Raw genomic sequence first — 142,750 nt, forward strand, 5'->3', positions numbered from 1 at the left:
ATGGGACTGACAATGGGAGGAGGGGCTTGGGATCGGTCAATTACCTCTCCACTCCCCTATTCCCCTGTCTGTTTATTAGTGTCTTCTGTTTGTGCCATACTATTGGGTATGGGGGAGGGCATAGTCATTGGGGGCGGAGTATGCAGTGGGGATCCATGCTGTGTTGCTGTGGGTTGCTCACCATTTATACTGCAGTTGTGGGTGTTGTGATGTGCTGTGCTTGCATTTTGTGTGCTCTGATGTGCATTGCCCTTTGGGAAGGGGTGGATTATTTTCACTGAATTCTACGAGTGGGCCCCACTGTATTTTGCGTACGTAATATTGTGCCTCCCTATCCGGTAGTTGGTGTTACTACAGTTTTATTAACTTTATTGTAATAATAAACTATTTGTATTGTGACTTTATATTGACTCTGTGTTTTCGTGTGTGCAACTGGGATTGGCTGCATTGTCCCAGCTTTGTCTGGTGACACTAACAGTACCAAACCAGCCGCCACAAGTCTCCATACTCATACAGCCCTGAAACATCTCATGCATACGGGTGAAGTACCCACTCGCATGTAACACTGCACACACCACATTATCTCCCTGGTCTATTCATTAAACAAAACGCCATACTTACCTCTTGTGTTCCTCCACCTTCAGTCATCACTGCCAAACGGAAGCATGCGCCATTTGTGTAGTATTTGTAATGCCATCTTGACTTTGGGTATGGGGAATGATGTCGCGAAGGGGGTTTGGAAGTGTGCTTTGTGTTGCTATGCATCTGTTGAATGTTATATGTTTATGGGCTTTACGTGTAGCATAGAAAAGATGTGTGGGATGGGTTTGAGGTACATGTTATTGTTTGGTTTGTGTTTGATGACTTAAACACTGGTTGTGTACAAATATGATGGTGATTAATGGTACAGTCCAATGATGTGTTTAGTCAATTATCTGGTTAGCCAATCATGGTGCATCTGAGCATAGGTGGACTGGGTATAAAAAACAGGCTCAGTTTGTGTTGTGGGGGAGGGTGTAAAGAGCTGACAACCGGATAGAGCTCTGCTGAAAGTAAGTGGCCATTTTAACTTAGTCTGAAACTATAGTATTTTGATTTGGTGCCTTCTCTTTTTGTATTTTGCCATTTTTGAATACCTTTGGACTTTTGATATATTTTTGGCCATTTTGGATTATTTTTGCTTTTTGCTATTTTTGAACTCTTTTTCTCTCTTTTTTGTCTGTTTTGATGGTGGAGGACTAACTGGCACTGTACAAATAAATACACTGGCAATTTTGAAATACAATTTTTCCTGCATTCCTGACATTTTTTACCCCTTCTCTCTGATTTCCAAACCGCAACGCTATCTTGGCAAGTGAGGTGGCCACCCGGTCACTCACATGCACACACACACCCTCGTGAAGTTGTCAACTGCAAATAGTAAGACTTGCATAAATTAGTACCAAATATATATTTTTTAGGCAAAGAATTTGCATTTTGAAAACAATGAGCTTTTTGAGGGTGGTATTAAAGGACAAATGTCCAACAGCACAAAGTACAAGGAGGTCCGACAGTACAAGTCGGACCAGCACCAAGTTCCCTTCCATTTTTGGCTTCCATCAAGAATACAAGACTTACAACAGTATATTCTGAGCATGTGCAGAGATGCACTGACTTACGTAGTTTGTTGTTCACTCTCAGATATGGATAAAATCTAACAAATGGATGCATGGGAAATCTATCCACATCCATTCTAGAAGTTGGGATGTGCACACGCCAAGATCATAAACATAACAAGAAAACAAGAAGTCATACTTGGAAAGTGTTGCTAACACCACTGGACGGACAGAAGCAGACATTAAAAGCCAGATAAGCAAGGCAAGGGTGCTGTTCAATACTCTCTGGATTGATCTTAATCAACACAAAAAAACTATGGCATTTACAATTACTATTAGAAACATGGCTGCAAACATCCATAAAGCAACGCCTGTTTAGTGGAATGCCCACTCACCACGTCAAGGTTGAGGCCATGAGTGGGATGTTAGTAAGACGAGACAAGACGGAAGACCGTGTTAATGGGAAAATGAACATTCCCTTGTTTGTTAAGACAATTACTGACAATAACAAACACATTTTCAAGGACAAGATGGAAGACTGTGTTAATGGGAATATTAACATTCCCTTGTTTGTTAAGACAATTACTGACAACAAACACATTTTCAAGGACAAACTGGACATTCTCAGTAAATGGTGCCATTTGAGGGTGGTAAACTCACCAAAAACAATTATCGCTCAGACCCAGTGTTTGGGGTGACGCGTTAGAAAGTAACGCATTACTGTCATTTCGTTACTTTATTGGGTAGCCATTACTTTGAGAGAGAGAGAAATACGGCAAGCCAGCGATTCTGGAGTGTGACAGCAGTGTAACCAGTGGCCATCAACCTGCCAAGCCGGTGGATTGCATGCTTTTGGATACATCATACAGATAAGATTTATGAGATCTCCAATGTTCTTACACACTGCCTGGGTAGTGATTTAAACAAGGCCTTTTATTCAACAATTTAATTTTTGAGTTCAACAACCCCACAGGAACTGAACTGAAACTCAATTGAGCTGAACACTGAACTAATTGACTGGACTAATTTTTCTTCTTTTTACTGACTGAATGCTTTGGGGGAAATTCTAATTATGACCGCCGCTAGCGAAGCGGTCATATAGGGATTGTCAAAGTTTTTTTTTTTCGTCATCTACTTCCTGAATTTTTGGTCAACGATACCCGGGACACCGAACCACCGGGGCACATGAAATTTGGTGGGTATGTAGCCCCACTAGACTTTTACGGAAACATTTCGTTTCGTCCCCGGGGGCCACTCCCCCCCGTGCTGGGCCCCCCGAACCGCAAAAAAAGCAGTTTTTTCCTAAATAACTACCTGAACCGTGGCACTGAGGATGAAGAATCTTTTATGGTATGTTGGTCTCAAGGGCCCACATCAACCTGGCCCATAATCACTCATTTGTGATTTGCACCCCCCCAGTAAAAAATGAAAATGCAATATTATTCTGCTTTAATCGCCCCTATCTTCAGTTAAGATGTTCAGAACTGCACCAAATTTTATGTGTATGATTGACCTGGCATTCTCTGGGGGTATGCCACGTTTCGTAGAATTTCATCTATGGGGGGGGTCCAAAAAAAAATTAGGTTATGTGTACATTTAGTGACTGTACACTCATTGGCCTGTAGATGGCGGTGCACAAATATACACATGCACACACACACAGGCACCCACATACTATTGGTATTAGAACGGGCGATACATAATTACAAATTCAGTAGGATTAAAAGAAAGCCAAAATAAATATTCATCATCATCATCATGGCTGCATTTCCAGTATTGGCGATAAGTAGTCGTTTGTCCACTAGATGGCGCATCGTTGCAGTGAGACGTAATTTTGTTGAAAGTTAAAAGTAGGTTGGAAAAACAATGGACGCTTCCTAAGGACTAGTTTACAGCAGAGAACGTCTAATAAGGATAGGACGATGTTCACATGAAATGTAATTCCCATTTCTTCTTGAAGCCGAAATAAATCTGAGGATGTTTATCGGACATGCTTGGTTTTTACTGCAGGTACGTTAATCTTATAATATCAATAAGGACCTAGGTAATGTTACCGTTAGCGTTGGTTGAGTGATGGAGGCCAATTTGATTGATTGCATTTGTAGAAAACTATAAATGCGGTTATACCAAGCAAATTGATAGCAGCACTGTAATAGTATCTTTCGAATGTCATTTGTTGCACGTGCTACAAAAATCATTCTGTGCAATGGAAGATTTACCAACGTTACACCGGTCTGATACAGTTTTGCCTATACATGCGTGAGACTGAGACGCCTGTTTATTTTGTTTTAAGTGCGTGCAGGGTGTGAGAGGGGAATCGATGTGCTTTGATTCCAGCTTGGTAGTTGTAGTCTGTGAAATTAAAAAGCACGTGTGTGTGAAGTATCCAAACAATGACACCTTCATTTCATTATGGCTGCTTTAGCAACACACCTTAAGCTACTGTGTAGTGGGTCCCATTTAGAAGTGGCTACTTCATTCGCGCTTTCCTTGACTCATGGAGCTGCGTGAATTTTATTACAACTTTTCGCCACGATATGGCAGTTTAAGTCCGTTTGATACTGTAAGGCGTGAGCCATTGGTTTCCAAAGGAGATTTTATTTGTGTCGCCAGCATAGCCTATTGACAATTTATGTTGTAAATAGGCCTACCTTATAAACCTACCTGTAGCTTAGGGAAGCTAACAGCTTTCTATTAGGATCTAGTTTGTTAGTTACAGTTTTGTCATAACTCCCTGATGCATTTAGAATAGCCAGAGCGTGGATATCTCAATCGGAAAATTAAACAATATCGGGTGCCTATGGACTAGGCTGGGTGAACCCAGCCTGATCTGCCCGCTATTTATTTTTTGATTTCTTAAAAGATTGAGCTTGGTCTGGTGAAAGCCAGACTAGCCATGGACCTCAGTTGCACAATGCAAGGGAACATGAATCAGCCTATATTTGCACGAACAATAACGGACAACAGCTCTTCAACTTTGGCCCGTTAAAATGTGTATGAACAGTCTAGCGACGCATTTCATCAAGGCCCATTTGGACATGTCAGTTATTTGCACCACTGGTTAGATGTAAAACAGCATTTCGTTTCAGACTACTGTTACTTAATTTGTGCATTGACAATAAAGTATCACATGAACTAAAGATGACTAAAATCTTATGTAAAAGGAGAAACATTCACAAAAAATCCATCCATCCAAAAATGACCTTTGTTTTTGATAGCTGTTGAAAACGGCATGGAACTGACCAGGCTTAAAGGAACACGCCACCCAATGTCAGTAGTAATATATGTTCTTACCTTAACTTTCACGAGTTGAGTCATACCTCTCCCGTGTCCGTACGTGCACTCAAACGCTCTGGTGCGCGGCTGGACTGTGTTAGCATGTTGCTATGCTAGTGGGCTTTGACGGCAACTAAGCGTAGAAGTAATCAAAAACATCCACGTTTTACCGACTTAAATACCGTTGCACGAGTAGTTGATAGAAATGCTACGGCCACGCAACGTGAAACGTGGCGATTTTCCAAGCGAATAAACCGGAGAACTACAATGTGTGGCGCAATAGCACTTGGGAGTACTTCGACCTAGCGTAGTAGTATTGTTAACACCTAATTGTAGATCCTATCCACCACAGAGTTTAGAATCCATGCTGGATCGACCCTCAGCCTCTCCCTCCCCTCTGAGCGAGAGAGAGGCACACACACTAGAGATGCGCTGATGGGCTATTATTTCAACCATAACTGCATAGCAAAACTTATCATCCATCAGCCATCCATCAACACCAAAGTTTTTTGACCAATTTTCGAAACGGCACCCGCCCACCATCCGCTGGTTGTTTTAATGTAGGCTATATGGGTGATGCAGCGCTGCTGACGTGAGGCTAGAAAGCCCTTGCCTGTTCTAGGAAGACTGATCCAATGCAGCAAATATATTAAAAGGCTAAAGTCGTACATTGGCTATGTTGTAGCCTATCCCCAGAATATCAGCAGCAAACTCAGTCTCTGTCTCGCAAAACAGTCTCCAAATAAAACGCACATCAGCCTGTTTCCTTTTCTGCCAGCTTGTGAAAATATATCGTCCAAAATGCTTGATTGCATTGCATTCTCCACATTTTTAGCTACATTTTCATGTACCACATCAGCATTTTTGTTCAGTGAATCTTTTGTAAATTGCTTTACAATTACCGTCGGGCCTATAGGCCTATTGCCTGGCTTGCCTCAGCTTCAGTCACGTCCTTTTACAATTTTATCATTGTAATAAAAAACGCAATTTGCCACATAATTTCAACATGCTCCTGGCCTACTAATTAATGCCTATTGTACTTAATTTTTTGCAAAAAGAAAGAAATCCTTGATAAAATAACAAGTCATTCACATTATAGGCTACTTTACACACTGTTATGTCAGGGTGACTGAAAGCCTGTTCTGAAGACTCCCATTCATTTTGACTGCACGAGCGCGTCTTTTTCAGACAGACAGCGCAATTCATTTTAAAGCAATTTACAAAAGATTCACTGAACAAAAATGCTGATGTGGTACATGAAAATGTAGCTAAAAATGTGGAGAATGCAATGCAATCAAGCATTTTGGACGATATATTTTCACAAGCTGGCAGAAAAGGCAACAGGCCGATGTGCGTTTTATTTGGAGACTGTTTTGCGAGACAGAGACTGAGTTTGCTGCTGATATTCTGGGGATAGGCTACAACATAGCCAATGTACGACTTTAGCCTTTTAATATATTTGCTGCATTGGATCAGTCTTCCTAGAACAGGCAAGGGCTTTCTAGCCTCACGTCAGCAGCGCTGCATCACCCATATAGCCTACATTAAAACAACCAGCGGATGGTGGGCGGGTGCCGTTTCGAAAATTGGTCAAAAAACTTTGGTGTTGATGGATGGCTGATGGATGATAAGTTTTGCTATGCAGTTATGGTTGAAATAATAGCCCATCAGCGCATCTCTAGTGTGTGTGCCTCTCTCTCGCTCAGAGGGGAGGGAGAGGCTGAGGGTCGATCCAGCATGGATTCTAAACTCTGTGGTGGATAGGATCTACAATTAGGTGTTAACAATACTACTACGCTAGGTCGAAGTACTCCCAAGTGCTATTGCGCCACACATTGTAGTTCTCCGGTTTATTCGCTTGGAAAATCGCCACGTTTCACGTTGCGTGGCCGTAGCATTTCTATCAACTACTCGTGCAACGGTATTTAAGTCGGTAAAGCGTGGATGTTTTTGATTACTTCTACGCTTAGTTGCCGTCAAAGCCCGCTAGCATAGCAACATGCTAACACAGTCCAGCCGCGCACCAGAGCGTTTGAGTGCACGTACGGACACGGGAGAGGTATGACTCAACTTGTGAAAGTTAAGGTAAGAACATATATTACTACTGACATTGGGTGGCGTGTTCCTTTAAGCTTAAACTGAGCTAGGCTTAAGGCTAACAACAGTAGAATGCAATAGGTGCTGTGATGGCTCATGATGCAATACAAGGAACAATCATAGCCAGAATTTTGTTAAAAGAAGACAAAAGGTCAAAGTCTGGTCAATTGTGATAGAAATGCTGTAACTTTAGGCTTAGGCCTACTCATTAAAATCAACAGAGAGCATGCACTACCTGTATGTCAATTACCATCTATTGATGTCATTGTGGTTGAGATATCTGACATTTTTCTGTTAAAGATTGGCATGGAGACAATGGGACATGGTTGCCTTTGTCAGTGTCCTTATGTGAACTTGCACAGGTCAACTTGCTCATCTTTACTTGCGTACCACTTCACACCAGTGCTTCAGACCAGGGCTGATGCTTCAGCAATAGCCGTCACTGAAAAGCTGTAAGTGTTGTTGAACACAGCTGTTCTCACATTAGCTGATTGCGATAAACAAAAACCATTGTTGCCTAATTACCAATTATTCATTACACCTGTGTGTAGTATCTACTTTTTTGGGGTTTTTTCACATTTAGTATTTTGCAGTATTTTTAAAATACAAAAATACACACCAAAGTATTTTGATACAAAATACAGAGCCATTTCCTTCAACCCAATAAAATACAAATGACAAAATACTATTTTGCATTTGAAACACATATTACATGTTTCAGAAATACTACCCATCCCTGGGAACAGGCAGATTACATCTTTATAGTTGGCCATATGATGACATACTTAGGTTAATACTGTATTTCACCAGTTAGGGCACCAACATGGCCAGTAGCTGCACTGTGTAGCCTATCTTGACATGTCTTTAAGTTTTGGGTTACAATATACAGGTAGTGGGCTCTCTGTTGATTGTAATGAGTAGGCCTAAGCCTAAAGTTACAGCATTTCTATCACAATTGACCAGACTTTGACCTTTTGTCTTCTTTTAACAAAATTCTGGCTATGATTGTTCCTTGTATTGCATCATGAGCCATCACTGCACCTATTGCATTCTACTGTAGCCTTAAGCCTAGCTCAGTCATTATGTTGTACCACATCACCCTCCATTAGAAGTACAATGAGCTGCATTGAGCATAATAAACTGCATTTAGAATTCCAAATCCATATTTCCAGATATTTTGGTAAAAGTAACTTAACAGTAATACAATAGTAGTGTAATGCCTTACAATTCAGAGACAGTAATATTATAATGTAATGAATTACTTTGAAATGACAGTAATAAGTAATACATAATATATTACGATTTTGAAGTAACTTGCCCAACACTGATTAAACCACATGTCACTGCTTGACTAAATGAAAAATATAGGCTACTGAACATGCATGGAGATCGTCACAGAAATTACGATTTGTGGCAACATGTTGTAGAAACACAACCACATCCTTTAGGCCTATTTGGTGCAAATCTTCTACATTGGTTATAGTCAGCGATTCACATTAACTGTAGGCTATCACCACAAGCGTATACTAAACGTTTTTGCCCAAGTTTGTGTGCCGTCATCACATTTTGCAAAATTAGGCTACCTTCGTTACTAACCTACCAGTTGATACTTTTTACATGCATCGACTCGCGATTGATTGTGCATCTAATGTAGGCCTAACACTCGGTGGAGAGACTTCCACTTTCCAAGTTCCACTTTCACTGTCGTTGTGAGCTAAAAGGCTACTATATGGGAAATACTTTGAAGTTCCTTTTAAGTCCAAACATGAATAGGTTTTCTTTAACCTGTGCTACACTTTTCCACCAAGTTGTGCGAAAAGTGTAAGTACCCGGAGTTTTTTTTTTTTATGTTGACAGACAAACCGCATTACAGTAGTCTACATGGTGCAGTAAATGGAAGCTCTTCGTAGCGCGTGCAACTTACGTCTATAAAAACAATATATTTATGGAATAAAATTAGACACCTCTGATTGCTGTTTGCTGTTAAACTGCGATGATGTGAACACCAGCCAGCGGAGGGCACTTATTTAGCCTAGGCTACCATGCATGGACTCGTAGGCTATATTTCCCCACAAACCAAGCGGCTGCTTGGACAAATCCACTTGAGGGGTGGGGCAGGGGGGCGCGATTGTAACACACACTTGAACCTGTCATAAAGAGGCCAAAATGATTGACCTGTCACCCCCCAATCCAAATGGATGCAACTGCATATATAGGCTAAGCCTAGGTCTACATGACGGGCCGCAAATAGGCTAAATAACTTTAAAAAAAAAAAAAAATCCCGGAGGTCACCGGCCCACATGTGGACCGGCCCACCGGGCATTTGCCCGGTTGTACAGATTGCCAGTCCGAGCCTGGAACTGACAGAGATGTTTTTGTTTATAAATAAATAAATAAATAAATAAATAACATTATGCTGATACCTTCTGCTTTTCCCAAATACAATGTAGCCTACAGGTGTAAGTGACCTTTCATCAATCCAGTTGCAATGGATGAACTGTGATGAACTGCCCAACTTGTGATTTTTTAGAGATTTTAAAGGTTTTATAACAATGCTACATCTTCTTTGGCTATTCTACAATCTATTCGCCACACACTCAGGAATGCCAAACAAGCATACACAAAAGTTTCAAGAGTGGGGGATGGAGTAAAATATGGAGACAAATTGAAGTGATTTCTTTTTGCGGAACGGATGTACAGGACTGGGCGGCGGTTATATTTTGTACCGCTATGCGGTACATCTAGTTTCTAATTTTGTTTTCTATGTGCGATTCACCTTGTGGAATGTAAATAAATGTTTTGATAAGGTTTTCTATTCAAACAGTGGTCGTAGCCCATTCACTCTAAGAGCCGAACCTTAACCGATTTCTGTTGTTTAAATATAATCAATATAGGTAGGTTATTGCTATATCTTAATTGATGCTTTAAGTTACGTTAGTTACATCTAGTGGTGCAATTGCAGCAGTAGATTAGAAAACGGTAATCGGTAGATAAGCAAACAAAATATATCAAATATCTCCGACTGGTTTTTTAAATTGTCAAGGACATAACAGAAATAGCAAAGTAACATAAAATGCACATAGTATTGAATCATTAGGATAGCTTATCTTTTTGTTTTGAATCAACTAACATGGCAGGCTAGCAAGCAATTTCCCTCCTGTTGTACTCACAGGAGATTCTTAAACTTATCCAAAAGAAAACAAAAGTGGGAATATAGGGGAATGGAGAATTGCAGCAATTACAATACTTTGGCCCTGTGCATTTTAGGTGGGCTACATCCTCCCCCCCTAAATGTGCATGCGTCCTGCATGTACCTATACATACTTAAATAGTAGTCATTTGATCTGTTCCTAAAGGTGTAAACTTCAGTGTGGGATGTAAGTCCAAAGCTTTTGTAAAAGCCCTATGTCTTTTCTAGTTCAGCGTGGGATATACAAGGATCTTATTCTGCTGTTACATCGCAACTAAAGACTAAGGCTGCGGAGACATGGCTGAGCAGGAAGCCAGGGGGAGAGAGGGAGCGAGGGCTGCCCGAGGGCTGATCAAGACCCTTCAACAAGGAGTGCATAACTAAAGTCAAGGGGTTTCCTAACGTCTGGTAAGTCAGCCGGTCATGCTCTACCCTATGTCTAACTGATCTTCGCATTTCTGCATCTTCCTGTTGTTGGACATCATTCACACTTAAATCCTCAGGTTCATGTCGCTCTGATTGTACATCATGGTTTTCTCTCCCTACAGGTTCCTCTTGGTCTCCATTTTCTTTTTCAGGTCATTAGGCAAGTCATCACCCTCATCCACTTCCTGAAGCTCTTCTTGCCAGTTCGACTTCCTCCTCACTCTCGTATGATTCCAGCTGTGGAATATACAAAGACTTAGTAATGCTTTTGCAAAGGGACAACTACTTGACTCAGTCTCAGACAATTTTGTGATACGGAACTGTCTAGTGATGGGATGAGGATGCTCAGAGTGCAGCGTAGTGGGTGAAACATTGTCAGGAGCAGCACCATCAGAAACATGCACACCCGTACTAAGATGGCTATGGCGGTAAGGTCATAGGTCACACTGAAATTCATCCATACCAACAGTAAGGCAGCCATCATCACAGAGACCAGAAGGCAGAGGAGGATGAGGAGCTCAAAAGCATTTATAGGCTTAGAGTAGACATCGACATCGACACTCGAATTTATTCTGAATATGTACAGAGAATTTTGGAGGACTTTGAAAAAGTACAAAATAACAATGTTGTAACACAGCAAGTCTGTGGAAGGATGTGCTAAAGCTGCAAAGGCTGCAGCAGAATACATCACACAAGCTGATAGGGAGGAATAGCTCTGTAGTGTAATGAATACCATTTTACACTCCGCACTAGAAAAACAACAGCCTGGCACTTTCCCATAAACCTCAGCAACCTGGAAACTTGCGACTGAGACAAAGTCCTTTTAAGCAAGTCCCTCCACTGGGCGGCCATATACCAACGTTTTTTGGGCACTCATCGGGCACAGTCTTTGGGTCGAACTGCGCGTGCGCAAGGCTTCACGACACCAATCTTGCTCCAGCGGCGAGATCACAACACATGATTGGCACGATGTCTTCACAACAAACCATATGATTGGCTCAATGTATTCACATGTCAACGTTTTGCCAAGGAAGGGGTGGGATATGTGTAGACAACGGCCATATTGGCGTGACAAACTAGCCCCATGCATTTCTATGGAGTATTTTTTGAGTGCTGTGTCTCCTCATTAGAAAGTCTCTGACTGAGATGATCTGAGAGAGAAATTTATCAGGGAGATTGTGGTCAAGAAGGTACAGTATGTAGTCATGTGATCACATGAGCATTGCAACTTCATGTGATATATTGATAGAATTGTTAGTATTGAGACATATGCTGACCAGGAAGCCAGGGGGAGAGGGAGCGAGGGCTGCCCGACAATAAAGTTCAGACCACCACCGCATTTATTTTATCACTCGAATTTATTCTGAATATGTACAGAGAATTTTGGAGGACTTTGAAAAAGTACAAAATAACAATGTTGTAACACAGCAAGTCTGTGGAAGGATGTGCTAAAGCTGCAAAGGCTGCAGCAGAATACATCACACAAGCTGATAGGGAGGAATAGCTCTGTAGTGTAATGAATACCATTTTACACTCCGCACTAGAAAAACAACAGCCTGGCACTTGACACTTCAGCAGTGAGTGCAATGTGTACAAAGTCTGGTGAAGAAGGACAGAGCCCACTTTACTGAACGAGTACTGTGCAGCTTATTAAATGGCTATTTGCTGTGCAGCTGCAGTCTATCTGCTGTAGAAGATTGAGTCATTGGAGGTGCAATCAAAGACTAGTGGGTGGCCATTCAGTTGAACAGTGGACGATTGTACCTTTTGTCCAGCTACAACAACGCGGTCCGTTAGTGACCCATTTGAAAAAGGTCCCAAACCGGATTTATTTTTAAGAGGATATCTGCTGTAGAAGATCGAGTCACTGGAGGTGCAATCAAACATGCCGTACTGAGACCCTTCTGCCTTCCCTCCAATTACATTTTAAGAGTTTTACGCACCAACAAGCCAGCCAGCTTCTTAAAACTGAAAGAAATACCGATACCAGTATATCAGTAAATACTGATACCAAAACTGAAAGACATACTGATACCATAGTGGTATTTTAACGTAGGGACATGACGGGTCGTCTAAGCGTTTTTCTTCGACATAAATTGTGTATATTGTATATATCCATTTTTGTAAATATTGTTTTAAAGTCTAGACTAAAACCAGAGTAGTTACTTTACATGATGAGCAGCAAAGGCGATGCACCTGATCCTGTCACAGGATGAGGCTATAAATCCTTCATACAGGATTTCCCCCACATACAAATCTTTTTGCACCTATTATATCACCTAGCTAGGAGCAAAAGTCACTCGTCACTCGTAGAAGCAGATTCGAGCACTTGTATCAATTGACTTGTAGTCGTGCAAGAAAATCAAAGCGATCTGTAGAATTTTATTAATGAGAAATTATTTCACAGATGCACAACTTCGGATGCATTAGTTCACATTTGGGTTTACAAATGCACGAATGTTGTGCATGTTCTCAGATTATGAAACACGGATGTGCAAATGTGTTTCGCACCTACTGCGCTGCAACGATTGGAGCAAAAGTGTCGAGTGCGTGACTTGAAAGTTGTGACTCACAGGATAGGATTTGTGTACCTGTAAAAAGGATTTGTGTACCTGTAAAAAGGATTTGTGAACCCGTAGCCCCTATTTTGTGTTAACAAGATATAAAAAAATATGTACAACTTCAACTTTACTGTTACACATTTACGACTTTAGTGTGCACATGCAAAATCTGCAGTTAAATGTGCTCGCCACTTTTGCACCCAATATACCTTCATAGACAATCCCCCCAATTTTTTTTCAGAATGCGGTTCACCTACCTCTGATGAATAGATGACACCGATATGGGAGATAGACATTTTTTAGTTTTTAGTTTTATCAGCCTAACAACTTTTGCATTGACAGTGTAATCGCATTGTACCAATACAGGTCAATAGGTCATTCGGTTTGAGGCCTGCTGGTGCCACGCGGACGACAATCCCCCCAATTTTTTTTCAGAATGCGGTTCACCTACCTCTGATGAATAGATGACACCGATATGGGAGATAGACATTTTTTAGTTTTTAGTTTTCTCAGCCTAACAACTTTTGCATTGACAGTGTAATCGCATTGTACCAATACAGGTCAATAGGTCATTCGGTTTGAGGCCTGCTGGTGCCACGCGGACGACAATCCCCCCAATTTTTTTTCAGAATGCGGTTCACCTCCTTCTGATGAACAGATGACACCGATATGGGAGATAGACATTGTTTAGTTTTCTTAGCCTAACAACTTTTGCGTTGACAGTGTAATTGCATTGTGCCAATACAGTTCAATAGGTCATTCGGTTTGAGGCCTGCTGGTGCCACGCGGACGACAATCCCCCCAATTTTTCATGGAACAATTTATATCCCCGATCCAGTTTGGATCGCTTAGTTTTCGTGTGATGTTCCACAATATCTGCCACCTGTGATAGATTAATATTTGGCAGATGCCGCAAATTCCTTGTAAACTTGTAGATAGCTCTGATGTTAGTTTCTCCATAAGACATCGTTAACCGGAAGTGAGTATACGGCTTATCGATATTCAAAATGGCGGCGTGAAATAGGCTTATCCTCCCCATTACACGTTTTTTTTTTTTTTTTTTTTTTTTTTTTAGACCAGCAACGCTTCCTCAATTTAGGCTACAGATACTAGGTGGCCACAGAGAGCCTGACCAGTCAGTGAAAACTTAACCATGACAACTTTGAAGACCTATTGGGCAACTGCTGTAGCAAGACAACATGTAGGCCTACCATCAGCCGTGTTAACTTGCTACAATCGCCAGCTGACTTCTTCAAATTGTATAGACTAACTCAATTAAATTTCACAACAACTTATCAGCTGGTTCGTGGCGCAAGTACATAGATGAATGGTTGTCATGTAAGTGGTTTCATTTAGGAAGCAGGTTCGATACCCACGAGTTGTTATTACCGTTCGTTATTTATAAACGGGGTCACCGGAGGAAAATAGGGGAGGGTCATGTCTTTTTATTCTTTGTTGAGGGAAGGGTCACCTAACTTTTTTTTGTCTACAAGGGTTACCCATCTTTAATGAAAACAGCAAAAAATCAAAGTGGCTTGTTTGATTGTTGATTTCTGTCGCCATATAACGTTCTCTTTCGTTTCATAGCTCTGTCAACATTGAACAATGAAAATAAGGGAGATTTCCCGGGTTTCTCACGCAAAATACGAACATTCGTCCCCATTAACGTTGGAAGGGTTGGAGCAACAAAGTAGCCTACTTTATTCACGCCTAACAGCCTATATCCATTTGGTCAACTTTATCCAGCCCTAAAAAAGCTAAATTTAACTTTGGTTTATAGTATATAATATATATATATAGTAGGCTATTTTATAGTATATAATATATATATATAGTAGGCTATTTATTGGTAACCAGCAACAAGTGCAATTTGTTATTCGCTGTCATTCTCTCTACTGCCAACAAAAATGTGTTACGTTCCAAGTAGCAGTGCGTAACTCTGCTTCATAAAGTTGAACAAATACATTTGGTCATATAAATAGCCAGTTTATGGTCTACAGCAGGGGTGTCAAACATACGGCCCGCGGGCCGGATGCGGCCCGCTAGATGGTTTAATCCGGCCCAGACTTGTAGAGAATAAATTTCTGACGATGTCAACAACAAAAAAATCTCTAGCCCATTCCTGTGAGGAGTTATGAATTTTCAAAGAAATAACCGAAATGCTCAATTCAGCCGCTAGGCGCAGCCAAAAAACAAAAAAAAAGTTCGGAGTTGACTGGTCCTGTGCTGTCAGTTTGGCTACATTGTCGGGAGAAAAGCAGGCGTTGCGACAAAATGTAGAGACAAAGTGCAGCCTGCAAACAGAGGACAAGATGTTTGGGCATTTTATTGTATTTTGCAACACAGGAAGTGTTGTGTTGTAAAACACTAAACTTGGATCATGTTAAAGTGTGGTTGTGCAAACTGTAAATTTAATCAGGTCGCGAGGTCTGACTCACCGTCAGTTTGACTGTTTTCTTAGTGATAATGGCATTCTGTCTGGCTTACCATACCACGCTGTAGTACGGTGGTTAAGCCGAGGTGCCGTACTCAAGCGTTTCTTTGAACTACGAGAGGAAATTGGACAGTTCTTGGGAGAAAAAAGGCAGACCAGTAGCAATTTAAATGCCCGGAATGGGTGCAGGATCTGGCCTTTATGGTGGATAGCCTATTACACAGCACCGCCACCTAGCCTACAAAATTATTTGATCTGATGTAACCTAATCGTATCAGTTGATCGTATTGCTCATGCACTGCTAACTTATGTTTGTTAAATTCATTTTATTTTTCATACATTTGCACATTTACATTTTTAAGGCAGGATGTTAACTTTCTTCATAGCTCCCACTTGAGTTTAGTGTGGTGAGTTGGTTCAGGTGGTCAGATGTAAAAATGTCGGCCTATCCACTCAACTATAAAAATAAACCAGTTGTTTATGAGAGTGAAATGCATTGTATTTCAATTTCATTGGCCTCTTTGAATAAATGTGTAATAATCTAATATATCCCTTGTGATTATGTAGGCTACAAATGTAGGCTGAAGGGTAAAGCATAGCCTACTGAAAAAAACTAAGCTGGAGATTTGGATGTTTTGCAATTATTTCACTGGTCCGGCCCACTTGAGATCAGATGGGCTGTATGTGGCCCCTGAACCAAAATGAGTTTGACACCCCTGGTCTACAGTGTAGTTGGTAAGTTATGGTAGGCCAACTTGGAGTGAATATACAGGGGGAATTCTTTGTCTAGCTGAGTAGCCTGGCAGGTGCGCACGTAGGCATAATTCGTGCTCTCACGACAACCACGTCGTTAACTTAAAGGGACACCAGGCAAGCCTGATGCTTTTTCTCTACGAAACTCCCCCTCGCTCGGTCTGAAGCTCTTTTCCTTTTCTTTGCGTCTTCCGTCAAGGGTTTTCGCTGCTTCTTCGCCGGCTCTGCCATTATACACATGTTTGCAACAATCTCTAGCGTTTCGTTAGCCTGCCTCTGTGCTGTAAACTGATCATGCTTCGGTCGGCGGGTAGGATACACCAAACTTGCAAGTGGGATATTCTTTCTACAGGCAGTAGGGGCGGGTGAGTGAGCCTTCATTCGCCCCGTAATGAGTCATTTAACCATATACCGGCTTACGAAGATGATTAATTAACACGAAAACGTTGCCTGGTGTCCCTTTAAATAGGCCTATCACTCTGAGTTCGCATTCAAGCAAGCAAAACGATGATTTGAATACATCTGTTTCTCTGGAAGGGCAAGGGGTAACAACAGGACAACACAGAGACAGGCCAGAATGCAGGACTAATGTTATGAGAGTATTACACTAATATGGGATATTCTACGAAAAATACATTAAACGGCAAGACAGCGGGGAAACGTTAAAATGATAAACCCGGAAAAAGTTGGCATGTTAGGTGTTTTTCGGTCCCTGTGATTATTTGTGAAATTGTGCAAACGGCCTTTTCAAGTCATTTGAGAAGGAAGGTGTAGCAAGCTCCCAAATTGACGCTCGTCTGAGAAATTGAGTTTTGGATAATGTTCAGCTTCGGCAGCTTTACAATGACTGAGGAAGCCTAGAGACGAGTCCATAGCAAGTTCATGTGTTGAATGTGTTATTACCCAGTGTGCTTTGTTGAATGGTCTCAATGCTTTATTGTTTTATTTCATGTGAATAATTACTAGAGGAGTAACTTTTCAAGTAGGCTAATGCAGTTGCAGGAAGTGTGCATTTAGTTTCCATTGTGTTTCCACAACAATGTTAGTGAGTAAATCTACTGAAATGGCCACCATCTTGGTGAAGTGTGATGTGTAAGATCAGAAAGCAGAGGTTGATTTAGGGCGGTAGCATATGTTGATGTGTTTTCATAGCGCGTAAGAGCGTCGGCGGAAGACATCGACAATTGGTTGGGGAGGGTCATGTAATTTTTGAAAATGCTGCTGGAGGGTCGTTGTAAATTATATAGCAGGCAGGGGAGGTCATGCAACTTTTGATCGAAGCACTTAAAATCCCAACGGTGATCCTGTTTATAAATAACGAACGGTCCCTTAGGCTATTTGTATTTATTTTTTTGGTGGCATATTCATGGTCCAGTGCATGTAGCGTACTACAGACAATTTTGACATTTAAATATGTCATGCATATTTGTATTTGTTCGTCTCCAGTTTCCATCAGAAAGTGACAAATCTGCAAGCGGCCACATCTGTCAAAAAAAAAAAACGTCATCACTCGTTAAACGCAGAGCCGGACAGTAACGGAGTAGATTTACTTGAGTACAATTTTGAGGGATCTGTACTTTACTCCAGTATCATTTTTGGGGAGTACTCATGACTTTACTCAAGTACATTTGAGAGGCAAATATTGTACTCTTTACTCCACTACATTTCTATCCATAACCGTGAGTAGCCTACCCATTACAAAAAAAAAGGAAAAAAGAAAGATTTTGGAAACCCTCAATTTGTTGTTTCCCTCTCAAACGTGATTGGATTGTGCAGGCACCACTGATTGGGACAGCCTATCAGCAATCACCTTCAGCTTTCCGCCAAAGTCAACTCCATGGTCAGATTTAGATAAGAGACAAAACCATGGACGAAACAATGGATGAAAACGCAGCAGGTCCATCCCGGGAATGTGCCAACCTGTGACTTTCAATTTTCTGAACAAGTTAATGATAGTTTTCGCTTCAAGTGTTTCAATTACAAAATAGTATTTTATATTTGAAATACGTAGCCTATTTGAAATACATGTATTAGAAATACTGCCCATCCCTGGCAACATGGTAAAAAGATGAAAATGTCTTGATTTTACTTTCAATTCCTTTTACATTCTCCAAGGTATTAACATTAAAATTTTTCATAACTCCATGTAGGACGTTTCTGTACATAAATGTAAGCACTGTGGCAGTAGTAATGCAATATTTAGAAAATGTAGGCTACTCTTGTACTCTTTATACTCAAGTACTTTTAAAAACAAGTACTTCAGTACTTTTACTTAAGTAGACATCTGACTGTTGTACTTTTACTTGTACTTGAGTAAAATTTAGCAAAGGGTATCTGTACTTTTACTCAAGTAATGAAGCTGTGTACTCTGTCCGCCTCTGGTTAAACGTCACCAACGCAGCCAGTTAACATGGGTGCCAGTTGCCATGTAACACCGGTGTCCAGGATAAGCGCAGGTCCGCTTCTAACTTTGCGCAAATTGCCTATGAAGTGTGTGACAATCATAGTTACCGCTACCGACAGATTTTCATTCACTGGCCATTTGTCTGCTGCCATCCTATTTGATAGTTCAAGCTTCCTCAAATTTTCCAAATCATTCCCCAAGGAGTTCGTAAAAAAAATGCCCTTTTACGTGTATGTGTCACTTAATATTAATTTCTATACAAACCACGGTGGACACGCAAGCACTCATTCCATGGTATAGGCCTACCCCCCCAATTAACACAGAATATTTACCTTTTTAATAAATAGCCTACTTTTAATTTACTCTTTAAAGTTGAGCTGGCTATTGAACACAATAATTTCGTTACTTATCATTTCTTTAACTTGAACTTGACTATGAGAGCTGAGTGTAATGCGGCGTGAAGCCTATAGGCCTACGCTTGGAGCTCCAGTGGAATTTTGATTTCAATTTGTTATTTTCGGTTAATTTGTTTCCCTCTTGAGTTTTTCCCCCAAAGTAGTTCTCCACTGATCTGAGCTAATAAGCTGATTACCGGTACCTACCTTGTAGCTTTTATTTGTCTGGAATCTCAAAATTTTAAACTTCACTTCTTATGAATAAAATAATTATTAAGTAGGTTAACCATAGGTTAATAATGCATGAAAAAAATGGTGTTTTGACCGCAAGTGCTAACATTATGGGATTCCATTCCCCAAATTTCGCTCATAGCCATAGAAAGAAAGAAAGAAAGCCGTAAAAATTAACAAAATCTCCGTGGACCGACCTTAGTGTGCTTTTTTTCCCTAAACTTGATCATCACACTCTGCCCCGCCTATTTGTCAACCCAGGAGCCGCTACTGGTTACCATAGCTGTCTTTTCTCTAGGCCTGGGCCTATCGGAAATCGCGACATAAGCTCATTGGTTTCTTTTTTTTTTGCTTTCTTGTTCGCGTGTTAAAGCGATAATGCATTTAAAGCAATGTAGGCCTACATCATGTGAGCCAGAGCCGATATGGCCAGAGCTGCTGCTCTGTAAAGGTTATTTTCTGCTCTCTACCCATTCATCTTGGTGGAATACTTCGCGAACATTCCCTCAACACATGACAAACCATATATCAGAATAAACAGCAGACCTTACTGAACACAAAGGTGTAAAGCATCCCCCTGTACAGTTAGCCATTCCAGAGTAATCAGGTTTTAAATTTGCAGCAATGTCTATATGCATGTCTCCAACTTTGGGGTTCACAATGTGTTTAAATTGTTCAATAGGCCTACATGATTTTATAACAGGCCAAATATAAAATAAATGTTACAAATATCGCCTAGATATCTGTAAGCATTACAATCAGAGGAGGATATACATATAGGGCAGACAGACGCTCATGAGTTCATGCTTTGTTTTATCGCTGGATTTTAGGATAGCCTATTATGGCAACCGATTGCATTCCGAGCTACAGTCAACTCTAGCAGGCATTAAATGACTGGAGACTTTGGGAATTTAAAGATTGACATAATTGCTGTCTCTGCTATTGCTTTTGATATATTTGCAATAAAAGTGGGCTGGACATAGCATCGAAATGGTCGCCTAGAATCCCCTTTCCGCCTTGACCCATTCACACTGGTGCCGGAACGAAAAAACTTGCAAAATGTCTAGGGGGCTTGGTAGTAAATTTGACGAGACACTTTGTCCCACCATTCCGCCTCGGTCTATGTGAAAGGGACAGTCGTTCCGCAGTTGCTGCTACTGGAAGAAACTGGAATCCATGCATTTCCACTGAATTATTTTTGGAATCTGATCCCTTATCATACCTGTTCATTCTTACTCATCGCTCGACTTATCGTGACTAAATTCAAGATGGTTGCAAACGCTAAACTTCGTGAAGATACTGTCTGTATAAATCGTCTTGTATGTAAACTACCAGTGCTTTTTCAAAGTTCTCAATGTCTCGTTTTAAATGTCAGGGCCCTCGGAAGTCTACCAATGAAGTGTGGAGATACATTCAGCCTTAAATGGTGTAAAACAGTGATTTATTTGCATGGCTAGCCCGATGCCGAAGCACCACCATTGAAAAAGCTGTTGGTAGCATCGGCTAACTAGCGCCAGATTTTGGAGTGCAGGGGACAAGCCGAGATGGGCTATGAGACATACGTTCACACTCGGTATGTTTCAACTCACTTTAGGTCAATATCACACCGGAATTCTCCTTTAACTTCATTCAACTGCGCTTGTAGCGCTGCCATTCAGTTGTGGACTTTCGTAAATTGCGTTTATGGGCGGAGAAAGGCAGAGAAAGGCGCAGTTTACACTAAGGATTAAACGATTGATGAATACGACGCAAACTTGGGTCTGACAGCGTTCGCAATCTGCGGTGTGTCCATGGCGCTGATAACGCTACGTTCACAAATACATCTGGCCCTGAGTACCTCAAGCTTCTGAGAAAACGTGTGAGTTTTCTGGGACAAGAACCAGACAAAGTAAGCTATGACCTATGGGGGACACACAGCTGCAACTGCCACATGAGTGCATATGGTATACCAAATGGTATTCAAATCTAATTGTGTTTCTGCCACCATGTGCATCTGTACAGAAATACCGCATTCTGCTGTAAAATGGTGATGTCGACATGGTCTGCAGCTTCCTTGGTGCTGAGTGGTTTGTCGATTCCCTCCAACAGGCAAGCTTATCTCCCCTTAAGCAGTTTATGTCCTGGCCACCATGACTATGGTAACGTGTTTATTGTTGAAATATTATATAACCTAGGTGCAGGTGCAGCGACAGACCTGGAGCTACTTCAGTGGTGGCGGCCAACAGATTGTGGCTTCATCAAGGAGTTCTTCAACCTGGCCTTCCTCACAGTCAAGGTAGGACAAAGATAGAAGCCTCACAATGGCATGACATGTTGATAGCTTTTGTTTTAGTTAACTGTCAGTGTTCAAAGTTGGCACCACACACAGATTCCCCTTTTGTGTAACCTACCCATTTTCAACTACTATTGTGTAGGTATCTTACCACCATTTTCCCTTCTTATGTTCCCAGGGAGCGGGGTCACAGTGTTCCTGCTAACAAACCCATTGCCGCTTACACAATGTTCTACCGGTTCATAACCAAACAGCCTTACTGAGAGGGGTCCTGCTCACTCGTCACCACTCCCAGACTTGCATTACTTGCACAGCCTTTCTTTGCATATGCTATGATTCTGAAATACAATCAGCACTTGACCTACTGTATATGAATGTTTTAAGGAAAGATCTAATGATGAGGCTGATGACTGCCTGTACATTCCCTACCCAGGCTGTGCATCAGCTCTAGTATGTTCAGCATTAAACGGTACCCTTTTATCAGCAGTTTAACTGTGGGAATTTGTCTTTTATACACACCTCGAAGGGATTTCTTTCTCATTGTCTGTGAAATGTTTACATGTTTTATGGTGTTCTGGGGAAAAAGGGGGGCTACATCGGGTGTGTAACTGAAGCGTTCAGTTCGCATTTGGTCTGCTGCAACAATTAGCTTCCACTATGATCAATGGAACTAGCTACACCAGACGTGATAGCGGTGCGTACGTTAAAAAATACACGTCTTGTTTTTATGCGCCGCGAATGGAACACTTCAGTTGCGTGCCTGGTGTAGCATCCCCCCTGTCCCCCCAGCTAAATGCACAACTAAATACACAACTAAATACACAGCTAAATTTGGAAATCTTGCATTAGACCAGCGTTTCTCAAACTGTTTTTTTTATTTTTTTTATTTTTTTTATTTATTTTTTTTATCTGTAGCCTAGGCCCAGGTAGCACCCGATGCGCAATGGACGCACTGTGTTATTCATAGAAGCGCTCATGTCAAGGCAGCTTAGTCCCGACCTACATGAGATTTTGAACGTTCAAACATCAAAACCCGGCCCTTGAAAGCGCGTCTATTCTCCGCACTTTGGGAAGAGATGGTAGCAGACCAAAAGGCTGTACTGTTTCACAGCGAGGCAAGGTGGCTTTCCCGAGGTAAAGTGCTGTCGCGCGTGTTTGAGCTCCGAGTTGTCTCTTCTTGGAGGAAGAGCGCATGTTTGAATCTGCAAGCACGTTCACTAATGAACATTTCTTGACGAAGCTGGCCTATCTTAGCGATATATTTGATATCTTAGCGATACATTTGAGTTAAATGTCCAGTTACAAGGCAAAGACAAGCACCTACCTCACCTAGCAAATAAGATTACTGCATTCACCAAAAAAACTTGAGGTATGGGACAGGCGCCTCGATCGCGACAGTATTATGCCTTTGAGATTTCTGAGCGAAATCGCTGAAACGTCTGATTCGGGAGCCACTCTTGTGATCCCATGTGTTAAACAGTAGGCCTACATCACATCTCTGCAAAGTTTATTTCAAAAATATTTCCCAACCAGCATGCTCAGTATATGACAGGATTATGGATCCATTTAATGCAGCATGTTGGTATTCCATTGATTATATTGTACAGTGCTGTAAAATGGCCTATGCTTCCTAATATGTTGCTGGAAAACAGAAATATGCATATATTATGTATTTATTTATTTATTTATTATTATATCTGCAGCACCAGCTGATTTTAACTCTGTTGAAGAGGATATATTTAGAACTTGTCATTATTTCAATAAATGTAAAACATTTTAGCATAGTGACAATTTGTTGTGTAATACCCATAGCTTATACCTTAGCTTAGGAAAGCTAACAGCTTTCTATTAGGATCTTTGTTAACTACCACAGTCATGAGTTGGGTCGCGATAGTCTGTCATTTTTAAAAAGTGGGTCCCCAGAAAAAAAGTTTGAGAAACACTGCATTAGACAGTGTGTGAGTGTGTTCATTAGCCTTTTAATCATAACAGAAGACATCAATACATGACTTGCAATATCAAACACCCACAAGAAAAATGCTGTCTAATACAACTGTAATAATACTCACTCAGTAGCACATAACTCAATTGATTTATAACTGAATAATCATCTAAACATTTACTTCATTGTCTACATAAGGAATTGTACAAATGTACTGCATACAATTAAGCCTACCAAATTTTTGACAGGTTCTAAATACTGGTTCAGCTTACAATGTAATGTGAAGGGGTTTTTTCCCCACTCAGTCTCTATTACTGTAGTGTGTTTGGTGTACAAAGTGAGGTATCCCATTTTAGGGTGAGCCATTATTTTTTTCTAGAACAACCCGGAAACCTTTTACCACTGGAACATATATTGCATCCTTAAATGTTTTACTTGGTGCAGTTATCTTATATAACTCCATTTAATTGTACTTAGAATACTTGCCAATGCAAACCAGCATCCTGGCGTCAGATGCTGGTGAATGGTTTACTTATACCCTAACATGCAGGGGATCTGAGGAGGATCCACACAGTGCTCTATGCTTTTAACTTAAATAGCATAAGTTTCTAATATTGTACACATGAACACAACAGTAAACATTAGAGGGCTGAGAAAGCTGGAGTGAGATGGATCTCCACAGATCTACCCACTAGCTGGGTACTGTTCCCTTTACCTTGTCCAACCCCTTCAGGAGAATGTGTGTAACACTAAGGTTGCAAGTCTACACAAATTGGACGGTTGAACTCTAGGAAGAGAGCATATGTCTCTTTAGGGTTTAGCACCTACTCCACAGTCACCAGGAATGGACATCTAGACTGAGTTGTCGCGCTCTGCCACATTGCTCTCAATGATTTCTCGTAGACCCTTGGTAAAGTGCAGGTTCGCTCCTATTACAATGTAACCCTGAAAGGTGAAAGGTGACAGATAAGAAAATAAATATTTAACAAAATGTGTGAGAACAAACTGGAGCATATGTGACAATTTATCTGTAGTAGGCCTATTTTCCGAACTGAAGGGAGAGTTATTACTCTTTTGGACGGATATCAGAAAAGATTATATAAAGCTTACATTGTAATAGTTCACCACTTCTTCAATGAAGTCCATTCCATCTGCCAATGGGATCTGCACACCTCTCTTGGTATAATCTATAGGATAAGTGGAAAAAAAAATAATACATAATAAAACACACAACTAAATAATGCCAAATCATCTCACTAATAACTGTTACACTGAAACCAACACAGTAAACATGGCAAGACCCCTGAGCCAGGCTTGTGCAAAATTCCAGAATTGAATTGAAACTGGCTCTTAAATTCCAATTAAATTCTTGAATTTTACTTGCATTTCAATTGAGGTAGCAAACAGGAAGCAGAATTGCAATTCAAATTGTGCACAACCCTGCCCTGAGCTTAAAGTATGAGTAAAGCAAGGTCACTTACTGTTAATAAGAGGCACCACAGAGATCTGAAGCATGGTTTTCAGTGGCCCTTGCAGGGGGATCAGCTGTACAGAAAGAGTGTGAATATACTTGTCAAATGTTTATCTTATCTGCCTGGGACACTGTACTTGTACAGCAGAACAAACATCTCAAAAACAATACGTCAGTAGCTCACCGCCAGTGATTCCAGAGCAGATTTGTTTGAGAAGATTTTAAACCTGGAAGAAAAAAAAAAGTTTGAGGTTTGAGTACATGAGGTAAATGGAACAGGTGGCATAGTCCCGAGAGGACTGATTTAGGTGCTATTACCTTCTCAAGTCCATATTTACGGTGAGTCTCTTCCCTTTCATCGACACCTTGGCATTAAATTTGTTCTCCTGCAATTACAACCAAGAAACCGACATGAAAGCTGACACGTATAAAAAGGGTTTGTGTAGAACAGTCGATTAACAAGCCCTTCCATGGTATGAACATGCTGGTCCAACTGTGGGGCCCTAACCATGGTCATGCTGCTTAGCTGGACGGGAGGCTGGCCCGGGGGCAGCACCAGGACGTTGACGATGGCATTGACCACCACGCTGGCTCCAGTGGATTTGATGGTACAACGGGGGGAAGCAGTGACCTCCAGCTCCAGAGCCAGCGGGGCCTCCATTAGGGCAGGGTTCTGATGGGACAGAGTGAGGAGGTCCTCAGTGGAAACTCCATAATAGCCATTTCAAGAACGGAGAAAAAAAACAGTTCATGCTTATAAAAAACGGGGCATGTTTATGGGAAAACACTCACAAGCATCATGAGGGTCCCAAAGTAGGTTGTTCTCAGAAGCATCTCCAAATCCTTTGACATCTGGAGATGCACAGGTTATCAGTTGTCAGTCAAGTTATCAGTTATCTGTGTTGGTTGAAGGTTATTTGAAACAACTGTTGTTACATGCAGAAGTTTAGATATGTTTATTACATTCAACATTGGCTATACTTACCCGCCCATTTGAAATCTCTGTTTTAAACATTCCGGCTTTAAAGTAAGCATCCAAACCGCTGTCAAAGAAGTATTCTGACAACGCCAGGTAAACCATCTTATCATACTCTGACATAATTGGAGTTGCGCCATTGTTCGGCAGGGTGTCATTCTCGTTCTGAAGTTCATAGAACATACCCTGCAGAGATAGAAGACAACAAGGATAAGAACATAAGATAGCTCTACCTTGGTGAACTATTGTTTGATGTTAGTGACAAAAGTATGCTGGTCACCCTAAAATCCATGTCTAGACTGCTGTCTGTCACCACCGGATCCTTCAGCAGGGAATAATCAATACCAATGTAACTGTCCACCTCTGAGCGCACTGAGAGCAAGAGTAACATCAAAACAAACATTTAAAAAACAAATAGGGCCTATATTGTAATCACTCTACACTGACTGGTGTATTTGGAAAAATCAGTAACCTACCTGGAATAGTCTCCAGTAAAGCATTAATCGAAACCAGACCTGCATGATCCAGGGAAGGACATATCTAAAAAGTATGATTCAACATATTTTTTATTCAGTCATCATAGGTCTACATAGGGTGGATTGCCCTAATGAGGGACATTTTTGCTTTTCGGACTTCAGTAGTAGGTTTTACTGCTATAATGTGAGGGCAACACATTAAATCCACATCCAGTTTTGATCACAGGACCCTGCAGCTTTGGCTTTAGTCTGGAGAAGAGCTTAGGTGTCCCACATTAGGCAGTGTCCCACATTAGGACAATTTAGTGTACTGTACATGTTACTGACATGAAAAGACAGCAATAGCTGTCTTTAATCCTAAAATTATCAAATTGGCATAGCATTTCCCTCTTCCATGATACAGAGTTTATATTTACAGAAAAAATAATGTTATCTTCAAATGTTCCCTCTGGACTCCTAGAAAAGTACCAACATTACCTGTTGATTTAGGAGGAAGCGCATTCCAGTGGTCAAGAATGTCGCAACAAAGTCATATACTCTCCTGTGAGGAAAGAACGTTTTAGGTTTACTTACAACCAGCATACAGAAGAGATGCAAAAATATGTCCTTTGTAATTCGCTCATTAATTTGTTTGTTTATTCATTCATTCATTCATTCACACATACAGTCACAGTTTGAATCACATGTTCATACATCATCCATTCACTGACTCAGCCAGGTACTTACCCAAGAGTGCCACTGAATTTGGCCTTCATCTTGGTAATGTAGGCATCACAGGTTATATTTGAGATCTTGAGGCGTCCCACTTCATCTCTGATCAGGTTCAGAGCTGTGTGGATATTAACACCCTCTGCAGAGGCGTTAATAGTGCCCACATCATAACTGGGAAACAAAACCTTAACGTCACATAATGGATGTGTAATAAAATACTGCAGATATTATAATGGAATTAATAATAGCCGTTTTCAAATAAACCTTTACTCATTCTTATGAGAATGATAGTAAGGTTTGTAATTAATTGAAGGAATATGTTCATAATTTGTGTGCAGGGCATTTCAAAATGGATTATCCACATGTTCATAGGGAATGGACACTTGTATGATTGAACCATGCAACACAGGTCAATAAAGGAATGCTATTTGGTGGATGTAAACGTTTAAAATCTCTGTTAGGCCATACCAACCTGACAAGAGACCATTAAAACTTACAAGAACCAGTAGAGAATCCGTCTATGAAAGTTTAGGGTGATGGAGGAGTTCTCCACTTCAAAGAAAAGGCCCAGGCCTGGCTGGAAGCGCAGGTCAACATGCGTCAGATTCATTTGGGTGATCTTCACACTGAGAGAGGCGCAGAGTCAAGAGCTCAAAACTGAGTGAAGTGGGAATAGAATATACAGACTGCAGGTATATTTTTACAGTGGAGACCTACAGGCTCTGACTAGTGACTCGAAAGGGCGATCATTATTGAGTTTCATCAACAGATCTGCCTTGAAGTCATACATCAAGCAAAGTATGCATACCAGTTGGTACAGTATTCTGATAAACATATAGATAGTGCATTAACAACAGGATAAATAGACAGTTTGGATTGTCTTACTTGTTAATAGTGTACTGAAATCGCCCATCTTTTCCTTTCATCTCTGGCATGGTGATGTTGCTGAGTTCTTCCTCCACAAACCTCTGAGTTTCATATTTCACTAAAAAGTAATGCTTCAAGTTACAAACTGTACTGTATTCTCAATAAAGCATTATGACAAATCAATTAACAAATAGGTAAGAAAAAGTGTGTTGCCAATATGATGCTACCTACTACCTAGTTGACAAGTTTTAATGGGTTATGCTTAATTTAATGGGGCAGTACATTTCATAGTAAGACAACTGCAGCGTTTCAGTACATTTTGCTATTTCTTAAATAATCATAAGCAACTGTTGCCTTCAAAAAAGTGACCCCTGAGCTGCAGGCCCACTTAGTGGCTGCATCAAAAGCATGCCAGGAAATATTCTGTTATGCTACAGTACAGTAGGCCTACTTAAAGTACAGTATAAGTTCTGACCAGTACCTGTGCAGTACCACTGTACCATGATAAAGAGAACAGCCTCTGACAAAACAGATCTTGCTGGACTAAGATCTACAGGAAATTATATACACACTTACACATCTCAAGACCCCTGGATGTGAAACGGATCTTGCAGCCAGGAGTTATGTCCGCCATGGCGAGGGGTAACAGGAAGAGGACAGACAGGACGAAGGCTGTCATGGTGCCTGAGGGAGCTGGATTTAACAGATACAGCAGCATTCAAGTGTACAGTCAGTATGACATAATCCGATAGATATGACTGAATATAAAAATATGGACCCTTATTGAATATTTATCTAATGGATGACAAATGGTAAATCTACAAATTTCATTTGTTTAAAGCATAGGGATGCTGCCACTGTACACTTTGAAGTTGTCAATGAAAGACATTGTCAGTATGACTGAGTATATGACATTTTCTTTTTTATTTCTCTATTATGAGTATAAATATAATTACAGACCTTTCTCTGCTGAAGGGTTTTAGCTATTACACTATCCTAATCTAGCTTGAATTTCCCCTTGGGGATCAATAAAGTATCTATCTATCTATCTATCTATCTATCTATCTATCTATCTATCTCTCTCTAACCTTTGCACCTTTTGAGTGACTGACCCACAACAATCCTCCACAAGTATGATGTAATTTTTGCCAAATATGAATCATTCAGAAAAAAACAGTTTATTCCAACTTCCCTCAGGGGTTCCAAATAAAACGTCCAAACAAAGTGCACTCCCAGACGGAGCATTAAAACTCCAGCCCAAACATCATAAATAAACCAAGCTCATATGATGCTTTTTAGCAGAGGAAATATTCATGGTCAAGCATTTTACTTAGAGCATAAAATAAAACAGTACAGCCTCCCATCATATCATTCTGGCCTGTGTATCGCTCATCACAGCATGTTTGATGTGAAACGCACTTCCAAATCCTGCACCAAAATCCCCATCAGCCTAAAAGCAATAACATCTGTGCTAAAGCAGAGCATGAAGCTTAAAAAACACGACACAATGAGAATACCTTGCCTTTTGCCTGGGTATCTGAAGTAGTCTATCCAGTGCGAAGGTTGTAGTCCGAGTTTTTCTCTCACCGCTTGTGTTTGCCTGCTGTGTGAGTGGTTGAGTGTGCAAGTGAATGTGAATATGAGCGCGAGTGTGTGCGTTTGATAGGCGCGACATGCAATGTTCAGCTTTTTGTCTGCACGAACATTGGGGGGCAGCACTGATCACTATAGAAACCATTTAGACTGAGCTGTCCGAAAGGAGAGGGAGAGATTTATGTGCTGGCTTGTCGTCCTAACTGTCCTGCCCAAAATGAAACAATATTTACTACTAGGCCTATTGAACGTTTTGTGGATGATCTTGCACAACATACGACTAAAATTAATTGACAGAAGTCAAATTTTACCTCATCTTTCATGCTTATACAAAACAATAAACATTTTGCATGACGCAGGTCTTTGCCTGGGGCAAAGCAGAGGAAGATTGTCAGAGGGAGGGCACAGGGCCAGCGCGACTGAGAACGAGGGCTGAGGCGGGGACAGCTGTCTCCAGTCAGCCAGACACAACTTTAAGGACCATACAATCAAAACAACGTGGGCTACGAATAGGGTTACTGCTGGTCAGTGACCCACACCAGGCTAACTGTTCCACCTTTGTCCATGGGGAGACTCGTTCAGAAGAAAAGAGGAAATGGACAAGATGTCCCACTCTTTTCTGGGAAGTAACTGCAGAGGTCAAAACCTTTCAGTTCTGATAAATATTCTTTACCAGAAACTGGTGATAAACAATCACAGTGACCATCTCCTGACCATCTGCTCTTCTTCATTAAATGGAAGCATATTGACAATTTTCTGAATTTCGAATACATTTCACCTATACTGTTGGCTAATCTTCATAATGGATTTTAACCAGTGGATTATAACATTCACCATGCAATAATAGGTCTCCCTGGATGGTATTGCCTAAAATATGGCAAATTTCACTGGAAAGCCTGAACAATTCAGTGATATTATAGTAGGGGAGGGAGTAATGCACATTCATTAGTTATACAGGCCTACACATGTGTTTTGGCTAAAAGTTTATTATTATTCTGCAAATATTGTTAATGTTTAATCTTTTGAATGTGATGAAATAACATACTCGTATAGTTGTATAGCATCCACACTGTGTTCATATCTGGAGCCATTCCAGACCTCCTTAAGCGCTGTTTTGCAATGAGGAGTGGGTGGTCATTGCTGTTCAAAGCACACAAGTTTTCTACTTTCCAGGTCAATGCCCTGTGAAAACCTTCTGGCCAGTTTGCACTTAATGGGGGGAGGGCTCAAGCTTGAGTGAGTGTTTTGCTGGAGAGGACCATCTCCTTTGTGATGTCAAAAGGACAGGCAGCACAACATGCTTTCTGCCGACATGTGACACCAACTCTTAATTTTATAATCTTTTGGAAGAACCCTTCAAAACTTGATCCCACTAGTATGCAAAATATGTATATAATTGCAGAGATATGCAGTGTATTCTTCACATTATGAGCAGAGTTCTGTTGACAAGCCAGAAAATGTACTAAATCTGTTAGAAAGATAACATGTGGAGAATTGTCTTTTTTAAACCTAAAAATGTAGACTTTTCCCAACAAGTCAAACAGTGTCAAATCAAACCCAATATATTGGCTATAGAACATGGGAATAATAAGACAAATGACGCTTGAAAATGAATAAGTGTATACCTACATTGAATGTCTGTAAAATAAATAACACTAAAGCACTGACTCACTGGGATAATTGTAGGCTCTTCTTCACTTTGTCATATAGTTCAACTTGTTTGCTATTATAAAAACCCAACCCAAGTTATCATAATATTATATGAACTTACCTCTTCTTGTACCATTTTTCAGGCAGTTTTCGACCTTCCTCTTAGTACCAGAATTAAACCAAACTCTTAAACTTTGCACAGCATCATAGCATTTATGTCTTAACATCACTCCCCCAGGGATTGCACAATAAAAGTGGAATACTTACAACAGCGCCTTGGGTCCATGAATGACTGAGAGCTTGCCACTTCAGCTATGTCCCAGTGCTATTTTTTTGTCAGAAAAAATAAACAGGCAAAGTGTTCTGCTGTGCATAAGCCCCTTCTCAGTCTGATTCTCTGTGCATCTGTTCTCCCAGCATGCCTTCCCGTATTTATGCAGGCAGGTTGAGGGGAAAGGGGAGTGAACCAGCTCACCCCAGTCGCATGACTTTGTGGTTGATTTAATGACGGTTTTATTTCATAAACATATGCTTAACAGCACTGTCAGCCGTGCCCACAGATGAATGCTTACCATCTTAAAGGAGAGTTGATCCAGATAATAGCAAAGACATGCTATTTGAAGGTGCTGCAGTTTTTGAGCATCCTCAACACCCCCAATGTGCTCAGCTTAGTTTATGTGAGGAAATATTTGAATTGCTATTTTAAAAACCGAATGTATCTGGGTGTAAGGGCAACAAATACTGTATTTCCCTTTATGAACAGCTTATCAAGAACTTGTTGATGTGCCCCAACATCTTGTAAGTTAAGAAAACAGAATTAACACAGCACTTTAAAGTAGCTTATGAGACAGATAAACAGAAAAGGTGCCTTGTGTTAATGGGATGTATTAAAGGCCATGCTAGAAATATAAATTGTGATGGGCTAAAGCTGACAACCCATGAAAAAAGTCAACTGGCTACCAACTTTGGCCACCCAGAAAAAATGTCTCTCTGGAACTGGATAAAGGTCACACACACAAACTGCTATACTTGGCTGCTAAAAAGCTATGTTTCGGGCAAGCACTAAAAAAAAAAAACATGTGGCACTGTCTCCTGGAAAAAAAGTGATCCAATAAGCAGAAAATTGCATGCTAGCAGTGAGCTAAGCTTTCCAATAAGGCAACCACTAATTATGACGTGTATGTTCTTTTTCTGGATTCAGAGACCTGGGGCCATCTAAGGCAGGGTCTTTTATTCATCACGGCCTGCCCTGCACTTTTCTGCTGCATCACATGTTCTGAGGGGTTAGGCCAGTGAAGAACACTAGAATGTAGATCCCAGCAGACGGCTAGCCACAGGGCGGGTCTTGGTGCTAAGCTGGCGCTGACACTGTTTAGGGCAGTTCCAAGACCGCAAAGCACCAGGGTGATGTCTCAGACCACCATCTCTGATCAGTGTTGCTTTGATGTGCAGTGCATGTCAGAGTGAGAAGACTGACCAAAAAAAAAAAGAACTTGTAAATTGAAAGGAGGGGAAACACTGCACAAATGCAGAAATTGAGTTGATTTCAACAGTCATACTCTCTATTTAAGCTTATTGTAAGGGTGGAGTCATAAGAAACTCTTTTTCAAAATCGGACTTAGATGTGACCACTGGAAAGAAAATATCAAAGGAAAACATGAACCGAATTGTAGTTTAATTATTTATTCATTTTCTTTTACATTGAAAATCTCTGACAGCAAAAGGACCAATCACATATGCAAATAAAGATGAAAGATATATAATACATAAAAGTGTAAAGTGTAGTAAAGTTTTTTTTTTTTTTGCATGAATTGTTGTTGCCCCCTTCTGACCACAGCACCCAGTCCTTTGGGCCATAAACCTTTTTAAAGTGAAAATTCTAAACCTTGTATTTCTAAATGACAAAATGACAAATGTATCCCACTCCCATCAAGTTACTTGATAAGTGAGCACAATTTCAGTCCATCACCAGACAAGAATCTGAGAGAAATGTGAGAAACGCTTCTGAACTGCATGTCATTCACATCCTCATTACTAGCAAGGCCAAATTATTTCTTCCAGTATTCATCCCATCATGATCAATATGTGCACTATCGAGGAGCCTGCATCTTTTGACATAACATCAGATGACAAAACAATAGAGAACATTTTGATTGCAATGCTGGAATTAAATGAGTATAGGCTAATCAACAGTTAGTTAAATAAATATTTAAGCAACATTTTAAAAAACGGAATCAGAAGGGTCATACATGGAAATAGCTGTAAAGGGAAAACTGATGTTAAAATTAGGACACCATATGCCTTATTAATTTACCAAATCCATTTCCAACAATCCAACCTCTCTAACTTGGTCTGGATTCCTTCCAAAACATTAAACCTACAGACAGACATAACCATACATACAGTAGCTTGCTTAGGCTATTACAGCTATGTACTGAAACTACTCGGCTACAAATCAAACTCTTGCAAAAATGAATGGGTAGGAATTATTTTGCTACTTTTACGGAAATTCCATCATAACATGTGTACCTTAGGGCACGCTAAAAAAATAAGTACATGAATACGGTAGCTACAGCATGAAAACAAGACTGCTCGGCTACTGCCTCTCTACATATGGCTACCGCTCATTGACAAATACTGTACTAAACAGCGCTAAAATTAGCGCCTGCGCATTACCCAGGCCCGAGTCCCCGATACAAGATGGCGGAGACGGTGGGGAGGGAGAGGCGGAGGCGGGTCCGGATTGAATAGAGCAAAGCCTATACAGGATTCCCGACGAACCTCAATAAGGTAAGGGAATTAACTATGTGATTGGTCAAATAAGGGTATGTACATATGGCGGAATATACAGGGCATCATAATAATCTGTCAAACGTTGCACTTCGGTCCAATGCATAACAAAAATAAACAATATTCTGTGCAGGAGGCGCAGCAGCTTTCACTGGAGAGCGTGCGCCATCTTGTCTAGTGTTTCCAAACCAAAGTGCGCGCCTAAAATTGTGTATGCGTTAGCTCGGAAAGAGGGCTCCAATTGTACTTCCTGAAATACGATTTCAAAATTTGACCGGACATTAATGTTCTCCTTTTGTTTTCGATCATTTCTATGTAAAATTATCCAAGACTTAACCAGTAACTTTTCGTATTTTACCTGATATTCTGCATATCCCCTGCCCGGGTTCGACGTTGCTGCTGGTTGCTTTGTTGTGTAGCGCAGCTACCCGACGTTTTCCCCTCCTCCTTCGTGTTTGTTTTCGGGCGGCTCGATCTGGGGTGGGCGGTATAGCAGGCGCATGCGTGTCCTGCGCTCATTTGAGATGTTAACGACGACAAAGATAGAAAACATTCACAGCAGATGTCGATTTCGATCATCATGCTCTTCGTGTATCCAGAAATAGCAATATAATTTCCCACATCTTACTGTTCATATTACATGATATGACGGAGCAGTTTAAATCGCCCACAATAATTTTATGTTGCCTGCTTGTTAGCAAGCTAACTAGCGAGCTACATTAACGTTTGTTTTGCTAGCTTGCTGTGTAATCCCCTGTCTGATGTTAAACATTAGCTAGCCAACCGTTTTGAAGGACAGCTGCTTCATTCAAACAGCAACGTTAGGTTCCACTGTCATTTTAGTGTTGGTTTTCCTGGTATAAATCACGTTATTATGAGCGTGTTATTAACACGTTCAGCTGATAGATGGAACTCTGATGATATCGCACCTTGCACTTTTTGACTTATTCCACATACGAGCACATGACGCCATAAGGAATTAAGTTAGTTTCCTGAATGAAGCAACACTACCTGCCTGGCGTTAAAGAAGGCGAAGGCTATCGGCAATGGGCCTCTAGATTTCCACTTTGTGTGAATACATAATGCAGCAAACATGTGCGCAATACATTTTATGTTGTTTACCCCCTATAATGTTGGAACATACACTTTTCTAATATTGCCCATGTCAAAGCGCGTCTTTAAGATAAGGTATGTAATTTCAGGGCAGGACAGATGAGGAGAAATGACAAGTGAAAATCACGGCACAGTGAAGGGGGAGTCAGCAGTGGTGATGTCTCCTACCGGGTCCTCATCCCAGGGGCCACCACTTCTGCCCTCAACCAGCAAACCAACCCAAGAGCTACCTGGTATGTTGGTGCAGAATCACGATGAAGCACAAGTTTTTAAAGAAAACTCCATGTCTGATTTGAGATGCTATGGTTGTTGTTGGTTATTGTCTGTTAAATCTCTAGTGTAGTTTCAATAAAATAAAATAAACTTTACTGTGGTTGTAGCTCTCCTCACCTACTTGTTCAGACAATAATTGTGTGTGTTCTGCGAATCAGAAGTCATTACTTAACAATGTCTAATGTGATTTTTGTAGTGAAGAAAGCATAGGAATAGTATTACTGTTTAGTATTAGTGTTTACTTTTCTAAAGTTAGTGTAAATGACATTAAAACATGATTATCTTCTTAGATGAACTGATTCAGGCTGGCTGGACAAAATGTTGGAGCAAGAGAGAAAACCGGCCATATTACTTCAATCGCTTCACCAACCAGTCATTGTGGGAGGTGCCTGTTCTTGGGCAGCATGATGTTATTGTGAGTGAAGGCGCTTTTTGACCATCTCCCCCAACATGTTGTTTTCTCTAGTGAATCCTCTTGAGCTAATTTTCTAGCCTGACCTATTTTTTCTGATTTATATTAATTAGAACAGACAAAATAATTTAATTGTTTAATGTATGTCTATGTAGTCTGACCCTCTGGGTTTGAATGCGGCCCCGGTCGGTGGGGAGGCTCCGGGTGCTGCCGGAGGGGCTGGCGATGCAAACATGGGTAATGGCCAGCGCAAGAGACGCCCTTCAGAGGAGGCTGCTTTTGGGGGTCCCAACAGCTTTAAGAGGCCCAAGGTGAGGCTCAGTATTATGGTTGTTTTTGTTGTTGTTGTTGGTGGTGGTGCTGTTTTATTTCCATTCATTGATTCACCCAACTCTCTTAAAGGCCAATAGTGTGAATGGAACTTGCTTTTTTTACAATTTTCAGGTGGATATACCTGTAACTCCCACCACGCCTACAATTCCCATATCACCCAGCACCCCAGGTGCCAAACCATGGAATTCCTCTTCAGAGGACAAGCAGGCACAGCCTACTACACCTACTCCCACCCCGGCGTCTGCATCTGCGCCTGCCCCCACACCTGTTCCCGCTCCTGCTCCATACCGTCCTTCCGTGTAAGTACCTCCACCACCTCAGCCACACCCACTTTGCAGAAACGCCACTCCTAATACATTGGAATGCCACACCTGTTCATCAAAACCTACCTTACTCATTTTCATCTATGAAACAACTTTCAAGGTCCTCCTTTGTTAGATGTGTTGAGCTGCTGCTCAGTAGGTTTGTCTAATTACTGTCAGGAGTACAAACATTGCTCTTCAGCAAGCAATTTAATCGGTATGATACCTATGTGCAGAGTGTATTGGGACCTGGACATCCAGACCAACGCAGTAATCCGAGAACGGCAACCGGCTGACCACCTGCCACCCCATCCGGAGATTGAGATGCAGCGTGCCCAGCTCACTACAAAGCTCCGGCAGCACTATCATGAGCTCTGCTCTCAGCGGGAAGGTATTGTCACAGTTCTCCTTCTGTAAAGTCAACAAGCTTGTGCAAAGATTACTGTGTTATCTGATCACTTATTTTGCATAACATTTTTCCAAAGATACAAGTTGTCACTGTAATGGAATACCTCTGTCAGACAAGTTTATGTAATGCTGAAACCTACAATGATTAATTTAAACAGGCAATGGCATTTAGATTCAAGGTTGTCATATGCTCCGTTTCTCAGTTGTTACTGCCGTTTAACCCTTGTAAGATGTAACATATTTTTGTTACTTGACTAATGTTCCCGGGTCTGGTGGATCCACCACATTATTAGGCTTTTAAATCAATACAGCCATAACCATTTATGTAAAAATACTTATCAGATGTTTACTTTAGCTCAATTACCAATGATATAGACATCATATATGGTTAATATGTTCACATTTATGATCATATGATATGAATGGTTTTGGTTTTGTGAGAAAATGAGGAAATTCAATTACAAACAAGGTATGGGTGGAAAAAACTAATAGAATCATCATTATTGATGCCTATTTCTTAGAACTTCATCAGAACAGGTGCAAGTGCTTGAAATATGACAAACTTTGTGTGGGAATAGCAGGTGCAGAAACACACACACACACACACACACACACACACACACAGCAGGCCCAGTGTGTGGACAGAAGACACAGTTACATTATTACACCCGATCACCACTTATGTAATATGTACGTGTGCATAATTGAACGTAAGTTATTTTCACAGAAAATGAGCCAAGGCCAGTGAGTTTGAGTTTGAAGAAATGATAAATAGCATAATTCTTCTTTTAGCAAACATTGAAAATGGGTCCCACAGACCTGAACACCTCACAAGGGTTAAATGGTGCTGATTTATCATTAGTGCACAAATTGCCATGATGATCCAAAGTTCTGTAGAAAAAAAGATCCAAACGTCCCAGAACAACAGCACTCAGGAAAAATGCCCCGCAACATTGCTGAAATAGTTGCCTCGTATATCGTTAGCCGCTCAGGGGATGGCCGCTCAACTGCATATTCCCAGCTTCTATCCATAGAGTAATAAAGTAATAAAACAAAACAAACTCCAGAGTTCTGATGAGGTCTTGTGTTTGGCACAGGTATTGAGCCTCCCCGTGAGTCTTTCAACCGGTGGCTTTTAGAACGGAAGGTGGGGGACAAAGGTGTCGATCCCCTGCTGCCCAGTGAGTGTGATCCTGTCATCTCGCCGTCCATGTTCCGGGAAATCATGAATGACATCCCCATTAGGTGAGAGCTTGCCATCTCTACACAGGGCAGATTAATCTGTCTGAACAAACTTCTGGAATGATAAGGCCAACAATCCTGCTGAATTCCTCAGTCACCAGTGAATGCTCTTCACAGTAGTCTACAGACAAATCGGTGTGTTGGATTGTTAATGCGCTGAGAATTACTAGATGATATTTTGTCCAATGGTTATCAAGAACAAATTTGTTAATTTCAAAATTAACAATATGCTTCATCGCTCAAGGTACAAATTTAGCAGATGTTAGGCCCTTGGAGATCATTATTGGTGTTTTTCATCCATGTTTTGTGTGCTTCATGCAATGTTTTTGCTGTATTTGCAGTATAATATGACAGAAACGCGTTGAGGTGGATCTGTGTGTTGTAGCAACAGTAATCAAATACAACTCTCTGAACTATCTGTCTCACTGTGTGGTCAACAGGCTATCGCGCATCAAATACAAAGAAGAGGCACGGAAGCTCTTGTTCAAGTATGCAGAAGCTGCGAAGAAAATGATAGACTCAAGGTATGTTAACAGTGCCCCCGCACCTTTAAATTACTAAGTCTGTAGAAATGAATGGGAAGATGTTATCGTTTTTGACAAAATAATAAAAAAAGAAATTTAAATACATTCTGGAAAGTCAGTTAAACCCCACAGCTTAGTTAATTTTCAGCACAGCAGCACAGCTCTGATTTTCACTTGATGCTTAAATGCTTGTAGATGCAGTAGACGCTGTCTGATCAGTCTTTTAGTCTGAAGTATACTCTCGGGCTGTGTCCTGTGTACACACCCAGGGTATGCCCTGAAGCCCTATGTAAAGCCCTCTGTAAAGAACCTGGGTGTGATCATGGACAGAGAACTTACCTTTGACAAACAGATTAAGTCCGTAGTCAAAGCTAGTTTCTTTCAGGTAAAGCGTAACTTTTGGCAAAATGCATCCTAGGGTGTTTTTGTGAATGTACCCGAGTCAAACTTTAATTTAAAAGCATAATTACGTCCGAAGCGCCACTTTTAAGCTTGTCCTTGTTGTCGTTTTCGGGTCAAATGGCCTTTTGAATGGGAATCGTAAGGGCACTACTATTTTGATACATGATCACTATTTTTAAAACACTAAGAAGGCTCGACATAACATGAAACTTTGATCGAAGAGTCATCAGTTTCTACACATGACCTTGAACATTGAGAACATTGTTTGTGTACACAGAGTTTACTAAAAGAAAGGTTTTGAACTACTCACTTTTTCTGCTTGCCGCCATCTTGCCAGTCAAGAAGTGAGTTGTCCAAAACCTTTCTTTTTAGTAAACTATGTGTACACGGACAATGTTCTCAATGCTCAAGTTTTTTCTTAAGTCATTTTGTGTGAACGATTCCCGGGACACTGAAAGACCAGGCTGCACAAAACTTGTTGGGCATGTAGCCCCACAAGGATGACACGGAGCCATTGTTTTTCATTTTAATCTTTCGTTTTAACACACACACACATGCACAAGCACGCACACCCCATTACCCCCACACACACTCTCACAAGTGAACACACTCAGAAGCACACATATACACAAAAACAAACACACTCATAAATACACAAAAGTTGCGCAAGTACGGGCTGGAGTAAGAGATGGAGACAAATTTGCGTAGAGAATGTGCAGGACTGAGCACCGGTCATATTTTGTACAGCTTTGCGGTACATCTAGTTTTAATTTAGGATCTACTTTGTTTTGCTATTACCCTTATTATTATTATTATTATTATTATTATTATTATTATTTTACAGCACTTTGGTAAATTGTTGTTTTTTAAATGTGCTATATAAAGGAAGACATTGACTTAAAGGTGTCACTTTGCTAAATTAATTAATTTAAAAATGCACTGTACTGCTGTACAAATTTGTATTGTCACTTTCTTTTTTCATACACACTCCATACATGTTTGACTTCTGTTCCTCTTACCTTATTGTTCCTTCAGGAATGCCACACCAGACAGCAGGAAAGTGGTGAAATGGAATGTGGAGGACACCATGAACTGGCTGAGGAAAGACATGTCAGCAAGCAAAGAAGACTACATGGTACCTCAAGCATGGCCTTTTTACGCTACAGTAGTTATTACATACTAGTCCGTATGTGTGAACCATACTGCAGAAGTTTATTTATTTCCTCCGCAATTAAAAATTAATTTTTAAAACATTTCAGGACCGCCTCGAGCACTTAAGGAAACAGTGTGGGCCCCATGTGACGGCAGTTGCCAAGGACTCGGTGGAGGGGATCTGCACCAAGATCTACCACATCTCAGCCGAGTATGTGCGCCGCATCCGCCAGATTCACCTCAACCTCCTCAAAGACTGCAACATCACAGGTTGGTAGAAACCATTTGGTGAATTTTCTACATCATTTATTTCTGTAGCCTCAAAGATTAAAAGTTGTTGTTACCTGAAGCAGAGACTTTCTAATGAGGAGACACAGCACTCAAAAAATCCTCCATAGAAATGCATGGGGCTAGTTTGTAACGCCAATATGGCCTTTGTCTACACATATCACACCCCTTCCTCGACAAAACGTCGACATGTGAATACATTGAGCCAACCATGTGGTGTGATGTGAATACATTGAGCCAATCATATGGTGTGTTGTGAAGACATCGTGCCAATCATGTGTTGTGAACTCGCCGCTGGAGCAAGATTGGTGTCGTGAAACCTTCCGCACGCGCATTTCTGCCGAAGAGGGTGCCCAATGAGTATCCAAAAAGCGTTGCTATATGGCCGCCGAGTGGAGGGACTTGCCTAAAAGGACTTTTCCTGAAGTACAACAGCATATCAGTGTGACAATTGTTGTGAGTCTGACTGACTGTGATCAAATGTTGTCATAAAACACAGTTGGTTTTCTACAGATCATAAAGACATGGTGGAGTAGGCAACAGAATATACAGAAACACAACATGCATTTGTATTTTCTTGTCAGCATCACATTTATGTATGCTTTATGTAACCTAATACATTTACAACTTCAGCTGGTGATGCTGCTGCCTAGGAAATACAACCATGAATTTGGTGCCTGAGACCAGTTGATTTTTGGGACTTGTCTCAGTTGGACCACTGCAGCCACTATTGCTTCTGTCATACTGTGATTCAACTACAACAACAACAACTTGAATTTATATAGCACTTTATTGAGGCACCCAAAGTGCTTTACAGTGAAGGGGAACCCCAATAACTACCACCAATGTGTAGCACCCATTGAGTGAGAGAGTTAATGAGCCAATTACACTGTGGGATGATTAGGGAGCCAGATGGAATAAGCCAGGTTTGGGACTCACCCACTGCTTTGCTTTCCCTCCAGTGGACAGTGCAGAGACTCCAGACGTGCAGGACAGGCTGGTCTACTGCTACCCCATCAGATTGAACATTGCCTCGCCTCCCCAGCCCCGTGTAGAGCTGCACTTTGAGAATGATGTCGCCTGCCTTCGCTTCAAGGGTGAAATGGTGAAAGTCAGCCGCAGCTACTTCAGCAAACTGGTGAGGATGTCATCTGAAATGGGCATAGAAAGATGTAGACATGTTTGGCTTGGCTCCATGTCATAAAATGATCTACCTAGTGCTTGTATTCGTAATTAGTTGTAAATTTGACATTGTTTTGTGGTAATTTTGTGGTTCTGCTTTTAGGAGCTTCTTTACCGGTATAGCTGCATCGACGACCCGAGGTTTGAGAAGTTCCTTTCGCGTGTGTGGTGCCTTATAAAGAGATACCAGGTAAGCAGCACCCACTCCACGTCCTTTATAATAATGTGGAGTGTGACTAGTTGCAAAAGTTTACACTGTTTTAGCTCCATTGTCAATTTTTAACCTGATAATTGCAATTAAAAAAAAAACATGACCTGAATGGATCTCCCTTACACATGAACCTCCCTGTTGCAGGTGATGTTTGGCTCTGGTGTGAATGAGGGCACTGGTCTACAGGGGGCTCTCCCCGTTCCTGTGTTTGAGGCTCTCCACAAGCAGTTTGGAGTCACTTTCGAGTGTTTTGCATCGCCGCTCAACTGTTACTTCAAACAGTTCTGCTCTGCTTTCCCTGACACCGATGGTTTCTTTGGATCCAGGGGGTAGGTGTATAAGCTACATTTGTTTGCAGACTAAAGCTATAACTGGCAGATGATGTAACTAAAGCTGTATATGCCTTTCAGACCTTTCCTAAGCTTCTCTCCAGCCAGTGGATCATTTGAGGCAAACCCCCCTTTCTGTGAGGAGTTGATGGACGCAATGGTTACTCACTTTGAGGCAAGATGGACCATCTTTTCTTGCACTTCTTTTTAGCTTGTTGATGGAAAATCTATCCAACACTTGCTTTGTTCAAAAAGTTTATCATTCTCTGGCTCACTTCTGCTGTCTAAAGGATCTGCTGGAGCGCTCCAGTGAGCCTTTGTCTTTCATCATCTTTGTGCCGGAGTGGCGAGACCCGCCGACCCCTGCTCTAACACGCATGGAAGCCAGCCGGTTTCGCCGGCACCAGCTGATTGTTTCTGCCTTCGAGCACGAGTACCGGAGTGGCTCCCAACACATCTGCAAGAAGTAAGTGTACTCATTGTTGAAAGTGATTAATCCTGACAACATACAAACAAAACCAGCTTTGGGACACCAAGGTGTGATGGGGCAAGGTCTTCAACTATTGGGTGTTTTTCAACCAACAGAGGAAGCTCAAATTTGTTGAACCTTGGTGCTATCTAGTGAACCAGCCTGCATTTCCACCAGTTTCAACGGTTGATGCGTCATCAACAGAGGGTGTTGCATTCATAAACAAGAGATAATGATATGCATAAACAGGATAATCTTGGGTTGTCCCATTGTACTGAGTGGTTTCAGTTATTGACATCAGTGTTTTCATATTGGGGTATACATAGTAAAATCTGTTGTTTTATGATTCGATGACATTTTTAGATTTGCATACATCTGTTCTTTTCACTGTTTTGGTTCAATGTTATTAATGTGTTTGTGCATCTAATTGTATTGCAGGGAAGAGATGTACTACAAGGCCATCCATGGAACAGCGGTGCTCTTTCTCCAGAATGCCGCCGGCTTTGCCAAGTGGGAGCCCAACGCAGAGCGCATTCAGGAACTCCTGACGGCCTACAAAGTCTTCGGCCGCTCCCTGGCCTCCCCAGGAACCTCGTCGTCCTCCTCTTCTTCCTCCTCAACCGGAGGTGGCGCTGGAGACAAAGACTCCAAGGCAGGCCCTGAGCGTTCTGCAAGCCTAGACACGGCAGGCAGCCAAGACTTAAATAGTCCAGGAGAGAAGACCACACCAGATGCAGCAAGTGTTTAAACAGAGGAGGTAGTGAGGAAATGTGTGTTGGGATGTGTGTGTGCGTGTATGTATGTCTGTATGCATGCAAGACGCAACTCTGAAGTGCTGCTGAAGGAGTTCGTTATTGGGATAGAGTCTCAGTTAATTAGCACTATGGGGGAGGTCTATGATACATGTTTACTTTCTCGCCTCTACTATTTAATATTAGTTGGTTTGAGTTGTCATTACAATTTTTTTTTATCATTGTTGTCTTTTTTTAATTACATAGTTGTCAAGGGTGTCGATTGGCATTGCAGTTGTTCTAGACTTTGATCTGTCATTCAAGTCATTGTTCTTGCTTGCTGACAATGCAAGTTTCACTGTCTAAAATTAGGTGAAGAAAATCCTTCTGTAGAAGGAAGTTTTTTTGTTTCCCTTTTTTTTTCTGTGAGTGTGCAACAGAAGGGAGACGTACAATCCCTCGATTTTTGGCAGCTATGTTTTTGTAACCCCCCCCCCCTCTCCAAAGTGTGGAGGAGAAACATCATCAGTAAAGCCTTGTACATACCACATCCCCATAGTATAATAGATTCTTACATTGTGCATTACTTGGCCTGTCTACGTGCAACAGACATTATACGTCACTTAGCCTGTCTACATGCAAGGTCGTCCTCTCTGTCCCTGTCTTCAATGAAGAACTGGACTTGATCTTGTTTGAAGAGTTTATTTTCTTTTTGTGGACAAGCCGCTTGAGACAAGAAGTCCTTTTCAGTGCATCTCTTGGTGGTTTCAGGAGGGCCGCCACCGTTGCATGAGGTCCAGATTCACAGAGCTCAGTGGCATACATTGTGTTGTGTTTTTTCCCCCCTGCCCACCTCCACCCCTACCTGCCTTGTCGTATCAGCTTCCTGTTTTTCTTATGTTCCCCTGGTGGAGAAGGAGCTTTCTCAGACAGAGATGATCTGTCGACGGAATGCTTGTGTTTCTTTCTGATGCAGACTCTCTTGTTCCCTTTGCCAGTATGTCCACCATGCCCCCTTCCCCCCAAGCTCCTTTTGGGACATTGTAAGCCCCGTTGAAATATATCAAATGCCTGGATCCATGTGGGAGAACAATCATACTGTCTATAAAGACAGGATACACAGACAAACTAAAGAGTCAGTTTGTTTTGGTTTGAATAACCAAATCTATCGTCTATCGTCTCTGCTCATAACCTTTTGTCTGATTTAGCAGTCACTGGCTAAAGCAAGGTGCAGATATTAATTGTCATTCATATAGCCTTCTTGTCTATATCAGACTATGATAAAGATGTGCCTGTAAACATATTGGAATGAAGATCAAACCACCAAATCAGGTTTATTTGATCATTTCTAAATTATCCCTACTGCAATTTCAGAGAAGTAAATATCGCCACCTTATGGACAAGAAAGTGATAAGAAAACGTTACTGTTCAATATAGTATGTAATGGTAACTGAGAGGCATGTACCCCTGCCACCCCCCAGCCCTTTCCCATTTGGTATGGGAATACAGTTTTCCTTATTACCGTGCCCTTTACCAAAACCCTCCTTTTTTTTTAAAGTCATAATATGTACATTTGTCTGTAATATTGAATATAGATGAGTACATACAGACAAAAGTCCTATAGGATGGTGTTGAAGGTGTTTTTTGTTTTTTTATTATTTTAAACTTAAATAACTAGTGGCATAACTAGTGAAAACCCTATAAAAATACATGCTTAAAAACCCTATAAAAATACAAATTTGCCTGTTACCGCGAACCACTTGCTGAATGGACTTGCTCTCAAGTGTAATTCTTGCCTGCTGTTGCATTACAAAGTTGTTTATAAAACATTTGCAGATTCATCCCTAAAAATAGGCTGCAGTTGGCAAACTAATATGTTTGTGTGATCCATTGAGTCTACCTCTTGGTGAATCTTAGTGGTCGAAACGGGACAGGATATCCTGTTAGACGTTGTTTAAAAATATATTGCATATTAGAGTTACACATTAATGGCTGTCTGATAATTAGGCCTATAGTTTTGTCCTATTTTGAAGATGATTTATCTTCATTTTTTCACAGTGGCGTACATTTATGCTTAAAATTATTTATAACCTGATAATTTTGTCTTTTTTTTTAATTTTTTATTTGAAATGTTTACACCTGTTTGAGATTAGATTGCATCACTAGGCAGCGTAATGAATGTAAAATTTAAAAAAGAAAAAAGAAAAGCAGAAGTCGTACTGTATAAAGGATTTGAAAAAATATACAGTATATAAAAATATACACAGACACACTTATTCTGTTAGGCGCAATATAAAGTGTTCTTGTAGATTTTCTTCTTGATGTTCAGTTTGGCTTTGTTATTGTAATTAGTGTTGACACTACAATAACTGTCTCATGGTTGCCGAAACACCCATAGAATGAGCTTAGATCTGTAGCCTCACAATGTCCCATCCACACCCTTTGTATATAATCACAGTAAAGGTCTCCTTCTCTTAGTTTTCCTCCACAGATAAATGTCATGGTCTCAATAAGCCAAAGGCTTTGGCATAGGCCAACTTGTCCATGCAGTTGACATTGTGCTATTCTTGTTTGACTTTTGAACAGAAATTGTAATTGTAACCTCTGACTCTTGAGGACAGAAACTTCAGTCATCAAGATTCTTTGTTTGAGCGTTAAGCACCTGTTGGATGAAGGTCCCTGCGTGCTTCTGTCACCAGCAAAAAGAGACTGTAGATATTGTACAGGAAATTGGTATGAAGTATGTGTTATATTTCTCTATGCCACACAGTTGTATTGAGCTCTTTTGAAAATTTAAATGTATTTTTGTCTCGTCTCCATGCTTTTTTATTTGCTTTAATTTTTTCATTTGTTTCTTTTTTTAAAACAAAAATCTGTTTGTAAATTATACAGTTTATGAAACAGAGGACATTTTAATCTAAACCAAAGTGTTATTAAGAAGAATTTATCTTGTAAGTACACGTAGAATTATGTATGATTTGCATCAGTAATGCACAAGGTGTAACCAGCAAAAATACCCCTTGAGTTTATTTTTGTATTTCTTTTGTGTTCTATCAAAATTTATGTTCGGAATTTATTGTGCATGAACTGATATTTTCACAATCTAAAAATATTAAATGTATGTATTAAATTAGCTCATTGACTTTGTTCTACTTAGTCATTTTTATTAAGAATTTTATTTTCATACATTTCCCGATGTTCAATCTTTGAATTTACCTGATTTGTTTACCCTTAAGTTCGTTCAGTGTGTAGATCTGTATACTAAGAATGTTTTTATTAATGTACTTCCTATGGGCGAATATAAGGTGAATGTAGATTATGCATATTGGTGTTCCAATTGTTCTTAAAAAAAAACAAAGTTTCATTTTATTGCATTTGTTTCGTAGACGAACAATGTTTCAATGATTCTTCTGATCTGAAATCAAGACACATACCTCCACATTCACACCTAGTTAAATGTGCGTACCATGTAGGCTTACCTTCTGCTTAAATAAACTCATCTGCAATAATTGAGTTCTCAAGCCTGTCATGCAAAGCTATGCGAAACATTTTCTGTGTATATTTAAAAATCATATTATTATGGTGAAAAATTACCAAATTTAATAAGTACAACAATAAAAACCCCACAAATAAAATTCCTTCCAAATTTTGAATTGATGAGCAAGACACTACAAAGATGGCCGCTTGGCCTGTCTGCATACACACGTCATCTCGACACGCCCAACTTCTACGATTTCGATGTGGTAACCCATGTTCATACTCCGTAACACAAGGTGGCGTTGTAAATATTATTGAATAATGTTAACAATCTGCAAAATGTGAAATTCTCCACCCCCAACAAGTTGACAGTGTGATGCGGAGGTGGATTACTTTTTGTGTTGCATTTTTGGGTCGGGAAAGAAGTAGCATCGTTTGTACGACATAGAGGAAGTTGATATTTTACAGAAAACGTGCTGAAATTGTGAAATCATTTGGTTTCAACGACTGCATAAGTTCAAGCAAGAATCTTACCTGTTTAGCTGTAGGCTAGAAAACGTCACATACGTCAACGTTAGCCAACCTCGGGTAGCTAACGTGAGGCGTCAAATCAATCGAGTTTTTAGACCTAAACCAACGATAACGTTAGTCCTGTGAATACAGAAAAAAGGTATCTGTAACGTTGTCCATTTGTGTGGTTATCAAGTAAATTTCGATTTTGAGATGGGTGCTCATCGAAGTGAAGGTCGCAGCAGAGACTGGCTTCAACAAGATGCCACGGAGCACCAGGTACAATCAATGGTATGTGTCCATTGTCAAAAAGCTTTTGCTCGATGACAACTGCTTGCTATCAAAGAAAGCTGAAACCTACAGAAAAAGGTTGTAGATAGGCTTTGGGCAATGGCAGTTCACTCTTAGCTTGCAACCCAGTTAAAGTCCTGAGGTGGTCTTCCTATCAATTGTATCGCCTGGGAGGTAACGTTAACGTTAGCGCTTTCTTATCCGATAACTTGTGCTAGGTTTTTGTTGTTGCCTTGGAAAATGGCGTTTTCCTACTTCCTAACACTATATGGTATATATATATATAAAACTATAAAGCATAATCTCTACCTGTAATGTTTTCTGAATAAGATGGTACCCGTGGGTAACGTTAGGCTACAGATGATGTAATGCCACTGACTGGAAATGGATAGCCTGTGTAGCAGGTAGTTCTACCCGTTTGTGTGTGCCGTAGGAACTAGTGAAGTCAACTGACAAATGCGTGTCAACAGATACATGTAGCTTATGATTGATTTGTCTGTCTTTGTGACTTTTTTGTGTGTTGTAGAATCCATGGAACATAATGATAAAACACAGACAGGTTCACCGCAGAGGTCGACGGTCACAGATGACTGTAAGGTAAGTTTACAAAAGTTTATATTTGTGCATCTGCAGCATTTACCATTACTACAAAATAACCTCGCTTACAAAAAAAACTGCAGTTTTTCGAAGTGCAGTGCCGTTATACTACAGTACAGTGCAGTACAGTAGTATTTTCATGACCAAAATACTGCATTCCTCAGTACAGTAGGCAATCACCCAGATAGCAAAATCAGATTGGCAGATAGTGGACCGCTGGTGGTATGCTGCCAGTGGCATGCCACTTGTGGTTTGCCGTTGGACCACCATCTCTTTAAATTTAACTTGTCATGAATATTAAGAAAAGTTAATAAAATGGTATATGGAGTATAACTGAACAAATGAAAAGGTTTTTAGACCAACAGTGGCAAAATATTGGGCAATTTGTCTGCAACCCACCAGCGGACCGCCAGAGAACCGATGACCAAAATGTCAGCGGACTGCCAGATCTGCCCCCAGTGGGCAGACAGGTGGTCCGCCAGCTCTTGGCTGTCTGGGAATGTCCAAAATACTGCGAATATATCCTCCAAAACGGCAGTATTGACACTAAAGTACTGCAGTTATTTTATTTGAGAGAGAGACTGGATGAGTGTGTGTGTGTTTTTTGGTCTATTGCTCACTTGCAATTTTACATGAGTTAGTTTACTACTTAAAGATTCCACAACTTAACATCATATCTACTATTAGGCTACAGCCGCTACAAATACTGTACGTTCTAACTAGCTAAAACATTAAATAAACTAACATCAATGTTTACGTTGCCTTGTGTCGGCTACACTTGCTGGGCTGGTGAACTGGCTCAGATGTTGAATCATCGTTGACGTGCTGTTGTTGTACACCAGTTCTGCTTTGCAGTGGACACATTGCACCTTGTCTTCTTTTCTAAGTTTGGAATGATCCCAAAATCATTCCCTGCCTTTTACGGACGATTTCTTGGCTCTCCATCATCGCGCCAACTTAGTAATAACACTCTGTGTGAAACAATAATTCCTGAGCTAATAGCTAATAGGAATTAAACAAAGCTTCGAGGCAGAGAGTTTTCCTCAATCGCTTTTTGTAATTGAATTGTTCAAGTTACTGAAACGGTTACTCGAGTAATCATTTCTGCCCTAGAACATTAGTAGAACAATGGTAGGGTGGCTGTGCACCATTGAAGGATAAAGGAACCTTTCCTAGCATTTGGCCCTATGGTTTAAGGGTTGATTCCTGAATAGGGTTTCAAACTTTGCACATTAAATAAAAAAACAAGCCAACCCATTGTAGCAATAAAGGCCTTATAAGCCCAGCCCAGTGAATCTTCGAAGATGTCATACATGGTGTATCACATCCCACTATTCACATGCTTTGTATGTCCTCGCTTCGGTTCACCACCTTGTGAACATTCATCTTAATTATTTCATTAGTTGACCCTTCTGTCCATTGTACATCCTAGTCTCTCTCGCTAAATAAAATGTGAAGGAGAATAAGAAGGAATACAACAACAATGGAGGAATCAAGGAACATATCACATCAACTTTGAAAGTTACAGTCAGACGCGTAGTGTTTGATTTTTCAAACATATGAAGATCTTTTCCTGGTCTGATTAAGCTGGCTGTTGACAGATGTGAAGTAAGGAGAGGGGGATTTTCACCTTGGACCACTACGTAGTGCATTACAGAAAACACTTTTGTGCAGGATCCTTCTCTGCTTTCTCACCGATCAGTCCTCTCTCTTCACTCCTAGTTCCTTATCTCCTTTGGCAGCAATTAGACAAACGAGACATCCTCCTTGAACGATTTCCAGGCCACAAACTGGAGAGAGGACCCTTGCAAGAGGATGCACCTCTCGTGTTCAGAAATTGTAAGAGATCGATGTGACGTCATCATGTCCCAGCATGTCCCATTTTTCGAATTGACCCTTCGCTAAGTCCCGCCCCCCCTTAGTTACTGTTGCTAGTTCGACAACCGGATCAGAGTTAGGTAGATTCTAGCTGTAGTGTGTCTGTAAAAATTACATCCCAAGAGGCTCTTTAGGAGAGCCACAAACATGCATAAAAAATCATATCTGGCTTTGTTGGGTGACAGATTTTGACAGGAAGCGAGTGTGATTCACTGATATTAATATTAGCTGTGCTAGATGTCGTGTAAGGAACATGGTACTGCAAATAAACGGAAACAGCCTACATTGCAGAGCTACTTCCACTTTATTAATTCATGGTGAATAAATGTTACACTACCGTGAACAGCCCTATGCTTTTCTGACGTGATGATGCTAGCACATTAGCAGTGATTAGCTAAGTATGCTAACGTTACTTATCTACAAGTCTCCTCAAAGTGACAACCATATTATACATAATGCTGGCAATGCTGAGAACAATAAACATCCTTGTTTATCTGTGTAGCCTAATCTACAGTTTGCTAAGGAGTAAGTTAACCCTTTGCTTAAAATGGGGAGAGCTGGGAGGATGGAGTTTAATTCTAATTTAATATAATTACAGAAAGCATAATCAAGATTGAAAGCCATTATTCTGTGTATTGGTGTTGCCTTAATCCCATACACGTCATTTAGCCGTCCTTTTCAACTCGCATCAATAAATATGAATATAAAATCCCATAAAACCTAAAAAAAAATCAGCTGCTCCCAATGCATTTCTATGGAGCCGTAAGTTGAAGCTGTCGGAGTGTGTCTGCCTGCACGGAGCTACTGAACCGCCATTGGCTCATCTGTGTTCGATGGGCGGGGCTTGTGACCGTCAATTGCTGGCATAAGAGACTAGAAACGAGGAGGCAGGACCAATGAACCAATGAAGCACAGGAGTGTCCTATGTGAACATGTGAGCATCTTTTGAGAGATGGGTCGGGTATCTGTGCATGTTTGTTTGGAGCCTGTGGGCAAAGGTAGCAGAATGCGTGAGGTTTTGTATATCCCAAGATGAACAGTTCCCTCCCCTTTCTTCCTGTTCATTTAAAATAAGATATAGTGGCAGAGGCTTTCTAATGAGGAGACACAACACTCAAAGAATCTCCTATAGATAGAAATAGAATAGAAATGTATGGGGTTAGCGTGTAATGCAAACATGGCAGTCATCTACACATTTTCCTCCCCTTCTGCCGCCAAAAGTTGACGTGAATACATTGTGCCAATCATGTGGTATGTTGTGAATACATCGTGCCAATCATGTGTTTTGATCTCGCAGCTGGAGCGAGGTTGGTGTGTCGTGATTTGTGGAGCATTGCACACGCACAGTTGTACCCAAAATAGATGCCCGATAAGTGCCCAAAAAGCGTTGCAATATGGCCGCCGAGTGGAGGGACTTACCTAAAAGGACTTTGATAGCGGTTTATAAATCAAAATAAATTATCAGGCAAAAAATTACTTAATGTAATGCTACAGCTGCAAGGTACGCTACTTGTGGCTATTGTTGTCCTCATGGGCCCAGACTTGACATAACTGCAAATCTCAGGGCACCTTGTGTAAATGTCAGTAGCAGAATGGTTACTGTGTGCCTACAGCCAGGGATAGAATTTAGACTTTTCAAATAGCATTTATACACAGTTAAGCTAAAGGTTCCTTTGGTTGTCCATCGTTGAAATATCGGTTTACAGTAGAGGACGGCGCCTTTAACCAGTTAGAACCTCTGTTCTATGCTGTAGGAAAACAATGCACTTATAATACAATGAAAATAATTGTTGTGCTGTTCCACTCCTGTAGTTACACTGATCCAGTTATATCCATGGATCTCCTGAGAACTGTTCTGCAGCCCAGCTTCAATGAGGACATTTTGGCGGTCTTCAGGAAATATATGAAGGTCAGTGGATGTTTAAGTAACCTGAATTTCAGACAGGTATGGTGTTTAATTTATTGTGCTGTAAGAAGGGGATTTCCCACAGTGGCCAATCAAGCCTATTTCACATTACACAGCATGACACGAAATTCAAGATCAATGCACAAATGGCAAAAGCACCACATGTTGTATTCATAGCTGTAAAGGCACTACTTCATGGTACAACTTCCTTTCATCAGTGTTTAATTGAAAAAGGCCTTTGACGCCTCGAAAAATGTTTAACGGTGGTGTATGTTACATGGCCCAACCCATCATGAGTTTGGAGGGGTCTAGGATGCCAAACAGAGACATCAACCAGAACCACCTTAGAAACACAGATGATTTCACATATATCTGAGTCAAAATGGGTCATAACAATGACCTCAAGTACTCTGTGCTCCTCAGCTATAACCACTGGCTTGCATTTTCAACAGTCTCAGACAAGTCCTTTACAGCTCTTTTTAGTAATTTAGTAATCGTCCTCAGAAACTAACACCTGACACCTATCTCCACTGGTAGTGTGTGTGCTTGCCTGCCTTCTTTCTATGGTTCTGCTACCAGTTCTGCATACTACTGCAAACTTATTAACCATCTCCCTAGTTACAGCAATTAACTGTGGAACTTAGAATTGACCCTTCCAAAGCCACGCCCCAAAACCGCCACAGGCCAATCGGGGCTTAGCAATCTGTAACTAGGCATGAGAGGCCTGGCAAGCTCTCAGAGTTTTGACATGTTAACCTATCGAGACTCACTGCCTGTGGGTCATTAAGGGCACTTATTTGGATGTGTGGTGCCCTAAACCATGTAAAAACACAGTGAAATAGCATGTTGCACTATAGAAACATGATATAATTTGGAACCGGTATTGTTCTATCTATTAAAAATGGCATATTGTATGATATTTCCATAACCGCGAGATACACGCTTCACGATGACGGCAAAAAGTTGTTAACAGACATTCACCAAGACGTATAGCCAGTAATCTATCTAATATAACACCTATTTCAAGTACCAATCATGATATGTTGTCAAATATTGAAGTTGTGGGAAGTACATAGCTTAAACCAGTGGTCCCCAAACTTTTTCTTCCGAGGGCCAGCTCACTATGCCTGGCTCTAGGAGAGGGCCAGAGACTCGGAGTATATTACAGTGGGCAGTGCTTCGACTTGGCCAGCTTCCCTCGTGGTCCGCGCGCGGGATCACGTGGTATCACGCGACTTTAATTTGTATTTTTCCAGTGACGCTGCAACGACGCTGCAACAACGCTGCAACAACCCAAACAACCGGCAGATGTCTCAAGTGAGCAGGGTGTCTTCATAACCATAAATAACCATAAGTAACCATAAATAGCTTAGTTCTCAAACTATGAGAGTTTTATGAAGTGCTGACTAAAACATCTGAAAAGACCACTTTCACTCACCTGATGAGAACTTTGTGAATTTGTATGAACATTTGAACAAGTGAATAAAAAATAGAAATCATTATCCCAGAAAGTCCCAGAAATATGACTTGAATAGAAGTTAGTTAGTTATTAACAATTAATTGATAAACTTTTAGAATACTTTGAGCACTGATGCAGTCAGCATAGGCCTCTTAAATTGTTTGCAGGTAGGCCTACATTTCATTCCGTTTTCGATGGCAAACGCAAAACAGCGCCAAAACAACCACCAGTGGACAAAAAGAGAATTACATGTGTACTGTTAAGACTCGCCATAGAGAATGAATGGGGGAAATTACGGCGGTTATAGTTTCACGATGTCGTACTCCCATGCGGGCGAGATGCTATATACCACGGTTGTTTTGAGGCCCACCCAAAATGAGTTGGCGGGCCGTATCCGGCCCGCGGGCCGTAGTTTGGGGACCACTGACTTAAACTGTATGTTCCTTTCGTCCCCCATTACGTTTCATTCGTACTGGTCAGGAGAGACGAAAACAACATGCACATTCATCTTCTGTTTAAATAACGGTTTTGTTCAGAGCTGAAAATGCAACTGTATTTGACAGATGTAGGTTGCTAGTAGTGTTGCACGGTGTATCGATACTAAAAAGGTATCACGATGCCTTCACGCAAAAAACGATACGATTTCCGACGTCTTTAGATACTTTGTTAAAATAATAACGTTCTGTGTCTGTGAACTGCTGCTCTCACTGCTCCTTGCACGCATCTAGGCAAGTGGGCGTGTCAAGCAGGCAGCTCTGAGTGAGTGAGTGCGCAGGCAACGTCAACATAGTCTTTCCCGACAGTCCTCGGCCTTGTGGATAGAACAAAAGGTGAAATCTGGAACTATGTCGGATACATCGCGAATAGTGAATTCAAGCCATCAGGTACACAGAGGACGGTTTGTAAAATATGTTTCAAAGTCATTTAAAAGCAGTAGGCTACGCATGGAACTTGGCTAAACACCTCGCAGACATATCCCAAAAATTTTAAAGAGTTCAAAAAACGACAGGTTAACGAATATAGAAAACACATCTATATGGTTAGTGCCAAGTTCTTCTCTTCTGTTTTAGTCTAGCCTAAGTGAAACGGTGGTTCTCTGGGATAAATTGAACCATCCTTCATCAATGAATTTTGACGTGACATAACGAGCTGTAATCATTTTGACGAGACATAACGAGCTGTAATTATGCTAACGTGATGAAAGCGCAATGTTCACGCCAGAATAACATTACCATAACTTGTAAACAATCTATTTCATGTTCGGTCAGTACTATTAGTAATATTTGTCATGGCATGTAGACTGCAATTTTTTCAATAATTATTGCCCAGATTAGGGATGCACGATATATCGGCGGCCGATATATTATTAGCCGATAGGGGTGTCACGATTCTCCAAATCCTCGATTCGATGTAATTTTCGATTTTAAAGTCACGATTCGATTCGATTTTCGATCTTTTTTAAATATTACTATTAATGCATTCCTTATATGTTATTTACTCTTTTTGGCCTTTTCTTTTTCGGGGGGCTTTTATTTTGAAACCGCTTTGAAACCGTTCCAACCGCGAGGTTGTAATGTAAACAGAACTTTAGGCTAAAACAGAGAAGTGAACATAGTAAAATGAAACAACACAGAATGTTAATTTGATTGTTTCAGCACACTCCGAAGGGACCCAAGGTTAGTGTTCATGGAATATGTACTTATAAATTTGCATTTTAAGCCTTAAAGTAACTTTGGACTGTAATTAGACCATCTTTTCACTTGCTAAGTTGAGTAGGCTAAGTTAGTTTTAATTGACGTGAATGAACGAATACTTCCACACCGGTGATTTCAAAGTAGCAAGAGGGGCTTTGATTTCGGTAGGTTGATGTGTAGGCCTATATTTTAACTGGCTGCAGCCTAAAATTAGAGGAGTGTTGACGCTGCAGTTCAGCACGTGCATGTGTGTTTGTGCTCTTGGCATACATGCTGGACGTGACATTGGGGGTGTGGCGTCGATTCTACTTTTAAGTTCAAAGTTCGAGATTGAGATGTAATTTCGATCGATTTCGAAATAAAATCGAAATCGTGAAACCCTTATTAGCCGATAAGTGAAAAAATGAAAATATTATTATCGGTCCGATAACAGAATTCTGGCCGATAATTTGCGCCAATATTTTTTAAAGTCCTAATTTAGGCCTACGTAAGGTCCGTCTGGCTACACTTAGCTACTTGAGCTTGGTTGGCTATACTTTTTCCTCAATATAATGTCAGCGGTGTGAATGTATTTCACCACTCTAACAAAATCTGTGGATATGCGTTCATTTGGGAATCTGTGCACCTCAAAATCCTCTCGTGAATGATCCGCCATTTAACCTTACCAGAGCGGAGCTCAGCCCTATCTAGAGTCGTCTTGTGCTGATGTGTTTGCACTTTACCGCGCTGGTCGGGGAAACAAATAAACAAACTTGTTAGTGGGACGAGTACATAAGTAGGCCTAGTTCTAAGTTGTGTTTTAGTATTATATTTGCATTACTTTAGCTTGGGTTTTGTATTATTACCTAGAAATATGCTAACCATTCGTGCTTCAGTTCCAGACAGGTCATCATAATAAGTTAAACCTTCGGGGCTAACTCCTTTCATTTCTGCTGCAGCAGGTTGTGCGCAACAGAGTAGACGGACATAAGATACAGTCTGAGGAGTTGCAGCTTTATTCAGTTACCCGCAGTTGAAACTAAACCTAAGTTTCCCTCACAAACTCTGATTTGGTCGCTATACTGTAGCTTATTCCAAGCTGAGCCGTTTATGAGTGTTTAGTCCTAAATGAAAACGATTCAAACTCTCTAGCCCCTCACTCGCAATTCACTGACGTCAGGTTCACTTAAAGGAGCCACACATACTGTAGGGCTCGGCTACTGTTATGTTGTTGACTGCCGTACTATTGAGGACTATTATGAGTTCTGTTCATCATTTGGTGGTAGGTAAAATTACTGCCATAAAATTATGCTTATTAAATGCTTTCCCCAAATCACTTTTCACTATTTTTTTTCAAGAGTAATATTATCGGGTATCGTTTCGGTATCGGCCACAACAAACCAATAAATATCGGTTATCGTTATCGGCCCTAAAATTCCATATCGGTGCATCTCTAGCCCAGATGTAGGATAGGCTACCGGAAATGAGCTAATTAAAGCCCACAGCATATAATACCACCAAAGCGTGTTGAGTCCTAATAATAACAGCGGGTTATTGTTACGTGAGCAAATCATGTTATCAAAGAAATAGACGTAATGTAGGAATGCACACAGATATATTGCAACAGGTAATAGTGTAGGCCTATCTGACAAAGACCTGAGTGGTTGGAACGTCGTACTTGTACACTGGGCGCAAAGAAGACTATCCTCACATTTTTCCCTTTGCAACTGTCAAGGAAATCAGGAAGGCCTAGGGTAGACTATACTGTACATCAGATGGCCTAAAGATTAGCCCCCTCTGCATAGCATTCAGTGATTTGCATACAGTAAAGGCTATTTAAAGAGGCCCTATGCAACAATTTTAGCAAAAATGACCTTAATTATGCAGGTTGAGAGTCGTTGTGATGGTACTACAACACTTTTTGGGTCGTTTGGTGGGTGCTTCGTCTCCCCCTAGTGCTTCTCCGCGGAAAAACCGAATATGCAACTTTCTGGTCGCGGTCCGAACACATCCGGATGTAACTCGGCGGAAATACTCGCAAATGTAGTCCGATTGTAGTTTCTAAGAAGACTGCACAACGGACTCCGACTTGGCTTTTTTGCTGTTGAAATTGTAAGTAGCCTACCCTTGGGTGAACTTCGTTTTTGTAATGTGATTTGATAGTCTCTTGAACAATGTGTTTGCTCGACCGTTTTATTGTGAGCCCTATGTGTTTAGCTTGGTTTATTGATGGCTAGCTTGGAGGAGGTATGAGTCCTTTCTTTTCCAGATATCTTAGGATTTCGCCGTAGTATCGTTTCAGCATCGTGATATTGATGGCAGGTATCGTATCGAAGTCATAATTTTGGTATCGTGACAACACTAGTTGCTAGTGACAAAATATTAGCTTTCAGTGTGGCACGATGTCTTTGTAAATGACATTTCACAAGTCCCGGTTCTCCCCCTATGTAATAGACGTGCAGGGTGCGAAAGTTTGACAAGCATAGCAATAGTAACTAAGGAGGGCGGGACTTCTGGAAGAGTCAATTGCATTTCGACATCAAGTTTCTAGTTCTTTGCTTTGTCACATCTTTCTGTAATGCTTGTACAGGATTTGTCTGATGTCCACTTCTTATTCTTTTTTTTAAGTTGGTTTTCAGCCATAGGAACCATAAATAGACATGGATAATACAATGTTCTGGTGTTACCATCCTAAAAATACTGTATATGTAGGCCTTTGTGTTGGCAAGAATCTGGTAATGGTCCACATATCTACATGATTACAATTCAGAGTATTGCAATACTATGAGCAAGGCAGTGTACTGTATTAGGAAAACTATCATGAAGAATGAAGAACTCACTACCATATGCATAACACTAAGAAATAGTAAGAACAGGTTTTTTTCAGTGCAACCTGTTTTTGTGCAGTCAGGGCATGAATGGGATCTGTATTTGGAGAGAAGGAATGATAACAGATAGATAACTGCTGGTAAAGCACTGCTGTCTACAGGTTGAGGGTTTCAGCAACACAAAGTCAGCCACTGTCTGCCACAAATCTTTGCATGTAACTAAAAATGATTAGTGTTTTAGAAAATTTAAACTTACAAAACATAACATTATAATGTTCAAGTGTATTGATATGTATTATACATCCCCAAAATAAGTGTCATCTATTAAATTTAGTGGGCAGTTTGAGACTTTGAGACACATAAAGGTTCACCTGGATTCAAGTGGTTCTGTAGCTCTTTGCTTTTCTCTGAACCGAGAAATATGTGTAAAAGTTTCACATGAGATTAAAAAGCAAGTGCACCATAGTGACACAGGTTATTTGCTATTCCCAATTTTGGCAAATTCTCTCACAACTATGGTATGTGTCAAATACAGAGGATGATGATAAATATTGTTTTGTCTGGTCACTATGCATTGGTGTTTTTGGCTAACAAAAGAACTCTGTGTGTCTGTTTAGTTCTTTGAAAAGGGTGCTGTTAATGTAAAAGAAAACATTGGTGAAGAGGTCCAGACTGATCAGCTGATCAAGGAGGCTTGCAGAAATTGTCTCGAACACGTAAGAGTTGCACTTGTATAACTCTTTGAAAAGGGAATGATTCATTTAAATGTCATGTGAACAGAAGTCGTTAATGCTCTGACTGTCTCTATATAGGCAAAGCGTCTCTTTCCTGAAGGAGAGAAAACGACCAATAGACCAGGTGTCGAGCCCCCTGTCAAGGTGATCTTTGTGGATGATGACTTGAAAAACTTCAGATTTTTTTTAGGGCAGTCTGCTTTGACTTTTTACAGGCATACAATTGTTGTATAATTGTGTTTTGCAATTCCTGGTAATTAGCTATTACTATTAATTAACTGTTTATAGTTATTTGAGATTAAGATCCTAAATCAAAGGGAAACTCTTTGCAAACACTGCTCTGTGTTTACTAAACATATACTATATCAATTTCCAATTCTATATAGAGAGCTAGACAGATGGAGGATGATTCTAGTCAGAGGGGAAGCCCTGTGCCAAAAAAGGTAAAATTATCTCACTATCCAGATTTCCATACTATACTGGTGCTTGTATTGGTGTCTTTATCTATCATGTTGACATTTTTGTTTGCAGCGGAAAGGGAGACCCCCAGGACCTGCCATCCCCTATGACAGACCAGTCCAATTCAGCACCCCGTGAGTGTGACCATTATGCCTGTTGGCCTGAAAAAGCAATTGTAATCACTGGCTATTTTAACAGCAAACTAATGGGACATGAAATCTGTTTTGTTTTAGGGCAAAACCTAAGGCTTCTGAGGCTGTCAAGCGGGAAGGACCAAAGGTCACTTTTCAGTCCCTTTTTATAAATGATCTATGTCGTAATAACTATATTTCTTGCTGTCTGATTATAACATCTTCATTCCTAACATTTACAGTGGGATCCTTCCAGGCTTAACGAGAAGAGCACATTTGTATTGGGGTCAAGGGCAAACAAGTAGGTTCAAATTGACAAATTTACACCACCTCCTTAATTTTATAGTTTCATTTTTGTGTGATCGAGACTGCTTAAAGGTGCTGTCAGCGATTGCGCATGACTTTACGTTTGTTTATGTTCATGTTGATATTTAAATATCTTGCATACACTTTTGTCCAATACAACATATACATTGTATTTTAGCCAAGGATCAAACAAAACACACCAGAGAGATAGCTCACCCCTCCCATCAGTATTCCCAGAGAAACTCCACACAGTGTTCTGTTTTTGTTTGGGGGACAGGCGGCCCCCACTTTGTTTCCAGTTTTCAATCCTGGGCTGCCTACAGAGACTAGGTTTTTTACATTGTACTCACAGGATGGGTAGCTAACGGGTCAAGAGATGTTCGCTGAATGTGACCAAAAAAATGTATAGGCTTGAAATCGTGTGTGTGATCGCTGACTGCACATTTAACTATGTTTTTCTCCAGGGCTTTAGGAATGGGAGGCACAAGAGGAAGGATTTACATCAAACATGCAGACCTCTTTAAGGTACAAATGCAATGTCATCAAACATCACAAAATATAGTCAGCCATTCAGCTATGACGAAGCCAATGCTTCAGTTATGTCCAAATCAATGCCAACTTATGACTGAACACGCGCATTTCCTTGCAGTATGCTGCAGATGCCCAAGATAAGCACTGGCTTGCAGAGAAACAGCATATGAAGGCAACTGGTGGAAAAATGGTGAGACAGTCTTATGAGGTTATTGTGTGTGTGTGTGTTTAGATTTATAAATTCCAAACCTCTCATTAATTTCATTCTTGTTTTATTTTTGAAGGCCTACCTCCTTATTGAAGAGGATGTTCAAGATCTTGCCATCAGTGATGACTATAAGTATGCAAAGTTTAACACTTCTGATAATTGTTTTATAAATGTTTTTGGGGGAATTTACCAAGAGCTATTCAACTATCTCAGTAGTGCTTATTAATGTTGTCTGTCACTCCTTAGAGATTGTCCTGACCTAAAGATGGATGAGTTGAAGCCATTTGTGGTGCCAATATGGATGATTGAAAAGATGCAGAAAGCAATGGATTCCCAGAGGTCAGAGAAGGACTAATATCGAGGACTGGGCTAAAGGTCACAAAGTCAAAAGGAAAAGCTTGACAACTAGTTTTCACATGTATTCCAATCATAGCAGTAAATTTTCCCAAAGCAGGGGAAACATTTCACAGCCTTAATGTCCAAGGCTCTCCTTTTCAGTCAGCCTGCGTACTGACTGATGCCTCGAGACTTTTTAAAAACAATAAATGTGTGCGGTGTTTGTTTTCCATTGGTCTCGTTGCTGTAATAATTGCTATGATGTAGTTTCAGAAACAGATTTTGACACATAATATTGACACATTTTCATATGTGCTTTATTGGGAAATACACAAAAAGACACCTTTTTTATAATCAACATTAGATCATAGTTCCTCAGGTACCATGTCAAATTATAGTTTATCTTTAAAAAAAAAAAAGATTGATTGGAATCGAATCAGGCAGCCACTTGTGAACTTGCAAAGATGCCTTACACAAGTCCTGTAAATGGAGAGTGTGAGTGTGCTTGTGTGTTATTTTGCTTGCCAGTGCTTTATACATCCTGTGTACATCATTAGTTTTTACAAACATCTGGTGCCACCTGGTGTAACACCTTACTGTGTTTAGTTTAATATTGAATATGTTAAGGAAAATATTTTTTAGAACTATATTTTGCTCACACAGGTGTGTATGTCAATTCACTCTGTAAGTTATTTTATTTGTGTATGTGTCACTCATGAATGAAAAGGGAATTTTATACTTGCAATTGTCCCTAGCTAATGTCTAAATGTCAGTAACTGATGTTATAAAATGACTGGAAACAGTTTTTTTCCCTCACACAATGTTTCAGTAGTGTAGTCTGTTTTGTGTTTTGGAATATAATGTGAGAACTGCTTCATAGTTTTATGAACATCTTTACAAATGCAAATTGTAAAAAGAAAAAAAAACAAAGAAATGTGAACGATTTTGCAATACTATTAAATATTTTGTTTTATATAGCTATCAGTCGTTCTATTTTTATTATCTTGGATGAAAATGTGTTTTTAATTTATTTTTCTTGTGCTGGTTCAACTTCCTGAATTTGAAAGTGACGTTTTCTGGTGACGTATAAACTAACGGTTAAAGACACGCCCAACTTAAGCAAGTCATCCAATTAAATCAAAGTTTCATTGGATGCGCATCTTTCAATGGTTGTCAAGACTTCTCAGTGTTTTCCAATCATGATCCACGATTGGCTGCCAGAGTAGCTAAGGCTGGGAAGCTGTGTAAAGGAAAAGAATTTAAACAGAGGGGGCGGGATATAATTTGAAAATTTCACCGCATGAACTCATTTCAACATTTTAAGCCAAAAGGCAGCAACAGCAGGTAAGGATCGAGTGAACCTATCGTTTGTTTTTCAGTTATTACTGAAACATATAATTGAACTGATTACCCTTGTTATCATTGCTATGTTGATGTGTCTTTAACGTTAACGTAGCTATTGCTAACTTACAACTTATCGATAGAATGCTAGCTTCTACACCAAGCCCACATTTGCAAACACTTAGACCGTTTCTGCGTAGCACTAACGTTAGAATGCTACAGTCAAACGTTACTTAGTCATCTGTTTTAACACCGATGTCATTGTAGATTAAGTTAATTAGATCGATAATAGACATCAAGACTCAACCATAAATGGGTTTTAACGTTAACGTTGCTTTATGCAACTGCTAGCAATTCTTTAGCTGAAGGTAGAGTGGCGTAGCAGTAACGTTAGCTGAGTTATGTCTGATGGCATAGCATTTCTAGATAGCTGTCAGAGTGGCTGAAACGCACTGATATATTTCTCATTTAAGTTATCGATAAATTATATGCTAACTTACCCTAACTGTCTGTCCTTTGGTGCCGGCAGCAGAGAGATGTTCTCTATAACGTTAGCATAAGTGGTTGTAAAGCACCCAATGATTTCTCTCCTTTGTCCTGTCATTTCTGTTAGTAACGTTTTAGTCAGATTATGTCAAAGTCTCTAGACTCTTAAGTGACTTAATGACTATCTGTATGTGGTGCAATGTAACGATAATGCTATGACAATAACGTTACAACTATATCACAATAGATCAAGCAATGGCTTCTCAGAACAGGGATCCAGCCGCAGCCTCATCCGCAGCAGCATTGAAAGGCAACGAAACAAGCGTAAATGCACTAAAGGGCTCTGTTTCTAAAAGGTAATGTCGAGGTTTAATCCTTGTTCTATGAGTAGTTTTTGGCTAGCACTAAATGTAGGTGGATTTTAGTCCGTGGCACTTATGTTTATCAATGTAAAGGCCGATGAGCTAAATAGATTCTTGTTTCCACCCCCACCTGTAGGCTTCAGCAGGAGTTGATGACATTAATGGTGAGTCCAAAGAGAGACCATCAGCTGTGTGACTTCTGGAAGTTATTAGTCCTATAATGTACTATTTTTTTTTTTTTTTCACTTTTAATCCTTTTGTCTGTAGATGTCTGGAGATAAGGGGATCTCTGCTTTTCCAGAGAGTGACAACCTTTTTAAATGGATTGGTACAATAGATGGCGCGCAAGGAACGGTGAGTTTAAACGTTATTTTCTCAGTTTTGTTTATAGTTTATTACATAACATTCAGGTTTTGGTCCCGAGTTGTAACGGTCATAGTTTTTTCCTGAAATATTGTATGTGCTGCTGAAACATTTTATAACCAGTTTTCATTATTGTATCCAACAAACAGGTTTATGAAGGTCTGAGATACAAGTTATCACTAGAGTTCCCCAGTGGTTATCCGTACAAAGCACCCACTGTAAAATTTGTCACGCCGTGTTTCCACCCAAACGTTGATGAAAATGGTTATATCTGTTTGGACATCCTAAAGGAGAAATGGTCGGCCTTGTATGATGTTCGATCCATACTGCTATCGATTCAGAGTTTGCTCGGAGGTTAGTTTGTGTGTGTGTGTGTGCGCACGCATGTGAGTCAAATAAATCTGTGTGCTACATTGTCTTCCCTACATCTCTAAAATGTGTGTCCTTTTCCTCCCTACATCTTTAGAACCAAACAATGATAGTCCAATGAATGCTGTAGCAGCTGGGCTTTGGGCTGATCAGGAAGGTGAGTTTAGGGGTAGTTTGCTGTATTGGAGTTTATACTGTTGAATGAAAATAATTTTGTCTATATTTACAGAATGCCCCCCCCCCCCCTCTCTCTCATACTCTTTAGCATTCAAGACCCATTTACATTCAACCTACAAGAATTAACGACAATCATCTGGTTTCCTCATTTGTTTCCTGTATTATACTTCTGTCTGTCTTTCCTGTCTTGTCTTCTAATTATGTAAAGGAATTGTCGGGTGTTTTGTCTGTACTATACTTTTATGTTATTAAACTGTGAATAAAATTATTGGTTACATTTGGTTGCTTTTGTCAACTTATGTGGAGTGATAAGTAATTTATAAGAGGGTGCTGACCAACACTACTTAAGAATGTTTAAAACCTTGCATTTTTAAAACTTAAAACAAAAATTACCACCCTTCATCAAGTTTAAATATTCATTAATCTTTTGTCCAAACATCTGCCATTATTTCATTCTGTTTTCTGTATTGTATATTAATTTTCTTTATTAAAATGTCTGGAACAAGCACTAAGCTGCTGATATACTGAATATATACAGTATTGTGCAAAAGTGGCACCTATTAGATTTGTTTAGCAATGTTATGATGACTATATACTGTATGTTTATTTCTCATTGTCTTTTTTAGAATTCAACCAGAAAAAGAATGGAATATGAAAAACAAGGTTCTAGTCTTTTGCATCTATTTGATTGCTTGTTTTTGCAGTGTTATAATGACCAATCTCACATGGGGGAAGCTGAAGCCAGTTGGTACTGGTTCTGGCTCTGAGACATTGGTATCAGAGGTGGGAAGGAGATGACGACACTTTGACAGCTCAAAGACCTTATTGAAAAGTTGGAAGAGTTCATTGCTTATCTAAAGTGGAAAAGGATTCTATTCAAAGAACCTTGATGAGGCAAGCTGACACCTGGGAATACAATGAAGAGGTTCACGGGAGATGTACAGTACTTTTCAGGTGGCTCCTCCACTTTGCATCCTGCCAAAATGCACCTGACACTGCAGCGTCAGTTTTAGGGGGAGTCATGGTCAAGTCAGCAGCTGATCTTGAGATCCCCATCATAGTATCTACCAGCAGCTTCTGGCAGGCCAGACATGCCCATCAATGGCCTGTGTGGGGAACGATGGCTGCATCAAGAATTTTGCCCTTGGTTGATTGGTCATTATAACACTGCTAAAACAAAAAATCTAATGGTAGCTTGAGACTGAAATTGGACAGGTACAGAACAAAAACGACATTTTATGTGTATTTCAATGGCCTACTCTACGTATTTCTTGTGTTCTCTGGTCATATTTTAATTAAAGGAGTGAGAAATAAACAATATGGTCCTTGTAGCATTGCTGGAACAAAACATGTAAGGTGTCAGACTTTTGCACAGTACTGTATGCTTATAGTTTCTTGGTGTTTTAAGCCCCCAATGTTGTCTTCAAGGCAGCGCTGCCTGGAAGGCGCTATGATTAGGCATAGGTTAGGATTAAGTGCCTTTAAGTCAATGGTGGCAGTGCTGCCTGGAAGATGACATTGAGGGCTTAAAACACCATCAAGCATATTTATACACACACACACGTCTATTTCAAGGCTAGGTTAACTAAGTAAACAAAGTAGGCAGCTTAACCTGCAGTTTAAATGGTGGCAGCAGCCTGTAACGCTGTCTTGTGATACCACCTCTACCTGCATCAAGTCCTCTAGCGTTTCATCCTCGTCTTGCTCTTCCTTCTCAACCTCCACCCAGGCCTTCTGTGTGGCCTCCACTGTCCACACGGGCACATTGACCCTCTGCAGCATCTCCTGCAGCAGAGAGTCCATCCTTGAGATTTGTGTCTGCAGGTCGGGGCATGGTTCATCCTCTACACACACCCAGGGTGTCTGGACCGTAGCGGCGCGAGCCGCAACCTCGGATTCCCCAGAGTAGCCTGTCTTTACCAGGGCGCTACGGTCGCGACGCTGAGTAAGTGGGAACAGCTCTTGCAAGGAGCTTGTTTTGCGGAGGTCCTTCTGAAAGGTCTCTAGGCCAGACAGGAACAGCACCCAAAGGCGCTCCACCTGCTCTCTGTCCTCCTGGGCCTGCTCCGTTTCTGTCAGCAGTGCTATGAGTCTTCTATGCAACCCTGTGGTAAATGGGTGAAGAAGCATATGATATAGCCTATGAACAACATGAGGGGGAAGTAGGCAATATCAGTTTTCTCCTGGATTTGTTGGTCGTACGCTTAAACATGACACTACACATCATACATTTGCCACTGTAGTATAGGAAAGCAATGGCTATTTTCTTGCCATTAGTAAACGTTTATTATTTTGAAAGATTCCTTTTGAATCTAGATTGTTTTGTCTAAAACACCAGACTGCCTCTGATGCAGAATATTACACTGACTGTCCTCTAGCATATAGACTCGGGAGTATGTTTTGAGATGCCTGATACAGGTTACCCGTGTAGATCCGGTGAGCCATCGCTCTGATTTCTGCCAGTTCTTCCCTGAGGCCACTGCCGTCCGTGTTACTCCCCAGGGAGGAGGCCATTTGCTGGAAGCAGGCAGTCACTTTGCTCAGGGCTGCCAGCGCCTGCTCACACTCGGTCACCTGCCGCCGCCTGGCTTGCAGCTCTCCTACTGATCGTCGCCAGTGATTCATTTGATATCGGGGTATACTTTCCACATTTAAATTACCTGTTAAAATGCATCAGAAAAATGGCCCAGAGCCTGGGTTTCAATTAACATGTATTCGTGTGTGTTCATTTGATATCAGGGTACACTAACATTCAAATGACGTGACAAAATGCATCAGAAATGGCTCAGAGCCTGGATATCAGTTCATAGTTTTTTTGAAACCTATTCAAACTGTCACCCTTACACATTTGTCATTTATCTCATCAACCTTAAGGATCTTTCCATCACAAAGTAGGCCTACAGTAGACGTTCTTAAATGCAGAGTATATAAAATAGATTTTGGATCGTATTTGTTGAGGTAGGCCTAACTTTACATGGATATTGATCACGATATATGTGAATTGATTCACATCTGTGCAAACCCTATTATTCTGGGGAGAAAAAAGTGATTACAAGTGATTTGTCTTTCATGTGTCACATTCGGTGTTGCCAGCCTGTTTTCATCTCTATAAAACATTTCTATTCTATTCTATTCCCAGTATAAATGGACACATGCATGCACTGAAATATCCAAAAAAAATTGAATAAATATAATCACATACCTCGGTTTATGCTGGTGTATCTAATATCTTGTGGCGTCTGTGAAACTGACAATCCCTCGCATGGACAACTCTGAAGCTCCCCACTCTGAACACTTTGTCGCTGCTTTCCACACACCCTCCAATATTCCCTTCTGATGTATGGGTAGGAGTCACTCCTCTGGGAGCTGGGTTTCAATTAGGCCAGTCAAGACAGCTGATGCCTCTGAGCCTCTGAGCATGACACTAATAGGGGGCTGAAATATCCATGGCTTTTCTCAGAAGTGCAGAAGATTGAATCACTTGGAATATTCTGATTTAACTGGGTGTGTGTGTGGTGTTCAGCCGTTCATGAGGGAGATATGGTCCCCTGGGAGCACAGTGGACAGATCCTTCGTTGAACCCTTGTGCTTGTTTGAAAGCCACATGTCACTTCTATCCATGATGCAACAGGTGTGCTCCCGTGTGTAGCGTCTCCAGTGCAACCACTCTAATATTAGCATATTAACACAGCAAACATCAGCACTCACGCTGGCTGTGGATGTACGACCCAAGTCCCTGGGATCATATTGCTATTCAATTTCAAGTGTGATTACATTTATCTTATGGCACATTTATAATGCTTAAATATGCCTTGAAAAGTTGTGAGAGTTGGAGAATAGTTTGTCACATTACAAACTTGTAAAAAAGTAAAATTAATGCCTGGCTTATCAGTTAATATACTTTAAGCTTGTCCATATAGTCAGGGGGCCAAAACTGATTTTAAAACTCTGTCGGACACTTTTTGGTACAAGCATACAACCTATCCAGTATTAATATTTAACCCCTTAACATGTGTTCTAGTCAGGTTGTCAGCTTAGAAAATGTTTTTTTTGTCCATTTTAACACCATATTCTTATAAGTGGTAAAAGCGGATTTTTTCCCCCAAAGTGCTTTCATTTTCTTCCATGTTACCTACTGTAATTTTGGGCAAATGTGCAATATAATCCAATTTATGTGCAAGCATGATCATTAGGGTGGTTGTCAAGCTGATTTTTTTTTTGTGTGTGTATGACTTTAAGCAATTTCAGGCCAATTTGTTGGTTTCCTGCTCAACATGACATACCAACACTAAATGTTGAATATCTCCACAACCACAAGGACCATATACATAGAAATGGTATCACAACACTCATGGGCTGTCTGCAGAAGTGTCAGAATGAACATGTATTGTACAGTGTAAGAGAACAGAACTAGAACATGAAAAAAAACAATCTTCACCTAAAGAGAACCAGTTTTCAAAGTCAATATCAACTTGGAAACATGACATAGTATCCCAAAACCTCTATCAATCAGTACCCCTATCTATGGGAATGCCAAGTTTAAGTCAAGCCAAGTTTAAAGCTTGTAGGGAGAGACAGTGCAATGCTGCACAAGTTGTAATTCTTTAATGTCAAGGCAGCAATGTAGAACTGTAGATGGTAGTCTATGGTGCTATTTGACTTCATTAATGTACCAGGTTGTAACACAAATTATATTTAATTGACATATCACTATAGTTATTAATTCCATTCTAACATAACTGCTCTCTCACTTCTTTAGGGTAAGGGGTCTTGCTGATCCTAGCACTTACCTGACTAGAACTGACTCTCGATTGTTTAAAAAACAGCACTCACTGATGCACTTATTCTTATTGTACTAGAGCTTTTTAAAATGGTCCTATAAGTGTTGAGAGAATTGCTTTATAAAGCTTAAATTGTTAACCATGTTGTTTGTTTAAAAATGCGTCAGCCAAATGTAATGTAATGTAATAACTAATAGTTGTATGGCAAAGGTATGTTTTTCCCCTTCCAAGCAGTGACACTCAGGAAGGCAGCCAACAGAAGGCACCCAGGGACCATGTCCATGTGCTCAATCTGAGTCCTAGTCAGGGACACAAAAGAAGAGTTTACCGTTTGGAGAATGAATACCTTCCCGATACAAAACATGCATGCATGCATCCAAGGGCATAATATAAATGTAATCTACAAAACAAGAAAAACAATATCATGCCAAATAATCTGAAACAATGTAGTTGCATGTAATGTGGCAAAACTCAATAATAATGATGCGAGTACCTGAGTATTCTTGCACTGAGCTGCACAGGCACATCCACATGTACCACTACAAAATATTCCACTTTTTTGACATCTGCACTGACTTCCACTTTCCTTGCATCCACATATCGTCAGCTCCAAGCACCTGGCCTGTACAGGTTCTTTGGTTAAAAGCTGGGGGACAAGCATTCCATCCTTCATGTGCCAATCACAACTGGTTGGTAAGGGCAACTGTGGATGGGTCACTGGTGACTGTTTCCACTGAGTTGGTGGTAAAGTATCCACATTGGCTTTCACTTTCAAAAACAGGGCACAGCGAACATCATGGATTGAAGTGCTGGTCGTTTTTGGATCATACAGTTTGCAGACAAACTGTTCTGCTTTGGCTATTCTATAAGTATAAATATATATACTCTTTTGATCCCGTGAGGGAAATTTGGTCTCTGCATTTATCCCAATCCGTGAATTACTGAAACATACTCAGCACACAGTGAACACACAGTGAGGTGAACCACACACTAATCCCGGCGCAGTGAGCTGCCTGCAACAACAGCGGCGCTCAGGGAGCAGTGAAGGGTTAGGTGCCTTGCTCAAGGGCACTTCGGCCATGCCTACTGGTCGACAAACTATAAACTGTATGATCCAAAAACGACCAGCACTTCAATCCATGATGTTCACTGTGCCCTGTTTTGGAAAGTGAAAGCCAATTTGGATACTTTATCACCAACTCAGGATGCCTTGTCTCTGCACCTAATGAGGGCCCACTATCAAACAAAGGTTTGGAAACAGTCACAAGTGACCCATCCACAGTTGCCCTTACCAACCAGTTGTGGTTGGCACATGAAGGATGGAATGCTTGTCCCCCAGCTTTTAACCAAAGAACCTGTACAGGCCAGGTGCTTGGAGCTGACGATATGTGGATGCAAGGAAAGTGGAAGTCAGTGCAGTACCAGGTAATGTCAAAAAAGTGGAATATTTTGTAGTGGTACATGTGGATGTGCCTGTGCAGCTCGGTGCAAGAATGCTCAGGTACTCACATCATTATTATTGAGTTTTGCCACATTATATGCAACTATATAGCCTGACGAGCCAGACCCACATTAAAATGTAGGGTCTACTCACCATTCGCAGTGCTCAGTCCGAGGGGCTGGATAATTGGTTGTCTTTCAAATTCCCTCTGCACGCGGACAGCGCTAGAACGCGTCCCATGCGTGTTCCCACCAGCGGAGCTAGTTGGCTAGTTCAAACTTTTGCCAACTTAAAAAAACCTTAACTCGTGTCAAGCTGTTCGCCAACAGCAAGATCCATCTTCTAGCTAGGGTGCGTCTAGATTTCTAGGCTAGCAACTCTATTGTTTCAGATTATTTGGCATGATATTGTTTTTCCTGTTTTGTAGATTAGATTTATATTATGCCCTTGGATGCATGCATGCATGTTTTGTATTGGGAAGGTATTCATTATCAAAACAGTAAACTCTTCTTTTGTGTCCCTGACCAGGACTCAGACTGAGCACATGGACATGGTCCCTGGGTGCCTTCTGTTGGCTGCCTACCTGAGAGTCACTGCTTGGATGGGGAAAAACATACCTTTGCCATACGACTATTATATAGTTATTACTACTAACTAGTTACTTACCCCTAACCCTAAAGAAGTGAGAGAGCAGTAATGTTAGGATGGAATTAATAACTATAGTGATATGTTAATTCAATATAATTTGTCTTACAACCTGGTACATTAATGAAGTAAAATAGCACCATAGACCACCATCTACAGTTCTACATTTCCGCCTTGACATTAAAGAATTATAACTTGTGCAGTATTGCACTGTCTCTCCCTACAAGCTTTAAACTTGGCTTGACTCATTCCCATAGATAGGGGTACTGATTGATAGAGGTTTTGGGATACTATGTTATGTTTCCAAGCTGATATTCACTTTGAAAACTGGTTCTCTTTAGGCGGAGATTGTTTTTTTCATGTTCTAGTTCTGTTATCTCTTACACTGTACAATAAATGTCAATTCTGACACTTCTTCAGACAGCCCATGAGTGTTAGCTTTCAACATTTATTGCTGGCATGTCGTGTTGAGCAGGAAACCAAAAAATTGGCCTGAAATTGCTTGTACAAGTCACACAAAAAGAAATTCAGCTTGACAACCACCCTAATATCTTACCTATGGGTGTCTTCTACCTAAAAAAATAGGGTGACAGCTTGTACCAAAACATGTCTGCAAAAGTCTTAATGGAGGCCCTTTTCAGAATTGGCCCCCTGACTAATAGGGCCTACATAACACCAGAGCTTATTCAATGAAATTGTCAAATGACAAATTGTGTGATAAGACTCTATTAGGGAATATATATGGATATGTTTTGGGAATGCCCGCTCATTTTAAGGTTTTGGAAGTATATGGCTACAGCACTTTCAACATTTTTGATGGTTGATATCCCTTTATGTCCAGGTTTATTTTTATTAGCGGATTACTCTGACATTATGCCTAATTTAAAAGAATGTTAATGGCGACATTGACTGCCTCAAAAAAGATCATTTTGAAAGGTCGGTTTGGACCAAATATTCACTTGTCTTTTGTCTGGCATTCTTTGGATATATTAATTTTAGAACGTGCACCTACAGCCAGATTTCATGATTCTCTAACTGATCAGTAACATTCTCTTGGACGCAATTTATAAGGTTACATAAATTAAACCGTGATTTTTGGAGCATACCTTTTCACATTAAACACTGCATTTGCTCTGAGACATTTCGAAACATCTTTCAAGTCCTGTCTCCCAAAACATTGAGGTGTGTTAACTTTTTTTTTCTATGTGTCACTGAAGATTTTTGAATGTTCTACAACAGCACAACAACAGAAGGTTAAGTTTCGCTGAAGCTGAAATTGTTTATTTCATGATTTTGTTTCACTATCTTGAGATAAAGATGACCCTATTTTGTGGTAATCTAAAATAAAAAAATATAGATTTTTTTAAATTATTATTCTCAATGTCAATGTCAGTTTATTTACACAGCACTTTTAAAAACAACAGCAGTTGACCAAAGTGCTGTAAATTAAAAAAAATAAAATCATAACTATTATCATAAAGACACAACACATAATCAGAAAATACATAATAATACATAATATATGTAGGCCTATTATATAATATAAATATAAATACATAATAATACAAAATAACATAATGAGTAAGTCAAGTAAATAATACTTCTACTAATAATAATGAGATAAAAAAATAAAAAGAGGCCAACAAAGAAGATAACAGGGCCAACTCTTAAAATAAATTCAAAGCTTAAGAATAAAAATTATTTTTTTGTGGGACTTATTATCCGGAGTAAAATGCACTTTAGATCAATTTACGGATGATTGGGAGTACATACGTTGAGTTGACATCAAAATCATGTCATTCGGATGTGTTTTGAGAAAGTTCGATTTTACCGTTTTTAGTCAAAACTCGTTAGCCTGGAAGTGACCAGGGCATGTCATTTCGCCGCTACAAAACGCTATTTTTATACCTCTTCTACAGTTCCAAACAACATTACACTTACGTGGTAGTGAGTAGAGGGTCCCTAAAGCCAAACCGAAGTATGCCGAGGTCTTTATGTGGTCGGATAGAGAGTCCAGAATGAATTTCATCAAGCCAGTACCTTTCCGGAAATGTTGCTGCTGCAGCTGGCATCTTTAGGGGAAAGTCCGTAGGAGTCGATTGCATCACGCAGTTGCACGACATCACGTCACGTGACATTTCAAAATTCCAACCTGTTAATAAGCTAGGGTTTGCTGTTGCATACAACTTCATTTCAATTTCGAAAGAAATACTGGACTATGTATTTTTTTTTTTTTTTAAACGGCGACGAAATTGTGAATTTCCAGAGCGTGCTACTCCACACTCGGCAATCGACTCCTACAGACTTTCCCCTAAAGATGCCAGCTGCAGCAGCAACATTTCCGGAAAGGTACTGGCTTGATGAAATTCATTCTGGACTCTCTATCCGACCACATAAAGACCTCGGGATACTTCGGTTTGGCTTTAGGGACCCTCTACTCACTACCACCTAAGTGTAATGTTGTTTGGAACTGTAGAAGAAGTATAAAAATAGCGTTTTGTAGCGGCGAAATGACATGCCCTGGTCACTTCCAGGCTAACGAGTTTTGACTAAAAACGGTAAAATCAAACTTTCTCAAAACACATCCGAATGACATGATTTTGATGTCAACTCAACGTATGTACTCCCAATCATCCGTAAATTGATCTAAAGTGCATTTTACTCCGGATAATTCCTTTAAGATTGGTCAAAGTGGGCCAATCTAAAGGGGCAGATCATTCCAAAGTTTGGAGAAGCTGAAAAAGCACAATGTCAATATTTTGATTTTGGGGACAGTCAAAATAAATTGATTAGAGAATCTGATTGGTCTTGCTGGGGTATACCTTAACAGGTCTAAGAGATAGGTGGTGTCTTGACCTTCCAAACATTTATAAATTAACAGAAATATCTTGAAGTTAATCCTATAATGTACAGGAAGCCAGTGAAGTGAGGTTAATGGGGAGATGTGTTCATGACATATGGACTCAAAAAGCTATCTATCTAAGCAGCATTATTCCTAATATTAGGATTTCAGTCTTAAGGGGTTAAAAGAGTTAGGCCTAATAGAACTAAAAAGTACATGAGGTTTATAACAGTTTTTTTAAATGATCTTTATATATATACACCAGCTGTGTCATAAGACACTTAATTGCAGTTTGTCTTTTTTCCACTTGTGTTCAGCCTTCTCGTCTAGCCACACAACTCCGAGTAATGTAATTTAATCACAGTTCAGAATTAGAATTAGTTCTCATGGTTTTCAGCATCCAAGATGTTTTTGGAAGTTGAATAAAGAAGTGAGGTTAATTTCTCAGTACAGTCAGGGGCGGGCAATGAGTCTCAATAGCATGTTGGAAAGCAGCTGAGAATTGGGTAGCAGAGGACTGCTAAAATGTGTGTCAATGACAAGTTAAAGCAAATGGTTTCACACAACAAGGGAGGGCAATCTCAAATTAAACAGGCATGTGATAAGAGAAAACTGCATTGCACACATCAATCCTTAAGTATATCAGGACTACATGATAATAGAAAATCTAATGTTTGTCCATGCTTATGTGTAAGACCCTCACCCGCTACAGATTGTACAACATTAAAAAAGTCAATACACTTTAAACTCTCCTATTAGTGTCAAACGTCTTAAAACCATCAGCTTAGAAGGACAGCAAGCATGTTAAACTCTCCTACAATTAAAACCCTGTCATATTTTTGCATAATTCCAGCTAAAAAATCAGAAAAGTCAATAATGAAGTATGTTATATTTTGGTGGTTGGCAGATCACAGCAAACAACAATGGGTGAGCTCGATCAAACACAAACATTCAGTTTAAAACTGGAATTGAACATCGATGATAATTGCATACAATTAAAACTTTTCTTGAAAATAGTTTGCACTCCTCCCCCTCCTCACCCAGTTGTCCTTGGGGAGTTGAAGTAGCCTAAGTGCAATGTGGTGCCAAGAGCTAAGAGAACAAGACTCAACAACATTCAGCCAAGTCGCCATAATAAACAACATATCAAGTTTAGGTGAGGTGAACAAATCATTCAGAATAAATATGTTATTTGCTAGAGATCTAGCATTTATCATGGCCACTTTGATTAAATCCAGGCCTGTTCTGTCACCTCTTGTTGATGTTGAACTTTCCAGCATAGTAGTCTTTTGGTGGATGGAATTCACTTCTCTGCAGGACAGTGGGGAGTCGAAAGCAGACTGGAAGCCACAATGGATTGTGATGGACAGGCATCATGCATAGAAGACCATGGTGTGGATGTGCGGTTGTCTGTAGCCAGGTGGATATCGAAGGTGAGGCCAAAGCAGACTGGTAGCCTAACTGTGCTGTCAGCTGTTGTGATGGACAGACACCATGGATAGCAGACCACAGGATGTCAACACTGCAGCCGGACCCTCAGTAGACATACCCTCTCTGGCGTAATATCCCCGCTGCCCAGCAGAGATGGACAACCTAATCACTGGGAGTAGCATTGGTGGAGGAGAACTTCAGGAGTTTGAGGGGAGTGTAGTGTGAATGGCCCACAAAGGCTAATCAGCAACACTCCCCGTCACACACTAAAGGTACAGTCTCACACCTGCGACACCAGAAAGCGTCCTCTCAGTGAAAAGGCTAAAAGCCGATAGTCAACCGACTAAGCAGCTCAGCCAAGGTCCTCTCTGGGCATAGACAGACATCTGAGGGCAGCAAAAGAGACTGTAGAAGCAACATCTAAAGAGACAGGAGCAACGCAGGCCAGTTTGGAAAAGTTAGTATTGCAGTTACTGTGAAAAGTACTGAGTGACAAATATATTTTAGGAGGTTCACATTGTTTTGCTTCAATTTATTGAAGCTGTGTGCAGCTTCACAAGGACCGTTCACTGACTTACAATATCTGTGGAACAACCTTGACACTTTCCTACTCCCTGATCTCGTTACCTAACATGGCACTTGTTTTGATTTTATAATGAATCACATGAGATTTTCCATAAGAACAGATACCACTGAGAACACTGTGCTCTCAGTGTCTAGTGAGATCTGTCTAACATTGAAATGGCGTTACGTGCCTAAGTTCACCAAAGTGATATCAGCAAATTTAACACACTGTTTTGATTCTTTATTGAATATCTAGTAACAGTTTAGGCGGTTTGAAGGTATTATTTGTCCATTCCATTTGCAATGACGTACACATTTTTAACACAACATTAAAAGTACAAGTACTTGGGCATAGACATGCCTTACAAAGGCAACTAGAAACGTCAAATGCATACAAGGTGATTATGCTTTAGCACATCCTTATACTATGTATTTCCATAAAGTAATTTGACCAAAAGTAGACAGTAATTCTACCAAGGAAATATTGAATATACTACATTTAACTGCCAGTATGTGATAAGACCATGTTCTCTTCAACAACAGCTGAGCACTCACAGTTATAGCCCATAGTGGTGAGCTGTTACAAACACAAAAATGACAGCTGTCTGATACAGGTTGAGCTCTATATAAAACCATTAGTCATGGTCGTCCTTTCACAGGTTATCCCAACTGTCACAGTCCACTGTGAATAGCCCTGCATACAAAGTGGATTATGAAGAATTTTCTGTTTAGTGCTGGTATACTCTGGATTAACAGGAGAGGGACATTGGGGATAGGATAAGGGGGCAGATATGCATCAGTGATTTGGCTTAGTCTTTACAGGTCTCGCTATGAGTCACTACGACAGACACCGACTCCCCGACGAGTGACTCTTCACGTTATGTAGCAATAGCCTCCATTATTTCATGGCACAGGCACTGGCAGAAGCCGTAGAAGACACACAGGACCAGCGTGGAGGGCACGAGGCTGACCAGGATCACCCCGAGCGTGAGCTGCTGGATCATCAGCAGGTAGATGCCCAGCGGCAGCGAGCTGAAGTAGATCAGGCAGAGGAAACCGATGAGGAAGCGGGGGATGGTGCGTGACGTCCACATACGGCACTTCTGGATGGGCAGGTGGCAAGGCAACGAGTCCAGGCTGGGCGGGCGGTATAGGCGCACCATGTTGAGCATACTCATGGTGTCCGAAGACTGTGACTCGCCCGGCACCTCCATGATGGTGATGACCAGGCAGTCGGACGAGCTGTGCGACTGGTCCCCCCCGCCTCCGCCGCCACCGCAGCCGCCCCCACTCAGGCTGTTGGGGGTGAGGAGCACCTCCCCGGGAGTGACCGAGCCGCTTTTCCTGGCCTGGTCCTGGTAGGCGAGGATGGCCAGAATGTTGCTGTCGTCCTTCAGGAGCCAGATCTCCTCGTCCGGGACGTGGGTCTCGTGGCGGCAGAACGGGCAGCTGATGATGCTTGGGGAGGACTCGCCAGTCTCTACAATTTTTTTTAGGCATTTGGCACAGACGCGGTGCGTGCAACTCAGCACCTTGGGCTTGCGAGTGCGGGTGTCGTAGCGGTTGTAGCAGATCTTGCATTCAAGCTCCTCCAAGGTGTAGATGAGAGGCTGTGGGCTCTCCACCTCGAGATCCAGCTTTTGGCTCATCCTGAGACAGTGGGTGGTGGCTGGGAGGATTGGGGGGGGGGGGGGGGGTTAATGGTGAGCTAATGGAATGTAGCCACCAGGCCACAAACAAATATGGCAATACCAAAAAAAAGTCACACACGGTTTCCCTGGAAGTTATTCCCTGATGCACAATTAGTTTGGAGAGATTTCAAGTCTTGACATGATCTTTTAAAAACAAACACAGCCTGAACAATTTACATCAACAGTTTAAAAGGAGGAGACAGTCTTGACAAATTATGGCACTCAAAGACTTTTCTAACAAGGCCCTGATATGTTGCCAGTGGTCAACAATACCCTGAAATGAACATTGATATTCTGATTGATATACTGATATTCAGGAATATGCACAGTGAAGCATGCGTACAATTACTTGAAAATCTGTGTTCCGATTAAATTTACATTTATCAGGAAGACAGTGAATACCTAATCAGCATTCAGAAACATCTGAAACTCTATCACAGGTAACGTTACTGTCAGTCTATGGTAGGTTGCCTTCTTAATAACACATTGGCTGGTAACCTGTTACTTCTAATTCTCATTGTTTTGAAATCAGTAGCTGAGCCACTGATAAGGCTGTATCCAGATTTAGTCTTCATTGACGGCTGCATTTACTTGACATGAACTTGGTAAGTTTTACATTAAGTTGATAAGTTTGCTTACATCTCATGTTAAAATGAAACCTGTGTTCAATCTTAAAAAAGTCCAGCTCATATTCAGATGTCCGGTTGAGTTGTGACCCCAAGACCTTCAGGATGAGTGGGATTAATCCTCTCTAAAAGAAAAAGAAAATACAGTGGGGAAAAAAACATTTAGGATGACCACAGAAACATGCAGCAATGGAATTATTATTAGAAATTCATTGAAAACCTAGAAAACACTGAAATCTATCCTCCTTCCACTGAAATGACCTTTAGGAGAATATTCTATTTCTCAGTTATTCATTTCAGTCGCATTGCTTGTAAAATGATAAGAACGGACATCGCACACTTGATCTGTCTGAGCCCTTTGCGTGCGTATCTCACAATTCCACATAAATCTGGAATACCTTTCCTGTTCTCCTTGGACCTCTGTCCTCTCCATCCATCACTTAAAAGCCCCCCCCCCCTTCAGGGACAAGCTGCCTGTAATGTCATACAAGGAAACTGCGGTCCTCCATGTAAGAAAAGATTCGTGGAATTTATGGTTGTAAAAAGCGCACACACATGCCAGTATCAACAAATCCTCCATCTAATTATTTGTTCTTGACAGAGGACAAGACAAGCAGTGTGCACCCATGCGGATAATAAAGCTGGAGGAGACACTGGACACAACAAGATGACACGGTTCGGTATGTAATATTGCTCGGCTGTGGTGATACCATTCAATCTCAATAGATGTGTGTATCACTATCACTCTGATTCAGTCATGCTCCATTGAGAGGAATTAATCAAAGCACAATGTCACATAGCGGCAGACAGAAAAACAAAACAAAAGATAGATGACGGGTGAGGGGTGACACGGAATTCACTACAAATAAAGAGATCTGATTCTTTGCCTTTCTGTTTAAGTATTATGCAACACTTTCTTCTCCTCTCCTCCTCCGTCTTTCTTCCTCTGTCTCACTGAGCGCAGGTTGTTAGAATTTGAACTGAGTCTATAAATAGCAGGCTTGTGGGGCTGGATACACAGCAAGCTTTATATAACACATCCTCTCTCTTACACACACACACACAAAGAGAGAGAGAGAGAGAGAGAGAGAGAGAGAGAAAGTCAAACTCCTTCCCACAAGATGTGTTTAGACAATCTCAAGACAATGATTAGACATACAAGCCCTCACACAACATGCATATCCACAACTGTAGCATTTTCAGATAGGAGAGGAACACCACAGACCCGATGACTGTGACTGTCACCTCACATGGGAGCCTGTCTCCAAGGGCCTTCAATGGATGGAGATATATAAATAGGACGAGACAATTTGGTTGAGGGTACACCAGTGGGTAATTTTTTGATGTAGGAAGAAGGACTGGACAAAGCGTGTGAGAAAGGCCAGTGTCTTTAATTCATTATCTATTAAAAATGCATTGCTTTGTGTCGTTTCAAGAGCATAGCTTAAACCTACACGCATGACATGATTTCTGCATGGCATGACAACTGACTAGCCATGGAAATATTTATGAAACTGCTTTTTAAATGTCCACTGTACATTATCTAGATGAGGTCAGCAAGACTTAAGAAGTAATTTGAAGGAAAACATGGCAATATTATTCCCCAACAATGGATCCATCCACTTGAGCTTAATTTGCTTCCAAATCCCATGAGGATATCCACTCATGTGCATCAGGTAGGCAGGAAGCACCATCATGCCAACTGATCCACTAGCCAAAAGAGACGTTTTTCAATCCCCACAGCCAAACAACAACCAAACCATTCATCTGTACTTTCTAACACATAGGGGAATGTAAATTAATGCTCTGCACTAAAAGGCTATTATTATGGGGTTTTACTGAGGCCTTTTCATGTAGTGTGCGGAGAGAGCACCTGTAGCACCCAGTCTAGCATGGCGCCTCAGCCACTGAGGTGGAGGTACAGTTATGCCAGCTGGATGGCAGAAAAACAAGCAAACACCATCTGTGTCCCCGTCCTGTGGTAAGCAAAAATGACATCAGCCACCTCCTCGTGCGAAGGACTATTCTGAGGTGTGATTCTTTTAAAGAGGCAGGGCAACACATATGCAGTCTGATTATGATAAAAATGATCTGCCTTACTTGCAGAATGCAAGCCAGCTTGTTCATTTTCTTTTCATTCATCTGAGCATCTGACTACAAAAATGACAACATTTTTGGATTTTGTTATTCATAGAGTTTCAAAATTAAAGTTCAATTCATGAATCAAAAGGATTTTTATTTTAGGATTCAAGAGCTGATACAATCTTTTTGTTCACTCGAATAGACAAGTAGATTAAAAAAGTGATTACAGATTCTTGATTGTAGCATGCGGGCTACCTAATTCATTATTTACAAGCAGGCAAGCATTTGATTTGCAGCATTGCCAGTATAACTTCATGTCACCACACATTTTCCTAATGGCTTAAAATATAAAGCCTACAGACAAGACAATTACCACCACAGTGCTGGGAATTAATTTCACCACAGCATTCATTTCAGGCAGAAATACATGGTTCAAGATGACTTACCGAAACAATAACCTCTCTTGACACAATTACGATAATGTCTTGATCATAAGACTGGCCAATCCATTTTGGTATAGGGCTGGAAGGCCATTGAGAGCAATTACTGAAGCTGTGTTAGGTGATCTATCATGTAAGGCACACATGAAATATCCAAAGACTCAGAATATGAAACGAGTTCACCAAAGAAAGAGCAAAAATATTATGACAGACAGAATTCTGGGCCATTATTTTCTTTTGCTTTTGACATTGGGATAGGGACCGATTGAAGCCTGCTGTTTAAGAAGCTCATTGCCCCACATTACAAAATAATCACTAATAACAAAAGGACTAATGAATGACTACACTGCATGCTTTAAAGGATTTTGTTGAGAGCTTTAATGTAATTGCACACTGGCTTTGCCTGTGTGAATCAATATAAAATCCTTAGAAAAAAATCAGGCTTACTCTTTCTTACATGCCCTTCATTCATTCTGATATTTTCCTACATGGAGGGTTTTAAAAGGTTAAGTGTCATTGTCATATTCAAGTGTACAAAGAGCATCTTCACTCATAATAATGGATTATGTCAATCGATCTACACTGGGGGGGGAAGTCACTTATTTCTATAAGCTTTATAGGACAGGTTGACACTAATTCTATCTCAGAGTATACAAAGAGGCATTTATACTCCTCTTCTTTTGAAACACACAAGGTCATCACTAAAGATCTAGACAAAATACAGGACTTGGACAAACTTTATGCATTTCTTTTAGCAAATGTGTGCAATGTTGTAATAGCTGGCTGATGCTGTGGCTTGTAGAATCATAAGCTAAACTTTTCTGTAATTATTTAATTGTAAAAGAAAAAAAATACATGACTGATTCTATCCATATTTGTACTTCTTTCATGTATTTCTATTCTGACTTTCAACCATACAATTAATTTGATATAGTTATTGATATAATTGCTATAATGAACACAGTGAGTCTGACATGTAATTCAGATCTTGAAACTGTCAAATAACCTCAGCCTCAACATTGCCAGACATAGAGGCTTTTTTGGTTGCTTTCCTTAGTTGCACAATTTGTGTCAAGGTTAAATGTCAAGTGTAGGCTATATCATATCAATCTTACTATCAAATGAAGATATAATCCTTCATTACTGCACAAAGGTTTCAGCCCAACACATGGGATTTCCATTAGGCATATGAATTCAGTTTAGGCTGGACTTTGAGGCATGCATAGCTGGTTTCAAATTACATGGCTATAGTTTTAAGTCCCATATATTAGGCCTAAAGGATTTCTTGTTGGTTAGAGCTGTTGAAAAAAACATAAACATTTAGAAATAAATAAGCCTAAAGTTTAGTACTCCCATATAGCCTATTTCCCCAAATGTTAGATTGAGCGTATACGCTACATTAGTCAAGGAACATTTTAACGCAGCCACAGGTTACTGCTACAATTAGCCCTACACTGCAGTTGTTGTTGACAAAGATTTTATCTAGTCTCTTGGGGGTTGCGCGAATGCCATCAAAAATGGACTCCCCGGGTAGCCTATCCTACATGTTGGGAAGCCTGTTGGTCGCACCTTTCATGCATCAGTAACATATCTAAGCCAGTTATTTGGTCGCTCTGAAACAAACAAATGTTTTATCAGACGCTGCGTTAGGAGGCAACACACATTGCCAAATAAATAAAATCAGTCAGCTAATTTGTTGTAAAGAAAAACTCAGGGACATCATAGTAGAATAAAATGAAATTTTGTTAAAACGTTCACATAGCCTATAGTGTAGACTACACTTTTTTTTTTTTTTTTTTTTTTTTTTTACAGTAGCCTAAGCTATAACGTTAAGGAACCAGTCGATGACGTTTTTACAATGCGAAATTGCCAGAATGATGATCATGACTTAATGATTATTTAATGTAATTAATTCTGAATTCACATTAGCCTTTGGCTGCAGCATATACTGGACCCAATATTCGATGCACGAGCCAATATTCGCCGCAGTTTTGTGCACTCACCCTTAGTTCTCGTATGTAGGTCGACACTCTTCCTTATGCTTGTGTCTTTTGTCAAGGTCCGAAGTAACTGCACCTTATCGCTCCATTATTTTTATTTTATCCCGTTCTGTCGCTTGCTGTCGGTGAGTCACTGGCGGTCTTGAGGTCCCATCTGCCCGAATGGAACTGCTATCCCTCCATCCCCCTCAATGCGGTAGTGCTGGAGCATCACAACCTGCACTGATTTCTCCTCTGGTTGCTGTGGCAACAGGACCTAGTGCATGCAGCCCCCTAGAAGACTTGACTGACAGTCCGTGTATTCTTTGACCACATAAACTAATCAAAACACTTCTTAAAGTTTGGGAGATGGCAAAATGAGAATAGACATAAAATGCTGCAATGTTTTAGCTGTAAAATTATACAGGCTAAAGATTGCTTGAGACACCTTGATTACACCATCAAATGAGAGCAGCCACTACTGAACAATGGATGCATTTTTTTAGGAAAATCATTGGCCCTGTTTACATCTTTGATGTTTACTGTAGATCACAAGTGGATAACTGAGACATGCCGTTTATAGCCTTGGTACAATGGCCATAGCTAAACATGCAACTCTGGGGCCTCCCTTGTCCTACCTCCCTCCATTACTCACAAATGTACATAAATAAATCACACATTTTCTTTCTTGAATGCCTGCTGCATGTATGAAATGTGCCATAGGCAAATGTCCAATATGAACTTCCCTTGCATAATCCACTAACTGCCACTGCCATCAAACAAACAGTCAGGAAAGTCTGGCTGTTGAAATGCTGTTCTGATTTTTTCACTCACTTGAATTCTTGAAAGCTTTGCTTTGTGGAAGTTTATGTCTGTTTTTCCTTTTTGTTTGTATAGAGCCAATGGTTATCCCTGATTTTGGAGTGAAAGTTGCATGTCTTTAGTTCAATGCACACTGTGCAATGCTCAGTTACAGGGCTGATCTTGAGTTAATTTAACTTTTTCAAATGTCTACTTTTGCCTCATGCCCCTACACCAGCTGATTGCAAAGTACAGCCTTAACCCCCTTTTGTTGTGCTGCACTGTGACCTCTCTTGGGCAAATAAAGTGCTCTGCCTCTGAAGCAAAGTAGTGAAAGCCTCCAAATTATTGCTCTTCAAACTTAAAAACTACAAGCACTTGACAACTAAGCACCCTGGCCTGAGGATGTACAAGGCTCAGAGATGTATGAAAAGGTATGTCAGTCTGTATTTGGCTAATTTAACATTTACAATAGCTTGACAATATATAATTCAAACACCTGTGTTTTTTATACAGATTTTTAAATTAAATATTGCTCACTGGAGGTTAAACTGCTACGGTTATTCTGCAGTTGTTGAATCATTTTGTGGCACACCGCACCATGCAGCAGGCTGTAGTCCCAGGTAAAAACGTCACTGCTCTAGAGCATCCACCCACCAATTCTGAGCATCGTCATCCTTCATGTATAAGGCATGACCTGTCAAACTGGCATAATGCAGGACATCTTCAGAACTGTGCTGTTGGTGCTAGGGTCCTCATGCATATTTTATGAATCTGTGACTATGATAAGTCAATGTGAAAGTAATGCTGTAAATGTTATACTGGCCATTGATACACTCTCAAAACACAGATCTGGTAACAGTGGCTGTAGAGTCAAAGCCAATATGGTCAGTTTTAGATTTTATTCATATAACGTAAACTGAGGCAAGTTCCAAATGCTGATCAAGACATTTTATTCCTGGAGTAATATGGTATTTGTACAACCCATTCACCGACTGTCTGTTGTGCTGACTAGCATACATGCCAGCTAGTTTCTAGCCCACTGTTTTCCACTCTTCACACAATGCAATAGCAATAAACAGTCTTGAACTACATTTGTGGTTTCTTGGTAATAGAGTGAGATACCAAATATTGCTAGAGCAGGGGTATTTGTTCTTATTTTCAAGGAACTCTTGATCTTACAATTACCTTCTTTCCACATCTCTGACACCCATCGCAACATCGCAACTGTTAGTTTGTTTTTTCAGATTGATTGTACTTTGCGTTAAAATAGGTGCTGCCTTTCTTAGCCAGGGCTCATTTGGAAAAGACTAAAATATGTAACAGATATTCAATACTCTCCTTAGTATAATAACTAATTCAATTGATGGCGTTACTAAACCAAAATCTTATACAAATGTTACACATTACTAGATGCAAGCTTTAATTTCGTTTCAGTTTTGGGATAACTGAACACACACACACACATTCATAAACTCAACAAAAACACATGCATGAACATGCGCACATCAGGAGCGAACACACAAACACACACTCTCTCTCTCTCACACATACATACACACCATTTCATCACTCTGGCACTAGTGTTTTTCTGTTCCAACATAACTTGTCATTACTTCTGGTGCTTTGTCTAATTGAAGACTTGCTCATGTAGCCTAAAATGTATGTCTGCCCAATAGACAGGCCTAACAAAAAATGGCAGAAACATTAAGAGATTTAGTCAGAAATCAAAAACCTGTGTCTGTCATTTAGACCTTAAGTTAATGGAAAGCAATCTTTTGCTTATTATTAATTTCTTGACCAGCTTATTTGCAGGAGTTTAATCAAGATTTGCTTCTATTTAAAATGAAGACAGTTGTGCAGGCTTTAGACCTTCTAACTCATCTCACAGGGATACACAGATCTCATCTCATCCCATTTAATCTTACAAAGTGGCTTTAACTTTTTTCGCATTTTCATATAGAACTAGGCCTAGGCAAAGCATACTTTCAGTAATAGTTCTACAAAGCCTAGCCTACCGGTGGTAGAGGATATCTCGTCTCGGGAAAACAGGATGGAACAAAGTATCTACTGTGATATTCCGGACGAGCTTGATTTGTCGGACCATCACTTCCGTTTGTTCAACGATAAAGGGGGACCCGGCGGAATATTCTTCGCGGGTCAATTTTTAGATTTCTCTGGTGTAATCCGATCTAAATCGGGACCATCAGAATCGCAACCATGGTGAGAATCTATGTTTATACTTATTTGATTATGTTTAGGCGAAATAGTTAACGTATTTTCATGGTACTTATGGGAGAAATTGGATTTATGTTCTGAATTTGAATTAGCTAGATTGCTAACAGCTAGCTACGACACACTAACGTCGCGGGTCTGTAACGTAGTTAGCTGAAGCATTTGCAATTTTAATTTAGCTCAGGAAGTGCATTAACTCTACATGGAATTTGAGAATTTGACCATTGTTACAAATGGACAGGAGTGGTGTACTTGGTCGTCACCCTTTAGCAGTGCTTCATTTATTCTCTTAAAAGTTGTGCTTTGCAGTTGGAGTGCTTGGCTAACATAAGCTAACCATGCAAACTATCAAAGACCCCATAACATTTGCTATTCTGAATGAAGAGCTATTCTGAATAAATGTGTTGGAGTATATTGGTCCTATGTAATCATGAACGATATGTAAAAACAGTCAGCTGCAAAATGGCTAAGCTTCCTCCTTACAACGTTACGTTTACGTTAGGTGTTAGTTACTTTGTTTGAGTTTGTTTTGCTGGTATTGAAAAAGGCCTAAATCCTCGTTAAATTAACGTTATCGTTTAATTCTATGTATGTTTATGTACTTTCATGCATTCTGTTTTCAGACGGTTGGCAAAAGCAGTAAAATGTTGCAACACATCGACTATAGAATGCGGTGTATATTGCAAGACGGACGGATATTCATCGGGACATTCAAGGCTTTCGACAAACACATGAACCTAATCTTGTGCGACTGCGACGAATTCAGGAAGATAAAGTAAGTAGGGACAAAATGGAGCACACCTATGTGATACGATTTTTACATCCATCAGTCCTTAACCGCTGCTTTTCTGTTTTCAGGCCCAAGAACTCCAAACAGCCTGAACGCGAAGAGAAGAGGGTACTGGGTCTTGTGCTGCTCAGAGGAGAGAATTTGGTCTCCATGACTGTGGAAGGACCCCCTCCCAAAGATGTAGGTGTTCTCTGTGCTTGGTAATTGGTAGTATTTGAATGGCTGAGCCTTGATTTGAATTAAATGCTGTTTACTGTGTGTTAAACTTCTATCTGGTTCTCTTTCAGACCGGCATTGCTCGTGTCCCTCTGGCTGGTGTGGCCGGAGGTCCCGGTGTTGGTAGGGCCGCAGGCCGTGGAGTACCCGCTGGAGCTCCAATGCCTCAGGCTCCTGCTGGCTTGGCCGGTCCAGTTCGAGGTGTTGGTGGCCCATCACAACAAGTAAGCATGGGTTTATGTGCTGCATAAGTCATTCTCCTTCCTGTAATCATTGTAGCTGCACAACAGGGCAAGCTGCTTGATGCTACCTCAGGACTGAGCTCCAGTTTCAAAATGTGTATACAGCCTTTTACTTTTGCCATTTCAGCTGTATTGTCTTCCAGCCTAAGATGTCATTTTTTACCTCAGGTGATGACTCCTCAAGGTCGTGGCACGGTTGCAGCAGCTGCGGCTGGTGCCAGCATTGCAGGTGCCCCCACACAATATCCACCTGGCCGAGGAGGACCTCCGCCACCCATGGGAAGAGGAGCACCTCCCCCTGGTAGGCATTTTGCTGTTTGCTGGAGAGCTATTAGTAGTCACTGTCTTATTTAAAGGAACCATATGTAAGATTGTAGCCAAAACTGGTACTGCAATCAGTTTCAAATTGCTGTAGAGCGGTGTATCCCTTCCCCCTCCCCGCTGACTCGAGGTTGCCAACCCGGATGCTGAAACACTACTGACTTTGTGATTACTAGATAGGTGGAGGGTAGCGCGTCAGGCCAAAACACAACATCATCAGTTGAGGGCTGCAACTTCACTTTTTAAATGACAATATCCTGGCCAGACTACTGTTGTCAGTGATATAAGTATTTGAAATGAACATTTCTTAATGTCTAGTGACATATCAGGGCCATTTTATTATTAATTGAAATGCATTTCTTGCATACGGTTCCTTTAACCATCGTTTCACCTAAATGCAAGGTTGTCATGTGGCTTTGGTCTTCCATATCCTGTTCATTGTTTAGTGAACTGGACAGTGAATTGGCACTCTTGAAGTAAAAAGATAACGGTCCTTTGTCCATAGGTATGATGGGTCCTCCCCCTGGCATGCGCCCACCCATGGGCCCTCCGATGGGAATGCCTCCAGGCCGTGGCGCTCCCATGGGCATGCCCCCTCCTGGCATGAGGCCCCCTCCCCCTGGCATGAGAGGTAAGGCCAATTTTGGATGAACTCTAAAATAAGGGTATTTCCCCTGCGTTTGTGTAAATGTGATGTGTGTAGTGATTCAATGGTTTAGGTGTTTAAAAAAAAAAAAAAAAAAAAAACCTTTCAAGACTTCTGAAACTTAAGTGTCCCCCCCCCCCCCCCTTTCTCTTCTTACTTTAGGACCTCCCCCACCAGGAATGCGTCCTCCCAGACCCTGAGCAAACTCAACCAGGAAGTCATCATGATCCATTTTACTTGGCCGAGAATGGGAATCTTGAATAAGACTGTTGTATAGTTTGTTTTTGTTTTTTTTTTGTTTTGTAATTTGTGTTTTTTAAATAAAAGTGTCTGAAGGACAAATTGGTTTGTGAATGTTCCAGGTTTGTTATGCAACACTACTGAAATGATTTATACAGTGACTTTAATGGCAATGAAAGGACTGTAGAATGACTTAGTATTTTGATTCGAGTACTTTGCTTTCCAACATGATTGAGTCAATGTTTACATGTCTGACCTGTTTTTGACCAGATTGAAACCTTTTTTTTTTTTTTCTCTAACCCATGTATAGTTATTTAAACTTATCATAGGGTCTTGGTAAAAACGACAGATGCTCTAATTGGTTTATTTTAGCTCTCTTTTGCATGAGAATATTCTTATTTGTAATACACTTTTCCTTCAGATGGCACCAGGTGCAGGTGTGCATACTTAAGACCAAACTTGAAGAATATTAATGTTTGAAATATTTTCAACAGAAACATGTACACCGTTAAACATTTGAGATGAGATGCTCAAATGTTTAACGGTGTACATATTTCTGTTGAAAATATGCATTTTCTGTGTTAAACATCAGAGTTGGTAATGTGGTTTGACAGATTACAGATCTGGAAGAAATGTAAAGTGTACCAAAACCAGGCTAGTGGTTTCTGAAAGGAGCTGTGTTATAGCCAAGGCTGTAGTGGAAGGTAGGCACAGTTTATCCACCTGAAATTTCAGAACTAGTTTCAGAAGTAGTAGTTCACTAGTATCAAAAAAAAAAAATTACCCTGTCCAACTATCAAGAGTTTATCAAGATTGCAACTTTTAACATAAAATCACACATTATTATCCACATCCACAATATGCACACTATACCATTTAATACCACTGGTATGGTCATAAACATTGGACGATAACCTCGACCATCATGAACCATATTCTGAATACCTTTTTAAAAAATCCGATACCGCTTTACGCAGTCCACTTTACCGTGATCACAGAATTCATAGTTTACCCACCTCTATAAAATCACACATTATTATCCACATCCACAATATGTACACTATACCATTTAATACCACTGGTATGGTCATAAACATTGGACGATAACCTCGACCATCATGAACCATATTCTGAATACCTTTTTAAAAAATCCGATACCGCTTTACGCAGTCCACTTTACCGTGATCACAGAATTCATAGTTTACCCACCTCTGATTTTAGCGCTACACCCCTGGTTATAGCTAGGCCTATTCAAAACGGTGAACAGTGTAGCCTACGATCAACTGCGTTTTCTAAGTGAAACCAACAAAATGCCCGTGATATACATTTTAGTGAGCATCATGTCTCGTCATTGATTTTACTTGACATAGATGCGGGTTTTTTTTTTATGTTGTTGCACCACTTATTTTGAGCTTATGTTCAAATACATTTGAAACATATTTCTGGATATATTTAACTTGATCAAATTCAATGAGTTGGAATGTTTCTCGTAGGGAGTGCAAAAAGGCGCATCTCGCATTCGCAGAATCCTCCGAAGCGATAGAGGGCAGTAGACAAAATACAGAGTCTCAGAAGACACGGCGAAGTGTGTAGCACACGTGTGCCACCAGAAATGTTGTGAAGGTACCTTTTTATTCGGGATTTACAAATAGTTTACGCTGCTTGTATTTAAGTAACAAACAATTTTAAAACGGCAAGGCATATTTCACTGAATATACGCTGCGTCATTTGTTAACTTCCAAGCAGACCTGGAATAGCTAACGTTAGCTATTTAACTTATCGTTAGTTCCATACCTGGTACATCCAACGTTATCGTTGGTTCCCGAAACACAAAATGTTATCGGACTTTGGGTTTATTGGTACTATACACGACGACGATGAGATTCCAGAAGATCCAGATTCGGAATCTGACGGGGAAACTGTAAGTAACGTTAAAGTTTATGTGATGAAATGTGGCGTTTTTGAAAATGTTAAATGGCCCTTCAGGTGGTTAACAGTACGTAGTCGCCATGAAATGCCATTGTTTTTAAGCTCAATGTGATTGATAACCTGTGCAAACATCCTCCGTATTTTCCCAGGAACAGCCTATTGTTTTAGGACGCGAGAAGAAAGCTTTGAAAGGACGTAGCAATGTCTTCAGTGCCGACTTCGAGTTTGGAGAACGAGATGGATTGTACAGTGAGGACTGGGCTATGGCAGACGTTATGGCTCAGATAAAAAAGAGGGTTAGTTTACTTCTTGTTCTTGTGTCATTTTAACTGCTAGGTGATTGTGATTGTGTCAGGCAGGCACATGTGTCAGATTTCTGCCTGGCAGATCCAGATCAGCAGAAAGATGTCGGTGGAAGTAATACTGACTGGTTCCTCAGTTTTTAGTTTTAAGACCACTAAACTCTTTTGCCCTGATCGCTTATGTCTGTCGTCTTTCAGAAAGCACCTACCACCCTTGATGAAAAAATTGAAAAAGTGCGCAAAAAAAGGAAAACTGAGGTGAATCTTTTCACTATTTCTGGGTAGCCTTTCATTGTTTTTCTTCTGAATAAAGCCGTCTTGACTGAGAAATACTAACTGACATGCTTTTCTCAGGAAAAAGCTTTGAAGGAGGGAAAAACATTACAGAGCTCTGACAAAACCAAACTATCAGAGGATGGAGATGGTGATATTAAAGAAGAGGAGGATGAGGATGATGAAGATGCAGGCGAGGATGATGGCAGCGAGGATGATGATGATGATGAGGATAAGGAAGAAGGTGGGGATGATGCTGAAGCATCAGGGGAGGAAGAAGATGATGACGAAGAAGAGTTCTCCTCAGCAGATGAAGAGGTTCTCAAAAAAGCAGGTGATTACTTTCACAGTATTCAGATGTTATCCGAATGCTCTTGTGCCCTAGAAAAAAATATTAGTGAGAAATATTCTCTATCTAGTCTAGATCCACAATGAATTCAGCACACAACTACATAAGCTTTTCAGAACATAATGTGTATTTGACACTTAAGCTGTGCCCCCTGACCAGTGATGTTTATACACACTGAATCAGCACTGTTATAATATTTGTCAGTGCTGTTTCTCCATACAGAAGATCTGTTTTTGATATAACCATATTATGTGGTAACATTGATGTTGGTTTTATTCAATGTAGATACTCTAAGGGAGAAGAAAGGCAAGAAGAAGGCAGGAGCTGAGGTTGGTCACTCATGTCTTTGGCTGTATCAAACGTGGGTTTTACCACAACCACTAATTTGATATTAATGAAGTAATTCAGTATTATATGACACTGTTATACTGTATGGTTGTTTTGGTCTGCAATAGTTGTCTAATGTAGTTAAGGTTATTAAGCAATGTGATCTAATTGTCTCATTTCCTTGATGATGACAGCCCCCCGAAGCATTTTTTGAGGATGCTTCCAACTATGATGACAGTCTAACCTTCCAGGACATGAACCTCTCCAGACCAATACTGAAGGTAGGCTTTCTTACTCGATCACAGTATCTGCTCTGCCACAAATTGACCCAATTCAACCCACACAGGTAGCTCATATCATTTGAAATGAAATGTATTGACTCTTAAGATGCAACTATGTACTTGCCACTATGCTTTAGATCTGAGGGCAGGACAAAACAATTTGCATATTACATACTTTACATTTGCCCAGCTTAGGCCTTCTGTTACTTTTGTTCACATATTTCCAGCCCTCACAAATGTAAACAAACATTAGTCAGTATTCATCAGTTAAAGATCTGACTCTCTTTGTCTAAGTGAGAGCAGTCTGAAGATGAGCAACACGCTTGTGACGTCACACTCATTCAATTATTAACGGTATCTGTTTTGATGTGCGAGTTGTGTTTCTAATTTCTCTCTCTTTGTCTGTAGGCCATCACAACTATGGGCTTCAAGCAGCCCACCCCCATCCAGAAGGCCTGTGTCCCCATTGGGTTGATGGGGAAGGACATCTGTGCCTGTGCTGCCACTGGCACTGGTAAGAGCAACTCCGTCTCTTTCCATTTAGAAATTCATTCCAGGGCTTAGCTGCCAAGCTGGGGTTGAACATGCGGTCAGTACAGTGTTTGTATCCAGTGAACATCTGAAGGTTTTTGGAGTCGGCATATTGTTTGATGTTTGTAATGGAATATGTGAGGCTTTGGGACAGCAGACTGATTCTGCACTCTGAGGTAATGAGCCACGTAGCCATTTTCCCCTTCCGTAGTCTTGACAGTAAATTGGAATGCTTGGACATCATACCTCTGTGGTCAGTATTCATTTACACTTGTGATGTTTATTTACACTAATTTAACCCCCCCCCCCCCCCCCCCCAAATCAGGTAAGACCGCAGCATTCATGCTGCCCGTTCTGGAGCGACTCCTGTACAAGCCCAAGCAGACGCAGGTGACTCGCGTCCTAGTCCTTGTGCCAACCAGAGAGCTGGGCATCCAGGTCCACACTGTGGCACGCCAGTTGGCACAGTTCACCAATGTCTCCACCTGCCTTGCTGTGGGTAAGCAACTCTCCATCCAGCCAGTCTAGGGACTATGGAGTATGGCCAAAATGACTGGGCTAGCTTCTAACAGCTTCTAATCATTATAGACGCCATTTTACAGGCTTACACAAGGCTCACTTAACGCAGTGAAATATTGTTGAGGTCTTTTTAAGAGCTTGAATAATCTGTCAAAATGAATTTTTTACGTTTTAATTGGCAGCAATCTTTTTTTTTCCTCGCCATAATCCTCTTTGTATACTGCTCACCATAGAGATGTTTTGGTTGTTCTATTGAACACACTTTCTCTTAAAAATCTAGATGTAGAAGTTGCCTCTCGTAAGTGTTAAAGGTGGCAATGAATTGTCTGAAAAGGTACACAAACTTTGACTTTGATGTTTGATTTTGCCTTTCCAATACACTCATTAATTGTACTTGTGTAAAACACTGCGTCTAGGCACTAGAAGTTTGAGCAGTGGACTTGGCTTATTGTTCCCCACTCTCTCTGCTCTAGGTGGCCTGGATCTGAAGTCCCAGGAGGCCGCGCTGCGAGCCGGACCCGATGTCCTCATCGCCACGCCGGGCCGCTTGATCGACCACTTGCACAACACGCCCTCGTTTGAGCTCAGCCAGATCGAGATCCTCATCCTGGACGAAGCTGACAGGTCAGACAGATAGTGGCGTGCGAGCCCACGTATTGGAAAACGGCACCTGAGAACTCTTTTCTGCGTCTTTGCTGAGCTCTTAATCTGTGGGGCTTTTGTTACTTCTCGCCCAGCTGCTGAGTCACCAACTGAGGCTGCGTCTTGCGCCGGCCGGATGAATAATTTAGGCCCCGGGCACTGAGAATAGGACGGCCAGGACATGTCATCCAGATCAAAGGGGCTCATGTGTCTCTCTCTCTGTGTTTTGTTGTGATTGCCCTCCAGGATGCTGGATGAGTACTTTGAGGAGCAGATGAAGGAGATCATCAGAATGTGCTCTTACCAGAGACAGACCATGCTCTTCTCAGCCACCATGAATGAAGAGGTTTGTAGGGCTCATTGCTTATTGGCCCAAGTTAGCTAAATGTACACACTTTTTACGCATGTTTGTGGGACATCTCATTTGTTTATTAATATCAGATATCTATATATAGGCACATTGTTATACAGCTCTGGAAGAAATGAAGAGACCACTACACATTTTTCTGATGTCATACGGTTGCTGAGTGACATTGGAATGAGTTGACGGTCATATTCAAATTTGCAGTGGTCTCTTAATTTTGAATGACCGTCAACTCATTCCAATGTCACTCAGCAACCGTAGGATGACATCAGAAAAATTTGCAGTGGTCTCTTCATTTTTTCCAGAGCTATATATATCGCTCATATGTAGGCACATTGTCATTTTTACATTAAAAGTGCATTTGAAACCTGGAGGTGAAAAAACAAACAAGGCAGAAACGGTTACCGTGCCCTTATTGGTTGAATTTAACAGTTATTTGTCCGCCACTCACTGGCGCCTTAATGCAGGTGGAGCCCCCCCCCCCCCCCCCGTATTCTTTTCTGAAGTGTAACAAAATGTTAGCCTAGAAATCTAGACGCACCCTAGCGGCGGCAAATTAATTTGCTCAGCCTGTTCGTCTAGTATCAAACCATAGGAATTTCTATTGGCTGACGCCGTGGACGTCATCCAATCACAGCGCTCTATTTTGTTAGAGAGTCTTAAGGCGGGCTTAACAGGATGACGACAGTCCTACGACGGTGAACAACAAGGAAGGTGGCTATGGCGAACGAAGAGCGGTTGTTTGAATCGGCGTTGGCGTCAACTTTGGAGGAGTTGGACTTGTGCTTTTCTTTGAAAGTTGAGCAACACAATGCACTTAAGTCATTCCTTTCGAAGAAGGATGTATTTGCCGTTTTGCCAACCGGATACGGATATGGTCGTAGCGCTGGCCTATTGCATGCCTAGGCAGTTTGAAAGACAATTCTCTGCCCGCCCCTTGGATTAAGCGAGGTGAATGGGTCGTTTCCAGACTATACATTTCAATGATATAGGATGGCCCGCCAGGCTAACAAAATGTAGCAAAATCCTAATAAATCCAAACGGGTGTAGAGAAGCTAGAGGAGAGGCTGAGACTGACTGACAAACTGAACCACATGGATTCCTGTAACTGTCCATGAAAACAAGCCATAGTAGGTAAATATCATAGCAAATAGCCTAAGGCAATGAAACAGCTTTAAACACATTTATTTCACTCATCTCGCTGAAGTGAATGCAGAACATGGGCTGTTGCGCAAAGAAATTAATTAGTGATCTCCTTGTGCATCTCCTTTCACCAAAAGTTGTAAAAGTTGTTTGTGTGGTATTTGATAAGCGATGTCATGGGTAGGCTGACGTGATTAAGGAGGGCTTTCTGTTCCTGTTTATGTACAGGTTTTACATAGGCTCAATAAGCTACAGTGCATGTTAAGCTACATTAACCAAAAGTGCACATTTTTGTAAATAAGCAGGTCGGGTATCGTTTTGTCATAATTAATATTTGCGGTTTGGGGAGTGGGGGCTCAAAAACCTCCTTAGCCCAGGGACCTCGGTATTAAGATGTCCTTGCCTCCCCTGCCCCTCGTGCGAAACTTTCACTGCTCCTAGCTTTCTGTGTTAAACACCATTCCTCTAGCCTGGACAAAGCAATAACTGTACATACACACCGCCGCCGAAGATTCAGGAAGTCATGCATTTTCAATGGAAGCCGGCTTCTCTCAGCTGCCAGAAGCGGCAAATCCGTCAGCGTCGTGTTTTGGGCGTCTTGAGCGTCAAGCAGAAAGTTAAAAAGTCAGTCAACTTTATGGTAATGAGCTATGACGCGGTTCAGCGACCAACGACCAGCAACCAATCGAATAGAATTAGAAGTATTAAGATAGAACATGATCGAACGTAAAATTCTGTCACGTCAGAGCGGCCAAAGCGTCCAAAGCTTCCCTGTACTTTTTTGACAAGCGTCCTTGACAGGGCGACCAGAGCTTCTTTGGAAGCTCAAGTCGGCGGCGGTGTGTACGTACAGTAATGAAGACTGTATCCATGTCTTACTTATCACTGGGATTAATGCCTTCAAATGAGTGGCTTTGGAAAGCCTGTCAGTCTGTTGCATTTGGCCTGTCAGTCAGCGAGAATACAGCTTTGATACAGTAACTGTCTTGGTTGTCAAGATCTCTGGGTTTGTGACATGAATCCACTTGCCTGTCCATTCTTTTTCAATGCAAACTTATTGAAATGCGCCAGCTTTTTTCCTAGTCTTCAGTGCTTTGAAGCTAATTTAATCATGTGAAGCTAATTAATGTGTTCAATATAACTCTGGAAGAGTGACTGTTGGCATTCTGGCACCATGTATTCCTCAGCCATCTGTGGCTGAATACTTGCTAACACTCAACTGTGTCTCTCTAGGTGAAAGACCTGGCCACAGTCTCCCTGAAGCAGCCGGTGAGGATCTTTGTGAACAGTAACACGGACGTAGCGACCCTACTCAGGCAGGAGTTTGTGAGGATTCGGCCCGCCAGAGAAGGTGACAGGGAGGCCATTGTAGCAGGTGAGACTGATGCACGCCCATCTGGACACTATTTCTATTACTGATGCTGCTGGTTCAGCAGAAGTCTCTGGATATATACCTGGCAGCAGGACGCTCTAATGCGTATGCATACTCCCATCTACATCTGTGCGGGAACAAATGCAACCAGAGACATCACTAGAACCAGCTGACAGTTATAGTAGCAGTGTGTTTTGCCGTAGGTTGTTATGCAAATGTATGGAATTACCTAAGTTTCAACTGCCCACCTTAGTAAAATCCCTCATGCCGAAATACAGTCAAACAACTGAAATACTGTAGATATTGTCAACAGAGACACACACACACACACACACACACAGCTCCGGAAAAAAATTAAAGACCACTGCACATTTTTTGATGTCATCCTGCGGTTGCTGAGTGACATTCGAATGAGTTGACGGTCACATTCAAATTTGCAGTGGTCTCTTAATTTTTTCCAGATATACATCTATCCTTCAAAACCGCTGTACTGGCTTATACTAACAGCAGGTGGCATGACTCAACTTACTGTTGTCTAATTTTATGTCTAAATAATGTTTCTGTATAGCTTTGTCTTTGCAAAACATAATAGCATTATAGAAACAACTATAGAAAAATTGCTTTGCAATTGAATAGTTCATAGAAATGCTGCTGTGTCGTCCAGCAATTACAGAATGAAAAACATTTAGCAAAATTATTCACCAAAAGTACGTAATGGCATGTGCTTAGTCTGTTGGTAAAATTTCAATAAGAGTTACTATTCTCAATGCACATTTTGGGCATTTCAGTGATCCTCTCATCTTTGGCCCCTGTGCAGATTTCTTTGTCTCAGTTTTTCTGTTCATCTAGTTCTCTTCACTATTGTAATAAAGCTTTATTAAGATCAGATTAACCTTTATGGGACACCTGTAACATTTAACTGCATCTCTCTGGGAAGAAAACAGGCCTGTAAAGCTTCTAATTGCCATAGACTTGAAACCACATTTGGTTCTGTCAAAGCACATGAATTTAGCTGTTTGTTTAATTTGTACTTAGGCACTTACCCGTATCCGTGAACAGTAGTGTCCCCACATTCACATAGAGCTTGAGAGCCTTACAATAGCATATTTGATTCAGCATGGTTTAATAACAATGCCCATGAATTGGATGCTATTAAAGTATAACTTGATTTCTGGTACGGTTCATTTAATCCAACTCTATCCAATATTCAATGATTTTCCTTTAAACTGTGCAGCTATAGGATTTTTGTATGTTGTTGCCTGTTACATGTGAAGTGGTAATTTCTAAAGGGACTAATTTCTCAAGACTTGTACACATGAATGATGGCCATCGGAGATGCTAACTGCTACTTTGTCATTCCAACGGCATGTGTAGCCCTGCTGACCAGGACCTTCCAAGACCATGTGATGCTCTTCACGCAGACCAAGAAGCAGGCCCACCGCATGCACATCCTGCTGGGCCTGATGGGCCTTAAGGTGGGCGAGCTCCACGGCAACCTCTCTCAGGCCCAGAGATTGGAGAGTCTCAGGTACCGTCTCATGAAGTAGCTTGGATCTCAGTGTAACGTGCGTGGTTGTATTCACACCTAAGGGACGTAATAACGGTAGTATTATTGTTGTCTGCAGACGGTTTAAAGATGAGCAGATTGATATCCTTGTGGCCACAGATGTAGCCGCCAGAGGTCTGGACATTGATGGTGTCAAAACAGTAAGTTATTTGGAAATGTCCACTTAACCTTATGCGTTATGTAATAGAGCCATGGTGTTCTGTCAGATAGATGAGTAAATGAGAGCATTTTATGCTTATAAAGGATTACCTAAAAGAGGCCATTTGTAAGCAGATAACGTTAGGAATTCTTGTAAAAAGTTCCTTTAACCCATTTACTCCTAAAATGCCTACTAAAAACGCCTATAGAATCCTATGGCATTCTAGACTAAATAACCTTATTTCCTGAGGGTTTTCTGAAAACATACTAAAAATTGTCAACGTCTACCAAAATTTAATATCTAAGCCTCTGTAGCACCTAGAAACATGAAATAAAAAGGATGCTGCGCTACGCAGCATCCAGCGGGAGGGTCAATGTTGCCCTACGCAGCATCCAGCGGGAGGGTCAATGTTGCGTCATGCAGCATCCAGCGCGAATGGGTTAAATAAAACAGCGAGGCTCTCTTTACATGTTACAGTAATTTTCTCTGCCCCAAACAAAGAAATCATTCTTAACATGAGATATTCTAATTGTCTTCACAAAATGGGAAGAAAAAGAGTGTTGGCGAGCCATGTTCTTACGTATAGAACATCCTATTTTACCGGGAACTGGGGAAAAGTGCTTGAACGTTCTTCTCCAAGGTCTTTTTTAAATGTGTGATTTCAGGAAGCTAATGAACCAATTTGACCGTGTTCCCGTAAATTTTCCCCGCTAGAAATGATCTAAACATTTCTTGGACATCATGTTGTAATCTCTCTAAGCCTTTGACACATGCTTCATCCAACCAGTCCTGTCCTTCTCTCCACAGGTCATAAATTTCACAATGCCCAACACGGTCAAGCACTACGTGCACAGAGTGGGCCGGACGGCGCGAGCGGGCAAAGTGGGCCGCTCCGTGTCCCTGGTGGGCGAAACCGAGAGAAAGATGCTGAAGGACATCGTCAAGAAGGCCAAAACGGCCGTCAAGGCCCGCGTACTTCCTCAAGGTAAACCACGCATTCTGTAGCACTTTTTTTTTATGAGTCATCACCACGTCTTAGCATTTCTAGCAGTTTTCAAGCTGAATGGTCTGATGTGATGACATGGTAACGCACTGTTTCTTGGCAAGAAAAGTTGCTGCAGTATGTTCATGTTTTACATGAACTCTTTAGATTTTTACCTGTCAACATCAAGGCTTAAAACGTTACAAGACCAGGCCCAAAATGGGTCACTATCTCTTTGCTGGCTATGAACACGAGTTATCGGGATGCATTAATAAAATGTCCTGCCTGCTCCCAGAGGTGATCCTGAAGTTCAGGGATCTGATTGACAAGCTGGAGAAGGATGTGTACGCCGTTATGCGTCTGGAGAAGGAGGAACGAGAGATGTCCCACTCAGAGGCACAGGTAACACACCGACCTGCCTGGTCAGACGGCTGACCAACAAAAACAATACCACCATGATGTACGGTATCTGTTGCCTTTGGGTTTGGGTTTCTGAGCTTTGGTGGTTTTGTGTGTCCCTAGATCAGCTCGGCCCAGAAGAAGCTGACGCAGAGTGCTGATGAGAAGGATATGCCCAGAAGTTGGTTCCAGACCAACCAGGAGAGGAAGCAGGATCGCAGTGAGTATTCAGGCACAAAAAGGGGGCAGAAATGTAAGCCCGCGGATGTTGTTAAACTTAGGTGAACCCACATAACCCTGCTCTTTTTTCCCCTCAGAATTGGAAGTATAGCCTCAAAAAGCTGTTTGATATAAAGGGAAAAAGTGTAGCCTTTGTGCTGTCATGTAGTGCGACCCAATATGAATGAGTGATGAGCAAGGCTATTGCTAATGAGCTCATACAGCACTACAGCGGTGGAGCTGGCATTTCCTCTTCATGCCTGCGCAGTAGCTCTACTTTTATGCTCGGCCTAGTGTCTCGGAACAGTCAGGGTGACCCATTTTATTTCCCGTGTGGCACAGCACAGCCTGAACTCGCTCATCTCTTTTCTTGCTCAGTGACGAAAGCTCTGCAGGAGTTCGACTTGGCCCTGAGGGGGAAGAAGAAACGGGTGCAGTTCCTGAAAGATGGCAAGAAGAAAGAAATGACGGTAAAGAATGTCAACGTGGCCTTTGAGTTTGTTTTCAACGCTGTGGCTGCCAGCACTGGATGGCACTAGGCAGTGTTATCATTGAAACTTCAGCAAAAACAGTGAAGTTGGTGTTATATTAAGGAAATAGCCTTGAAATATTGAATTCAAGTCATATTTGATGTCACTTTCGTCCTATGTTGGCCTCTCCCAGGCAGAGGACCGGGCTCAGTTTGAGATGCTGAAGTCCCAGATGTACGCAGAGAGGGCTGCCAAACGGGACCGCAGACCCAAGCGAGCCCGTGCCTGTCCAGAAGACGAACCTGTCCAGAAAGGTACACCTGATGAGCGTGTGTGTGTTTGTGTGTGTGACAAAGCAGAATTTCCAGTACTGGCCAGTTCAGATGACACTGCTCAAAGTAGTCAGCTACGGTTTTACTTGCCTAATGGGCCAGTAGTCCGGTGAATGAGATTGTTGGACGTAAATGCAAGGGGATCTTCCCTCAGTAGTATCTTACCTGATGCCAAAGTATGAAACTGCTAACATTATGTAGGCATGCACAACAGATATTTTTGTTCTGTAAAAAATAGGATGAGTCCCTGTTTACTTGTGGAATGTTGAAACCACTCTACTATTTAATTGCACTCTGAGTGATCTGAGAGATTGACGATTGCTGTTAGTGAGGTTATATTTCTTCTATGTTAACTCCAGCAAAAAAGAAGGGTGGTGGAAAACCTGGAATGAAGTCAGTGTTTGATAAGGAGCTGACCAACACAAGCAAAAAGGCACTGAAGCAGTACAGAGCTGGGTACGTTTCTACGGGTTTCTGCACTACATTGATGTGATGTTACCATGTAATTTATTTTCTGTGTAAATCAAATGTCTAAAGCTGATGATACATGAGGAAACTTTTTGAGCTATGTTGCTGGGCAGTGTTCCACATTATTGTGGTTCTAGCATGTTCCAGTGGATATTGGGCAACAATTTATTTTCTGGAGAACTTTAATCATCAATAGGGAAATAGTCATGGTCATTCAATCAGAAAAATGCAGTATTCAATGGAACTGGTTATGTGGTTTCCCAGCAACATTGGTCAAAAAGTTGCCCCAGTGTATCATCACCTTAAGGCCAGGGCTACGCCAGGTCTGCAACCGAAGCACTCCGTTTGCGTACCATAAAAATAGACGGCTAATTTTTTCGAACGTACGTGCCACCATCACGCCTGGTGTAGTCGGTTCCACTGACTATAGTGGAAGGGAATTGTTGCAACAGACGCTCCATGAACGGAGTGCTTCAATTACGCACACAGCGTAGCCTCCCTGTAAAGTAGAAAGACATTATGAATTGAATGGTCCTGTCATCTTAGACAGGATTGGCTCATGTGTGGACAGATTGTGTTCCTGTTCTTTTTTACATTTATTTTGTTATTTATTTATTTTTCAACCAGGCCATCATTTGAAGACAAAAAGAGACTGGGACTCTCCACAAAGAAAGGGGGGAGTTTCAAATCCAAAACCAGGTGATTAGAATGGTTCTGCTTATAAAAGGACTACTTCTACTTACTTGTTCTTGATGTACATTTGTATCAGAAAAACACATCTCATATGGTTGTCTTTCTTTTTTTCTTGCCTGTAGATACAAGAGAAAGTAGAGCTATTCTTCTAGTCAACGTGGAAGAGAACAAAATGGAAACTGAAAGTGGACAAGACTTGACACATTTGTGATTAACAGTTTTTTTTTTTATTGCAATAACAAAAACATTATTCCTCACTTTGTGAATATACCATGATGATGATACCACCATTATTATGACTTGTATGATGCATAAAACCGTATTTATATGGTTGACAAGTTTGACAACCCAGTTACCCGTCGCTCTTTGACTGTGATGCAATTGTTCAGTGTATTATTTGACAGACCAGATTGTACTATTAGTCAAAAAGGCATGTAAATAAACAAGAACAGTAACAGATTATGTAAGTGAACGTTTTTTTGTGCTCCCTTAAAAAAAAAAACTCTTGGGTGTACTTCCTCTATAATTAAACAACCCTCATCTACATGATTGTTATATGATACATGGTTTCCTTTCTGATGACACCACACTGAAACACTGTGAATCAAAAACGAAACCAAGCAATAAGGATGTCAAACAAACGTAACTAGAGTCGGTGTTTAAGTCAGAGGACGTCCCGACTTGACACAGCCGGTTCGGTCATGAGAAGCAAGCCAACAAGCAACCAAACAAAAAGGTAAGACTGAAGTAGTAGCGTAACATGAAATTCATTGTGTTTCTAGAAGAGAAATGCAGTTACGTACTATGGGATATTAACATCGTTTAAAGAGCATGGATCAGGAAGTAGTATAAAGGCAAATGTATTTTTAAGTAGGCCTACATACATACACCGGCAAAATGTCCTGTATCATCGCTAGGGTGTGAGACCAAATATTAGATGTTAGGGCTGTCACATTTTGAACAATTGTATAATTGTATAGTTTAGCCTAGCAGTGCTACAACAACAAACCCCAATGGCTAGTAGTTATTAGTCCTTTCATGACTCGTTCAGTTGTGGATTATTCGAATTTCGAAAATGGCATTACTTACAACATACATTATAATATACATCAGATTAGTGTTGAATAATCTAAGAGATGATTAACCTTGTTGTGGTTTCGTGATGAATCATCAGTTGCTTGGAAATGAAACTAGGCCGAGTTTTGTTTTTTATAATTTCAGAGCGTCCACCAGGTGGCGGATTGTATCTATCTAAAAAGTAACATTGTAGTTTTCGGAGTAACAATTTACAGTTTTTCTCAGTCGCTTTGGTGCTTTTCTCAGAGCAGAATGAAAATTCTCATAACTATTAGTTCAACCTCCACAACATTTAGTCATTTGTGCACATCATAGTAGCAATTTCTCCTTCCTCTGAACAAATTGCAACTGCTTTTGAACATCAGTTGCTTTGTCATGTCAGTCAAAATGAACTATGGATGCTGAATAGTCGTTCCCAATAAAACTAATAGTCTTCATTTCATTGCTTGAGTCATTACATACAAAATTGTTGAACTATGCTGTAGAATTGCAAAGAGCATATACAGTAAAACTGAAAAGTACATATTCAGTGTCTTGTACTCACTTACTCCCCTAACTACAGCAATTTGTAACTTTACTGTAGTTTTCAAATGGCAATACAAGTACTGTATAATGCTGTCTTGAGCATTTTCAGGTAGTGTCACCGAGTTCTGACCTTTTTTTGCATGGGAAAACACTTGAGAGCTAACTGTCGTAATGAAAACATGACAAAGCCATTTGACTATCTTGTTCATAAACAATGGTGTCAAGACTTCTCATTTTGATGACACAGGCAGTTTCATTGACATAAATACTTGCTTTTGAGGAATGGACTATCCATTGTGAGCAAGTGACGTGCTTTTGCAGGTTATCCACTAGGATTTGCAGTTTGCACTAATTGTTTTGAGAAATGCACTAACTGCTGTGCAAATGTTAATAGTGATGTGAGAAAAGCACCAAAGCGATTGAGAAAAACTGTAAAGAGTACAGATGTGTTTTGCAACTGTAAGGAGTCTGACTAGGATTGCATAACAATTTTCTAATTCTAGTTGAAACAAATCTACATAAACATGATGACCATGAGCTGTTTGCTTGTGATAATTAGTTAAATAATACATGAGATATCTGACTGGACTATGAAGAAGGTAGGATCCTAACCTTTTTAAATGTATTAGCAAACATATTTTTGGGAAGTAACCCTACAAGATTGTACTCCATCATCTGTCCATAGTTGAAACTCTAGGCTACAAAAAGCACATCCTTAGAGGACGTTCGGATAGAAAATGGAGAACCCAAACAGAGGGGAAAGGGCAAGACCAAGACCAAACGCTGGGCAAAGAGGAGGTAATATCAACCATCCCAAACATTTCGACCTCATATGTTCTTCGTTTTGCATAACTCATTTAATATAATCAATCTGCGGGGGGGATTCTCTATTAATTTTTTGTCTTTGTCGGTTGCAGAGCTTGGAAATAGACAGGCCAATGGTGCACCAAATTGGGAAAGACGAGGTGGTGGAGCTGGAAGAGGTGGAGGACGTGGCAGAGGAAGAGGTGGGGCAGGAAGGGGAGCAGCAAGAGGGCGTGGAGGAGGGCCCATGAGAGATGCCATATTCAACAGAGACGACCACCAGGAGAACAGGAGGGCCGAGGGTCAGGCTCAGAGAGGAGGTGGGGGTGATGAGGCCCAGAGAGGAAGAGGAGGGAGAAATGGCGTCAGAGGCCGAGGTGCAGGGGCGGGCAGGGGCACTGGGAGAGACGGCACACCTCCGGTGCGAAAAATTGGTTTCAAATATTTGGAGGAACTTATGGAAAAGGAGGCTTCTGAGGTTGCCATTACACTGTCCACCAACAGTGGTCTACAGGTTCTGCTGGAGGAGAGAACAATGGGTCATGATCTGGTCCAGCTGCTTTGCGAGATTTTATGCAAAGCCTTCCAGTCTAAACATGACCGCAAGACTGTCCAGCACTTGGCCAGAGTGATAAAAGATTCCGGGTTTATGCGCACGATACTGCCACATTATGTGACTGGAATGATGTCAGACCACCTTCCAGCTCGGCGAGAAAGATACCCGCAGAATTTGGACACCATCATAAGTCTGCTAAACAACGTGGTCAGCATCTACCCCGCCAGTTCGGTCGGCGTGGTGTCCACCCTGGTGCTGCTCCTGAAGCCGGCCATCAACCAGCTGCGAGCCTCGGGTCTGGACATCCTGGATGAGACCGAGGAGAGCCTGGACAAGGTCCAAGAGCTGGTGGGTCACCTGCAGGAGAAGGCCCGCGAAGGCACGCTGCGCTCGGACAACTACTCCTTCCTGGCGGCCGACGAGGACGCGCCTCCGGGGGAGGAGGACTTCCGCACCATGACCATCTACCCCACGCCCGAGGAGTTCCACCAGGATGAGAAGCCCTTTCTGAGGCCCAACATCACTTCGCAGCGCTACCCCAGTGGTCACGTCTACCTAGACACACACTTCCGTCTGCTGCGGGAGGACTTTGTGCGCCCCCTGCGCGAGGGCATCCGGCAGCTGCTCCAGACGCAGGCTGACCAGTCCCTGGATGGCACGCCCATGAAAAAGAGGCGTTTCGATGACATCCGGATCTACTTTGACACCCGGCTGGTCGTCCCACTGTGCACTTCCACGGGCGTTGCCTACAAAGTGCAGTTTGACCCGCGTCCTCTTCAAGTGAGTACACGAGATGGACATTTAAGGACAGCAAGCTCTTACATCAGTTCACAAAACTGTTTTGAAAGCTACTTCAAAAGATGAAAATCACTTCATTATTTCAGTATTTTTTTTTTTTTGCCTGACTGAAGTAAAAATTCCCCAGTGAGTCTTGTGAATTGTGTGGTTTCTCAGGTGTCTGGAGTTTTGCTTTGAGCTAATGCATTTTTATTAATATATACTTCCTGCTGGTGTGCTGGCTCTTTGTAGTTTGTCCGCTGGCAGAATTCCAAGCGGCTGATCTACGGCTCTCTCGTCTGCCTGTCTATGGACAACTTTGATACCTTCCTATTTGCCACGGTGACTGACCGGAAGGTGGAGGACCTCCAGCAGGGGCAGGTCCTTCTCAGCTTCTCTCGGGACAGCCGCCCAGCACTGGCCCGAGTGCGGCCCTCCGACTCCTTCCTGATGGTGGAGACCACAGCATACTTTGAGGCCTATCGTTATGTCTTAGAGGGCCTTCAAGAGCAACTGGTGGAAGACCTTCCCTTCCAGAGGTTTGTCTCTAAAACATAGAAAAGAATACAGATTGATTTATATGTGTCTTATCAATCTGCATATCCGTATGTTATTAAAAGAGTTATTCTATACAGATATCATGAACTCTGCATGGTATGGAATACAAATAGTTACTTATGTAAACATCATTGCAGGTATATTGTAGAATGCAACCCAGATATACATCCCCCTGCCTATCTTCGTACGGAGCCAAGGCAGTACAATCTGTCCAGCATCGCAGCTGAGGGCTTTAAGGACAGTGTGCAACCTTTCAACCCCCTGACCGCTGACGCCTGGCCCAGTGAGGAGCAGTTGGGGCTGGACGAAAGCCAGATCAGAGCCCTCAAACTGGCCCTCACCAAGGAGCTGGCCATCATACAGGGACCACCAGGCACAGGTGACACAGATAAACAAGCTACCACAGAAATGAACAAAAATAAGCAAGAAAATGGAAACAAATATGAATAAAAATGATGTACAATTTTAGTGTAATAGTATAAATATTGAGACCCGAGTTGACCTGTGATCCAGATTGGTGCTGCTGCATAAACGTTAGATTTGACTACATTGTAGAAAATATGCTTGGCCTCAATGTTGCTGAGTCAGTGTTCTTGCTGAGGAGGAATGTTTTCTCCCCTGCTCCTCCAGGAAAGACTCATGTTGGACTGAAAATTGCCCACGCCCTTCTGGATAATCATGGAGCCTGGGGCTACGGCTCTCCCATGCTGGTAGTGTGCTACACTAATCATGCACTGGACCAATTCCTGGAAGGTAGGTGACCCTCTTTGATCTGTGGCAGTGAAAGATTAATTTATGATAACGAATGCCACTGTTCTCTGGTTATCTGGGGCTGCTGTAGAACAGCTACTGTGCACAATGCCTCGTGCTGCTTTAAAAGTTGAATTATTTTCTGCAAGATGTGTTGGTTGAAAAAACATGGAGGCATTGAAATGAATGGCAGCAGTGTTGAAGTGGGATCTGTTTGGGCTCGGTGGACAAGCCTTGGTTGTTGACCTTCACATTTATCATTAGCCTTTCTCTTCCAGTGACCATTGCCTCTCTCTCTCTCACTCTCTGCGTTTCAGGAATTCACAAGTTTCTGGAAAAGGGCATTGTGCGGGTCGGAGGGCGAAGCAACAGCGAGGTGCTTAAGCGCTTCGCCCTCAGGGAGCTGACTCGTTCACCGCAATTTCGCCGTGAACTTCCCCAGCATCTCCGCCGTGCCTACTTTGAGGTGAGCACCAGGAGACCCCCATCCACCACCAACCTCACAACCTCAACACAGTGGACACCCCCACACAGATGTCCATCCTGCTGATCACATATCTTGAGAGAGATCTTGAGAGACTCAAACCGAGTCCACTAAATTGAGTTCATATATTTTTTGGCTCATGAATGCTTGCACCCTTTTAGTGCTGTGTCCTCTGAAGCCTCTGTCTGGCCTTGCTTGACTCTGATGCCTTTTTTTTTTTCCGAAAGTCGGACCATGATCATCGCTAAATGATGATGAGATGAGGGAGCTTAAATTTGATCACTCTCTCTTTGCCATTTATGAAGATCCCAGAGCTCTGATGCCTCTGAGACACTAGGGCCCCCTGTCTCTCCGAGCTCCAGTCAGTGAATCAAAAAAGCTCTCTCCATCTCCCTCTCCATCTCCCTCTCCATCTCCCTCTCCCTCTCCCTCTCCCTCTCCATCTCTATCTCCATCTCCCTCTCCCTCTCCCTCTCCCTCTCTCTCTCTCTTTTTATGTCAGTCTTTCTTATCTCTTATTAATCTGTCGGCATGGGGCTCTCCCTCAGATCCATAAGGAGCTGGCGGAAGCCGAGCAGCTGATTAAAAGGCAGGCCGCCCAGCTGGAGTGCAGTCTGCGTGGAGTCATCCACGAGCAGTTCCTGGAAAGGTACATCTCCGAAGTGCACTGGGACAGCCTGTGTGTGCAGCCGGTGAGTCATGCTGTCGCCTCAACAGTTTTTTTTTTTTTTGTCTTCTTCTTCTCATAGTTTTTGTGCGTTGGTGTGGTTTTGAAGTGATTAGACAGGGTTGGAACATTTTAGATTCAGAAAAACGAAAAGGCCTGTGTGCATTTTTTTTTTTGCTGAAACGCACTGTAATGAACTTTCGGATTCTACTCATTGCTTCCAATGCAAACATGTACAAACATGTAGTGTGCTAATTGGCAAATTCATTGAACAAAAAAAAACTGGCAAGAACTCTCACTAGACTCTCCACCTGTTTAATTCACAGATTTATTTTTGTCCTTCCTGTTCTTCTTGTGGGCTTTATTTGTGTGTGTGTGTGTGTGTGTGTGTGTGTGTGTGTGTGTGTCTGTATTTGTATGTGTTTCAATTCTTTTATTATTTATTTTCCTTAACTGTGGCTTGATTAAAGTTTAAGCAGCTCTGTGAATTTCTCACCTTGAGGTAGTGCAGAAAAACACACAGCTGACAGGCCCCATGCAGCATTGCATGTTGTATGAGAGTCGATCTCAGGAAGTACCAAACGGATTTCAAAGTTTCCTCGAGAGCCTTGTGTATGGGGCTGGCGGTGGGGTGGAGGTCACGGGGTGATGGGTAGTGGGCGTTGTGAGATTGATTGGTGTGAAATTGCCTGGAGATAAGCCGAGATGCATTCAGATAGTCCTCCGCCGAAACCGCTTCTGATTAGCAGCACTGTGGATTTCATGAGATGTTTACCTTCAGCTTGCAGATGGGTTCCAGAGTGTCGGCGAACGGCAATCCATGATCCTGGAGTGGTTGGGCTTCGGATCCACCCATTTCCAGTACCGACCCAACGGGAACCACGGTGAGCGCCGTGAGCAGCCCGTTTTGAAATACTTACTCATTTTCCATCTGTGATTTACACCACTGTGACAATCGCCGCCATAATAACCACCATCGTCACCATCATCATTAGCTGTAAATGGGATCAGACATCCCAGACCGCCACAGAGCTATAAATCACCATTGTCCCCTTCACTCCCCATCTCCCCTCTCTCTGCTTCTCTCCCTCCATCCGTCCGTCCAGACGAGGAGGAGGATGGCGTGGAGCCGATGGACGTTGACCTGATCGAGGTGGACGAGGAGGCCGATCTGATCCAGGCAGATCGTGTCCTGGACGACGCCATCCATCGAGACCAGGACCGCGACCAGGAGCGAGAGCGCCAGAAGAGGAAGGACGAGGAGAACGTGGAGGAGCTGGCTCATCTGATGCTGGCCATGAACGTGGGCAGGGCCCGGGCAGAGGAGGAGCAGCAGCAGCAGCCTCCAGGCCAGAGCCAAGCCGGGGAAGAGTGGGAGGTAATTAGGCAACGGAGTAGCAGCGGAGGGGGTGGGTGGGGGTGATAATTACCCATCACTCCTCTGCTCACTGAGGCTGCATTAATTAACTAATGGAGTGCTTTAGTGTTGGAAATGAGTCTGTTTTGTGTGTGTGTGTGTGTGTGTGTGCGCTGGGGTCCAGATGCAAAAGCAGCAGAAGAGGAAGTTGAAGCAGACGATGCGCGCCGAGCTGAAGAAGAGCTCGGCCATGACCGAAGCCGAGGAGGCGGGAGTGACCAACATCTGGACTCTTCCGCCAAAAGAGAAGTGGAAGCTGTACCGGTAAGCCCCCTGACTCTCGTCAAGCGCTTGCAGTGGCCATACCACCTGTTAGATGGCAGTGTTGGACAGGATACTTATGCTGGCCCGACTGTATTCAATGCATGGGGAGGCAATGCAAATGAACAAAGGCTTTAAGATCAAAGGATTCAAAATCAAGATTCCATCTGGAAAGAATTCAAAGTGAAATTAAAAATGAATGTAAGGTTGTGTCATGTCTTTTTGACACATTCAATGGGGCAATAGTGCCACCCTTTTAAGCTGGATCTTGATCAGGGTTTCCGTGTTCTTTGTTCCGGAGTGTTTCATTGCCACCATTGCTTGGGGTGGTTCCGGCTTCTGGACTTCTGGACTTCTGGACTCTGGAAATCACCTTGATACAATATCAATTACACTACTGTATTATCTAATTAAATTGATTAAATTAATCAAATCAAGCTAAATCAGATCCTCTTCTCTCCGTCAGCCTGTGGATCTACCGGTTCCAGACGGAGCAGCGCACGCGGGTCCTGCAGACCGAGCAAGTGTACCAGGACGCGGCCGAGCGGCTGGCCGAGATCCGCATGCGGGAGGACCTGTGCGTGCTGCGCGACGCCAAGGTCATCGGCATGACCACGACCGGGGCAGCCAAGTACAGGCAGGCCCTGCAGGAAGTGCGCCCCCGCCTGGTGATCGTGGAGGAGGCGGCCGAGGTGCTGGAGGCCCACACCATCACCACGCTCAGCAGGGCCTGTCAGCACCTCATCCTCATCGGGGACCACCAGCAGGTACAGCCCCTGCAGCTCCGCACTCACACACACACACATACACACACACAGATATAGATATAGACATAGACACACACTGAGGCTGGCAAATGTTCACACACATGCACACACACACACACACACACACACACACACACACATGGGAGATTGGCTGATATTCACTCACACATACATGCACACACACACACACACACACACACACACATTACATGAACACACTTCTGCTTTTTCTCTTGAGGCAGAAGACCATTTTAATTGTTAAGGATGTTATTTAACTAAACCCGACATGGCTTGATTGTCATCAAATCTCATCACACACATCCGCTTAACACTGAAATGGAAACGCATTGGATTTCCAGGAGGAAAGATAACTGCTTGGTTTTGGTAAGACATCAGTATTTGACATCTGAAATTACTTTCTGGGATGTGTGTGTGTGTGTGTGTGTGCGTGCGTGCCTTGTTGTCTTAACAGCTTAGACCCAGTGCCACGGTTTATGAACTGGCCAGAAACTTCAACCTGGAGGTGTCCATGTTCGAGCGCCTTGTGACCGTAGACTTCCCTTACGTCCGCCTCAACTACCAGGTCTGTGAGGTTGAAGGGTCACTCACACACATTTTCACCCTTCTAGACTTTTCACACGCTATATGTTATATATATGCACACTACTGCAAGAGAGATTGGACCCAAAAGCTTCAGGGGCCAGTTTTCATTTGAGTTTGCTGCCACTGAAATGGAGTTCATTTCCTCTCCTGCAAATAAAAGAAAAAAACACTTCAAAATATCTCCAGGTTTCATATTTTTATGCGCTGAAAGCGAACAGATTTGGTAACCCGTCTGTGTTTGTATTTGTGTCTCATCCAGCACCGAATGCGTCCTGAAATCGCCCGTCTGCTCACTCCCCATATATACTCGGAGCTTGAGAACCACCCCTCTGTGCTGGATTATGAGAATGTTAAGGTTTGTGCCGTAAACTGTCTGCTGATGTTGAAGTGGGATTGTATATGACTGGTAGCGTCTTGAATACCACATGATTTATGAATTACATTTTCAGTATCACACAGCTGTCTGCAATGCAGAAATGGACTGTGAACGTAACATCTTTGCTGGATATATCCTTTCTTTATTGCTCTTCATCTCTCTTCATTACTTTGGCAGGGGGTGCTTACCAACCTGTTCTTCGTGGAGCATCAGGCGCCAGAAGAGGAGATCAAGGATGGCCGCAGCCACCAGAACATGCACGAGGCCACTTTTGTGGTGGCGCTGTGCCGCTACCTGCTCCACCAGGGCTACCAGCCCTCGCAGATCACCATCCTCACCACGTACACGGGCCAGCTCTACTGCCTGCGCAAACTCATGCCCTCCAAGGAGTTCGCCGGGGTCAAAGTGCACGTGGTGGACAAGTACCAGGGCGAGGAGAACGACATTGTCATCCTGTCGTTGGTGCGGAGCAACCGGGAGGGGCGCGTGGGTTTCCTGCAGATCCCCAACCGCGTGTGCGTGGCGCTGTCGCGTGCCAAGCGGGGCCTGTACTGCCTGGGCGACATGGGCATGTTGAGCCGGGTCAAGCTGTGGAGCGCCATCCTGCACACGCTGCGCGAGCACGGGCAGGTGGGGCGGGCGCTGGCGCTCAGCTGCCAGAACCACCCGGAGCGCCGCACGGCGGTGGCGTCGGCGGCCGACTTCGCCGGCGTGCCCGAGGGCGGCTGCAGCCAGCCGTGCGAGTTCCGGCTGGCGTGCGGCCACGTGTGCACACGCGCCTGCCACCCGTACGACGCCGAGCACACGGAGTTCCTCTGCGTCAAGGAATGCCCGCGGGTGCTGTGCGAGCTCGGCCACCGCTGCCCACGCCTCTGCCACCAGAAGTGCGGCAAGTGCAGCCTGCCCGTCAAGAAGGTGATCCCGCGCTGCCAGCACGAGCAGATGGTGCCCTGCCACGAAGACGCATGCCACTTCGTCTGCCAGGTGCCCTGCGAGAAAGCCCTCAAGTGTGGTCACGTGTGTGACGCCAAATGCGGGGAGCCGTGCACGGACCGCTGTATGGTGAAGGTCACCATGACGCTCAAGTGCGGTCACACCCAGAAAGTGCACTGTTATCAGGTGAGAGAGCCGGAGGAGCCGCCCTGCCAGACCAAGTGCGGCACCACGCTCAAATGCGGCCACCCGTGCCCGGGCACCTGCCATGGGTGCAAGCGCGGGCGCCTCCACCGTCCGTGCAACAAGAAGTGCCAGCACGTGCTGGTGTGCTCGCACCAGTGCCACGAGCCGTGCACGCGCGACTGCCCGCCCTGCAGTCGGCCCTGCCAGAACCGCTGCGTTCACAGCGTCTGCCGCAGGTCATGCGGGCAGCCTTGCGCCCCTTGTGCTGAGCCCTGTGCCTGGAGTTGCCCGCACCGCCGCTGTGGCAAGCTCTGCCACGAGCCTTGTGACCGAGAGCCCTGCGACGAGCCCTGCGATAAGCGCCTTCCCTGTGGCCACCCTTGCATCGGCCTTTGCGGCGACCCGTGCCCCAGCAAGTGCCGCGTGTGCCACCGCGACGAGGTGTCCGAGATCTTCTTCGGCACGGAGGACGAGCCCGGCGCTCGCTTCGTCCAGCTGGAGCACTGCAAGCACCTGTTCGAGGTGTCCTCCATGGACACCTACATGGCCCAGGACGAGGACCAGAAGGCCGGCTTGGACCAGCTGGTCATCAAGCTGAAGGAGTGCCCCAAGTGTCGCGCGCCCATTCGCAGGAACCTGCGCTACGGGGCTCACATCAACCGCAGCCTGGCCCAAATCGAGCAGGTCAAGGAGAAGATCAACGGTAATCCGAATGACATTAAGCAGAAGCAGAACGCCCTCAAAACCCTCCTGAGAGAGCAGGACAACCTGAGAGACTTCCTCCAGGCGGAGTATGGGCAGGTCCGAGACAAGCTGGACAAGTCCATCCTCTCCCTGCGGGAGCTGTGCCACCAGGAGAACCTCATCATGTTCCTGGAGCGCCTGGGGAAGCTGCTGAAGACCCAGAAAGAGCGCATGTCCGGCGTGCCGGCCGAAGTCTTCTCCGTGCGTCTGGGCCAGTGCCTGCGGTTCCTGGAGGGCCACGGTCAGCGCTTCTCCGAGCAGCAGGTCTGGGATCTGGAGCGCGAGCTGCAGAGGCTCTCCTACCTGGCCGAGCTCAATAGCCGCTGTGGGAAGACCAGTCTGATGATGCTGAGTGTCCGGGTGAACGAGGAGGTGGACGCCCTCAGGCAGGTGCTGGAAGACACACGCCCGTTCACGGAGGTGGATGAGCATCGGGTCAAGCAGGCGCTGGCTGACCTGGACGCCAAGCTGCCCCGTAGCGGGCTGGGCATCGACGATCAGGAGAGGGTGATGATCGTCAGAGCTATGGGTCTGCCCCAAGGCCACTGGTATAAGTGTCCTAACGGTCATGTCTATGCTATTGGAGAATGCGGGGGAGCCATGGAAAGTCGGAGGTGCCCAGATTGCAATGCCGTGATCGGGGGTGCCAACCATAACCTTACAGCTGGTAACGAGGTAGCATCTGAGATGGATGGCGCTCAACATGCTGCGTGGTCAGACGGTGCAAACTTGTTAAACTTCCGCCTTGATGACCTGTGAGTGATTTCATCATGCATTGTGAAATATCATTGATTCATGTGTGTTTTTTAAAAACTGCTTTTATTGTTTTCAATTTCAACATTTTTCCATATTAGTGTGATCTTGGTATGAATTCTGACATGCATTAATACTTATTATGCAGGGCTATGAATGTAGAATGATTTGATATCTGTAAAATGAATGCACAGTGATTTTACCTTTAAATAAAGATTTTAAATATATTTTATTTCATGCTGGAAAACTACCTGAAAATGATTATAATGATATATTATGAATTACGCACTGTACTCCTGTCCATATACACTGGAACTCCATGTGAACCAAACAATGTAGATTTTTCATGACTTGGTTAATAAAAACATTATTATATTTTAAACAGATGAGGAGCATTTGTTTTGGTGTGTTTCTCATTCAGATCAATAGGTGGCAGGAGTGTATCCTCCTTTCAATGGGAGCGATGATCAAAGCTTTTAGAGATTAAAAAAAACCAAGCTGAAGATGGAAAAAACCCAGTGATAACCTTGTGTGTTTGCTCATGATTTTTTGTCAGATAGGATGTGTTCTCATTTTTTCACCTTCTATCTGATTTGGCTCTATCAGACACGGGTCCTTTTCCATGTATGCCTCCATATAGAGAAAAAGCATAAATGAAATAGATCTACTTCCCCCCGACTGCTGAAAGTGCATTTGTGTATAATACTTAGATGCTTTCAGTGTTAGTTTGTTGTAAACGCACTCTGAAATGTTACACACACACACACACACACACACACATACACACACTCTCACACACACACACACACACACACACACACAATCCCTCTGCTGAACAGATAGCTGCCTAATAGTAAAACATTACCAGGATTTGCAATCCAAATTGCTGGCAGTCATGCGTAGGTTCACACAACAGCAGCTCTTTTCCAATCTGGGGGATGCAGTGACGGCTTCCATTTAGTACTGTTTTGCAGCAGCTTGCATTAGTTTATTACATGATGAATGTAGCCTTGTCAGCGTCTAAACCCGAATGCGAACTCTTGGGTTCTCAGCTGGGGGAAAAAAAGTGGAACAGAAAACTGTGGTGTCAGGATGCGTAAAAACAAGCAAACCTAGACGGATGCCACTCTGTTGTGTTCATGGTGTGCGTTTTTCGGGAGCGGTCAGGAGTAAAGAAAAATTGTAATATCCTCTAGGGTGCACTGCATCATCTATCACGTCAGCTCCCTCTTAAAGGTATTCCTCAATCACTCCAGGTGAGTTTGGGGGGGCAAGAAGGGCAGAGATGGGGCCTATCTGCCCGCTTCTGTGCCTGGAATGATTTTGCATGCAACTTTTGCCGGTTCCAATTGCTCCTCCACCGTTTCATTTCTTAACCCAAGGACAGTAGATTATGGGGACACTGAGGCGTAGCCCGAGTTTGAGGAGCGAGAACGGGTAATTTTCATAACGATGAATCACTGTCATTGTGCTTAATGGGGAGAAGAAGATCACTTAAGTGCCACAGATTGAGCGCAGGACTTGGAGATGGACTGTTACACACGCACACACACACACACACACACACACACACACACTAATGCTTTGCAGCACCAAGGAGTGTTGACATAATTGAGGGTGAGTAACGGCTGGATGGGAAGACTCGCGTGGACAAAGAAAGACAGTGAAGATGTGCTTGGGCTGACTTAAGTCTGTGGCATGAAGAGTATGGGAAATAGCAGGGCATGAGAGAAAGAGAGAGAGAGAGAGTAAACAGAGAAATTCCACACACTCTCCCAGATGGCTGAGCCCACATGGACATTCTCACAAACCCATCATGCAGAAGTGTGAGAATAACAACAACACGCGCTTCCAATCTAGAGGTTGTTTGAGGATGTGATAACAGTCACAGCGAGAGCTTCTTGTCCAATTAAAAGACTTGAGTGGAATAATTTGTTGTTTACATCACGAAACACAAACACTAAAATGTGCAGTTGGGTGCATTTTTGTCTTGGCCTTAACAATGCACTGGTGATAATAACCCTACATTTCTCTTTTGAAACTGGATAACTCATTGTTTTTCACCCCGAGAATGGTCAAATACTGGCATAATCACATTTTAATACTTTTTCAAAAGCGTACAAAATACACAGTGACATCCCTTATCCTACAATTATGATGGCAGTCCATCATGATGTAGTTAGGGGCAAAGATTAGAGCAGTGGATGGTTGACTTATGTCTTGCCATCACATGTTATCTGTTGGCTGTATGGCACAGAGAGTTGTATAAATATCCCATGATTGCCATGAGATTATATAGCCTCCTGAGGTTTGCTGCTTTAATGAAACCTTTGGGGTTTTGCTATGCAGTGGGTTCAAAAGTGCTATGGAACTGAACTTCAAATGACACAGTAGGATCTAAGATCATAATCTAGCTCTGTCAGAAGTATTTCATATACCCATTTTTGTGCATCTTGGGTCCTATGACTAATATGTACGCCAATATTTATATTTATTTATATTGACTTATGATAGTAGATAAATGGGGAGATACTGCCTACCTGGCTTATTTATTAATAGTGTCAGGGGAACCTGTATGGAACACACATTTATACATAGTATGCGCACATATATTGATGTCATGATGAGACTGATGATGCTACAGTATGGCTTTGAAACCCTTTCAAATGTATTATGATGTATGGCTACAATGTATGGCTTTTATGTGTGCATGACCTGTGAAGCGCAGTATAGTGTAGGGCTTCTATAAGCCACATTTATCATGGCAGCTTGCTTGACTATTGATGGAGGGATGGAAACTGTTTGAATATTTTTTAACAGCTTAGTGGTTGTTGCTTCTTTTTGTTGCCATGGCATATGTGCATTTAGTACATATACGCAGGTACATCAGAGGTTTTAAGGTATGGCCGTTTGACGATAGTTTCTGGCTTTAACCGCCCCTACCCCCCCCCCCCCCCCCCCCCCCCCCGGCGTTCTCTGGCTGCTCTGCAAAGTCCCTTCTCATATGTGCACCCCCCCCCCCCCATCTGCTATCGTCTTGCTGCCACCTAAAAGGGCAGTTGAAGTTAATGATGGATTACAGTCACTTTGAAGTATCATAGTGTTATGTTCAAAAAGACCCTGAGACACTGTAGAATGGAGGTGTAATCCATAGCACTGTGTCGGGATTAGTCATCAATAATGGACTATTTCAGCGTGACTTCTCATTCCCTTGCTTTTGGCTAATGAGCCCCTTTAAGTAAAACAGAGTGAATATAGACAGTATGGGGCTCTCCTGGAGCACCTCACAGTTAAACTGTGTGTAAGCCGTAAGTGAGGAAGCAATGCTTTTTGTCTAAAAGACGTCCATAAAGCAGAACGTTTATGGATTACATTTAAAAAGACTGCCTCAATTAACACCGTCTCCTCAGTGAAAAAAAGGAGTTGAAAACTAACCCCAAATCGTCCTAATCCACGCATTAGTCATTGTCAGTGACATTGACCATGCACCGCCGTCATACGAGTGGGGGTGCAACTGCACAATTTAGGAGTTTAATTATAGGGGCAGACAGGGGTTAATGAAATCTTGTATTGTGTATTTTCAGTGGTTCCTTGTTCTATTAGCCTCGAGCCGATCTACCGCCTCTGCGCTCTCAAGTGTTTTCAGAGCTGGGAGAGATACTAATAAGGCCAGTGACATGGCAACCAAATGTTGACCCAGGCAGTGTTTGCAGACATGGGTGAGACTGTGTTAATATGGAAATGATTCCTTTAAAAAAGCTTTGTTTATGAGTGAAAAGATGAACTGTGGTAACTCATGGATGCAGTAGGTTTCAAAACACATATCACACCTCCAACACTTTGTGATGGTGTCGCTGGAAAGATATTCTTTGATGTTCCTGACAGTCTTATCTACAAACAGTGAAAACGCATTTTAAAAACACATTTTACTGTAATTATTCCCATGTTCACACTCCAAAACTGATAAGTACCACTTGGCTCTGGTAAAGAGAACTGCTCACCAAGGCACTAATCTGTGTGTGCTTGCAAACAGCGGGAATGTCCACCTTCTTTCTTTCTTTCTTTCTTTCTTTCTTTCTTTCTTTCTTTCTTCTCCCTCTCTTTCGCAAGCTGTTGGGTGGCCAAGCCTTTCCTTCCCCCTGTGACTTTGACTCTCTGCTTGGTATGCAGCTTTGCTTCCAGGGGAGTTACTCGCAGGACTTCTGAGTGGAGAAGGAGTGGACCACTGTCAGGGCCTTAATCAACCATCATTCCCCTACCTCCTGGGCTTACCTTTGCATCAGGACAGCGCTCCAATACTCCCCTCACATTCACAGTCTGACCCTCGCTCCAGTGCCTCTACTGAGCGAGTCCGATTTTGTTGTTGTGTTTTTTTGTGTGTGTGTTTGTGTCTGTGTGTGTCAGGTTTAATTGAGCATTGCCATGTCCTCTGCCCGCTTGTCTTGTAGCTGTTTGTTTTCTTGTTATTCGGACCATTAGCCGGTCAGCGCAGATCAACCTCAACAATCGAGTCAACAACGAGCCTTGATTGAAAGCAAAGAGCATCCAATAACATACTCACTGTTTTTGCTGGACAAATAGTATAGTATACTCTTTTGATCCCGTGAGGGAAATTTGGTCTCTGCATTTATCCCAATCCGTGAATTAGTGAAACACATTCAGCACACAGTGAACACACAGTGAGGTGGGTTACAAATAAATAACAATGATACAAATTAAAATCTATCAATTAAAGGCAAAAAACTTTGAGATTCGAGGAGAACACATTCTCCAGTATTCCTTACCAAACACACAACAGAGAGAATTGTTGTTTTTCACTTCTGTTTAAACAATTGACTCCTATTTTGTCCTGCACTCACACCAAGAGATGCACCTTTGAACAGATTCAATACCTCCTCTAACACACATACAATTATAGTCACTGCACCTGCACATTACTAACGATGGCTCGGGATGTCAGCATGTTAGGGAGGGCACAGTCAGTTTAGTTGACTGTGGCTTCAAAAACACCTCATTAAACTCTGCAGTGATGACAGGCAAACTCATCCAATCAGCTCATCCCACTACAGATGGCTGACAGATGTGCTGCCGAGGTGTTAACTTGTGTACCACGGGCACTCTTAAACCAACTAATTCTCTCTCATCACACCGTCAAGTGCCCCTTGATAGCTCCGAGTTTATGTTTATCTCTCTGGATGTGACAACCCCCCCCCCCCCCCCCCCCACTCCCCCCAGGCTTGGCCCCATGTGGCTGTGAGGGTATCTAGTTACAGAGCTCACAGGAACTGAGCATCCATGTTTTAAATCGCCATACGGGTAAGCCAAATGCATCATTCCAACCCTGATTCTTTTGGGGCCGCAGCCCCAAAGATGTGTAGTAATTGATTCAGGAAGGAGAGATACTAGCGCAACACTGACTTCATGTTTGATAGCTGGCTAATTAAAGCTAGGTCAGCATATTAGCTACTGATTGCTTTCCAGGTCCCTTGAGATATATACCTCACACCTTTCAGAGTGCGATGTCACATCGCATAAAAACCATGATTAAGGCAGACTGAAACACAGGCCCAAAGCAAGTTTAGCTTCTCATTGCATTTCTAGAACATATTAAATGTGAATGAATTTATATATCAACTTTCAATATATCTCATGGCATTTGAAAAACAATTCTAGTGGTCCTGGTAAGCATATTTACTTTGGTTTGATTTTAAACTAACTTGAATAAATCTATAAGACTCACTTTAGTCTAATTGGGCTTTTGTGAGCACCTGTGTGTGGATTACCAAGTGACATCAAATTGTTTTGCTGCAATGGGGCTTGAAGTGCTTTGTAACTTTGTATTTATTAAAATATTTTTTAATGAAACACCATATGTGCTTTGCAGAATTTGCAATGTGTTTGCCAAGGGATTAAAACTTAAATATGTAAAGAACTACATGAAACAAGGAGTCCACAAGCCACCCCACAAAACATTTATAGAACAGGCAATGCCCCCCCCCCCCCCACACCCCATTATGTTGACATTATGATTATGATTTGTTCAATGCATCAACCTAAGATCTATCCAAGCTTTTCTGGACTATGACTCAATGCCATCCAAAGCCATCAACCAAACTTCCTGCCTGTCCAGCATAGGTAGTTTCACAATTAGGGTAAGCACTTTGTTTCACAAGGCCTGACAATTTAACTTTCTTGAAATTTATGTTTTTTTGTTGTTGTTCTACATCCGTTTAATCTACATCCAAAAATTAAGGCACCTGGTCATTGACACTTTCTAGAAATGTATACTTCCAATGTTAAATGTGGGTTGGAGTGGACGTCTGAAAAATATGTTTCTTCATCAGAATAAGGTTAAATATTTGCATACAATATTTGTAGTGTTTATTATTTGGGTTAACATCATTTAAGCAAGACTGGTTAAGCACTTTTATAGCAGATCTATGGAAAATGTGTTGGAGTGGACAAAATCTGGTTGACGGAAAACTTTAGTAGTTAGGTTTTACAACTACATCAGTTATTATGATTTGTTGGTAGGCTGTTACATGGTTGGATGCATATCCAAAGTATTTCTTCTGCTAAATATGCTCAACCAGGTCAGTATGTGAAAGTATGTGAACCTTTTGAACAGTTTGGAGTTTTCATGATTTTCTTATTTGATCATCACCAGTTTTTAAATATGAACTGTCAGGTGTGTATATTTTTCAAATGCATGGACTTGTTTAGAGGGGATTGCATGAGAAGCCAAAAAATCATGAATCATGGAATTAATGCATGTAAAATAATGTAAAACATATTTGGGTGCTGAAATAATCAATTACACATACTAATCTTCGGAAAGGGTTTGAGCAGCCATGATTAAAAGAGAGAGAAATTTCACCAAACCCCTGTAGTGCCAAGGTATACCCACAGGGATCAACAATGCCAAGAGGAAAATAGATATCTGAGGACATGAGGAAGAGAGTAATGACAGCCCTTCAGTCTGGGGAAAGCTACCCTCTCTAAAAGATTCCAGCTCCATTTATCCACTGTAGGACAAATTGTTTGCAAATGGAGGGTATTCAACATCACAGCAACATTTCCTAGAAGATGATGCCCATCAAAAGTATGACAAAGATGCACCAAAAAGATAATAAATTGAGTAAAAGCCAATCCACACATCACCTCTAGAGAGTTACAGACCTCGTTGGCAGCATCTGGAATACATCTACATGTGTCTACAATCAGATGAAACTGGAACAGACACAACATTCATGGGAGGGTTGTAAGGAAGTAACAAAACTGCCCAATTCAACTTTCAGAGGCCTTCTAAAAGTCCATTCTCTGGACAGGTGAGTCCTACATAGAATTATCTGGTCACAATCCAAATCGTTATACAACCCAAAATAAGAAAAAGTTGGGACATTGTGTAAAATGCAAATAAAAACAGAATGTAACTAGATGTACCGCAGAGCGGTACAAAATATGACCGCCGCCCAGTCCAGCACATTTTTTCCACAAAAAGAAATCACGCTGAAAGGCCTATGATTCTAACTGTCTCACTAAATTGCATTATCCACACTCAATTCTTGGTATCTGCTAGACAACAAGTACCAAAACATGATTAGTTCATAGATTTCACATGTAAAATTAATTTTATACAACCCCACCTCCATCTTGCCTGTTCATAATTCTGAGAAATTCTTGATTGTTTGTGTTATGTTTATGTTATGTGTGTGGGTGTGTGTGTGTGTGAGTGTGTGTGTGTGTGTGGGTGTGTGTGTGTGTGTGTGCGTGCTTGTGTGTGTGCCTGCGTATGTGCCTGTGCATGCAAGCGTACATATGTCTACTGTGTGAGTATGTGTCATACGTATGATTACTGTGAATGTATGTGTGTGTGTGTGTGTATCTGTTTGTGCACATGTGTGCACATGAAATGGGTTAACATGACCCCTTGAGATCAACATACAAAAAATGGTCCTACTAAACCCTACGGTTTTCGAGATATTCACAGAAAACTGTGTCTGCCCTACCCTCCTTTCGGGGGTCCAGTCCAGCGGTGGGGCTACAGATCAAAACGAAAAACGATGGTTCCATGCTATCCATGTGGGGTTACATGGCCACCAAGTTTCGTGTACCCTGGTCTTTCAGTGTCCCGGGACTCATTGACGGAAATTTGGGCCGCGCGGCGGTCATAATAATTGAATGTAATTGCTTGATAAGTTGCAAAAAGGACACAGACAACATATCAAATGATGAAAATAACAAATTTGACTTTTTCATGGAAAATGTATATTCATTTTGAATTTGATACCAGCAACACGTTTTAAAAAAAGTTTGGATGGGGGGCAACAGAATGCTGGTTGTGTAACGATAAAGAAAACAAAAGGAGGAATGTTTCACAACTAATTAGGGTAACTGGCAACACGATTGGGTATGAAAAAGAGCATCCCAGAGAGGCGGAGTCTCTTAGAAGTAAAGATGTAGGGGTATTTATCACACTGTGTAAACCTGTGTGAACAAATGATGAAACAATTTTAATGCTTCTGAAATTGTGAATTATTTGGAGAGTTCATCATGTACAGCACATAATATCATGAAAATATTCAGAGAATCCAGAGAAATCTTTGCAAACAAGGGATAAAGCTGAAAAACAATATCGGATGGCCGTGGTCTTTTGGACCTCAGATGGCACTGAGTTAAAACCAAACCTGTAAGAAAATCATTGTATGGACTCAGGAAAACCTCTGATAACCATTGTCTATGAGCACAGTTTGATACTCAATTCAGAAATGCTAGTGCATGCAACAGCCAAAATTGCATACAGAAATACCACCGTCTTATCTGGGCCTGAGCTTGTTTAAAATGGACTGAGGTAACATCATGGACTCATCTGAGCTAAAGAGGAGAGGGGCTATCCAACCTATCCAACTTGTTTTAATGCACAGTTCAAAACCCAACATCTAATACTTGCAAATGAGTTTGAGTTTTTGTAAACTAAACCACTTTTGTTGAATATATAATGAAAATATAACATTATTTTGTGTCTGTCTATTATTTGGAAGGTCAGCTTTACAAATTGGGGTTTGAATGTGCATTAAATGAGGTTCATTTTTTTAAAAAAAAATTGTAAAAACAACTGACCATGTCTGAGGGTTCACAAACTTCCAAGCAGCACTGTATTTCTGAACTTATGTTTAACAGAAAATTGGGCCATACTTCAAATAGCCTACCTGCCATTTCCATAAACATGATATTCTTTACTTTCTTCAGCATCACAATTGTAACATATTACAGAATGTCTTGGTGTGGTTCAATTTTCTACACACAGTAAGATGTGTGTAGAAAACTGAACCACACTAAGACATTCTATGTGAACGTATGTCTCATAGTTCATCTCGGCTTGTCCTCTGCACTCCGAAATCTGGCGCTAGTTAGCCGATGCTACCAACAGGTTTTCAAAGGGGGTGCCTCGGGCATCGGCCTAGCCATGCAAATAAATCATTGTTTTACACCATTTACGAGGCTCAAAGTAGCTCCACACTTCATTGGTAGACTTCCGAGGGCCCTGACATTTAAAACGAGACATTGAGAACTTTAAAAAAAGCACTGGTAGTTTATTTACAAGACGATTTATACAGACAGTACCTTCAGGAAGTTTACCGTTCTTGAATTTAGTCACGATAAGTCGAGCGACGAGTACAAATGAACAGGTATGATAAGGGATCAAATTCCAAAAATAATTCTGTGGAAATGCATGGATTCCAGTTGTTTCCACGGAATTATTATACAATTCTGAGACAAGATGGAAGTTGACACCTAGAAGTACCATGCGTGTTGACTGTTTACACCATGACTTTCTGCGACCCTGACAGCCTGCTTTCTGTATGCCTATGTGGCTATGTGATTTGTGCACCGCCAAACCCATCGATCCCCCTCCAAATTAGAACAATTACTGCCGCCTCGCTTCCTTTTTGCTGCCTTTCATTAAAAATGGCTCTGTCGATACCACTGTTTATGCCAAGATTAATGTGGTCTATGGCTGACAGGATGTCATTAGGTGATTATTTCATTCAACGCCAGCAAAAGGAGAGAGTAAGACAGGATTGAAAAGTTAGGGGGGAAAAAAGAACGCTTCACCTTGGTCAATTTGTCTTCGGCACACACGGCTCCGTGTCATTTAATTGTAATAACTGTATAAACAACAAGTGTGGCATCTCTCTCTGGAGTCTCCATCTTTCCAAGAACGCTGAATGAAAATGCTATAGGCCTACCAACTGCAATATTTATACAGTCTTACATTATTATAATTACTTCCCCTGCATTCCTATACCTTTATATTTAGTCATTGGATATGGAAGAAAATAAAAAACAAAGTTGTCATCATAACTTTCACCACCTCTAACACAAAGAAGGAAATGAAAGTCAAACACAAAGTGTCAATGGTGAATACTAAGGAAAGGAACCCTTGGCTGGTGAGAGCTGTGGGAAGCATTTGGGAAAGGTTAAAGGAGTTCTGCCATTCTTCTGTCCCTCTCCACAAGCTCCATGTGAAAAAAAGAAACATTTCGTTTTCATGCGGTTGACTCATCGAAACAATGTGTTACTTGGGCCAAGAGCTGTCCGACTGGCGTACCACAACGGTGTGTAGGACGTAACAAGAGACGACACACACAAGACCCCCTAATTTTGTCACAGCCCACTGCTCGTGGATCGCAGATCCTCTGGAGGAGAGAACCCCCCCCCCACAACCCACCAAAATAAACTGGAAGAACTCTGTTCTGCACCCTGGGCACCCGGCAGCCATAGAAAATGAATTTCGACAGCTGCACAGGCACAGATAGTCACATTGTGCCACGACAGCAAAAGAGCCACGGGCAACTGGATGCAGGAGGGCAGAGGGGGTAGGGTGAGGATAGGGGCTGAAGCGAGGGGTGGGTGGCGCGGGGCGGGCAGGGGGGGGGGGGGGAGTTCTCTGTCAGACCTTTTTCTCCTCCGCATTGTTCTCGTCTGTCTGCCCTGGACCGGTGCCCTGTCAGGGCCCTGTCACGGGGGCATCGGCGTGTCAACAACATCTGCTAACGATCGGTGAACAATTAGCCAGCCGCCGAGGTTGGTTTAGCTGAAGGGCGCAGCCTCCAAGCCGGGGAGTCCTCCCTGCCTCCACCCGACGCACATGCCAACGAGTCGGATGTGTGGCGATTATTTAAACAACCCCAAACAAACAAACAAACAAACAAACAAACAAAAACCCCAGCTGTGTTATAGACGGTTCCGTGTGATACGGATACACGGAGAACCATGCTGCTGATTTGGTTGGTGAGTTGAGCCCTTGTGTCTGGGACAGCTGAGCTTGGCCGGTACTCCTCACTGACTGTGTCAGAGATAAAAGCATGAGTGAGGTGCAGGATTATGACGTCCTCACAGAAGGCAAATGCGGGATGGCAGTGTGCCTTCTCGGCAGTATTTCATCAACGTCTGTCTCTGAAAATGGCATCTAAAACAGGAGCAAATCCCAAATATGAACAACGGTAGCACCGGGCTGTTTTTTGTAAGCAAAAGGTGCTGCGTGTAGAGTCCTTGTGCTTGTCATAAAAAGTGATGGATCTGTGAATACATCCTCATCCCTCCCTTGCTTTGATGTTATTCAGGGTCCAATGAGACATTTGAGTGTTGACCTTGGGCTGTTTGCCAACCGCTTCAATTTCAGTGGCTCCAGGCTTCGTTTTAGACATAAGCAGTTCTGATTTACAGGTGGAAAGGGCACCGCCACTGGGATTAATTTGAATGACAGAAATTAAATCACCTCTATATACAAAAAACGCCCCAACTTTTTTCCCCCCACCAAACTCTTTTTGATCAAAGACTGCGTGTGTATGATGGAGGGTAGGAAGGTTATTCTACAATAATAATTGTGAAAAAAACCCTTTTATTTAACCTCCCTTGCCTATTATGAGGCTTATAACTGCAAACACACAAGAAGCAATTTGCCTGCTTGTTTAAAGTATTTCCCCCTCTCTCAATCTATAATTCTTTTAGTGGCTTGGGGATATATATGTGCATAAATCTCCCCTCAGCAAGAGGGAGACCACAAACCTCTTTCACCACATGAACATTAAAGGGAGTGGTGGTTGTCAGAGACGTACTCCTGCGTGGAGCTGGATGAGGGAAATGACTTTTTGGACTGTTGCATTCTCCGCCTGCCGTATGACCTCGACGCGGGCTGAGGTTAATTGGAATGTGCTTTAGGAAAAAGGGACAGGTTTGCCTGGTGTCAGAGACAGGAAAGAAGTGAAGGGCTTTGTGTTGCATGCAGCCCACTGCAATTCGGCTTCTGACTAATCTCCCTCTCAAAGAGATGGACCCCTCGTAATCTGCACTTGTGCGAAGTCCGCCACATTTTAATTGCCTCTAATTTTGTTTCATTTATTAATATATTATTTTTTCATTTATTTATTTATTTATTTGCTTCTACTGAGTCATATTCCACGTGTACCACTCCTCACTTGTTTGGATGAATTGTTGGTTACGTTGGTTGTGTCTTCAGGTCACAGTGGTGGATTTCTCTCTTTGTTCCTGCTACTGTGCTTCGTGAAACAGACCACCCGATGAATATTCAGAATTTCAGTCTCTCTCTCTCTGAGTGACACTGTCCAATTAAAGGGGATGCTAATTTGGCCCGTCTTCATTTCGTAATTAACGAAGGCACAGGCATGCTCCAACTTATTTCTGCACTAATTGGTTTAAACTTGTCATTTGGTTTGCCTGGGCAAACATGTGTAAGCTAAGCCTCTCTCCCAAGTAAATTATTTCTGATTGGACATGCTTCTTGTGGTGCACACTTTGCACTGGGGATGGGGGGTGGTGGCATAGAGTGGGCGGAGATTCTGTCATCTCAATGTCGCTGTCAGGAGTACCAAGTAGTTCTGTCTGTGCTTTATCCTGTGTTCATATGAAGATGAATGCAACACAATGTGCTTTGTCACACTGGTATAGCTGACATTCCATTCCATTTAGGTATTTTATTGAGCTTCTATTTACTTTGTGTGTTTGTTTTTATGTACATTGATTTAGCAATTCAAATATATCATGAATGAATAAATGAATGAATGAATGAATGAATGAATGAACACCATTTTCCTCTTCACTAACTAAATGAGAAAAGCATGAGTGGAGCATTGCATTGTTGACTTTGTGTGAAACCAGTATGACAAGTAGTTCATATACTGCGCCAGATAACACTCCACCATGACAGACAGTGTATAGATGCAGTGTGAACCACAGAGATTTTTGTTTGCATGTGTCGTCTACCTCTGCCTTTGTTCTCGGTTGAGGGCAGGCGTGCAGGGCTGGACGACAGGGATAGAAAAGGAGAGCCCAGGGGTGTCCTTCAGGGCCTAGAGGTACAGCAGCTCAGAAGCTGCTTAGGAGAGGCCTGCCATGCTTGATTGGGTAAATCCACCCAAGCTCCTTTTGATGCCCACACTCTTGAAGCTGAAGTTTGACGCGTCTGCGCTGTCCGTGGTCCTGAAATGGCGTTTTTGCCTGTGAGAGCAACATTAGACTGTGCCGTTGGATGTGTGGGACAACGGCTTTCTTCTGTGTAGTGCCTTGGTGCCTGTTTGTAAAAGTCTTATCAGAGAATTGAGGACATTACCTCTTTTATACACTAGAACATGGACTCCTAATGGCTATAGATACATTATGCTGACCAGGAGAGTGTTATTTTGATGAGCACATTGGCTATAGGACCATGACTAAGCTTTGATGAATTTGAATCCATTTTACATATTGCTCACCCCATTCACTCTTGTTTACCTGCTTTCATGTTGATGATAGCTCTGTGGCACGGGTACACTTGGTTGTGCCGCACTTTCAAGTTTCCTCCCACCCCAAGGGCCCATTATGTGACATGAGTGGCTGGTGGATCTCGAGCACTGTGCTCTCTCAGCTGCACATTATGATTAGGATTCAAAAGAGCTTTTTTTCTTGAACACCCTTGAGAGGCCTGGTGTGAGCTTTTGAGGGGCTTGCCATTGCAAACTGCAGTATACCCGTCCACTGCCACTCGGCCACTTTTGTTCCAGATAGTCTGAGTCCTCGTGTCAACAGAGCAAGATGGAGTGGGCCATTGCGGTGGGTTTCACTCTGAACTGGTAAACACTGTGCCTGTTTTCAACTGCATATCACTCACAGTCGGTTTTTGGCTATTTGACCTTGTGCTTCTGTTACTTGTTAGTTGGCTAAGCAAGCTACATAGTTGCTCAGTTGAGGCTGAGTGTGGGTGTGTGTGTGTGTGTGTGTGTGTGTGTGTGTGTGTGTGTGTGTGTGTGTGTGTGTGTGCGCGTGTGTGCGTGTGCATGTGCGTGTGCGTGTGCGTGTGCGTGTATGTGTTTGTGTGTGTATGTGTGTGTGTATGTGTGTGTGTGTGTGTGTGTGTGTGTGTGAGAGAGAGAGGATTCACATTATCGGTGTGATTTCAGTGTTTAGTCTGAGGCCAGTGGGTCCACTCCTCAGTGTGTGTGTGTGTGTGTCTGTGTGTTGATTTTCACAGGCATTGCTGAGCCGGCCTCTCATCTAATCTGACACCAGTGTGATGTTGTGCCCAAAATCCAGATTTGCACTCCCTAATCTCTAATATGAACTCAACTCAACAAACTCTTCCTCACCCCTCTTTTCCCCTTATGTTGACAAATCAGTTTTCCCAGAATTCCAATTGAAAAAGAGCTGCCCCCCCCCCCCCCCCCCCCGACGCCCCTCTTCTTCACGGAGGCAGACAGTGTTGTTGAAAATCACCCTAAATTTTTCTCACGCTTCATGGAAAGTTTTTGATTGTGTCTGACGCATACTGAGTGAATCATGAAGTGCTGTCTGTCTGTTTGTTTAGCTATTTCCAGCTTATCCTTTATTTGTTTGTTCGTGGCAGGGGATGATGTTTGCAGTGTCGTGCAGAGCTGGTCGTTGCCGGTCAGACATGATCTAAGACCATCACACATCACCAAAGCAAAAACAAACAAAAAGCCCCAACAGCTTTTTCATCAGTTACAAAAAATAGGAAGCATTCTGTAAGCTTGCGAGTGGCAGTGATATGATGTTTGCTGATGCCCTTCGGTGACTGTTGTTCAAAAGGAGACGACCCACCACACCTTCGCTGAGTCAGCGCAAAATTGCACGGGTGTGAAGCTAGAGAGAGAGAGAGAGAGAGAGAGAGGGGGAGAGAGAGAGAGGAAGACCAAGGAGAGGAGAGGGAGAGAAAAAAAAAGTTAAGCATGCAACAGATTAAAACCTGCAGCTGGGAAGTTTTTCATTTTATTTTTCATTTTCATTATCTGTCGGTGAAAGTATAAATGCCACGAGGATTAGAGAAATTACATGGGCTTGCGCTCTCCTGGCCCGGCGCTTATCCCCTCTCTCCTAGCCTCCCCTCCCTCGGCTCCCCACTAACTCCCGCTAGCATTCCCCTCACGCCGGATGGGCGCTCCGTGTGCTCAATGCCCCTAGCCCGGCTGGCCCTCGAGCGCAGCGCAGTGTCTTAAGAATTTCTATAATCCCAGAGATCTATTACAGATAGCTGCCCTGACACAGGCGACAGAGATTAGAAGCGGCAGATACTGACTGTATTGATTGGCCTCTCATCCCCGTCCAGCTCGGCTGCACGGCCGTGTAATGGAACGCCGTAATGAATTTCAGCAGCCAGTCAGGGCGAGCAGTGTCTAAGTGAGTTAGAAGTGTGTGTGAGAGAGAGAAGGTGAGGAGAGAGAGAGAGAGAGAGAGAGAGATAGAGAGAGAGAGAGAGAAAGAGAGAGAAGAAGAGAGGGTGGAGGGAGAAAGAGAGAGAGAGAGAGAGAAAGAGAGAGAGATAAAGAGAAAAAGAGGGAAAGGGAGGGGGGAGAAAGAGAGGGAGAGAGGAGTGAGTTGGATGTTGAAAGCTGGGGTATATGACTTAAAAGGGGATTAACCTCTCTTAAATGTTTGTTTGTTTTTTTTCCTCTTTTTCCTTTTTTGTGCTCCACTTCCTAACTTTATTTGAGAGGGAAGGGGTCTGTAATACTCAGAATGGGTCTTCTGGATTATACTTAAATCTATGCATTATCCAAAATCAGCATGGTATGTATTTTTGGGGTTTTAAAGCTGACACTATGGCACTCCCACTGTGGCTATTATGTTGTCAAACTAGCAAATGTGTCACTGACCTTTAAAAGGAAAGACTGGCAGCAACAGTTACATTAATAACGGGGTAAGACAGTTCCAAACACATTCTCAGCCACTTTGAATATGATGATGGCAACGTCACGGCTGACAAGTGAATTTTTAGCTTGTGCCATTTTGTCAAAACATCCATAATTATGAGAGAAAAAGCTTCTAGAAAAGTGGAAAACAATTTACATGAGGCTTTTGTTTTAAAGCTCTTAAAAAAGGCTGTAGGATTAACAGCATTTTTTTTGCCACACAGGAAATGAAGATGAGGGCAGCATGGCATCTTGTTTGGATGACCTCCAAAAACTAGATGACGTCGATGATGACGACGACGACGATGACGACGACGATGATGATGATGATGATGATGATGATGATGATGATGATGATGGTGGTGGTGGTGGTGGTGATGACCAGTGGTATATTAATCCCAGAGATAAAGCAGTCCCACTTTACACCTGGCCTCTCTCCTCTCCACCCGTAAGCCACACAACCTCCACAACAGGTCTGGAAAAGCTGAGCTGGTCGCGCTCCCCCCTCCTGTGTTAGCTATGCAACATGCGTCTCAGAAACACTTCAATTACAGTTAACCTGACTTGGAAATACACCAATGTGGAGTCTTTAATGGCAGGGATTGTTAAGATCCTCCAAGTCCTGCTCCCTCTCATTTAGCCATGTGCTTGTGATATCCAAGAGCTTTGGCACTGATACAATAGATTGCCAACAACACACAATGGCTACAAGGCTTTTGCTAATCACAGTATCGATCCCCTAATTCTCCCTATTTTAAACTCTTTAGCGAGGTGGGCGGCATCGGATGAATTAAGTTGGGCTGGAGCATTGCTGTGCGGATCCCGAGGGAGAGCGCGATTGAGACCTGAATATTGCCTTAGATAAGAGCGCCATGCTCCTCAGTATTCACGCCTAGCCCTTCCCAGGGTCTCCCACATTGATGAACAAACAGTGGATCGACCTTGCTGTGCCTGATGTACTAGCTCAGTGGGGAAAGTCGGCGGCGTGCACGCTTGTGTTATTTTCTGTTCAAACTCCCCTAGTTCCCTGAGTTGCGACTTGCATTTGGAACAATGGATTAGGCCGTTTTCAAGAGAAGCAGACATCTCAAATAACAGCATTGATACTGAAAAGGAGATATTGCATACTCTTTTCTGTCATTTGGTGGTTTGCAATTTTCTGTCTTTCGGAGTGCTAAAATGCCATGTGCCTCTGCCAGCCATTATTACTTTGGATATACAGTACAGTTCACTAAATTTAGAAAAACAAATATTGCTGTGGCCCTTTATTTTGAAGCTGCATGTGTGTAACAATACTGCACTTACACCATGAGCAAATGCGGAACAAAAACCTTTGCCTTTTAACATTCTCCTATTTGTCAAGTCAATATGCTAGGTGTGCTGCCAATTTTCGGCCAGCACGTTTCGTTTCCTGTGTACTCACCATTTTTCACAACAACGTTTTATGGCACCGAGAGCAAGCTCAGCATTGTAACTCCTCTAAAAAAAGAGAGAATTTATGACGACCCATGTGTGCACCCTGCAATAAGGCAGATGGTGCCAGTCTGCTAATGGCGAGTCGGCTATCGCTCGCTGTGTGCATCTTGTAATTGACCCTTTTAGATCTGTGAAGCGGGAATGCAGAGGCGCAACGCGCATGCCTTCTTAATGGAATATTTTCTCCTCTGCCTTTTAATTACAAGACCCAGCTAATAGAGATGGAGCTTACACAAAGAGACTCAGAACTTTCTTAAGAGGTGTTCGGGCCAAGGCAAAAATGTACTGCATAAAGTGGCACACCAAAACCTGGGAGGACTGCATGATTTGATTAACTGGTCCAAAGGGGCTTTGAATTTTTGGACAGCATTCAACTAATATAAAAGGCTGAAGAATATTTATTTATATGGGGAGCTGAAGGTGTAACCAGAGGGTGCACAGAAGATGTTCTTCCAATAGGAATACATAATCCAGTATATTATACTCTGTTTCTGGCACATAATAAATTGTACCTGCTGCGACAGTTGGTGTTGAAAGCTTCCAAAAATACTCCATCAATGTATTTATCCATCTGTGTCCTGTAAAATACATCTACAAGATACTTATTTAGAATTACTGTCAGTTGTAGACTAATTGCTGTACACATGTACTGTTAGACTTAACCCCCACATCATTCATTCTTGAAAAGCATTGACTGTTCCCCCCTCCTTTACCCAAACAGGAACACGCCGCACACAATGTGACTCTGCGTGGCCCATTAGAGTCCAAGCAATAACTCTTGATCCAGGCAGAGGGAAAGCAGTCGATGCCTGATAAGGGTAATCCAGCCTTGTTAGGCAGCTTTAGGGGGAGCAGCGAGGCGGGATGAGCGGCCGCCAATCTGGCTCCGACTGCCACAAATTACCCAGCCTTTCCCGGCTCACTCACTGGATTTACTGGGATCCAGTACAATGTGCTGCTCTTTCTTTTCCCCCTCCCTCTCTGTACACACACACACACACACACAACACACACACACACACACACACAACACACACACACACACACAAACACACACACACAATCACTCACACACACACACCCACACCGTCCAAGGAGCTGAGCGCCCTGAGCTATAGCAGAGCTGCTGACAGTGTGTTCATGGAGAGAGAGAGGAAGGGGAAGGGTTGGCCAGGCCACGGCAAGCTCTCCAGGCCCCGTTTTCACATCACGATAAAGAATGGGCTGAGCTGCACTGTGGGAGGGCCTCAACATGTCCCGGAGGTAATCACAAGCTGTGGCCGCATAAAGAGCGGGATTAATCTTTTGTGCTAAAAAAAATGCTTCTCTCGTCCTCTGACATTTTGGTATGAAAGGGTCATCACAAGGCCCTCTGCATAGTCAATGACATTGATTGCTGTTGGAATGAGATGGACATTGCACAGAGTGCTTTGTTTATCACAGGCTTGTGCAATGCAGGGCAGACATACTATCACACCCTTACCAGCTTTCAGCCACCATTTTACACTGAAAACAGAGAAGTTAACCATTGAGGAATGTATTAATGTGCAGAAAAAAATAGGCAAATATATACTCAGAGGAGAAAGCCATGGGGTGGCCAGTGGCCACTCCCACGACCGGGTCATCATTTTGGTGCCACTTATAGTGCCACTTAAATCTCCAGTGTTTAAAAAAAAAAAAAAAAAAAAAACTATGAGGCATCACTGCATGTCATGCACCATCTCTAACGTCTTGCCCTGATAGCAGCACATCCTACACTGTCAGCTAACATAAACACTTTGGAGTCATCCCTACAGTATATTCCCAGAGTCCTATGTTCCCAGGGTCCTATGTTCCCCAGACTAACATGGTAGGTAATGGGAACATGAAAAAGGGTCCTATGTTCCCAGGGCCCTATGTCCCCCAGTTAGAGTGTCCTGTGTTCCCAGGGCCCTTTGTTCCCCTGAAAGACATGTATAGACAAGGGGCTCACTCACACACACACACACACACACACACACACACACACACACACACACACACACACACACACACACACACACACACACACACACACACACACCCCACTCTCATCTCTCATAGGGGAAATGAGACACTAAAATAATTGACTTCTCTTCTCTAGATGTACTCTCTAGGCTGGGTACATTTAAGTTAAATGCATCAATCTAGGACACTGGAAACAAATTAAGATGATATAGGTTCATTAATATTTACATTTATGCATGGAGTTTTATTTATGGAGTTTTTCCTGCACCTGTTAACCATGTCATTAGTATAAATGGTGGCAGGCCTACTGCTATCAGGTCAAACTGATTTTGGAGGCTAAATAAAAACAACTAATATATAAATATATATATATTATTTTATGTACACACATACACCATATATATACTCGTGCCATATGTATATACATATATATATATATATATATATATATAATATATATATGGCACGAGTATATATATACTACAGCATATGGCTCATATATATATATACTACAGCACACTGGGCATGGACCCTCTGGCACCTCTGTGTTTTTCCAGGCGCCTTCAAAGGCCTGCACTTCCCCAGCACCTCACTGGATGGGTTTTGAAGTGCGGCGATAAGCCAGTCTCAGACTGGCAGGCCGGGCCGTGGTCACCCAGTTCCCCCTCAGCTCTCTCCCCGCGCCCAATCCCATTAATCGCATTAGAGAGAGCTTCTCGGAGGGCCAGAGCCAGGCCAGGATTAATTGGCCTCTGCTATGCAAAGCAGGCACATTGTAACAGCAATTCAATATGGAGGGGTGTAATGAGTGATTACTTAAACATTTCACTGCCGCTCAAAGGTTAGAGGAGGCGAACATGTTAGCGGCGCTGATGTTATTTATTTATTTCCACCACGCCGGCCATCTGATTCCCATAAACCTACATGCCTGCATCATCTCACTCGATCTTTTCTCTCTCTCTCTCTCTCTCTCTCTCTCTCTCTCTCTCTCTCTCTCTCTCTCTCTCTCTCTCTCTGTGTGTCTCTCCACAACTGTGGTCTGTAATGGGCCTACTTGCGGGGATAAAAGAGGGTTCACTGTGGCCACAGTGCATCTTATTTTAGCTAAAGTTGTCAAAGGACGTGGTCATTCCAGCTCAGCCTTTCATCAGCTCGGGTCCTGATGCAATTTAAACGTTGTGGGCTATATGTGACCCCTCCAGGGCACCATACATCACTTCCCCCCGGCATTCCAGCCGAGAGGTCGAGAGGGGACTGTCATTTATTATTTAAATGGGAGAGGGTGTAATTTTTACAGGGCATATTTTCTCTGCATGTAGTGAATCTGAGCCAGGACATTGAGGTTAATATCCCTGTCAAGAGTTTAGACGGATTTCCCAAGGACTGCCACAGGAAGTGTCCTGGTGTGAGTGAATGTGTGTGCGTGTGTCCGACAGAAAAACCATGCTTGCCAACCCTCAAAAAATATAGCACGTCTTAACTTTCACAGAGACCTCTGTGCGTCGGCGAAGTGAAAGGCTCAATTTTGTGCCTTGTGATTGCAACTGCCTTCAGCTCAGCAGCGTTTCTGTGCATACCCCCGGTCTTACTTGTGCACCCCTTAATTTGGTTTCACGCTTTGTGACATCTTGGACCATGTCAAACGATTTTACAAGGTATTTTAAATTAAAGTCCCTCAGCTGTTACAATGGTGTTGTCCACTCCTGCCAGGCGTCGACAGACAGGACGCTGAAGCACAGAGGCTAAGTCCAAATGAAATCTGTGATGCGCGGCGGTTTTCCTAGAATGACCAAAGCCCTGCTGGACCTAGACGACTCTGCTTCTGTCTTGTCCTCCATTTTAATTAGACAAGACCCGAACACGACAAAACCTGTCTGAAAAGATACTGCGGGCAGAATAATTAAAAAGCCGATTTTGTGCAAGGTGTAATTTGGCGACACTGATTCCGAACAGTCCTTGCACACCAGTTGAGCAGCTTCTCCAGATGATCAGACTTGGAATAACCCCCCCACAGATCACAAGCACACAGATTCCGTATATGTCCTGAACGGCAGTGTTAAATTGCACCAGTAATCACGGGCAGAGTGTCACTCTGTAGGTGACTCATCAAATAAAATCAGCTAAAATGAAAAGACTATTGCTGCAGCACAGTTGAAATGGGGTTCCTGGAACGAACAGCATGCTCGGAGTCGCTACCAATTATGTCAAACCCATTAGGAGGGCATAACCAGACGTTAAAGCTTTCTTCACCTCTTCTATCCACTGCCATTTCTCGTCACCACTGGTTCCACTGATCTGAAACTCCCATGTGCAGAATGGATCGAGTCATTAAAGACTTTACTCAGTGGGAACGGAAATCTTTACCACTAATTGAAGCGGCACACAAGAGAACACATGTGTGTGTGTGTGTGTGTGTGTGTGATTCCTGCTGTATAATTTTGAGACGGTGTTGTTTTGGGAGTTTGTACCTGAAGACATACGTCATCAGTTTTACCATGAGATGATCTATGAAAGAGAAATGAGCTATGAACAGTGCATAGGTGACAAGACCTCAAAATGAGCATTAATTATAGAGCCTAAAAAGCCCTTGATTATGGCAAAAGGTTGTTTGACCTCAACAGCTAAACAAATGACATCCCTCTCTTCCCCCCTTAATGTTGATCGACAGGAATATTCTATGAGTCTATCCGAGCCCCTTTCACAGAGCCAGGACTGTTCAAATAAAACAACCATAGAACAGACAGCTACAGAAACATACAGAAGAATTTCAATTAAACTGATTCAAAGTGTAAGGGAGTTTAATCAATCATTAGTCAATACAATGTATTACAATGTAAGTACAACATAAGTAATAGTGTTATTACAATGTAACAAAGCAATTGTAATACAAGATGCATTCTAAAAAACCCATGTAAGGCCCTACTGAATGCATGGTGTTAACAATATCATGGCATTCTTTCTGTAAAGCGGTCTGCTGTCATTCTATATCAAATGCATGTTCTGTATTTGGATGTATTTTTATATTTCACACTACTTAGGTTACATTCAATTGGAACTGAAGAGGCTTGTCTACTCTGAATCTGTACATTGTGACAGCTGACAGCTGGCTGAAAATTGTTTTATTTGTTTTAAGTTTTATTTGTTTTAAGTCAAGGTAACTTCATGAATCAGTTGGAAAGCTTGACTATAGTTTTCAATCTTTAATATTCATAATTTGGCCAGTGATAGGAAAATGTTGGCTTTATGACTCCACAAAAGAATGTGCATAACATTTTTATGAGACAGAGTCTATAATATGCATGCTTTAGATATATCATTAACTGGAGACTCCACGCATATACTTAAATGTAATTAAACCCGACACATGATAAAATATATCTCATTGTGAGAAGTTGGATTTCAAAGTCCTCTAATTGGCAGGCAGCCAAAAATTGGTGGTATCAGAGTATATTCAGAGGCTTCAGAGAGTGAAAACTTACTTGTTCAGAGAGCTCTGTGTTTAGGCAAAAGCTACTTTTCATTCTCTGGGGGTTTCTGAAAAGTAGCTGTAACACTCTGACTTCAGATATGCATTTAACTGGTGTGGACCGAAGGGCAAAATCAACTTTCCACGTTTGATCTTCTCCTCTGCTGATTTACACTGGCAGAGCACAGCCTTAATCTACCCATTTATCCTAACAAATGAAAGGACGAGAGAAAGAGGGAGGGAAAGAGAGAGAGGGGGAAAGGAGAGAGAGAGACGAGGGAGAGAGAGAGAAAGAGAATGAGGAAGGGAGGGAAAGAGGGGGGAGCTAAGAGAGAGAGAGAGGAGGATGGGAGAGAGATAGGATAGAAGAGAAAGAGTGAGGAGGGAGCTATAGAGAGAGAGAGAGAGGAAGGAGTGAGAAGAAGATAGAGAGAGGAGGGGGCTTGAAGAGAGAGAAAGGAACTGAGACTGATAGAGGAGGGGAATTATATGGAGAGAGGTGGGGGTGGGGTGTTGAAAGGGGGAGAAAGAGTTGGAGAGGAGGACGGAGGAAAGAGAGAGCTGTGCCATAGATTTCATCATAAAACCTTGCCTTTTTTCCAAAATGATACAGAGGAGTCACTCACTTTGTTCCTACATTCACTGTGTTGAAAAAAAAAAAAAGCTAAGTCCCTCTTTCATCCTCAAGGACACTACTGTGGATGTCTGAACGGTGTCTTACTGGAAACCAAATTCGGAGAATCACAGGGGGCCTTCATATGATGGGCTTTGCACGTGCTCCTTAACATCAATTTGTTTTCCTCCAAAGAATCATTCATTATTCAAGTGTAACAATCTACTACACTTCACAGCCTGTAAAGAGATGTTCACAGGGCATCAAATCACAAAGCAACTGATATTAGAGGTGTTTTAATTCTGAACACAAACATTTATATACAGAGCATACTCACTTTTGGATGAGGATGTGAGTTGTATTTGTTAACTGACGGTTAATTCTTGAGACACGGGCACCTGCCGTTTGCACAGATGTTCGCTCTGACTGGGGCCATATGTGTCTTGCTGGCTAAATCGTCTCGACCCGTGCGGAGCACAGGTGGTTCTCTCCTCTCTCCGCAGACGTGACAGCTCCCACCCTTCCCCATGTACCTCACAGCACGCTCCAGACAGCCAGCAAAAGTTGCCCAACCTAAGCTGTCGGCCCAGACCCCCTCCCCCGCCCCCACCACCACCACCACCATCTGGACGAGTCCACCCTCTGCCGAGGGGCTGTGTGATAGATCTGCATGTCACGTCCATCGAGCCCAACAGGGAGAAATGAGCACGTCCATGGTCTTTGTGTGTGACCCGATGCAGTTGTTTATGGAAATATTCTGTGGTCTGCATGCCAATAACCAGTGCTGCACATTGATTTGTTGCAAGAATTTGCATAGTCTTAGCCAGATTTCTGTATCTGTCATACTGTCATTATCAAAAGCTTTGAGATTATTGTGAGGACCTTTTGCTGCTCAAAACACAAAATGTGATGTGCTTCATACACTGATGAGATAACCGTGCAATTGTGGTTGAAATACTCCCGAAACACAAAGAAAACAAACCAAAATATATCTATGCAAGAAAATGGTTCCAATTGTATGCGTGGTGTATGTGGCATTATACATTGCACATTATTTTTAGTTTTGTGTATGTTGTATAACCTGTACAGTGTAGACTATGTAGTGTGGATGACTGGAGAGGGTGGGGAATGAAAGGGAGTGCATTTGAAGGAAAATGGAAAATAAGCCTTTTTGATGTAAATTGTTCTTTTGCTTAAACCTGTGAAATCAATAAAAAATATGTGTCAAAAATATTGTTGTATTCCAAACAATAAGTCAACAGTCGTGGAAGGGCATTACTACGGTTAAATCTCACTATAATCTCCTAGCTGTGCGATATGTCTCATTACAAGCCATTGATTTGATTCGTCTTCTTGCTGTCCACTAGGCTCTTTTGCTGTGGCGCGAACAAAACGTGATGTCACATGCAATGGGTGAATATGAATCAGTGGAGCCAAGAGTTCTATCTTTGTTAGTGTTGTATGTAAGTGTATCTAATGCATCTAATTAACCTGCCACTCACACAGATAGTTAAATGGCATTTTTGATTAATTAGAAATGGTTGTGTAATTACTATTCTTGTTCAGATATTTCTGTCCTACTTCTGAAGGTGAACTCCTCAATACAATCTTTGCAAATGCTTCCATTTGTCTGATTTAGAGACATAGTTGAACTATATTGCACAATTTATTTAAATTATTTGAAGCAGTGTTTGATCTTATATTTGGTGTGTATTGTTTAAACTTGCTTTGGATAAATCTGACATTAAGGTTGAATTATAGCATGACATCAGACTGGAGAGAATACCGGTATTATTTATTGGAGCAAAACCATCCTGCATAAACAGAAAATTGAGTGATTTTATAAGAACACGTAGCAGTTCATTAAAAATTGTACTCTGCGAAAAAGCATGACAAATTACCCAGAAGCCGCCTCACACACACACCCTCATCCAATCCAGTAATTAGCAATTGGAAGCAGTGGGTTTGTGAGGAAGCTGAGTGTTGAAACATACTGGCTCATGTGTGGTTTGCGAGCTCCTTTGTGATCGATAGGCAGTCGGTCAACGATGGATGGTACCATGTTACAGCAATACAACACAAAGCCTTTTGTATTGACACAGTCATTTATATTTGTCTCTGGCCAACAGTATGTTTCGGTCAGTACCCTTTCTGTACAGCAATTTTGTTTATGTGACCAGCTGTTGGATGAATTTGTATATCACTGTATTCATCAGGGTATTCTGATGAATATACAGTGGCGTTAACAAAACACAAGTATAAATAGCCCAAGATTACGTAAATATGCATTGCTGGTTAAGTGATCTTTCAATGAGTCAAAAAGCCAAAAAAAGCCAAAAACTCTCAATGTGTGTGCTGCTGTGTATCTGACACACATAATAACCTCAAGAAAAACTCTGGCTGCAACTCAAACTCATATTTCTCATGCTTTCTCATATATGTTCTATTACCAACACTTTTACATGCATAACGATGCCCATATTTCAGGGAAGTGGAGGCTGGCAAAACGTGACAAAATAAGGCTACGACTGCTTCTGCCAGATGAAAATGAACTCTATTGATTTTTTCCCCACTTTCAGACTGGCGGCTTTTAAGATATTGCTTTCATAATTAGAAAGTAAAGGCTTGAGTCGAGACTGCAATGTGGTTCATGTCAAACTCGGCGTGGTTGCTTGTGTACTGGCCCCTCTGTTCTTTACAACTTTATGAGACAATAGCACAGTGGGTGGGTGGGCGAGGATTTTTAGAAAGTGCCCTTAACCCAAACTCTTTGTTTCACATATCAGAGTTATAATGGTGTTGTGGACTGAAGAGCAGATGCAACCTGCTGTGAAAGGATGTCTCTGCCCTGAAGGAGAAGGCTGGTTTTGCATTCTGCACTTTCAAGGTTTGTAGACTCCCCTTCTTTCCTGATAATATGTTTTTGTATGATAAGTTACTCTATGTCCTTTGTGATCAAAATCAGTTTTCATTCAAATGTACAATAGCCATACTAGTGATATGTTAAAGATGAACTGTGATTCTTGACTGTAATTTATTTGAATGAAATTATTACACAGGTTGCATAAGATGTTTAAGACAAACTCCAAAGGCCTTCACACACCAGAAATAATTCTAAGGTCACAGGTGACGGAGGATATCTCCAAATTGCTCGGTAACACAAACAATATTTGATGCCACCTATTTTATTTTCGAGAAAATGTACTTATTTAACTGTTAAAATGGAATTATTCACAGATCCCTGCGCCTACAATTATACTTGCATTGAGACCAAGATGTGCTGAAAAACCAGGATAGCTTCCTCATCTAAAGCTTCAAGCACTGAACGTGCACTCTTTCAGAGCCTTATTTGCTGAGCAATGTGTAAACTGCAAAAAGGATGGCACCAATATTCTTCTCTGCCGGAGAACTTGTAGTGCTCAGCGCCCGCCCATATCCCCCTGGCCCGTCAGAACGATTGAAGTTGGCAGGCTAGCAGCTGGTTGATGCGAGCAGCATGCCACTTAGCCAACACATGTGGCATCAAGCAGCCGTCCCAGAGGGCAATCTCTCAATGCCTGCCATGGGAGCCACTAGGCTCTCCATCCGTTTTGCTCAACCACTCGCTGGTCTAGTGCCACCAATAACGTAACACTCCACCTCCAAGCTGTTATCTCTCAGGCTTGTGTATCTTTACTTAGTGTTGTAAGTGGGTCGCTGGGTTCAAGTCTTTGTTGTGTTTCAACTGCTGGATAAAACAAGAGAAAATTACAGCTCCGGCATCACGCAGCTAAGGGGAATGAATAAAGACATATCATTATACTCTCTCTGTCTCTGAATATATAATGTTCCATAATTTTGTGTTGCACTCTTTGGTACTTTCACCCCTTGAAATCAATTGGTTGACAAGGACAATCACAGAGATGCTTTTAATTTGGGGATGGGATGAGGTGTTCATATAGAACGGAAAATCTAAATAAATTAACCTGCTCAAAGAAGAGCTGTTGCTGCTGCTGCTACTCCTTAGGGGAGGTGAGGTGAGGAATTCAAGCTTGTTTATCAATTCATTGTCATTCACCCCGGACATCTTTGATCTCGGTGGCAATCTTCAGGTACATACCTGCAGGGCTGTGGCAATGATGCGGCATACATACCAGAGGAAGTTGGCATTTTCACACACACTGTATTACAGAAAGGACAAATTGATTGGGACTCAAGTTTAATCGTCCCGGGTTTTCTGGAGGGGTTTTCAAAGCTTCGCCTGTCTCAATCCCACCAGGACGGGGAGGAGAGAAGAGATAAGCCTGAAAGTCTGGCCTTTCTCCCTGCATAGCCCACCCCATCTCCTCAACCCCCCCCCCCCCCTCTTCTTCCGATAATTCCCCTCCAGAGAATTATTCAAAGCAACAGGACTTAGTCTAAAACGTGGAGTGGCTAGGCTGGGGATGGACGGCTCAGAAATGGACTTGGAGATGAATTGCTTAATCAGAGCTAAATTGCTTAGGACAAGGGGGGGTCCATAACTGGATTGGTGCTATGCGACCAAACAAGGCAGTTACTCCTTCAGGGTGGCTGGGCTTGTGTGGTGACCTTCAAAGGAGCTTGTGATAGTAAGTCAATGTTACCTGTTACAAAGACCCCAACATACTGTAAGAGTTACTTGAGAGTGTTGTTCCCTGCTTGTTTCCTTTCAAGATATGTTAATAAGCCACACACACACACACACACACACACACACACACACACACACCACACACACACACACACACACACACAGGTACACATACACACATACACAAAGAGAGAGTAAGCGAGAGAGCAGGCAGAATCATTTGAAACAGTAATTGCACATCTACATCCAATTGTCCATAAGATTCAACAAGAAAACAATCCTGATATGCAAAGAAGACTTGCCAGTATGTATTTCTGAATCAAATCTGTTCTGTATACATAAACATTAATTTGTCAACAAATATTGACACACATGAATATACATGGGTTTAGCTTGAAGCAAAAACTTCATTTGGATAAAAACAGATGATCCAGTGCTCCATTATAGATCTAACACTAGCCTTGTCACTCTGAGATAATGTATTGGTCCTGTATGTGCAGGGAGACGATTATTTGTATTGTTAATCAATATCCTTCTCATGCTATACATTCTCTGAATAGAAGAGTGTGACCTATTTGTGTAGGTCTGATTAAGTATGTATAAAAATGTTCACAGACCACCTTTAATGTCAATGTGTACATAGTCAAACAGGAGGAGAGTGTCAAAGAGACATAGAGCTCATAATGATCTATGAGAGAAAACTCACGATTTAACAGTGGTCACTGCACAGCACCTTTGGAAAATGCAGTCCACACTTTTCTCCCCCTGGAAGCTTTGCCTCTTAAAACCTTCATCTTGACAGTTTATTGGTCTGATATATTCTCGATAAGCGCTATGAGTTTGAGTTTTAATATAGTTGCTTTTGTCCACACCCCTTTGTTCCCTCTCTAAAGGAAGTGAGGGCACAATGGTCAGAACGACCATTAGGGGCCTCCCACGTACACAGGGGCAAAGCTAT

General features: G+C 42.0%; 9 protein-coding genes and 1 long non-coding RNA gene across 13 annotated transcripts; 7 read left to right on the forward strand and 3 right to left on the reverse strand.

The window, feature by feature from the left end:
* The first annotated feature begins 21,023 nt into the window (after positions 1-21,023).
* On the forward strand, positions 21,024-22,120 carry LOC143104388 (uncharacterized). The gene is made up of 3 exons (XR_012983063.1): positions 21,024-21,450; positions 21,537-21,637; positions 21,813-22,120. It is a non-coding gene; the product is annotated as an uncharacterized LOC143104388 (long non-coding RNA).
* A 1,477-nt stretch (positions 22,121-23,597) lies between these two features.
* Positions 23,598-31,695, reverse strand: pltp (phospholipid transfer protein). 3 transcript variants are annotated; one of them, XM_076267600.1, is made up of 16 exons: positions 31,588-31,695; positions 28,654-28,770; positions 28,096-28,195; positions 27,708-27,836; positions 27,226-27,381; positions 26,977-27,040; positions 26,500-26,563; positions 26,304-26,395; positions 26,033-26,209; positions 25,840-25,899; positions 25,556-25,720; positions 25,366-25,433; positions 25,232-25,274; positions 25,058-25,121; positions 24,687-24,763; positions 23,598-24,521 (listed from the first exon to the last, which is right to left on the reverse strand). In XM_076267600.1, exons 1-16 carry the CDS (start codon positions 31,604-31,606, stop codon positions 24,429-24,431), a joined length of 1,488 nt encoding a protein of 495 aa, XP_076123715.1. In that variant the 5' UTR covers positions 31,607-31,695; the 3' UTR covers positions 23,598-24,428. The 3 variants fall into 3 exon arrangements, with proteins under 3 accessions (XP_076123715.1, XP_076123717.1, XP_076123718.1); XM_076267602.1 differs by lacking the exon at positions 31,588-31,695 and adding an exon at positions 29,600-29,869; XM_076267603.1 differs by lacking the exon at positions 31,588-31,695 and adding an exon at positions 29,595-29,869.
* A 2,329-nt stretch (positions 31,696-34,024) lies between these two features.
* On the forward strand, positions 34,025-47,100 carry pcif1 (phosphorylated CTD interacting factor 1). Of its 2 annotated transcripts, none has more exons than XM_076267364.1 (16): positions 34,025-34,110; positions 35,313-35,456; positions 35,787-35,911; positions 36,064-36,219; positions 36,353-36,540; positions 36,780-36,934; positions 38,049-38,196; positions 38,634-38,717; positions 40,155-40,254; positions 40,379-40,541; positions 41,522-41,697; positions 41,845-41,931; positions 42,097-42,281; positions 42,363-42,456; positions 42,572-42,747; positions 43,189-47,100. In XM_076267364.1, the coding sequence occupies exons 2-16, from the start codon at positions 35,333-35,335 to the stop codon at positions 43,496-43,498; spliced, it is 2,271 nt and encodes a 756-aa protein (XP_076123479.1). In that variant the 5' UTR covers positions 34,025-34,110; positions 35,313-35,332; the 3' UTR covers positions 43,499-47,100. The 2 variants fall into 2 exon arrangements, with proteins under 2 accessions (XP_076123479.1, XP_076123480.1); XM_076267365.1 differs by lacking the exon at positions 34,025-34,110 and adding an exon at positions 34,337-35,205.
* A 205-nt stretch (positions 47,101-47,305) lies between these two features.
* LOC143103904 (deoxynucleotidyltransferase terminal-interacting protein 1-like) lies at positions 47,306-61,786 on the forward strand. Its single transcript, XM_076267765.1, has 13 exons — positions 47,306-47,759; positions 48,286-48,356; positions 52,047-52,143; positions 58,718-58,816; positions 58,913-58,978; positions 59,221-59,277; positions 59,366-59,427; positions 59,527-59,572; positions 59,667-59,725; positions 60,195-60,255; positions 60,380-60,451; positions 60,546-60,601; positions 60,716-61,786. Exons 1-13 carry the CDS (start codon positions 47,682-47,684, stop codon positions 60,822-60,824), a joined length of 933 nt encoding a protein of 310 aa, XP_076123880.1. The 5' UTR covers positions 47,306-47,681; the 3' UTR covers positions 60,825-61,786.
* Positions 61,787-62,040: 254 nt separating this feature from the next.
* Positions 62,041-64,180, forward strand: LOC143103686 (ubiquitin-conjugating enzyme E2 C-like). Its single transcript, XM_076267468.1, has 7 exons — positions 62,041-62,149; positions 62,880-62,988; positions 63,131-63,158; positions 63,262-63,348; positions 63,507-63,711; positions 63,824-63,883; positions 63,992-64,180. Exons 2-7 carry the CDS (start codon positions 62,888-62,890, stop codon positions 64,027-64,029), a joined length of 519 nt encoding a protein of 172 aa, XP_076123583.1. The 5' UTR covers positions 62,041-62,149; positions 62,880-62,887; the 3' UTR covers positions 64,030-64,180.
* A 1,304-nt stretch (positions 64,181-65,484) lies between these two features.
* LOC143103650 (regulator of G-protein signaling 9-binding protein) lies at positions 65,485-66,528 on the reverse strand. Its single transcript, XM_076267395.1, has 2 exons — positions 66,327-66,528; positions 65,485-66,008 (listed from the first exon to the last, which is right to left on the reverse strand). Exons 1-2 carry the CDS (start codon positions 66,526-66,528, stop codon positions 65,485-65,487), a joined length of 726 nt encoding a protein of 241 aa, XP_076123510.1.
* Positions 66,529-76,485: 9,957 nt separating this feature from the next.
* Positions 76,486-77,256, reverse strand: LOC143103648 (E3 ubiquitin-protein ligase RNF182). The gene has a single exon (XM_076267393.1). The coding sequence runs from the start codon at positions 77,254-77,256 to the stop codon at positions 76,486-76,488; it is 771 nt and encodes a 256-aa protein (XP_076123508.1).
* Positions 77,257-85,338: 8,082 nt separating this feature from the next.
* snrpb (small nuclear ribonucleoprotein polypeptides B and B1) lies at positions 85,339-88,018 on the forward strand. The gene is made up of 7 exons (XM_076267394.1): positions 85,339-85,449; positions 86,085-86,236; positions 86,320-86,431; positions 86,539-86,691; positions 86,878-87,010; positions 87,536-87,661; positions 87,839-88,018. The coding sequence occupies exons 1-7, from the start codon at positions 85,447-85,449 to the stop codon at positions 87,874-87,876; spliced, it is 717 nt and encodes a 238-aa protein (XP_076123509.1). The 5' UTR covers positions 85,339-85,446; the 3' UTR covers positions 87,877-88,018.
* A 1,482-nt stretch (positions 88,019-89,500) lies between these two features.
* ddx27 (DEAD (Asp-Glu-Ala-Asp) box polypeptide 27) lies at positions 89,501-101,679 on the forward strand. The gene is made up of 21 exons (XM_076268985.1): positions 89,501-89,837; positions 89,995-90,141; positions 90,346-90,405; positions 90,502-90,754; positions 91,055-91,098; positions 91,291-91,377; positions 91,786-91,891; positions 92,234-92,407; positions 92,901-93,051; positions 93,316-93,415; positions 95,810-95,951; positions 97,323-97,476; positions 97,574-97,655; positions 98,462-98,639; positions 98,932-99,038; positions 99,159-99,255; positions 99,633-99,724; positions 99,918-100,038; positions 100,416-100,512; positions 101,152-101,223; positions 101,340-101,679. Exons 1-21 carry the CDS (start codon positions 89,751-89,753, stop codon positions 101,353-101,355), a joined length of 2,367 nt encoding a protein of 788 aa, XP_076125100.1. The 5' UTR covers positions 89,501-89,750; the 3' UTR covers positions 101,356-101,679.
* Positions 101,680-101,783: 104 nt separating this feature from the next.
* Positions 101,784-113,841, forward strand: znfx1 (zinc finger, NFX1-type containing 1). Its single transcript, XM_076268984.1, has 15 exons — positions 101,784-101,953; positions 103,505-103,617; positions 103,737-104,959; positions 105,209-105,495; positions 105,652-105,893; positions 106,145-106,267; positions 106,582-106,730; positions 107,297-107,440; positions 108,197-108,299; positions 108,522-108,793; positions 108,957-109,096; positions 109,560-109,860; positions 110,333-110,443; positions 110,723-110,818; positions 111,017-113,841. Exons 2-15 carry the CDS (start codon positions 103,557-103,559, stop codon positions 113,459-113,461), a joined length of 5,697 nt encoding a protein of 1,898 aa, XP_076125099.1. The 5' UTR covers positions 101,784-101,953; positions 103,505-103,556; the 3' UTR covers positions 113,462-113,841.
* The last annotated feature ends 28,909 nt before the right edge of the window (positions 113,842-142,750 follow it).

This window comes from Alosa pseudoharengus, unplaced genomic scaffold, assembly GCF_046254945.1.
Source record: "Alosa pseudoharengus isolate Yale_2024_CS ecotype anadromous, Long Island Sound unplaced genomic scaffold, YU_APseudo_1.1 YU_APseudo_1.1_scf_5, whole genome shotgun sequence".
Lineage (NCBI taxonomy): Eukaryota > Metazoa > Chordata > Actinopteri > Clupeiformes > Clupeidae > Alosa > Alosa pseudoharengus.

Bases quoted from the DNA above. Each gene is read 5' to 3' on its own strand.
- pltp (XM_076267600.1), bottom strand. The intron at 27,041-27,225 runs GTAAGTACCTGG...CTTTCCTCACAG, and splicing joins AAATTCAGTGGCACTCTTGG to GAGAGTATATGACTTTGTTG. The intron at 26,564-26,976 runs GTAATGTTGGTA...CATACTTTTTAG, and splicing joins GCTTCCTCCTAAATCAACAG to ATATGTCCTTCCCTGGATCA.
- pcif1 (XM_076267364.1), top strand. From the start codon at position 35,333: ATGACAAGTGAAAATCACGGCACAGTGAAGGGGGAGTCAGCAGTGGTG. The intron at 35,912-36,063 runs GTGAGTGAAGGC...ATGTCTATGTAG, and splicing joins TTGGGCAGCATGATGTTATT to TCTGACCCTCTGGGTTTGAA. The intron at 38,197-38,633 runs GTGAGAGCTTGC...TGTGGTCAACAG, and splicing joins ATGAATGACATCCCCATTAG to GCTATCGCGCATCAAATACA.
- LOC143103904 (XM_076267765.1), top strand. From the start codon at position 47,682: ATGGGTGCTCATCGAAGTGAAGGTCGCAGCAGAGACTGGCTTCAACAA. The intron at 48,357-52,046 runs GTAAGTTTACAA...CCACTCCTGTAG, and splicing joins CGGTCACAGATGACTGTAAG to TTACACTGATCCAGTTATAT. The intron at 59,726-60,194 runs GTAGGTTCAAAT...GTTTTTCTCCAG, and splicing joins TTGGGGTCAAGGGCAAACAA to GGCTTTAGGAATGGGAGGCA.
- LOC143103686 (XM_076267468.1), top strand. From the start codon at position 62,888: ATGGCTTCTCAGAACAGGGATCCAGCCGCAGCCTCATCCGCAGCAGCA. The intron at 63,349-63,506 runs GTGAGTTTAAAC...TCCAACAAACAG, and splicing joins TAGATGGCGCGCAAGGAACG to GTTTATGAAGGTCTGAGATA. The intron at 63,712-63,823 runs GTTAGTTTGTGT...CTACATCTTTAG, and splicing joins GATTCAGAGTTTGCTCGGAG to AACCAAACAATGATAGTCCA.
- LOC143103650 (XM_076267395.1), bottom strand. From the start codon at position 66,528: ATGAATCACTGGCGACGATCAGTAGGAGAGCTGCAAGCCAGGCGGCGG. The intron at 66,009-66,326 runs GTAACCTGTATC...CATTTACCACAG, and splicing joins GGCTCACCGGATCTACACGG to GGTTGCATAGAAGACTCATA.
- LOC143103648 (XM_076267393.1), bottom strand. From the start codon at position 77,256: ATGAGCCAAAAGCTGGATCTCGAGGTGGAGAGCCCACAGCCTCTCATC.
- snrpb (XM_076267394.1), top strand. The intron at 86,237-86,319 runs GTAAGTAGGGAC...TTCTGTTTTCAG, and splicing joins GACGAATTCAGGAAGATAAA to GCCCAAGAACTCCAAACAGC. The intron at 86,692-86,877 runs GTAAGCATGGGT...TTTTTACCTCAG, and splicing joins TTGGTGGCCCATCACAACAA to GTGATGACTCCTCAAGGTCG.
- ddx27 (XM_076268985.1), top strand. From the start codon at position 89,751: ATGTTATCGGACTTTGGGTTTATTGGTACTATACACGACGACGATGAG. The intron at 91,892-92,233 runs GTAAGAGCAACT...CCCCCAAATCAG, and splicing joins CTGTGCTGCCACTGGCACTG to GTAAGACCGCAGCATTCATG. The intron at 99,725-99,917 runs GTAAAGAATGTC...GGCCTCTCCCAG, and splicing joins GCAAGAAGAAAGAAATGACG to GCAGAGGACCGGGCTCAGTT.
- znfx1 (XM_076268984.1), top strand. From the start codon at position 103,557: ATGGAGAACCCAAACAGAGGGGAAAGGGCAAGACCAAGACCAAACGCT. The intron at 105,894-106,144 runs GTGACACAGATA...CTGCTCCTCCAG, and splicing joins ACAGGGACCACCAGGCACAG to GAAAGACTCATGTTGGACTG. The intron at 107,441-108,196 runs GTGAGTCATGCT...GTTTACCTTCAG, and splicing joins ACAGCCTGTGTGTGCAGCCG to CTTGCAGATGGGTTCCAGAG.